This window comes from Dreissena polymorpha, chromosome 6 (assembly GCF_020536995.1).
Source record: "Dreissena polymorpha isolate Duluth1 chromosome 6, UMN_Dpol_1.0, whole genome shotgun sequence".
Lineage (NCBI taxonomy): Eukaryota > Metazoa > Mollusca > Bivalvia > Myida > Dreissenidae > Dreissena > Dreissena polymorpha.
The window spans coordinates 55,732,818-55,876,996 of record NC_068360.1 but is presented as its reverse complement, the minus strand read 5'-3'; the positions used below and the strand labels follow the sequence as shown (position 1 = coordinate 55,876,996).

Below are 144,179 nucleotides of genomic sequence, written 5' to 3'. Positions count from 1 at the left end.
TCATTTACGTCAGTTTCCGACTGCTCACAATCCGCTATAATAGCGTCAGCCTCGGATTGCAATTTTATCAACGTTTGTTTTAATGCTTGAAGCTCAGGTCGTGCTTGTCTGGATACTTTGGCTATTTCATCCACTTGGTCACATTTCCTGTGAATGAGAACGCATGAACTGCAACACAGCTTAGAATGATCCTGACAGAAAAACTCTATTTCTCGCTCATGCTTGTGACACTTGTCAATTCCTTTCATGTCGATTATATCGGGCGCAGATTTATTGTCCTTTATATTGACAATGTTATGCTGACCTGTCTTATACACGATGTGCGGATTTTTGCACGTATCACATAAAAATTCATCACAATCCTTGCAGAAAACCGTTGCAGCTTTTGATATGTTGGTTTTCATACAAGGCTCACATGATTGTGTCACTGTACTTTCGCCAATAAAGTCTCCTGCATTGTTTTTGTTTGAATCCTGAAATATTCTAGAAGCCATTGTGAAGTTTTGCTTAAACCGGTTTCTACTTTCGATTTTAAAACCACTGTTTGCACATTTAATAATTTCTTCAAATTTTGACACTTTAAAAAAGTGAAATTATCGAAGCACTGTCCTACTCCCTCTTACGCTCGATTTAATTTTCTAAATTTATCATCGTGCTTAATGGAAAGCGACATGTCACAATGGCCATCTCGTAATAGATTATAACCTTAAAGAAAACACGTGCCATATGATATTTCTGTCATAATTTTAGAACATATATTTAGTTATCACGTACGCTATCAATTCATCCCATGAAAGATCTTGTACATTCACCTTTTATCATTTAGATTGTCAGGATGACGGATATCGCTAAAATTTATCTAACAAATGTCAGGGGTCTGATTGTTGACGTGAAATATTTCATCTCACTAAGATAGTGAATATATAAGATTAAATTAATCAGTCAGGTCGAGTACTAATAACGCAGACCTTGGACTTTGATTAAAAGTAATCTTCATGAATTAAGCTGTTCATTTTATCCGTTGCAATAACGTTTATGAACCAGTAGAAGTGTAACAAGTAGTTGTCATATTTTATCGTGTTACATGTATAACTATTTTAACACATACAAGACAAAGTCTCAGCTTATAGTCAGACAATGCATCGTCATTTCAACTCTGCACCATGCATTCACCTCATTAATAAAATACATAGGAAAATACAAAGGTTTCAAAAACTAATCTTAATAGGTTAAAAATAAATGTTAAAATTGTGTTTTATTTGGTTACATGGAAATATACTATTTTCAACATACGTCATTTCCAAAGTCATTTATACAACAAAATTTGAGGTAACTTATAACATTGAATCCTTTAAGGACTGCAGTTATTTTTAATCAGTGTACTACTTTCTGGATATGTTTTAATAGATTACGCGGAGAACTGTTGTCATTATTTGGCGTTGGAGACAGGCACAGTTTAAGTTGTTGTTTTAAATCGTATGTCAACTTGCATAGCTTTACTTGTGCGTGACTTATGTAGGTCTTCAATCTTAAACTTGGCACAACTTTTCTGCCAGTTCCAAGCAGGTGATCCGAGTTTAATTCAATGTTCGAGTTGCAAGTATTATTATGTTTTTGTATTGGCGATTAGTCGCTTGACTTACATACAGAATAATGGATGTTTACAAAAATTGTTCAACTGATGCAGTTTTTTTTATTTTCCTTCATCGAAATTGGCTTGGTTTATTGTGATTGCATTTATGGGGCAATATGCATTTAGGTGTGTCGATCACCTCTATTTGTGATAAATACTTCACAGTTTCCATAAAGATTTTACAAAGCGTTGTTTATTGGCATTATACATCGACTAGATTCGAAAATTAATTGACCAAACGTCCCGGTAATTGTTTCTTTAGAACTTACACTATTTTTTAAATCGAAATTCTTATTCCTCTGTATGTATGAAATTTATATCAACATACGGTAGATCAGCAAGCTTACAATAAGCATATGTGGTTTGTTTTTCGTTTCTTGCGATGATCAATCTCTCTGTGACGTACACTTTTTATTGAAAACCTGGAAGACATATTGCGTTGAAATTTTACACAATTGCGAACCTGCTAAAAGGATCAAGTATGCTTCACACAATATGGCCACTAGCCCAATAGTTTTAAGATAAATTGCAAACGTCATCTTTACAACTAAGTAGACGTTCACATGATTTCAGAGAAATAGTCTTTAACGAGATATGTACTGACGTTCGATCCGCTCATTTGAAAAAGAAGCACACACGACCTGTCTACTTACATGCCTATATTAACAACACTGAAAGATTTAGTAACAAATTAGTTTACTGAACCGCTTCTTTTGCCCTACCATCTGTTAGCTTTTGACATTTGGTTCCATTCCGTTTAAAACCATAGGCGCTTGAGTTAAGTTCACGGAATCAATTTGGAGAAAAGTCTTATTTTATAAAAAGAGCATAGCCAGATGGTAAATAATGTTTCAATTACAACAAAGCAGACTGCTGTCAATCCAAGGAAACGTTCACTTACATGTTTTTAAAAATATTTTAATAAATTCCGATGGCTTCTAGCTTTACAAAACAAACGGAAATATGCATTGCAAAAAGTTTAAAATTGGTATATGAATTGAAACTGTCTACTTGATTATGTTGTTTGCTTGTTATTTTTTTTGTAAATAAATGATAGATCTCATATTCTTAAACGCGTTCACGATCTTGCATTTTGCTGTACAATATACGTGGATTCTTTCGAACGTCTTTCAAATGCAAAGCTGAAACAATAATTGATTCGTAATAACCCAAACTAAATTGCTTTTGTTTACTACAGAACACAAACCGAGTGGTATTTTAAATAGTATATTTCAATTGAAAGTCCAGCTGCATGCGCAGAGGAGAAATCTTATAATAGCACGTGGTTCTTTATTTATGACGCAACACATTTCCAACAGTGTGAAATAAAACACATTTAATATACAATCTCGGCAAAACAAATATTACATTATAACAGGAATGAAGTAGCAGCTGTTTTCAGATTTGAGTTTTCCTTTAGAAAGCCGGTGTAATATTGTGTTAAACTTACTTTGTTTGCTGATGAACTTAAAAAATTTCTTCCAGGTTGTGGGAATTTTCAAATTGCTGTGAACATGCACCTTGCTAGATGACTCATAGTCTCCTCTACGTCGTCTTGTTTCTTCTTTCAGGCTATTTTCACTATATGTGTCAAAAATGATATGGATTTGCTTTTACGTTTGTTTCGTTGACTTGAGGTATTGGTCTCAATATATCATCATCATGGATCTAATAGTTTAGTTCAACAAAAATTGCTTAGACGTACACGTATAAATAAATGTATTTATTTGAAAATCCATCAATATATGGCAAATTTAAAGTTAAGTCAGGCATTTTCAAGCTGTTTATTGGCCACATTTTAGAAACATTACCAGTTTATCACCCAATATTTAGATAACAATGCAATTAATCTAACTTGTTAACTTTACGCCAATTCAACATGAGGACCCGGGGCAGCAACAATGAAGAGCATAATTTCCGTGTTGCTCGGGCTGTCAACATACTGTAGAAATCATTGTCCGGTCTGTCAAAATAACGTAGAAACCAATATCCGCTTGTTTCAAAATTAGCATAGAAGCCATTATCCATACGTACAAACGTCCAGGAATAAATTCGTCGACGCGTGATTTTTTCGTCAATTTTATATGTAAACAAAATTCATCGATCGAATATTTAAAGACACTGTCTATTGGTAAAATTAAAACCTAATGATAATCGACATTAAGCGTCGGTCCTTTTTGTTGTTTGATTTGTTTATATTCGACATTAATTTGAACATTAAAGATTTTTTTGTAAAATAATGTGTACGAATTCGAAATGATAATTATGTTGCAGCATTAAGATAATTGTTTGTTTATCCATACTACTGGAAGTGAACTTTAGTTTTTATTGTGTTACTGTCTGCTATTATACATACAATTAAGTAAAAAATAGAAGTAAACAATATCACAAAATAAGTGTTAACTTAATTTGACATTTACCATGGAATATTTATAATAAACCAGTCAAAAAGTGTTATGCTTTACAAACTAGTATCAAATACTACGCTCGCCATTCGTTAAAAAGCCTTTCATTGTTCCACTTCACCATCACAGTGACGGGTAAAATGTATGCATTTGTTTTATTGTATCGCCTCGGGTTTCCTCGATTTCATAACGGACAATGTCGAATGATGGGCGAACTTTAATAAGGGCTGTTACGTCATTGATTCCCATCATCGACGTTGCGTGTTGTTGCAAGCAAGCGGTAGTTTTACTCTGTCGGATGTCGAGCGCTTGAAATGAAATTTGAATGAGTTATTTTGTACAAAAATAAATTAAATGATATTTATTAAAAAAAAGCGTAAACGAGGTTAATATGCTGCCTCCTTTCTAAAAAATGTTAAGAAAAGTAGATGTGTTTGAATTACACTTTAGTACCACACGGCTTATTCCTTAACGTGCTGTAGTGGTTTGAGTGCTTCTTTGACCCTGAGCGCTATGCCGGCGGGAATGTAAACTCCTGACATGGCTTCTCAAGCTGGACAGATTGAAGGATAGAGGGCAGACATATATCAGCCACATCTCACCGAGGCTTAGATGTATGAGAAAGATCTAAAACAGAAAACTCAACGGCGGAATATGTTCCAAAGCTTTGACCGGCAAGTCTTCAACGAAAAGGAAAAGTAACAAAATAAACCGCTGCTATAGACGGATTCACCGGGTAAAAGTGTGCAAGAAGATGTTGCAACTTTTTCAACTCCAATGATGGACACCAATGAATCTTTGTGGGATGTTGCTCTTCCTGTAGTATCTCCGGGTTGTTAGAGTGTTGTCAGATCCCATGCCTCGAAATGGTATAACCGAAGCTATCGGAGGTTAACCCGTCCCGCCACGAGGAGCCAGGCTACGGAGGCGGAGGGTAAATACGACTGACGAATGCAAGAACGGGTACAAACCACTCAAGAGACCCCTCTTCCATTCCTCAATAATATTGAGGGCATAATTAACCAAAAGCTTCATTTCACTGAACGACTGCATGCCAAGAAAATTGATGAACCAGGGGAACAAGCCATTATAACACAATTACTTAGCAGATGCCATGAAAGCCCTACATTAAAAAAATCAGGGCTAAACAAAATTACCAAGGAGCTGCTTCACAAGTCTGGGCACAAAGGAAAAAAACGCAGCCCTTGAGTACGGAGTGATGCAAGGAGAACAGCAGCAAAGTCCAACTTTGACGGTGTCAGCAATGTACATAACCGGGCGACAAGAATCATCACTGTTGCCACACGGTCAACTGGAGCTTATCACCTTATCAACAAGTTAAGAATTGGCCAGTAATGTCAGTGCCACTGTCAGGCAAAATCACTTGCTGCCGTCTTACACTGTGGCATCGGGCGCCTGATCTAGGCGGAGGAAACAACGAAGCAATGGAAACTCTACGGCAGTCAAATTCAATCAACAAAAGTAATAATTGTGCTGACATGAACAGTTATCTAGCATTCACAGTGAGGCCAAATACCAATCTTAATTGATAATTAAACCAATCCTTACACAATGGGAAAGAAATATGGACGATTATTTTTTAAACAGCTAGCTTGCGAAGCTAACTACAATTTTGTCATAGACACCGATACACATGGTATGACAACGAGGAAATGAATCATGGCCAATGCGTTGTTTTCTGAATTTGTTTAAACAACTTAAGAAGGCAACTAGAAATGTGCCCTAGACACAGATGTCCCTACAACACATGGTTTGACATCGACAAATCGTCTCTATATTCTACAAAAGACGTACAGACAAAGGGCCATACTTCAGCATAAACTGATCGCAGAAAGAAACACATTCAATTCCGACCATCCACAAATTTATGTTATTTCGCTGTGGAGGTTTAAGTAAGATTCAAACATTAGTTAAAAAGGCAGTAAAACAATAACAACTATACATGCTATTGAGGAAAAAGAGACTTATGGCCAAGAAACTCGTCTCTGGAAAAATTGATTGTTTTTACAATCATCTAAACATTAAGGTCATTCAACAAAAAAGTTTGTGCAAGATCGATCCAGTATTGTTAGAGCTGATTAAAACCAAACAAATGGACTGTGGCGAGATCCATACACAAGTTAAAGAGGACTTGACAATACAAGCTTCGTGCGACTGTACATTATATACATATTCTTTGGAAAACAGAAAAAATCGTTGCAGCCCAAATTATTTCCTTTGCGATCATTTACACAATAAAGTCATTCAACCGTGAAAGTTTGAGCAAGATCAACCCAATAGTTAAAGCAGTTAAAAGCACAACGTTTGTGACATTTTTTCATATACTAAGCTGACAAACGGACTAGCTTAATGCTAGTGGCTTCCAATTTATTTCAGGCATAAAAACGACAGGAGAAAGAAGAAATATTCACTTGGTCTCTCAGGACATTTTTTTTACCGACCACAATCGACAGCTGGTATCCGGACAATCGCTCCCACGGACCATCGGTCCAACGCTAATTTTGACAAGGCGGACGTTCGCTCAAACATTATTTTGACAACCCGGACAGTCGCTCCTACATTCTTTTGACAGTCCGGACAGTCGCCCCTACATTCGTTTGACAACCCGGAAAGTCGCTCCTACATAATTTTGGCATCACGGCCATTAGTTCCTACAATAAGATACGAAACCTTAAAACATAGAATACGCCAATCAAAGGCTAACACGTATAATTAGCCGACATTTATATTATTAATTGTATTAAAACATATACAAATAATCAAATGGCTATAATTCAAAATTTATCACAAATTTCGTGAGTCTACAAAGTAAATTAGGTAGGAATGCTTGCAGCAACTCCGGGTCCACACAAAATGCATTCTGGGAAAGACCTCACATTGAAATGCACATCAATTTCAAATATTGAATATGGCTTTTGATAAAACATATTTTATAGGTGATTGTTTATATCACCAAGTGTTTGCTGCTTTCACAGAGTGTCAATACATTTGTGTAATTAATAAAGTGACAACCGCTTCAAAATATTATAATAAATTTCAACATATGACTTGAATAAACACAAGAGGCTAGGGACTTTCGAAATCAGTTACAATAGGTTAAAAGCAGTAAATGTATGCCACATTTTGTTGAACAAAGAAAACACTTACACTCGATATTAACACTGACACCAACAACCGGTATGTAATACTATGAGTTTGCAGTTTTGGGGAAGTTCTTAATGTAGAATGTTAAAGGCCATACATTCCTCAATTTGGAAGTTGTCGAATCATTTTAGCGTCCGTTAAGGAAGGGAAAAGCTGTTAATGTGTAACTGCCATAAATGTTATAGTTTTCACATGACAAAATGAATATCATTGGAGACGAAAAACAGCAGAGCAAGCAGGCGCGAAATAATTAGGAATAAACTGCTACTAGTTACATGAGATTAAATAAAAATAGACAAAGTCCGATGATATGTCGATCTAGCAGCGAATACCACTTAAAATCGCACTGATACAGGTCTCTAAACGAATACATTGTGTACAATATGAACCAAATTGACACAAAACTCGATCAATTCTTTGAAAACGAAACAATTATGATCTAAAATGTTTTGTATGAACAAAATGATGACGTCAATCACAGTGACGTTATCAAAAGAAGTTATGATGGGATCGCTTAATATATGTTGTACTTACAACAAAGAATTCGAAACATATACTATTAAACAAAATTATATAACTTTAACTGTGACAGCCTTACGATAAAATATATAAAAACACATTATGTTATTTCATTTAACATTCTTTTCACGGAACATAATAATGTCTATATATAGGTGTCTGCTCCATCTGAGGAACCATTGCTTCCAAGTTACGCAAGGTATTTCTCGTTTCGTTTTATCAAGAGATGCAACTTCTACATAACTTCTAATTCGTATATTGAAGAATTATACTGTTCATTGTATCAAGCTTCTAGTAACTGGAGGACGTTACAATAACAACATACTAATAATAACAAACTGTTCCGCCCCTTGGTCGCACACTCAATGTGCATGCATTATAGCTCCCATGTCTTAGAAATCATTACAACAAATTCCAGAGCACCTATTATTTAGCTTACGCACAAAAACGTGTTTTAAGATTGTTATTAAGTTTTTTTCTGTTATTTTATCTTGTGACGTAGTTTCTGACATCAAAGGACCCAGTTTAGAATTCCCTCAGTATATCATGTTCGAGCTAAAATATCAAGGTTCATTCAAATATGGCAGTAAAGATGGCCCCTAGACAGGTAACTGGTTCACTATTTAGTTTGAACAAGAAACATAGTTTCTGGCCCGAAGTGATTCAGTTTCGAACTTGGCTGAGAAATTATTGAAACTAATGTTCTATCCAAATTGTCTTTTATTTTGCATTTAGCATTCAGCCTTAATTTGCATTTAGAGTTTTAACAAGCCTTTCCTCAAATGTCATCTGGTGACCTAAGTTGTCGATCCCACGTTCCCCAGATTTAAACGCGAAAAAGTTATAATTGTGACTAATTTCCATACCGGGTAACACGAAGATTGGACAATTATGTGGGCCTCTAATTGTGTCAACCAGCTTTTTCGTTTATTAGAACTAGTTACCTACTTTTAAAATCCACGTTTTCTAAAACAAAAGTTCTCAAAGTGTTTACATGGACAAAGGTTATATTTGCATCACGCACGACTAATGACGTGCAAAAGCCGATAACTTAAGTTCAGCATATGCACCATTCATTGCTGAAGAACAAAGCGTTAATTCGTAAAGGCGCGAGCGGCGACGTGGCATTCTGTTCCGTTTTTAAAACGTTCATTACTGCGGCAGAGAAGTTAGTCAGAAATGTGTTGCATGTCAACTGCTACCTTCAATACTGCTGCTGGCCGAAAAGTAAAAGCTACTTACAATACAGCCGCTGGTCTCCCATCCAAGCAAGAAAGGAACAGGCTCTTTTGGTGAAACGAGAAAGCCAGATGAATTATCATTAGACCCTGAAATCAATGGACATTTAAACAGCAGGTTTATATTTCTTACATAATTGCTCCTTATGCAAAGTATCTATGTTTGTAAAAATATATCTTCAGGCGATTAACACGTGTCAAAATAAGTATGAATGCGTAACATACACAGCTGTCTCATCTGACGTCTCAATAAACATAAAACACATTGAAAAGTTAACAAAAACAACATGATCACCGACAAAAGTGCGAATGCATTTTATTGAAAATGTTCAGCTAATCACAAAAGAAGCACTTAATTCATTGACGAAGTTGTTTCGTTAAGACAACATTGATTTGTTTGTAGCCATTGTTAAAAATCTTTCAATGCCAAATTACATCGATTAGCATACAATATATAATGAAGATGACTTAAGAAAATGTGATTAATCTATTTATTGCAATTAAAGTGTAGCAGAAGTGTGAATTAATACATTACATATTTTACCGAAGGAGGAAGTAGCCAATAGTGGAACGAGTTTTCAGGGATGTTTGTGATGCATTTTGTCCTGAAATGTATGTACGTCAACAAATTCTTTATTCTCAATTGATACTAACAATAATGTAACATCGAATGGTGGCGTACGTGAGAAGTTAAATTAACTGTTTGCGACTTAATGAATGTGTGCAATCATTTACTTTTTACGATTGCTTAACTGACGAAGTCTGCTTTTGTTCATTAGCAACACTTCTAACATGCACCAAGAACGATACAAGTTATTTAACAAATACAAATTGTTTGTTCGAATTGCAATTCATAGTCATAACTTGCGAAAAACAGCCCGAAAATATTGTTTGTAAGAAATTATGTATTTTGCGATCATACTTACACATTTTTGTTTGTATTTGAATTCAGGTGACGAACCAATTGATCGACAGCGTTAAACAAGGGCGCCGTGGTTTAACCTGTAAACAAACAACTTTTACCTGAAAAAATGAAAGACTTTACAATGATTAGTGAAACATATGAAAGTTGTTTTATTTGTTTGCGTTCCTTAGCTATCGATATTAAATGAAAGCATCATACCTAATGTATGACATATACCAGAGGCAGCTGTATTACAATGTTTGCCAAACTTAATCCGTTCCTGACCTCGCAGCGTGGAAACATACCCAATGTCGTATTGGTTTGTGTTTATGCATGTTTGGTAAGTTGTTCTTTTATAATACAGACTAGTAATTTGATTTGCGATCTGAATCCCTTTAAATTGATCAGTTATGCACAAGATAAGATGCGTTATAGATTACTTTTGTTGAAAGATGGTGGAAAACCGATATTACCTTTTTTGTTTATTTAGCACACAAAAACATGGATTTCAACCTTTGAAATCAAACTTTACGTATCTCGCAAACAAACATAACAGAACATTCAGAAAAAAAACGATGCTCCTGGGGTTCAGAGCGGTGCATGTAGAGGGCCAATGGCATGGTCACTTTAGTTGTCTATTCGAACTAAACAACAATAGGATCATTTGAAGTACTTGGGCGGCATAGAAAACCATAACAATTCAATCATAAACACTTAAGTGATTTTCTTGTGTTTGTTGGCTAAGGCATTCTTTATGATTGAATCATGTTCATTTGAAAGAATATGTGGTTAATTCTCATCCGTAAGCATCTGCCTGTAGGTATACTCGTGTTTGCCATAAGGGCGTATTACGTTCGTCTCAATGGCTAGGCGAGTTGCACCACATATTTTACTATGAAATCTAAAAAAGCAAACGAACGACTAAAATAGCACTCCATTATTAAAGATAAATGTAATGTTTGCAATATAAAGTCATCGGTGAATGCTATGAAGTGGATCATGTTATATGCTGATCAAACAATCTAAATTTAACGTCGCCGGGAGCTTTACATACTAATAGATATACAATAGCATCATTAAACAATATTTGATAATAATTGATTGAGACAGAATATTAATTTTGAGCACCATGGGTTAAATGTCAATTACAACGTTTCAAATCATGTCAAACAACACTCATCTTTACGTTAATCATTTCATGTCTGGTATTGATTGCAAATCAAGAATATTTCAGACTATAGATCAGTTAAAAAGTGCGGCTATGTCACAGGTGGGTCTTGAGAAGGCGTACGGTTCATTTGTACAGATTATACATAATGAGATTTTGAGCAAATTACCTCATATGCTAGTTGATATAAGATCTAGTAAAAGAACAGGTCGGAAACATAAAGTACATAAGCCTTGGGGGTCTGATCATTTAACTGTTTTATGGAAAAGTATGTGTTAAGCTGAAAAGCAATGGTTAAAATGTTCAAATGGAAATATGCGGTTGTTGAAACATGTATATGTCACGAAGCGTAAAGAATTGGACCGTAACGTCCATAGAGCTAAGCGGCAGTTTGTTTACCAGGCACATAATCAGTTGCTGAAGAATGACCTAGCATTGGCGATGCTGCATAGCCTCTTTAATAGATGTTACGTTAGTGGAACTGTACCATCAGAATGGTCTAAAGGCAGAATAACACCTTTTTAAAAGTCATTTCCGTCTGATGTTAGAGATCCACTCTCTTATAGGGGTATTACGTTAGCTCCTTGTATTTATAAGATTTATTGTAGTCTTTTGAATACTAGATTAACAAAAGAAAATATAATATGTGATGAGCAAAATGGCTTGCTTAAAGGGAAAAAGACTATTGATCAAGTACAATCTTTAACAACAATTATAGAAAATTGTAAACGCAAAAGGGTCCCCACCTTTGCCGCCTGTATCGAATTTAAGAAAGCGTATGATATGTTAGATAGAAGTGAAAAAGTTGCAGCATTTGGGATTGCGGGACAGACTGTTTCAAGCCATATTTTCATTGTATAAAGATGTTAATTTTGCGTCCGTCTGAATGGCTTCGACACACATTGGTTCGATATAAAGTGCGGCTTGAAACATGGTTGTCCCCTCTTCCCAATGCTATTAAATTTGTATATTAATGATTTGGCTTCTACAATAAATAGTTAAGATAAAGGAATCACGATAGGAGATACAGGAATAAGCATTTCATTATATGCTAATGATGTTGTATTATAAGATGAAAATGCCAATGATTTGCAGTCCATGTTGAATTAGCTATCAGTCTGGTGTACGCAAAATAAAATGACAGTAAACTGTGATGAGTCAAATATTATTCATTTTCGTACTAAAGGGACACCTATGTCAGATCATGTTTTTAAACTTGGAACAGATGTATTAGAATATGCACACAGCTATAAGTACTTTAGTCTTGTGTTTAATGAATTTCTTTACTTCAATGAGATAGCTTAAACTGTTACTATGTCAGCATCCAGGGCTTTTAGTCAGAGCATTTGTTGGTTTCCAGTACTCGAATTTCTCAAAGCGGTATGATAGTATGGTATGGCCAATCATTACCTACAGAGCTCCTTTGTGGGGGGACAGGTCTTTGTCGTGTATAAATGCAGTCCACAACCGGGCCAAGCTGTGCTATATTGGGTTAGGGAAATATACTCCAAATGCAGCTTTGATCGGGGAGATGGGTTGAAAACCGCTCCTGTAAGGCTCTGGGGTGCAGTTTTCAGGCAGTATTTTAGTGATGAATATGCCAAATACAAGAAAGATTAAAATGGTATTTTTTGTGGTAAAAACTTTCTAATGTTGGAAATTGTTATTTTAGATTGACAAAGTTTCTTCAAAATATTCATTGTATTGAATTGTTGAATCATGCTAGTGGTAACTCTAAACATGTAATTAACTACATTGACGATTTATTGTTTGATTTTGAAAAGTTGAAATAGAAAGCATTGTTAGATAGAAACACCTCTATCAGAGGAAATGGTGGTAACAAGCTGAGAATTTGCCGAATGTTAAAGTCTGAGTTTTGTACAGATAATTATTTGCAAACCAATATAATACCTTTTAATTACCGTTCGGGTTTTACAAAATTTAGATGCGGTGTTGGACAATTACGAGTTGAGACGGGAAGATATGAGAATTTAGCACTAGAAAATAGATGTTGATTTTATTTTCAGAATGTTGTAGAAGATGAAAAGCACGTACTATACCATTGCCCATTGTAAAATGAGTGTACAACAGAACTTATTTATGTTATAAATAATATGCCAAGTGTCAGTTATGAAAATTTGTCAGTTGATGAAAAGTACTTGCGTCTTTTAAAAATGATCATAACGCATATGTTGCTGCCAACACCTGCTTTAAGATTTTATATGAACGCAAACACTGTCGATATGTATATACACGTAGAGAGTCTTAGGTAGAATAGATTTTAGTATGTTTTAATTGTCAAACTGTCTTTAATTAGAATGAAAACTTGTTTTTTTATAAATGCTGTAGTCATGTTAAATGTAAAGTTTTTAAAATGTACACTTTCTAATAAGTCATTTATGACTGATTACATTAATGCCATTGTGTTATATTGTATGTGTAAGGTACAAACAATTTAAACGTTGATGAATAACACTACTTTTTCAGAAGATACGGTTACTGACCATTAACGCAAATATAGTTTTATATAAACGCTTATAATGTTCGTAAATTAGAAAAACCATTCATGTAAAATCATTATGCACTCTGTAACGTTTTTTTCACACTTTTATGTGCAGATTGTTCATACGACACATAGCAAAATACATTTCTGCCCTTTGCAATTATTAAGCAACTTCATATATTGGTAATATTTGCGAGCAAAACATAATTATGAAGACCAAGATATAAACATAAAGTAATTATGTTCAGTTCGGCATAAAATGTACATATCATTAACAGTTTGCGATAATTTTCAAACACTTTTAATCATAAACCATTCCAGATTTATGTTTATTATTTTATTTCATAACATACGTATTTCTCTATATTTGCCATTTGAATCAACACACACTTAATCCAGACAAGTCACTCGCTGTGAACTACAGTACAGTAATCGATGGTCACAGTCATGTATTTTGTAGAAAAGTATACCCGGCGGGGAATGGTATGTGAAGTAAACTCATACACCGATAAATTGCCTATTAAATCACGGTTTATGGTGTACTAGCAAGGTGTTTTATTACTGAAATATCTAAATTGCGTATAAAACTAAAGTTAGTCGACTATTTCTAACAAAACAAGCCACACATACACAAGAAAATATCCGTTTAGTAAGAAAAGTTTCTAATTAGAGTCTGCAACAATACATTACAACACGCTGCATGTATTTGTAATTGTAATGTGCTTTTATTAATATAAGCTATTAAAACGTCAATCATACAGAAATAACTAGTCGCTTTATATAAGTGAAGCAAAGTAAAACTACCGATTAGAAGCACAACGTCAAATATCGTTACGTTTTTTTTTGCAAAGTAATTTTATGCTGGATAGCGCGTTCTATTTTGCCCGCAACACACCTTGGCAATTTTTTTAGCCGTGCTCTGATAAAAGAGGTTTGAATGCATGTGCGTAAAGTGTCGTCCCAGATTAGCCTGTACAGTCCTCACAGGCTAATCAGGGACGACACTTTCCGCCTAAACTAGATTTTGAGAAATCGGAAGCTCAAATGGGTCCCCATTTTTGCCACCTGCACCGACTTTAAGAAAGCGTACGATATGTTAGATAGAAGTACGCTATTGAAAAAGTTGCAGCATTTGGGATTGCGGGGCAGACTGTTTAAAGCCATATTTTCATTGTATAAAGATGTTAAATGTTGCGTCCGTCTGAATGGCTTCGACACACATTGGTTCGATATAAAGTGCGGCTTGAAACAGGGTTGTCCTCTCTTCCTAATGCTGTTCAACTTGTATATTATTTATTTGGCTTCTACAATAAATAGTTTAGATAAAGGAATCAAGATAGGAAATACAAGAATAAGCATTTTATTATATGCTGATGATGTTGTATTATTAGCTGAAAATCTTAAGGATTTGCAGTTCATGTTGAATCAGCTATCAGACTGGTGTACTCAAAATAGAATGACAGTAAACTGTGATAAGTCAAATATTAGACATTTTCGTACTAATGGAACACCTATGTCATATCATGTTTTTAAACTTGGAACAGATGTATTAGAATATGAACATAGCTATAAGTACTTTGGTGTTGTGTTCAGTAAATTTAACAAAGCTGTATGATAGTATGGTATGGCCAATCATTAGCTACAGCGCTCCCTTGTGGGGGACAGGTCTTTCTCGTGTATAAATGCAGTTCACAACCGGTCTATGCGGTACATCTTGGGGATAGGAAAATATATTCCAAATGCAGCTTTGATTGGGGAGATGGATTGAAAACCGCTCAATGTTAGGCTCTGGGGTGCAGTTTTCAGGCAGTATTTTATAGGAATGAATATGCCAAATACAGAAGAGAATAAAGTGGTATTTTTTTGTGGTAAAAAAATGCTAATGTTAGAAATTGTTATTTTAAGATCGAAAATGTGTCTTCAAAATATTAATTGCATTGCATTGTTGAATCATGCTAGTGGTAACTCTAAACCTGTAATTAACTACATTAAAGATAAATTGTTTGATGTTGAAAAGTTGAAATGGAAAGCATTGTTAGATAGAAATACCTCTATCAGAGGAAGTGGTGGTAACAATGTGGGAACTTGTAGAATGTTTAAGTCTGAGTTGTGTACATATAATTATTTGAAAACCAATAAACCTTTTAATTACCGTTCGGCTTTTACAAACTTCAGATGCGGTATCGCATCGTTATAAGTTGAGACTGGAAGATATGAGAATTTAGCACTAGAAAATAGATGTTGATTTTATTTCCAGAATGTTGTAGAATGAAAGATTTTATAATGATTAGTGAAACATATAAAAGTTGTTTTATTTGTTTGCGTTCCTTAGCTATCGATATTTAATGAAAGCAGCATACCTAATGTATGACATATACCAGAGGCAGCTGTATTACAATGTGTGCCAACCTTAATCCGTTCCTGAACTCACAGCGTGGAAACATACCCAATGTCGTATTGTTTTGTGTTTATGCATGTTTGGTAAGTTGTTCTTTTATAATACAGACTAGTAATTTGATTTGCGATCAGAATCCCTTTTAATTGATCAGTTATGCACAAGATAAGATGCGTTATATATTACTTTTGTTGAAAGATGGTGGAAAACCGATATTACCTTTTTTGTTTATTTAGCACACAAAAACATGGATTTCAACCTTTGAAATAAACTTTACGTATCTCGCAAACATACATAACAGAAAATTCAGAAAAAAGATGCTCATGGGGTTCAGAGCGGTGCCTGTAGAGGGCCAATGGCATGGTCACTTTAGTTGTCTATTCGAACTAAACAACAATAGGACCATTTGAAGTACTTGGGCGGCATAGAAAACCATAACAATTCAATCATAAACACTTAAGTGATTTTCTTGTGTTTGTTGGCTAAGGCATTCTTTATGATTGAATCATGTTCATTTGAAAGAATATGTAGTTAATTCTCATCCGTAAGCATCTGCCTGTAGGTATACTCGTGTTTGCCATAAGGGAGAATTACGTTCGTCTCAATGGCTAGTCGAGTTGCACCACATATTTTACTATGAAATCTAAAAAAGCAAACAACGACTAAAATAGCACTCCATTATTAAAGATAAAGGTAATGTTTGCAATATAAAGTCATCGGTGAATGCTATGAAGTGGATCATGTTATATGCTGATCAAACAATCTAAATTTAACGTCGCCGGAAGCTTTACATACTAATATATATACAATAGCATCATTAAACAATATTTGATAATAATTGATTGAGACAGAATATTAATTTTGAGTACCATGGGTTAAATGTCAATTACAACGTTTCAATTCATGTCAAACAACACTCATCTTTACGTTAATCGTTTCATGTCTGGTATTGATTGCAAATCAAGAATATTTCAGACTATAGATCAGTTAAAAAGTGCGGCTATGTCACAGGTGGGTCTTGAGGAGGCGTACGGTTCATTTGTACAGATTATACATAATGAGATGTTTGGCAAATTACCTCATAAGCTAGTTGATATAAGATCTAGTAAAAGAACAAGTAGGAAACAAAAAGTACATAAGCCTTGGTGGTCTGATCATTTAACTGTTTTATGGGAAAGTATGTGTTAAGCTGAAAAGCAATTGTTAAACTGTTAAAATGAAAATAGGGGATTGTTGAAACATGTTTATGTCACAAAGCGTAAATAATTTTACCGTAGCGTCCATAGAGCTAAGAGGCGGTTTGTTTACCAGGCACAAGCAGAGCTAGAAGCTGCTGTCTCCAGGGATTCTAGAAATTTTTGGAAAAGTATTAGTAATTTGGGATTGGTAATGAAAGATTGAAAAAGACTCCATTTGAAGTTAAAATGTAAGATGGTTTTGTATGTTTTGAGGCAAGTCCTTCAAAAATGGGGTTCCGATTTTAAACATTCTTAGCCCTCAGGTCGCTATGAGTGATTCAGACTATGTACCACCTATTGATGGTGCTGGTGGTGGTGCTTTTGATGGGTTAGACTTTAACAACTCATACACCATAGAGGAAGTCCGAAAATGCATAATACAGGCAACATCTGGAAAGGCACCAGGCAATGACGACTTACCGAATGAGTTGTTGAAGAATGACCTAGCATTGGCGATGCTGCATAGCCTCTTTAACAGATGCTACGTTAGTGGAACTGTACCATCAGAATGGTCTAAAGGCATAATAACACCTATTCCAAAGTCGTCTACGTCTGATGTTAGAGCTCCACTCTCTTATAGGGGTATTACATTAGCTCCTTGTATGTATAAGATTTATTGAAGTCTTTTGAATACTAGATAAACAAACTGGAGTACACAAGAAAATATTATATGTGATGAGCAAAATGGCTTTGTTAAAGGGAAAATCACTATTGATCAAGTACAGTCATTAACAACAATTATAGGAAATCGTTAACTAAACAGGCTCCCCACCTTTGCCGCCTGTATCGACTTTAAGAAAGCGTATGATATGTTAAATAGAAGTACGCTATGGAAAAAGTTGCAGCATTTGGGATTGCGGGGCAGACTGTTTCAAGCCATATTTTCATTGTGTAAAGATGTAAAATGTTGCGTCCGTCTGAATGGCCTCGACACACATTGGTTCGATATAAAGTGCGGCTTGAAACAGGGTAGTCCCCTCTCCCCAATGCTGTTTAATTTGTATATATATATATATATATATATATATATATATATATGATTTGGCTTCTACAATAAATAGTTCAGATAAAGGAATCAATATAGGAGATACAAGAATAAGCATTTCATTATATGCTGATGATGTCGTATTATTAGCTGAAAATCTTTAGGTTTTGCAGTCCATGTTGAATCAGCTATCAGTCTGGTTTACTCAAAATAGAATGACAGTAAACTGTGATGAGTCAAATATTATTCATTTTCGTACTAAAGGGACACCTATGTCAGATCATGTTTTTAAACTTGGAACAGATGTATTAGAATATGCACACAGCTATAAGTACTTGGGTGTTGTGTTTAATTAATTTCTCGAATAGAGATTGACTTGAGATAGCTAAAACTGTTGCTATGTCAGCAACCAGTGCTCTTGGTCTGATCACTTTAAAGAGAAGAGCATTGGGTGGTTTCCATTACTCGACTTTAACAAAAGCTGTATGATAGTATGGTATGGCCAATCATTAGCTTCAGCGCTCCCTTGTGTGGGGACAGGTCTTTTTCGTGTATAAATGCAGTCCACAACCGGGCCATGCGGTACTATCTTGGGGTAGGAAAATATACTCCAAATGCAGCTTTGATTGGGGAGATGGGTTGAAAACCGCTTAAAGTTAGGCTCTGGGGTACAGTTTTCAGGCAGTATTTTAGAGTGATGAATATGCCAAATACAGAAGATAATAAAGGGGTATTTTTGTGGTAAAAATGCTTATGTTACATATTGTTATTTTAGATTAAAACGTTTTTTCAAAATATTAAGTGTATTGAATTGTTGGATCATGCTAGTGGTAACTCTAAACCTGTAATTAACTACATTGAAGATAAATTGTTTGATGTTGAAAAGTTGAAATGGAAAGCATTGTCAGATAGAAATACCTCTATAAGAGGAAGTGGTGGTAACACGCTGAGAACTTGCATAATTTTTAAGTCTGAGTTTTGTACAGAGAATTATTTGAAAACCAATATACCTTTTAATTACCGTTAGGCTTTTACAAAATTTAGATGAGGTGTTGCACCATTACGAGTTGAGATAGAAAGATATGAGAATTTAGTACTAGAAAATAGATGTTGTTTTTATTGCCAGAATGTTGTAGAAGATGAAAATTACGTACTATACCATTGCCCATTGTACAATGAGTGTAGAACTGAACTTATTTATGTATTAAATAATATGCTAAGTGTCAATTAGGAAAATTTGTCAAATGATGATGATGACTTGCGACTTTTAAAAATGATAATAACGCATATGTTGCTGCCAAAACCTGCTTAAGGATTTCATATGAACGCTAACAATTTTATACTTTATCACATAATCATACTTTTACTGTATGTATATACAGAGTCTTAGGTAGAATACCTTTTAGTGTGTTTTAATGGTAAACTGTTTTTAATTAGAATGAAAACTAGTTTTTTTATGAATGTTATAGTCATGTTTAATGTAAAGTTTTTAAAATTTACAGTCTCCAATAAGTCATTTATGGCTGGTTACATTCATGTCATTGCGTTATATTGTATGTGTAAATTGTAATACTAACATGCAATGTGATTGAGACTTGATTAAAATATTTGAATTTTCTTTACAAACTGCAAAGATACAAATATCCGACTCAAGGGCAAATGGACTCAAGAGCGAGTTACCTAGTTCTTTTTAGAAATGTCAAACTTCCAAAACAAACTTTGGAAAAACAACTTTATTTCATTTTAGCGCTTTGAATTGTACAAATTATAAGACGTAGCACGAGCTCTATTTTCATAATGCTAGTTTGTTTCGATCTGACTGTTACTAAAGTTTGAACAATGAAGGAAGTGCGCGTTTCCTAGTGCCGCCGTTTAATGTCTTGTTAAACAAATAAAAACACAAATCAAGGGTCTACTGTTTCTGGTGATAAGCTATGAGTGGCTTTTTGTGCGCATTTAGCTCCCTAAGGTATATATATCTCCTGACAATCTGTAAGCGTGTCATATTTTAAGTATGAATAACCGTATTAACGTACGATAAATTTAAACGTTGATGAATAACACTACTTTTTCAGAAGAAACGGTGACTGACCATTAACGCAAACATAGTTTTATACAAACGCGTATAATGTTCGTACATTGGACAAATCATTCATGTAAAATCTATATGCAATCTGTATTTATATCACACTATGCTAAAAAGTTTCCCTATATAATTCAATGTAAAAGCGACATGTTTAAGCGAAAAGAATTGCAATATTTCGCACATAGAGACCCCCATAAACATAACTTTTCTTAAAGGCCATTCTAAGCGGAGTCGATTTGTGCAATAAAAAAGATATGTCATTTACGAACCAAGAAAGAACTAGTCAAAAGTCAAAATCGACTGTGTTTGAAACTTTTTTCCGGCCGTTTTTTAGTGGAATGTAACCTTTTTCAGTGCAATATTTTACTATAGTCTCTTTGTTTATCATATTTCAGGGATTTAGTAGTGAGCACCAATTCACGCCCTACTACTTTCTCGAGAAGATAAATTCATAACAATAGTTTAAAGTGTACAATATGCCCTTGAATCAACTATGATAGTTTTTTTAGAGAGTACAGCCCTACATGAAACGGTTGTTTAGTATACTGTAACCTATAAGACAACGTTTATTGTTAACATCGCGAAAAATAAGCTTGTCTTGATAACTATAAACCTATTTTCAATGTGCGTGCCGAATTTCAGATCGATCTTTCACGTAGGAATGCTTGAAATAGAAATAGAATGACAGTAAACTGTGATAAGTCAAATATTATTCATTTTCGTACTAATGGGACACTTATGTCAGATCATGTTTTTAAACTTGGAACAGATGTATTAGAATATGAACATAGCTATAAGAACTTTGGTGTTGTGTTTAGTCACTTTAACAAAGCTGTAATATAGTATGGTATGGCCAATCATTAGCTACAGCGCTCCCTTGTGGGGGGACAGGTCTTTGTCGTGTATAAATGCAGTCCACAACCGGTCTATGCGGTACTATCTTGGGGTAGGGAAATATACTCCAAATGAAGCTTTGATTGGGGAGATGGGTTGAAAACCGCTCAATGTTAGGCTCTGGGGTGCAGTTTTCAGGCAGTATTTTATAGTAATGAATATGCCAAATACAGAAGATAATAAAGTGGTATTTTTTGTGGTCAAAACATGCTAATGTTAGAAATTGTTATTTAAGATTGAAAAAGTGTCTTCAAAATATTAATTGTATTGCATTGTTGAATCATGCTAGTGGTAACTCTAAACCTGTAATTAACTACATTGAAGATAAATTGTTTGATGTTAACTTAAAGGATCTCTTATTCGTTCTAGAGCTAAATGGATGGAAGATGGAGAAAAACCCACAAAATACTTTTGCTCGCTCGAATCTAATCATTATACAAATAAGTCTATACCTTTTATTGAATCAGAAAACGGGGCTAAGTTAACAGAGCAAAACGATATTTTAAAAGAAGCTGTTTCATTTTATAAAACATTATACAATAAAAATGACAACGAAATAAAATACGATATTAATGCTGATCTATGTAATATTAATATACCTAAATTAAATAAAGTGCAATCTGACTCATTAGAAGGACTGCTGAATATTGAAGAAGTATCAATAACACTTAAAAATATGAAACATGATAAAAGTCCAGGTTCTGATGGATTCACTGCGGAATTCTTTAAGGTTTTTTGGAGTAAGTTAGGCCACTTCATAGTGAGAAGTCTAAATTATGCTTTTATTACAAATTCTTTGTCCATAACACAAAAACATGGAATTATTACTTGTGTTCCAAAAGAAAACAAACCGAGATGTTACCTGAAAAACTTACGACCATTGACATTATTAAATGTAGTTTACAAACTAGCATCGGGTTCCATTTCAAATAGATTAAAGACAGTACTTGATATTTTAATTTCCAAAGATCAGACAGGTTTCATTAAAGGTCGATTTATTGGTGAAAACACCAGATTACTTTACGATATATTGAAATATGCTGAAGATAATAATTTACCTTGGTTACTTATGACAATCGACTTTGAAAAAGCGTTCGATACTTTGTCCTTCCAGTTTATAGAAACAACTATTAGATTTTTTAATTTCGGACCAATGTTTCAAAAATGGATATTTATGTTCTTGTATAATACCATGGCCTCCATACAAATAAATGGATTCTTGTCAGATACTTTTTGTATAGAAAGGGGATGTCGTCAAGGAGACCCAATCAGCGCTTACATTTTTATTATTTGTGCAGAAATTCTTGCTATTAAAATAAGGGAAAGCAAAGAAATTAAAGGTATAACTATAAATGACCTACAATATAAAATATCACAATTTGCGGATGATACATCTTTATTTCTGGACGGATCAGAATCATCTCTTAATTCTACATTAGATATGCTTCATGAATTTTCATTATACTCTGGACTTAACATAAACTATGAAAAAACTAATTTAATTTGGATAGGCTCTATGAAATATAGTACTAGATCAATAAAAACTAAATACAAACTGACATGGGGAGCTACTACCTTTAAGGTTCTTGGAATAATGTTTGATATTAATTTAGACAAAATGGTAATGACAAATTTTGAAAACAAAATCGAAAGTATTAAAAGATCAATAAGTCATTGGAATCGCAGAAATATTACTCCTCTAGGAAAGATAACCATTGTTAAATCATTATTTCTACCTTTACTTATTCATCTATTTGTATCACTACCAACTCCAAGCGTAGACACTATGAAAACAATAAATCAATACTTTTATGACTTCATTTGGGCAGGACCGAGCAAAATTAAAAAAACAGTAATTGTTAAAGATTATAATGAAGGTGGATTAAATATGATAGATATATGTTCTTTTGAAAATTACATGAAAATAACATGGCTTAAAAGAATAGTGTCAGGAGAAGGAAATTGTTATGCACTGGCTAAATCGTTAATAGATTTTAAAATATTATTCAATACTGGTAAAATGTATGCCGAAAAAATATGTATACACTTGAGAAATAAATTTTGGCTTGATGTTTTGAAAAACTATATATTGTATATTGAAAAGCTGCCAATATTAAATTGTGATGATATTTTAGATATGCCTCTTTTTTACAATCATAATTTTAAAATTAGCAATAGCTTTATCTATATTAAATGTCTATATGAAAGAGGCATTCGGTTTGTGAGAGACATAATGATAGAAAGAAACTGCTTCATTTCCAAAGAATCTTTGGATACACAACTTGGAACAAATGTAAACTTCCTATTGTACCAAGGATTAATAAACGTAATAAAGAAATACATTGACAATTTTGAAGACCTGCCAAATTTTGACAAAAACACTAAAGGACCCATATTACCAACTTACATAAAAAAAATATTAACCAGTCCGAAAGAAGAGAAACATATTTATAAAACATTAATTCAAAACAATGACATTCCAGCTTGTAACACTAAATGGAACTCAGAATTTTTAAATATTGATTGGAAAAAAGTGCATGGACTTGTTTTCAATCTAACTAAGGAAACATATATCAGATGGCTCCAGTACAGAATAGTCCACAGAATATTGGGAACAAAATCCCTAATGTTCAAAATGAAAATTGTTACAAATAATCTATGTACATTCTGTAATTTGGAAGTTGAAAATATAATTCACTTGTTCTGGAACTGTCCATATACCCAAGAAATTATTAAATTTGTTGTTGATATTGTTCGTAGAAGTAGACCAAGCATACATATTCCCATTACATGTCAGGATCTAGTACTTGGAATTATTAATCCAAAAATGAATGATTTAAATATAGTTTGCCTAGAGCTTAAACGGTATATCTTTCATTGTCAAAGAAAAAACAGAATCCCCTCAAAGTACGGACTTGTAAACAGAATGAAACAAACTTTTGAAATTTACAAAAGCACAATTAAATCAGATGAAGAATTAAAAATATGGTCCCTTGTGAAAATATTTACTGACATCACATATAATGACATAACTAACCATAACACATAATTCAACTAATACATATGAATTTGTTTTGTTGTTCTTGTAAACTCTGCATTATCAGCTTGCGTATATAATGCAATTCAGCACCCATACTAATTTTTTTTTTTTTTTTCTAATGTGCAATTTTTTATGTTAAATGATATGTACATACTTATATTCAACACTAATTTAGTTTGTATTGAACAAACTAGTGTATGTTGTTGTTGTTACATACTTGTACTATAACTCAATTATAATTGTATATGAATGTATGTTTGAATTTAATTACCAAATTGCGATACATGAACTACTTTGTTATATGAAATTCATAATGTATGTAATATTCTACGGAGTGAATAAAATTTTGCAGGTAAAAAAAAAAAAAAAAAAAAAAAAAAAAAAAAAAAAAAAAAAAAAAATAATATACCAAGTGTCAGTTATGAAAAATTTTCAGATGATGAAAAATTTCTTGCGACTTTTAAAAATGATAATAACGCATATGTTGCTGCCAAAACCTGCTTTAAGATTGTATATGTTGTGTAAAACAAAAAACAAAACAAAAACAAACGGAAATCAAGGGTCTACTGTTTCGGGTGATAAACTATGAGTGGCTTTTTGCGCGCATTTATCCCTCTTATATTTAAATATCCCCTAACAATCTGTAAGCTTGTCATCTTTTAAATATGAATAACCGTATTAACGTACGAGCAATTTAAACGTTGATGAATAACACTACTTTTTCAGAAGAAACGGTGACTGACCATTAACGCAAACATAGTTTTATACAAACGCGTATAATGTTCGTAAATTAGAAAAACCATTCATGTAAAATCAATATGCACTCTGTAAGGTATTTTCCCACTTTTATGTGCAGATGAGTATGTTCATACGACACATAGCAAAACACATTTCTGCCCTTTGCGAATATTAAGCAACTACATATATTGGATATATTTGCGAGCAAAACATATGAAGACCAAGATATAAACAGAAAGTAATTATGTTTAGTTCGGCATAAAATGTACGTATCATTAACAGTTTGCGATAAAATTCATACCTTTTTAATCATGAACCATTCCAGATTTATGTTTATTATTTATTTCATAACACACGTACTTTCCCTATATTTGCCATTTAAATCAACACACATTTAGGTCAGACAAGTCACTCGCAGTGAACTACAGTACATTAATCGATAGTCATAGTTATGTATTTTGTAAAAAAAAGATGCTCGGCGGGGAATGATATGTGGGTTAAACTCGTACACCGTAACATTCCTTTGCTTATTAAATAATGATTTATAGTGCTAGGTGTTTTATTACTGAAATATCTAAATTGCGTATAAAACTTAAAGTTAGTCGACCGTTGCTTTAGAAATTCATCTCATGAATGTATATTAGATCAACTTTATGATATATTTAGGACACGGTTTTATTACACGCAAACATTATTTTTTGTGAACTAATGTCGATCTCTGTAACACGATTTCCACATAAATCTATACACATACGAATTACATCATCAAAGCGATACTATTTTCGTTCCGAAACCGATGTACTGTCTGAGAAGCACGTGCGATTAAAGGTATGTGCTGACTATTTCTTAACAAAACAACACACATACACAAGAAAATATCCATTTAGTAAGACAAGTTTCTAATTAGAGTCTGCAACAATACATTACAACACGCTGCATGTATTTATTATTGTAATGTGTTTTTTTAAAAATAAATATAAGCTATTAAAACGTCAATCATACAGAAATGACAAGTCGCTAATTTACCAATTAGAAGAAAAACGTCAAATATCGTTACGTTTTTTGGCAAAGAAATTTTATGCTGGATAGCGCGTTCTATTTTTCCCGCAACACGCCAGGGCAAAACAATATTTAGCCGTGCTCTGTGAAAAGGGGTTTGAATGCATGTGCGTAAAGTGTCGTTCCAGATTAGCCTGTGCAGTCCGCACAGGCTAATCAGGGACGACACTTTCCGCCAAAACTAGATTTTGCTAAGAAGAGACTTTCTTTCAACGAAAAATATCATACAAGCGAAAAATGTCGTCCGTGATTAGCCTGTGCGAACTGCACAGGCTAATCTGGGATGACACTTTACGCATATGCATTAAACCCCCTTTTCACAGAGCGAGGCTCAATATTGTTTTGTCGTATAAAATAGTCATGCCTTTAATTACTTAATGTGATGCGAACATAAATAAACCACAAAGAATCACAATTAAATAAGGCACACAACAAAACACTACTATGATTTGTTACTTTTACAAACCGTGCGGAGAATCAGAACTTAGCAAGGCAAGTCAAAATATAAATATAAACTTTACAGTTATAAAGTTAAACTCTATTATCCACCATAAGTTGTATAAAATATTTAATCTGTGTAAGAATTTATTTTACAATAAATATTAAATACAAATACAGATATTTTAACATAACTTAAAATCTGTCAAATAAATTGCAACACTACAATACGACGTGTGAGTGTAAAATACTCTTGCACAATGAAGTTATAAATTAACATCATTTATTATTTATGTTACAAAGTGGTATAATTATTATTGTATTTACATAAGATTAATTAAACTAATTAATTAAACAAAGTGAATTAATACATCGCTGGAAATATTGTTTAATTAAGTGATGAATGGATACCAAATTAAATGAAAGAAAATGTCGACTTGAATCGTATTTAATTTCCAACATATTTTTTTGTATTAATAAAATCCATCGGGACCGAACATTTAACATAAGTCATGGAAGTTTAATTGTATGATTTACACTTTCATGTTTATGGCTGGTGACCTTCCTAGTGAAGTGAACCAAACATCGAAAAATCAGCATATGAGCAAGGTGAATGACGTTAGGTGTTCGTTGAAGACGCGTTACGATGATAAAATCGGAAATCATCAATATTACATAAATCGGCGAATATTTTAATTATAATCGTTCTATAATGAACATAAAGCACTGACTGTTTCAAAGAGGAATTAGAAAGTATCGTGTATATAGTTGCCCAGAGCCACATACCGCATTGATATTGTAAAAGTAAAAATGTGATCATATTCAATCAATGTCGAGTTATACATACGGCTACAATAGAGGGTTTGTCAGCTTTGGAGCGACTCACGTGACTCAAAATCGTACTTTGCTTTTATATTTTAAAATAAACATACTGAATTATTTTCATGGAGATATAGTATGATTTGATTGACCAGCTCACATAGTTTTGTGACGCATATAATGTAGATTTCGTACTTGTTCTATATATTGTCAAGAAAAAAACGTCCTGAATACAATGTATAAAGATTGGATGAAACGTATAGCATCTAGTGTTGTACCAACGTTTATTCAACATTTGACCTGATGACCTAGTTTACAGACTCTCGAAATGAAGAACTTAAAAATATTGTCAAAATACACATTCTTACCGAGATTTTCTAAGATTTCGCCATGAATGTTGCATCTAGATTAATTCCACGTTGTTTTAAATACGTTTTGACTGTGTTACTTAGTTTAAAGGTAAGTAATAACGAAGTCCTTGAGAATGGTAAAACGTTTATGTTGTTAAAATTTGACCTGTTGAGACATTTTTGCACGAACGTAATACCGAATCGAACTTGGCCTAGATATCATCCAGATAAACAGTCTGAACAAGTTTGATCAAGATCAGTTGAGATCAGACGTTGACGAATCACGACTGAAGACAGATTGAGACTTATTCCACACAAACTCTGACTACAATATCACACAATATTTGCTTTTATTTAAATTTTAAAATGATGATGGGTCGCCTAGTGGTATCGATTCAAACGTGTTGGTAAACTTAAAAAAGGGAAATCGATTGTATATAAGTCAACATATATTAAACTCTACGGAAAGAAGCATGCATAACGAACTAACACAACGCTAGTAAAACGTGGAATGGCAAATATCGACTTGTTAGGTGATAATCAATAGTGATGGTTTAAATAAGAAAGACACTAAACAACAACAACACCAGATGTATAGACTTACTCTTTGAGTACCCGCTTAAACAGTCGTATCCTGTACATCGATCGTACCCATCCGCTTTGTATTTAACTCCATTTCGGAATGATACACATGTTTGCACCCATCCGCATCACAATGTGATCGCGTAATCTGAATAATTTATGTTGCTTTGCAACAGGTAGTTTTTTTAAGTCAACGCATTCGCTTATCGATCGCTCAGCCATTTGAATATGCGAAATCAATATAGACTATTCGTACGATGAATAGGCGCATTCGGCATAAGAGATTGGATATACCAATGTATGATTTAGAAAAAAAACGTATAACGACGATTTTAACACCGCCTTTAAGTTTTAATTTCGTGTTCGAATACATTTCCCCGTGAATACACGAACGGTTGCAGTATAATTTAGTAAACATCTTCTCTCCCGTTGTCTCATTGAACTGAAAGTCAACCAACTGAATCCTATCTGAATTAAAATCAAGCCTTCTTTAGTTGGAATTGTTTTTTCACTCGCTATTTCCAGCATTATCTTTTAAAAAGTGTTTCATTGGTGTGTTTTCCTCCCTTTGCATTTTAAGTTAGACCTGGTAGTCTGACATCAGGCACTTAAAAATCAATCAAGTTGCATATATATATATATATATATATATATATATATATATATATATTACCAAAAAACTTAACGGTAAAGTACAAACAAGATGTACTATTTGTTATGAATATAACACGGCTTTTTAGTCTGTACCACTCTATATTTAAAGCTGTTTAATATGTCAATTACAAAAAATGAAAACTAGTGATAAACGTTACATTTATAATCGCTATCAAATACGTTTCTTGCTTAACAAGGCGTGACCGTTGTTTTCTCCAGTATCTTAAATACGTGACCTGTTTCGTTATATACTAGTAAGTGGTTTGATGGGCGTCGGGAATTTTGATGTATGGTATGAAACTTTCTTACATAGGAAAGAGCTGTTTGTCATTTGGAAGTAAGGTTCCTAAGTGTGCTTAAAATGAATTTAGTTCCAAAAAGGGGAATTAAACCATTTGTTTGGCAATAAATTATTTATCAGAGATGAAACGGCGTCGGGATAATTAAATTATCGCGATTTTAGTTATATTTCATTGTACACGTGCGTAATACATTGTATTATAAGAGAAAATGATATTTGTACATCCAATATCTCGTACGTAACGTAAGTAGACAACGGATTTGTGGACGACTTTCCTTCGATACCTTTTTTATCTCGACGTTTTAGATCTTGAAACAAACAAAAACCAGGGATGCACAGATTCCTCAGAGCCGAAATTCATTTTAAAGAAACGTACATATATAATGGGATACCGGGTGAAAATATTAGCTTCACAAAAGCACGAAAATGACACCATCTTGGGAGTAAGTTCCAACTAACCTCACCTAAATTCAGTAAGGTCCAGGCTGCGTATGTCCCCTGATTCTTTAAAAGAATTGATAAGAAAATAAATAATTATAATTGTGTAATTCGGGCGTACTAGCGGGAAATTGTCGCAGCATTGAATTGCAGTCCAGACAGCTACACAGGAAAAATCTAAATATCAAAAGTGGAAGGTGAATGCCATTAAGCATTTTAATACATTAATTAGTAATTATCAAAATGTATGATATCGATTTGATGGCACTATTGATGTCATATCTTTAAGGATGCAAGAGGTTAACCGGTTTACCGGTAAACCTACCGAAACGACCAGTTAACCGGTTACATTTTCCGGAAAAGGTTTACTTGGAAAAAAATATTTGATAATGTTTTTTTTTTCATGGAATAATTCGTACGAGTTTACTTTTTTCGCGTGACATACTGCCAACTTGCGCTGGCGACTAGTAAGAACAACATGCCGCGCCATCGCCGGTAATAAATAACGTGTCAACAATCAAAGTAATAAATCAATTAATTAATACCTTTGTGATAACAAATAGGGGGTACGTTTTGAAAACTGACACTGTTGGTCTTTTGACTCGTTAGAAATTTAACTAGCGAACTGCGGTTAGTGGGAGCTATTAGCGAAGACGTAATTGACACGTTTATTGATCTCGCGATGAAAAACAGTTAAGATATTGGCCGGCTTATTTTGATGTTTTGTTAACCAATACCCAACACTGATTGCTAGCGAAAACACCATTTTATAACTAACAATTTTATGAAGAATAGCATTCGCAGTTACAATCTTTACGAGTTAACGTCGTTTTTGTTTATCAAATTTTAATATCATTATGATAATGTACGTACAACGATTCGACCATAACCGTCCGATGCATGTTTTACTTAAGAAAGCAAATTCTTAACTAATTAAATAATTAAACATCAATTAAAATATCTAAAAAATAAACCCGTTAAATTTAGTATTGCGTAAAATTTGCGCGCTATAGTACGTTAACAAACATACTTAACTATCAGTATTTCAGATCATAATACTTAGTTACTTCGCTATTAAATAAATGTACTGATTATATTATTTATTCAACTTACATTTCCGTTCAAAATTAATTTAATTTGCATTTGCGTCCTTTATGTTACGCAATGTTTTTTATTGTATAATGAAAATCATACGATACAACTTCGGCTACAAACGCTAAAATGCAAACAACAAAATATGCAATTATCGAATAAGAAGAGATGCGGATTCGTTAAACACACATAACCCACTTTACGTCGCATTGAAAGGGAAAAACATTTCTATATGATGCCAATTTGAGTTTCAAAAAATATAACAGAATGAACAAAGTAACACGCCATTTTTGTGAGCGATACGACGCGAACGTAATATAAGCGGCCCAACCAAAAATAAGTTAATAACACGTAAACAATAACAATGTGTAGTGCTTTAATTTTTTACTCCTATGCATTTACGCAGGAAAAATAAATAAAATATGTAGCATACTTTTACAAAATTAAAAAAAAAAATTGTATAGTACATTTTTCTAACGAAACTGGCATGTTATCAACGCAAGCGATTTTAAATTTGAAATTACTTTTGTTTCTACAGAACGGTTCGAGCGGTGTGACATTTTTTACGAACTCTAAATCATTTTAACTATTTAAGGCGTTTCGGTTAACCGATTAATAACCGGTTACGTAAAAAGGTTAACCGGTTAATGATTTTTGTAACCTCTTGCATCAATCAATTATTCAATGTTAATAACGAATAATATTGGCTGCTTTAAAATCTGATATTGCTAGTCATCCGTCCATGCCTTTTGTTAAAGTTAAATTATAGTTATTTTATTTTTAACCAGGTTTTCCGAAGAAAAAACTGGTTATTAGATTGGCGAATGCGGGCGGGCTGGCTGGCTGGCTGGCTGGCTGGCTGGCGTGCTGGCTGGATGGCTGGCGGGCTGGCGGGCTGGCGGAACAAGCTTGTCCGGGCCATAACTATGTCGTTCATTGTCAGATTTTAAAATCATTTGGCACATTTGTTCACCATCATTGGACGGTGTGTCGCGCGAAATAATTACGTCGATATCTCCAAGGTCAAGGTCACACTTTGAGTTCAAAGGTAAAAAATGGCCATAAATGAGCTTCTCCTGGCCATAACTATGTCATTCATTGTGAGATTTAAAAATCATTTGGCACATTTGTTCACCATCATGGAACAGTGTGTCGCACGAAAGAATCACGTCAATATCTCCAATGTCAAGGTCGCCACGACTAAAAATATATTTTTTTTAAAAAACAAACTTACAAAGGGGGTTAATTTTGTTTGTTCATTTCAAAAGTTCAGTTTGAGTTTTCTCCCTTTATCAGATTTTTTTTCACAATGAAAACCTGGTTTTGTGACAATTTTGTCCCTTGTTGTCTTTATTTTTGAGTTGGCTTTTACTGAGTCAAATTCCTGCCGTTTCATTTTCGCACTCCTGCAACCTGATTGTATAACAATAAAACCTGTGCCTGGCAGTTTCCATGTTCGCCTTCTAAACTGCCGTTAGATGTCAGTACGCCTTTAAAGGGAACTCAATCAAGACAATAAAATAAGAAATTTGGAGCAGATTGTTGATCTTAGAATATGCAGCAACTGCATTACTACGGAGAAACTAGTATTTGAACATATAAATCGCTCGTAGACATTTTGGAGCATCTGCAGTTCTGGGCAAATCGAAGATTAATTCCATTATCTAAGTAAATGTTATAATTCTAAAAAGCAACGTAAACTATTCAATCCAATTTTGTATCCCCATAACACAAATTGGATTATATATCATGATTAAATGGACGAGGGAAACGTACATTTGTTTTGAACATTACGCAAATTCGTTGATACTAAAAATGGCTCCTGTGGAACATTTGTAACGTTTATTGTTGTTATTTTTTCCATATATATTTACTCTGTTTGATTGTTTAACTTTGTTCTCTGTGTGCATTCTTATTTCGTAAACAACGACCTGATCTCAGTACTTGTTGAGTATTTATACCATGATTTATCGCGTATACCAAGTACATTTGATTCTTGTTATAAGAAAATTGGGCATAATGCATGTGCGTAAAGTGTCGTCCCAGATTAGCATGTGCAGTCCGCACAGGCTAATCAGGGACGACACTTTCCGCTGTTATGGTATTTTTAGTTTCAAGGAAGTCCCTCCTTGCCGAATATCAAGTTTAGGCGGAAATTGTCGTCCCTGATTAGCCTGTGCGGACTGCACAGGCTAATCTGGGACGACACTTTACGCACATACATTATGACCAGCTTTCACAGAACAAGACACATTTGTGTTTATCATAACAATAAGCTTAAAATACACTGTCCAATACAATAAATCGCTTTTACATGGAGTTTAATACTTTTCTGTTATGGTTCGTCGCTAAAATGACTCTAACCTGTAAACGTGCATTGGGCACAATTACTGATCAATCGATTGCGCTTTAATAAAAATGTGTAACATGCTTAAAAAGATAATAATTGTATTGCTTTAGACAGAGCTACTTAATATCGACCATATACGAGTCGATACAATGCTTTTGTTTTACTGTAAATAACCAAAAGGCTATACAGGTGTATTTGTTTTACCTAATCAGCAGTGATTGGGTTTAAATCGTTTAAATACTTGTTTGTTTAGCACGCTAGATCAAATAACAGTCTGAATAGGTCTATCTTGCATTAAGCGTAACAGGGTATTAAAACATTAACCTGCATGGATACATAGTGTATTGAATTAAAGCGATGTTTGGATGCCAGTTAATTGCGATGTTGTAAATCTGAAAATGTAACCAGTGCTACGATTGTCTTAAAAAATACCAGCAGTCAATGCTTCAAAAGATAACAGTTTATGTATTATAAAATGTGCCATTTTTAATTGATTATATATTGCAACGTAATGGCTGACGATACGTTATGCATTGGAGACGTAGTATGCCTATATTCTGTAGAAAGCAAAGGCTTTGTCTTGGCAGCTCACCACAGGTTTGTAAACATTAAAGTTCACTTAATAAACCAATTTAATAAAAAAATTCAATAAATACCATAAATGTACAAAACATGAAATATTATAATAAAACTGTATTTCACATATGAACTTTCAAGTTTTGTAGAAAAGTTACTATTTGTATAAATACATTTTGAAAAACAGTATTTAAAACTTTTATTATACAACGTTTAAAATATGTTATAACGTTTAAAGGACGCAGATAACATTTGTTGACTACTTAGAATATAAGCATTTTTATTTCAGTTCTGCTCACAATGTTATCAGTGTAGGCTCTAATCAGAACAAAGATAAACCCGACATCAACGACCAAAACAGTAAGTTTTAAAAATATATTATTGACTATATTGTCACACATTCAAAATGTTCTCTAGGAGTCAAAACAAATCTCATCTAAGCACGTTTTATGTAATACATGTATACTATTGTGTTTTCTGGTGTTGCATATATTGTAATCATGTAGCACAGTTTAAGTTAACATGAAACATAGTTGTGAGTGGAAATTATAAATAATAGTAACAAAATTATCAGTTCCATTGATGAACGATTTAGAAAACGAAAACCAATGAATTAACTATAGTCCTTTTAAACGATTAAGTGTTTAATATAAGGATTGTGAAAAATATGTTTTTTATCAACACATAGTTGAATGTTGCATATGTAGCTTTATTTTTGCCATATCAGAACAGAACATTAAGCTTTTTCATTTAACTTTAACAATTTCAGTCCAGGTAAATAAACTATAAATCAGGAAATGCTTAATGCGCCACAAACATTAAAAACAGTTTTTTTTTATATAAAAAGTTAAACATATTAGCAGGATTAATCAAATGTAATTGTTTTTGTTGAGTTTAGGGTTTCCATAACTATTGACATAAGCTTTTATCGTTTAGAAAAACACGGATTGCAAAATATGCATCCGCTAGGAACGCTTCTTTCTCAAACAAACAAGCCATGCGATATGGCAGACTGTTAATAATTCCAATCTGTTTAATCCATTCTGACATTCATGTGCAGATTAATTTAATCAAAGAGTGCGCTTATCAATATTATGCAAATAACAAGCGTTAATAGATAGTATAGAAAGAAGCGTTTACATGCAAATATTCTTTCCATTCCAGCGATATGTTTGTGTTCTTATCTTTATTTGTATATGCAATTACAGCAACTATGCGATAACTTTAATACACCCTTTTGGAATTCTACTTTGGTTTACAATACATGCATCTTGAACATTTAATTGTTCAAATTATATTTTTTATCTAGACCAACATTCAGTATTAGTCAATATTATTACTTAAACGTTCAAGACGTTCATTATTGTTTGATTAGTTAAAAACTAAAAACATTCGACTACTTGTGACATTGAATCCATCAGAAGCTTATTTAAAACAAATCAAAACCAAATGCAAACGTACCCAGCCTGGTTCTCTTTATGAAATGTGCAATGCCTGTCACACATTATGCAAATAATTTTTTTTTCGTTTTAAAATGAATCTTAAGAAGATATAGTTATGAATTTGCGGTAAATACATTCCACTGGTACAAAGTTTGCCATCATTATTCAGACAATTTTCTATGGTCATATATATTTTGACTGGAATCGTAATTATAAGATAAACAAATACATATTTAAAACAATACTATAAACAAACCCAAAATATGAGTATGTATTACACGTTAAGTGTGATTTAAAAAAAAGAAAGGTTGCAAGTTTTGGGTCATTTTTATATCAGGTCATTGTTCATTTGTCGTTTGTTCAATCATTCATTACGTATTGTATTGTCACCAACACAAACATAATTCCTGGTTCATATTTCGAATCATTGATACAACATAAAAGCATTAACAAGAAAAACAATAACACCAATAACATAAACGGCAATAACAGGAAAAACATAACAACATCGCGTATAAACAACTACATGTCCTTTGATGCTTTTCAGGTTTTGCGTTTGAAATACTTGCGCCCAACAGATATAAATGGAATAAGAAATATCAAAAACTCTTATCCGAAATCAAACATGATCCGGACAACACTACTCTGCAAAGCTTGTTGCAAAATTACCAGGTAAAGATTCATTGATTTTAATTTGACAATCATACAAAGAGAGTGTATTGACAATGAAGCTAGTACTGACAATCAGAAGATCACAAATGGTCAAACTATCCAAAAGAGTTCTTTAATACGATATGATCCTAGTTTTTGGTGTTGATGTTGATACGCTTTCTCCAGAAAACTATTTCTTGTGGAGAAATTTGCGTTTTAAATAACCATGTTGGGAAAACATGGATACCATCTGGATAAGACCAGGAAACCTTATGTGAGCAGTGACTTTATAATTGTTTTTGGTGGCAAAAAACCTAATTTCCAGCCATTTTGTTGCGATTTCTTTGCTTTGTAGATGCATTTTGTAAGTGTATGTGGGCACATATGCATACAAATGTACTTTTAAATGTCTTATGTATTATCAATAGTGCCTTTTCAACATTCTCGTGTTTTATTTTTTTGTACCAACACTATTTTGTAAAATTTAAAGAAAGACTTGACTTCTTTGTCACATAAATTAATTGGTTAGGTACATAGAATGATGTCTTAATACATGTATATGGGGTTGTATATATAATATTTAATAAGTCACAGTTTTAAAGAAGGAGGTAGTGATGAACGCAATCCTTACTTCATTGATTCAATTTTTTAAGAATTATAAAGTCACTGCTCACATACGTTTTCCTGGTCTTCTCCAGATGGTATCCATCTTTTCCCAACATGGTCCTTAAAAAGCAAATTTCTCCACAAGAAATAGTTTTCTGGAGAAACCCTGCTGAGAGGTTATGGCAGACATGTGTAAGTTTGTATAAATCCTTTATTGATTTAGTGGCTTGCAAATCAAAGCAGTTATTCTCCCCTAAATGCCTGAACATGGCCCATTTTGCCCGATCTTCTACTTCAGAGAGCCACATTTCGCTCATTTTTTAAGCCAATACCTTTGTTATCAACGTTAATACACAGCTGTTTAAAATTGGCCTTTGACAATTTTTCCAATTTACTTACCCTATGTTAATTCATGCTAAAATAACGAGCACTGCTCCAATGGTATAAGACTACTCACAAGTAATGGGGTTTCCTGGGGTGTATTATTTCCGACGAACGAAACCACGATTGCGTGAAAGGCTTTGAGTATCTTCCAGCGATGTATTGCATAAACAGTTCATTAATCCGATAAAACAGTCACTTGTACGATGGCAGCATACGCATCATATTACTGTCACTTATGATATGGTTTCAGATTTCAATACAATAGTATAAATTCATGTCGAATCACTAGAAGCATAGTTGTTGAAGCCTCTGGATAAGGCGATGCTATTATCCCTATTCCTATCATGCAATAGTCGCCTTTTGCTGATTGGTACACATTTTCGTTAGAAATCAGCTGAACCTGAAAATTTGGAAAATAAGCGGCACCAGCAACGACATCAAGGGAAGAAAATCGTATATGGAAATATCATACAGGTAGATAACCTATAATACCGTAGTTTTGTTATGTATCTGACTGTTTTGGGGGTAAAGGCAAACACGGCAATATTATATTATACAGTCGGAGGAATTCACTATGGCTGGAAGCGACTGAAAGTGATTATAGCAAATCCGACTAACGTCAATATTTAAATTAATTTGCTTTTTTTCCAATAGATTATTTTATTATGAGCGTATGCTTTATTTATTCTCATGCCATTGAGTATTCTGTGTTAAACAATATGGAAGCCCATTTTATTAGTTCAAAGTAGCCAGTACCATATATGTTCACAGATACCCTGATTTACTTTATACATGTTTATTAACGAATTTACACATTCGTACTTTTGTAGCTAAAACACAGGTTTACAAGGAAGTGGGTCCATGTCAACAGCATATTATCTTCGTTGCAGGAGAGTAAGACTTTAGCTGTGAGTGTTGTTATTGCAAATGTTTAAGAATATATTTAATCAAATACCTTCCTCAGAGGCATTGACTTTAACTTTCCCATCCACAATCGAAAATAAATTATGCCTGTGTTCAGACGCTCCAATATTGTTGCATTTCCACAGAAAATTATCAGCTGTGATTAGTACACAGATACACTACAAACAGTGCAGTAAAATATAAATCCGTCAGCTGAGAATGTTTTTTTTGTAAGGATAAGACATTTTTGGTGGTAATTACACTGAGATAAATACTTCAATAACGAGTAAGGCATTTAACGAATGTTTACATACCTTTGTGGTATAACACACCGTTAATTTGTCTAACGCAATAAATTTAATGTATTTTTTTCTGGACGAGCATAGTAAAATTACTCATTATCAAACCCGCTATGACGTTATATAAGGTTTAGCTCAATATCATATTATGACCACATCTGGGTGTCAATACACAAACATAAAATCTTCAAGATTAAGATAAATAAAATTAAAAGGACTTAAACTTAGTGTATAATAATTAGTATTAAACTATCTTTTTCTAAGAATGCTTTCATACTAAGAAATTACGAAAAATGAATGCAGTATGTACATATCCTAAATATCCTATAACGTACTTGTTTTACACATACAAACAATGCTTGCTTGAACCGTGTCTTGAAGACAAATAATAGCTGTATTGATCATAGGTTGAACTGCATGACTACAACGACAAGACAGCTCAATTCAAAGTAAAACCTCGATTCAAGGTCAAGGTCGACGGGGACGAGGTAATCTAAAGTACTCGTTGTTTTTGTATATATGTATGGTGTTCATAGACAGCAGGCATAGAAAATGATAATATATTTGTGTTTAAATGGTGGAACAGTCCTCTTATGTTTTGTGTCGCAAAATTACATTTAACATTGACTTAATTTAAATTATATTTTGTACAAAATGGCCTTGCGTTATCAAGTATTAGCAAGCACACACACAATGTGCTTATCACATGGTTATATTTTGTAATATGCATGTTCACATATTGTTGAAAACATTTGTTTTGACAACCTTTTTTTGAGTTGTAAATTCCAATTTGTTTACAGGTGCGGGCGGGGGATCAAATCGTTTTTGAAAGTGTCAAACATCCTAGAGAATTCTTACATGTATCGCCACAGTTTACGGACACAATGTCTCTTGGAAAGAAGCAACGGTAAGGTCTTTAAAAACAAACAACAACAACATGTATCTAATACAATTGGTGATATACATCGGCTTTCAAATGTATGAAATACGTGTTATTTGTTCTGCATAGTTTTACAGGAGAATACTCATACATTCTCCAGATGTATCAATATACATGAAAGTACTATTTTTCAGTCATGAATTAAACCTTTCCTCGGAGTGCTCTGGTTTTCACGTATTAAGAAAATACCAACCGTCCATGGAAGATGGCAGTCATATAAAGGTAATCAATGTACTTTACAATTCTTTGTATACTATACTTTGAACTGCAAAACTTTTTGAAACATGTTTGAATTTCATTAAATATAAACCTATTTTGGTTTCGTATGGCTATCCTGAACATAATTTAACCAATATTACTACATGATAGTAGAATACATTGAAGTTGCAAAGAAACAAATATTAGTTTAAACATATTTATTAAAGCTTGATTGCATCGAAAGCCTAAGGCTTATATAAACGCTCTCGAGTCGGTTTCCTGGGCCTAGAACCAGTACTTGGTGTCTTAGGGGGAGATCTAAAGAACGCTCCCACGATGGGGATCGAACCCTTGACCTCCCGGTCGCTTGGCGGATACCATATCCATTACACCACGGCGACCTAAAACATGTATTGACACTATTGTCTTAAAGGGATCTTTTCACGCTTTGGTAAATTGACAAAATTGAAAAAAGTTGTTTCAGATTCTCAAATTTTCGTTTTAGTTATGATATTTGTGAGGAAACAGTAATACTGAACATCTACCATGGTCTAATATAGCCATTATATGCATCTTTTGACGATTTTAAAACCTAAAAATTATAAAGCGTTGCAACGCGAAACGATTGAATAATTTGGAGAGTTCTGTTTTTGTCGTTAAATTTTGTGAAACTACGAAGATTGCTTATATAAGGTATAAAATACGTCCAGTACGTGTACTCGGCGGAATAGCTCAGTTGGCTAAGGCGTTTTTACTTCAGGACTCTGGCAGGACACCAGGGGTCACTGGTTCGAAACCTGGATCGGGCAATGTTCTTTTCCTTTTTTAAATTTTATTCTTGATATTTTACTGGAGCTGTTACGATCCAATGCTTACATTTATCGATATAAAGCATTTAATGAATAAGTTAAAAAATGCCAAAATCTGTGAAAAGGCCCCTTTAACCTGCGAACATGAATCTAAAACTTATGGTGGCTGATTGTAACCATATCGATATCGCAGAAATCGGCTACTATCCAAAACAAACTGTTAGACGGTTATATTGAAGCACCGTTACCAGGCATATACATCACTATGTAAAACTGTTAAGTTCAAACTTAACCCATTCATGCCCAGTGGACTCTCCCATCCTCCTAAGTTGGATCAATTTATTTCCAAAATTAGGGATGTCAAGTATACTTATTTCTATATTTAGAATATTTCATAAAGAAATTCATTTAAGCAAACAGCGCAGACCCAGATGAGACGCCGCATTATGCGGCGTCTCATCTGGGTCTACGCTGTTTGCAATGTCCTTTTTTCAGGACGCTAGGCATGAATGGGTTAATATCCCCCCTTGTAAAAACGCAACATGGACATAACCGACTACAATCACGGAAACAATTCAAGTGTTTGTTAATATATGATAAAAAGAAGTGGTGGCGAATTTAAGGCACATAACACGTGGGTCATCTACCATTCTACGACAGGTCGCGTTCCGTGTGTCGTTGTATTTTCTAAAGCAGTTATATCTTCTATATTATGTGCCATTGCAATGATGTCATTGTTAGTTTATTTCGTCTTAGTTAATATCAGTTAATCTTCTGCATCATGTACCATTCTAGGATAGGTGGGGCACATGAGTCGTTCTATTGTATCGTAAAAATATATATCTACTATGCCACGTACGATTGTTCAATTCGTTTTGAACAATGCGCTGTTTTGTCTGGTACAGTTATATTGTCAATATTAGGTACCACAGGACAGGTTTGGGACATTATATTGTTCTATTGTCTTGAACAGTTATATCTTCGTTATCATGTATAATTCTACGACAGGTTGGGGACATTGTGCGGTTCTGCCACATGGAGATGGAGGCTTACATGGTGGCAGAGGGTCTCTTTGATGACTTCTTAACGGAAGATGGTAGCCAAGTTGTTCAGTTGTTCTCACATTCATTTACAGAAACATGTCTTGTGTTTGTTTTAAATAGTGAAACATTCACACATTTACATATGAATTCGCGAGCAAAGGTTACCTTGTCGATATGAAGTTGCAAACAATCCAACAGTGTTCTTATTTGAAATAAAAGTATATTAGAAATAAACTTGTTACAATGAACGAATGCGAGTTATATAATATAAGGATATTTAAGTTAAAGCAATTTATAGTTCGCCTAACAAAATCTAACATGTATATGTTCCGTATGCCATGAAAATTAACGAGGCTAGCAATGTTAATTTTAATATTTTTACTTGTTACCGTTTACTAATGCGAAATATATGGTAAATTAATTTTTATGTTAAAAAGCCTCCTCACAAATAGACGAATCCATATGACGAAGCCTGGCGAAAAGGGTAAATTTATGAATTCTAGCGAATTCTTACCGAAATTGTTTGAAAATTTGTTGCATTGTGTAATATTATATCGAAAGGTGAACGTAGAGGAACTATTTGGTGCGAATGATTTACGAAGTTTGACGAACAGTTACTGCAATTCGCTAGAAAGCGTTAGGTCGCGCAATTAATATACGTTCTTTCGGTTAGCGATTAGGAGCTATTAAGAGCGTAAGGATACGAATGTAAGCGCAACCTTGCGCATAATTGCGCATACCGCCGAATATTTCCGAAACGGTGTTTTTGCATCCGGGCGTTTTGATATAGACTAACTTTTTTCCGACTCGACTATGCATGTTGATTATGCATAAAGTCTTTTTCATTAAATATTTCGCGTAAAGTTCGTGTCTTACTTTTACTATTACTTCCCTTTATAAGGCCAATACAAAAACAACAATGCTTCTTATTAATTTATTCCACTAATATGTTACACTTTATTTCAATTTCTAATGTGGCACCATCCTGTCTTGCTATGGCACACATCCCGCTGGGGAGTTGACCCAGTGCTTCAGAGTGTTTCTCACAATCTTGCCTTTTTTAATGCTGTGTTGTGGCCCCTGATATTGACATTCCTGGTATCCTCCAAGTTGCGACCTCTTCTCCATTCACCAGGAACCAGATCGCCTCTTCTATCATCATGGTCAACCAGTGCATTCTGCATGGTGGGGTACCTGATACTAATCAAGTTGTGGCGAATGCAGCATGTCTTTACAATCAGCCTTACTGTGGATGGGCTGTGGTTAATCTTTGTGAGAAATATCTGAAATTACAGATGACCAGTATTTTTATGTGTTAATAGTTAACGTGACCATTTCTTTTATAAATGAAATATTGTTTTGAAAAAGGGTATTGCAGTAAAGTTCCGCTATTAAGACCACTTCGAAGATTAAAACAATTATGCGTTTTTTGACAATATTCAAGTCCCAAATGGTTAATTTATGAAGGAAAATGGTCCGATATTAAGACCACTTAGCTATTGAGACCACTATTTTGCCTGGTCTTAATAGCGGAACTTTACTATGCCTGGAATCAGTTGGCCAGAATCCCAAATGCATTTTCTGATACTCTCCTAGCCCTGGATAACCGGTAGTTCAGGATGCTTTCGTCTCTTGTCAGGACTTTATGTCCATAGGGTTTCTGCATGTTATCGCTAAGGCTGAAAGCGTCATCTCCAACAAAGAAATAGGGCATGTCGACTGTGTCATTTGGAAAGGGCTGTGGGTCTGGAAATCCAATGGAACCATAATGCACCATCTAAAGGAAATCTGATTCATTATAAATCTTGGCATCGCCACTTGAACCGTATCCTGAAATACAAAAGGATAAGAAATTGTCAGTATACAACTGTACATTGAAAACAGCACTAAATATATATATATATATAATTTATGTAATTACAAAATAATGCAGTTAAATTTATGTAGACTAGTACTCACAACCCAGATCACACCATACGAACTTGTAGTCCGAGTCGACAATGGCCAGAAAGATGACGCTGAAGAATCCCTTATAATTATAATATAAGGAACCAAAGCTGGCAGGCTTTCTGATAGCTATGTGCGTGCCATCAATAGCAGCAACGCAATTCGGAATGTTCCATAGAGTCCTGACAAGAGACGAAAGCATCCTGAACTACCGGTTATCCAGGGCTAGGAGAGTATCAGAAAATGCATTTGGGGTTCTGGTCAACCGATTCCAGGCACAGTAAAGTTTCGCTATTAAGACCAGGCAAAATAGTGGTCTCAATAGCGAAGTGGTCTTAATATCGGACCATTTTCCTTCATAAATTAACCATTTGGGACTTGAATATTGTCAAAAAACGCATAATTGTTTTAATCCTCGAAGTGGTCTTAATAGCGGAACTTTACTGCAATACCCTTCTTCAAAACACAATTTCATTTATAAAAGAAATGGTCACATTAACTTTTAACAAATAACAATACTGGTCATCCACAGTAAGGCTGATTGTAAAGACATGCTGCATTCTCCACAACTTGATGAGGATCAGGTACCCCACCATGCATAATGCACTGGTTGACCATGATGATAGAAGAGGCGATCTGGTTCCTGGTGAATGGAGAAGAGGTCGCAACTTGGAGGATACCAGTAATGTCAATATCAGGGGCCTCAACAAAGCAATTAAAAAAGGCAAGATTGTGAGAAACACTCTGAAGCACTGGCTCAACTCTCCAGCGGGATGTGTGCCATAGCAAGACAGGATGGTGCCACATTAGAAATTGAAATAAAGTGTAACATATTAGTGGAATAAACTAATAAAGAGCATTGTTGTTTTTGTATTGGCCTTATAAAGGGAAGTAATAGTAAAAGTAAGATACGAACTTTACGCAAAATATTTAATGAAAAAGACTTTATGCATAATCAACATGCATAGTCGAGTCGGAAAAAAGTTAGTCTATATCAAAACGCCCGGATGCAAAAACACCGTTTCGGAAATATTCGGCGGTATGCGCAATTATGCGCAAGGTTGCGCTTACATTCGTATCTTTACGCTCTTAATAGCTCCTAATCGCTAACCGAAAGAACGTATATTAATTGCGCGACCTAACGCTTTCTATCGAATTGAAGTAACTGTTCGTCAAACTTCGTAAATCATTCGCACCAAATAGTTCCTTTACGTTCACCTTTCGTTATAATATTACACAATCCAACAAATTTTCAAACAATTTCGGTAAGAATTCGCTTGAATTCATAAATTTACCCTTTTCGCCAGGCTTCGTCATATGGATTCGTCTATGTGTGAGGAGGCTTTAAGAGATGAACAGTTCGTCAATGTTGTCTAAATATATAGACGATTTGTATCTACTTATTCTAATGCGTTTAAATATAATGAGGATAGCAAAACCAATGCACACTACATATTAATACACGTTCATTTATATAACATACACTAATTGTAAAATATATGTGAATAAACATTGCATTATAAAATATTTACTTAATGTACATGCATAATTGAATTTATCACGTTTATTATGAATGTGTGTTAAGTCCATTTGAGAGTGCGACCAGTCAGTCATTCGAACCCTAAACCATTGAGTCCAAGCAGCTCCGCGATTACATTTTGGCAAATTGAGCTTCTGACGGGAGGAGCAAAAGGTACCTAGTTTCTTCCAACGATTTGATTTCATCGATCATTCTGCTAAGAGGTGCATGCCTAATTAATGTGTGGTTCAATATAAATGTATTTTGTCGCAAACACCCGGTTGTGTTTGTTTGGTAAACAACTGAAACTGAACACGTGCCATTGATTTACATACACTATGCCTTCAATATAGAACTGTAAAAGCATATTTTACTATTTTATCATACAAACACCGATCTGAAAATTAATTTGATATGCATACACATAATGACTTATTTATTCAGTCACCTGTTGCGAATTAATGATCTTTATCAATAGGAGGTGTCCTCAAGTGGCAACAACACTGTCGTCTGCTCCACATGTGCACCCGGATGTACCTTTGTGTACAGCAGGAAAGTCAAGTGACATTGACCGCGGACCATTTTGATAGTAAAACACTCTTCAGATTTCACCCAGTCGGCAGGGTAAGCAAGACTAGTGGTCAAATGAAGACATGACATACAGCCATATAGTTAATTTAGATGAGACACGTGTTCGAACCATCGATTGATCAATATTGTGGAACATACATATAAGTATTTATCTATCGACGCCATGTTTATTTGGGTTTAAAGAAACAGTTTTTAAATTGTAAAATGATAATTAAAAAATAAGCATTACTTTTTAAATTATTTAAAATATTATATTTTGCTACAAAAATACGTAGGTTTCACAATAATCTGTGAACATTGATGATCGCTGTAATTGGGATATTTTTTAAAAAGGTCAGATTTAATCATATGAAATAAGAGTAGTTTTTTAGATAAGCAAAGTATCAAACATAGAATAACTATAGATGCAGTATAAGAACCCAAAGAACTCCCTTCAAAGTAAAGGATACTCAATAAACGGAAAACGAGTAGAAAACAAAATACAGTCGATAAAGATACAATTTTCATTCGTGCTGCGCATTCTTAATATACTATTTGTCTCTCTGCATCAGTGCTAAATGGCGTAATCAACATAGTTGAAATATCACACACACTTAGGATGATACAATGTATTGCCAACCCGATAATGGCAATGTCAACTAATGCGTTTACCAAACAAATAAAATTCAGGACCTTTCACAAAACACAAGTACTTAATCTCAAAGGCTGTGCGTACTTAACTTAACAAAACCACAGAACGTGTGACACTATATTTAAATGTGTCATGTGTAAATAATGGCGTGATGTAGATAGGACTTGTTTACTTTGGTGGCTTTGTATAGGACTGTGTTGGCCTTAAATCGGTTATGAGGGGCAATAACGACAAAAAGTATTTATCGATACAGAATAGATTATTATATTGTCGATACTTATTAAATCAACTCAGAAATTTGTGACCCTTAGTTTACGTAAAAAATGAGGCTTTGTACTAATTTTTAATTGTAATCCACCAAAATAACTTAAAGTAACTGCTTCAAGTCTAGTAGTACGATAATTAGGACTTATTTAAAATGCCGTTACCTTAACAAAGAATCGTTATCACTTAAATAAAGGATATACCTATACACGTTAAACCTACAATACATTTTCGAATGTATGTCTGGTGACACTCGATGTATAATAAGATCTATGTATTAAACGAACGTTTCAGGCGGGAGAAGATATTCCAGAAGGTGGCAAATGCAGGCTGGAACACGTAGCAACCGGCAGTTGGTTGCATGCCTGTCAAGGTATTCGTATTTTAATTGGATTTTAAAAAATATAGGAATAATGAAACCCCAGAACCATTATTAGGGAAAATATTACAGTCATCCCGGCTAAGACAAGTGACAAAATGATAAAACACAATATTTACATGAAAAATGATTAAACCTGAAGATCAACGCCGTGAAACGGTAAACGCAAAGTTTTAAATTATTATCGACCGCAGTGAATCTTTTTTGATGTAATGTATTTCACACAGACACGCTCGGTTGGTAAAGTCGTTTTTTCCCAAACATAAAAGCATGATTAATTTCTCTGGGTTTTCATGAGTAAATAATATGCTTGACAAGCGTTGATTTAAAAAAAAAAATGTTGTTTACTTTCTGTATTGCGTGAAACACATACACCATGGAATTTACTACATCGAAGCAGAGTTTTCAATACAACATAATTTTATACTTGCATCATGTATGAAGGCGAATACAAATGGTATAATATTCGCCACAATTAAAGATTGCAGGTTGGAGTCACAATATTTAGCCCTCATAAATTCAACTAATTAATTTGATCTTGGTTTCAAACCATACCCGTCTATAAAAAGACTTTGTGCATTCTTCTCAAACCGCTCGGCTATATAAATGAACGATTCATGTAACGATTTATCTCCATGACCAGGAGGCAGACTTCGACGTGTAAAATTTAAGGCAGTTTGGCAAAAACTTTGGCAGTTTAGATAGCATGGACTAAACTGCCCGATGCATACATGTTTTATAAAATGCGTAGCGTTTACTAAGAAGCTATTATTTATATTATAATTTTCCATTTATCTAGATGACGCATGGTTCATATATTTTTTATTACAGACGCGTACCAGAGAAAACAGGAACAAACAGGCGACAGCAAATCGATGGATTCTCTTAAATGGAGCAATGCTCAGTTGAAGAGGGTAATGAGTTTGCCGAGAATTATTCAGTAACACTTAAAAATAGTAACACAAGTGCGGTTGGTTAAAATGAGGAGACCCATGTGTATTTTATAGGTGTTTTATCATTTATTATTGCATAAACTCTATCTATCATGCCCTCTGGCGGGGTGCAGAAACTTGGCAAAAGGAGGGCTTGAACGGGAGAAATCGTGTATTAACAAGGCGATTCACGTGCCGTTCAAGCCCTGTTATGTGTTTTTCATATCCATAATCTGGTCCACGCGCAGTTACTTCCCTTCTCCAGCCTTCGACGATTTTCCAAGCATAAATGGGGAACTGAATAAGCACCAGTTTCCTCATCGATGCAGGGATAATGGCAATGACTATTTCAATCCACTTTTCAAATTATACCATCTGCACTCTCTTGACAACAGCTTTATTTTATTGGCAACGTCAATGAAGTTAAGGTTATTTACTCAACACTTTCAAAAGACTATGCTGTAAATGTAAGTGTTTATGTACCTTCAACGCTCCTGCTGTAAATTCCAACCTAATTCCTCATTTTACTTACTTTGCGCGGCTGCATTTCAACTTTGCATAAATTCACTGTTTAAACACATTTTAAATCGAAAACTGCATATCCTAAGGTAAAGCCTTGTCATTTCGGATGATGACCGACTGAGGCATATGTAAAACACAACCTTGAACTGTATTGAAATAATCGAATTATTTTGTCGATGTCGAATGATCAAGACATATTGTTTTCAATGTTATTTTAATTTTTTTTGGTATGTGTGATTTGTTTATGCAATAATAGAAATAATACACATTTTCTCGGACATGATCATCTGCGGGCGCTCTCAAAATCCGTTCCTGAATTTTTCGAGCGCCCGCCATATAAAATTATGACAAAATTTGTTTCATCTATGGTAGATCATAGATTTGTTCATCGATTACTGTTAAACACGAATAATTTCCATACCGGTGTGAACGAAGTTAACGTGTCCATTTTTTAATTTAATGTAGTCCACATCTTAGCAGTACACTATATCTAGGAATAAAATACAACTTAAGGTTCAATTATGAAACAAAACAACAACAGTTTGTTGAACAAATGTTATTGTGGTTCAGGCTACGATTTTAAAACCTATATTCGCGAATAAAATGAACGATTATCGGCTCTTATGAACTTGATGATTTGTTGTTTAAACGATGCCCTATATTTATATCCGCATTTGCTGTATCTCGTCGAGAGAGAGAGAGAGAGAGAGAGAGAGAGAGAGAGAGAGAGAAAGAGAGTAATTTTTACGAGCATCACACGTGAACTTATATTTAATTTAAATAAAACAGGTATCGGCGATTGAAGAGGAGCGTGTAGAAGACACATTCGTGGTACAGTGTGTCGACCACGCACTCATTGATAGCTTAAACGTCGTGGCAGGCATCATACCAATCATACAGAAAGTTGTGGCGGATGTAAGTGAAAACTGGCAAATGTTGTGCACAATATGAACTATATAAAGTCATTCTGACGCAAATTAATCCACAAAGGCGATTCTGTAATTCTATATATGCATACAGCACCATTAATCTATGTATAAAGGTATGCGATGTTATCTATTCTTGTTCATTTTTAGTGTTCGATATAATGTGCTTATGTTGTTGTAATTTGCACTGTATGCTATTGGTATTTGCGAACGTTCGGATCCATTGTTTTTCAGAGGAAAGATGGGCAAATTGTAAATAAAGAAACTACGGGAAATGTCATCTGTGTAAGTATAAGCATAATTGTTGTCATTTTATTAAGGCGTTGGTGGTAAGCACAGTTATATTAATCCACCAAGACAAAATGTATTTGACTTGTATATCATTGAACTAGAAAATATAGCTAACCATAACGTATTGGCCAATCAAGGAGTTTACCAGTAAGTATTTTCTAATACGTTCGATGTTTTACTGCATAAGTCAAATAATTAACTCAGGTACACATAAGAAAGACAAACAGAGCTGGGTGGGAGTTGGTCTTTGTTTTTACTACTTATAACTACACACAACAAAAAAAACAAACAAGCTTCTAAATTCAGGCCCTAAACGAACTCGCTGCTTTTATGGTCGTTGATGGGGAACCGGCGAAGACTCGTCAAAAGCTTTTGAGGAACCTTAATATTATTCAACTCATAATCAGGCTCCTGAAGTGTCCACTCAATGGCCAAGATCACTCGTAAGTTAAATTAATATATGAAACTTATAATATAAACCTTAATAAAAAGAGTTTATGGTTTGGATTATTTTATTTTCCTACTTAAACTCAGTTGTTATTTCACAATGAAGTAATACGAATACATGAGGTAACATTCTTAATTTACTCATATTTGTAGTTAGCCAACCCTATTTATAAGTAGGACGATATGTTACATAAGAATCTGTTTTAATAACTTACGACCGAGCAGGGTTTCATACATGGCTTATGAAATCAATTCCGCGAGAATGCGGATTTATGTAAGCTCATCGAGAAAAAGAGAGATGCAAAGTTCTGTTGTCATGAATATTGATGTTATTATGCCTTGTTAAGTTTCTGATCCGATCCGCAAACTCCTAGTGATAATGTTTGCAATGCATATGATGGAAGGACACATTAACTCGTATTCAAACTTCTGCAACACTTATTTGCAGAGAAATGCTTCAGATCTTCCAAGCTGCATACGAGCTTTTGTATTGTTTCTTGCTTGGCGGCTCTCAGAAGAACAGACTTTTCCTCGCAAGATACATTGACTTCTTTATGGGGCAATTCGACATAAGAGAGGTACATTGGTGGTTATGACCTCTTTTATAAGTTTCTAAAAACAGATGGCGACGTCCATGTCTTGACAGGTTTTGTTTTCGCCGTTTTATATACCTTATTACTTGTATAAGTCGCTTAAATGCCGCTAACTTTCCAGCCATATAAGCAAGAAAGTTATTAATGTGTGTTAATAACATTCGATCTTTATCTCGACATTACTCGCTGCGAATTTTCATAGCGGGATCTGTAATTTGTGTGTAAAAGGCGAGATAAAGAGCGAATATTGATATACGATATAAACGCTTATCACTTTCTTCTAAATATGGCTCGAAAGTACGCGGCATTTTAGCAATTAATAATACTAATAAAGGGTTCAAAACGGCAAAAATACGCCATCTTGTTTGCCACGTAATTACCCCCTCTGAAAAAAACGTTTATATCAATTTAGTTCCCTGAAGGGTGCTCATAAGTTGTCTAATATTGATTTGATAATTTTTACTGTTGCTTAATGTACCGAAATGTGCGCGCTGTTTAAATCAAATGTTATTGCATTAATGATTAATTGTAAAACAATATTTTTTATACAAGCACATCATCTAATAACGATTTCCCGTATTTGTTCTTAAATTAATTTATATGTCAAATAACTAACATAAAATCAAATAAACATCAACAAACACACCTCAACTACAAATGTCACTCAGAGGAAAATGATTTATCAGCCATGGTTCTAAAGACTTTCTGTACATAAGCGGCTAAACTGCTGTAACATGCACATGCACGTTAACACCAAGTAACCTGTATTCATATTAATTATATTGGTTTATTATTAATGGATATTTTAGAAGAAGACGGGAATAAATGCTGTTCGTGTGGTTATTGAAATTATCAGAGACAAAAAGGAGATCGTTGACCGGATCACCCACGACCACATCGACAGGTTTGTGGACCTTTTGAAGCGAGAGAAGAACTACAGGTACCTTGAACTGCTCGGTGTGCTTTGCGTGTGCAACGACACACCCATTGCGGACAATCAACACTACATCACTGAAGTATGGCTCCTGAAGGAAATGGTATACGTTCGAGACTATTTTATTTCTTTAAAACAACTGTTAGTTGAACCCGATGAGCATGTTATTTTGTTTTTAGTGTTATCGAACAGTATAATATGCGCATATTCCTTTCACATATACAACTCCGAATTCCAAGTATTGTTAAGTGCAAAAGCATCAAATAAACACTCAAGAGTATTACATCTTATATTCAACCACTGATAATGCCCTCAAGTTGAAATATGAATTGAGAATATGAATTTAAGCCTATAAACATCGTTCGCCGTATGTGACCAAAGCGAATATTTCACTTATGTTTCTAGAACTGTGTCTTTTTGACGGATCTTGGTCAATATATTGACAAAGACGAAGGGAAGATGTACATATCTTCCAACAATGGCAAAGACTACATCCTACTTTCAGAGTTCGTCAAGGTAGTACATGTATTTTATAACATACTACGAGTGTGAAGGGTTTTGATAATGACTTGAAATATATTAAGTGACAAGCGCTCCCCTTAGATTGTGGTTAGTCAATGCTGTAAATGATCATGGGTTCTATATTTTTTTTAATCCACGATTTAAAGACTATATAAATGCATGGTTCAGTCAGTTCAGTCATTTGATACGTTCGAAATAAGGTATACATGGGTCCATTGTATTGTATCTTTGTTTTATGAGATTTACTATAAACTAGAAATATCTTCTAAACAGAAAAAGTGCGTTGATAATTAGTATTGAGATGATATTCCTAAATAAACAACACACATATCTAAACTATCGGTAACTATAAAGCTCAGACCTCATTTTATACTATAAGCAAAACATGCTTGTCACAACATACACACAACACCTCTTTCCGAATATTTACAATCTTGATTGAAAAGCCATCCCTGTTTCATGGCTTTTTTAGCGCAGGGCAATGGTTTCAAAGCATTTGGTAGGTGATCACTTCAAATTGTTGTATACCAAATACTTACATATGTGTGAAATTTATTCGGATATACAAGTCTATATAAAGATATCCAAGTCTATATAAATCATGTGCTCCTCCTCCCCTAGTGTGTAACCTTTTTTTAACCAAGGGCTTTATTTGAATATATATGTTGGGTGGACAAAGCATTTTAAACTCCTGGGCCCGGTAGGTTTTATGCCCCAAGTCCTAGACCAGAGTTTGCTGCAGATACATACTTTAAGTAAAACTTTGTACAGTGCAAATTTGCGATGTCACACATCAAATATAATAAATGAAAACATTGAGGTTTAAGGCAAGTTAGTTTGCTTATAGTGTATATTATTACTCACGTTATTATAAACTGAAACAGTTAAAAAGGGAATATTTCTGTAATTTCAGCGCAACGAAGATGCTATGGAGTACTTGTTTTTGATCAACCAGCTGAAGCTGTTTGGACAGCTATGCCATGTATGTAAACTAACATTTAATGAATAAATAATTAAATCTGGTACTTACAATTACTTGCCCCTGTTTCTCATATGTATGTATTAAAACCGTATTAAACACGTTCAGTGTGCTTGTTGATGCTATGCCTTGGATGCCGCCCGAACGATGCTTCAGTATGAATCATAAATGCATGTTGTAACATAGTGATCGATAACACAGTTATTTCGAAAAAAAAGTTATTCATATTTTGTTATATATGGAATCACATAAATACGACAAGGAGACATCAACAATCATTACAAACTACTATTTTTAATAAGACTTAGTTTTTTTAACAAATGAAGCAAGTGTTATCATGCTCTTACTGATTATGCAAAGTGAATGAAAATAGTTGCGCGTAAAAAAAATGATATTTAAAATTGCCCATGTTAACTGCATGAGCGACAGTTTCAATATAATGATGGACAAAACTTAAAATGTCCCTATTTGTACAGGGACAAACCAGTTTCAATATTATTCTAGACAAAACTTAAAATGTCCCTATTGGTAGAGGGACAGAACAGTTTCAATATTATGCAAGACAATACTTAAATGTCCCTATTGGTAATGGGACAGAACAGTTTCAATATCACGCTAGCCAATACTTCAAATGTCCTTATTGGTACAGGGACAGACCAGTTTCAATATTATGCTAGACAATACTTAAAATGTCCCTATTGGTACAGGGGCAGACCAGTTTCAATATTATGCTAAACAATTCTTAAAATGTCACTATTGGTAAAGAGATATAACAGTTTCAATATTATGCTAAACAATACTTAAAATGTCCCTATTGGGACAGGAACAGAACAGTTTCAATATTATGCTAGACAATACTTAAAATGTCCCTAAAGGTACAGGTGCAGTTACATGTGCGACAGTTGCAATGTTATGCTAGACAATACTTGAAATGTCCCTATTGGTAAAGGGAAAGAACAGTTTCAATATTATGCAAGACAATACTTAAAATGTCCCTAAAGGTACAGGGACAGTTGCAGGTGTGACAGTTTCAATCGTATGCTAGACACTAATTAAAATGTCCCAATTGGTACAGGGACAGAACAGTTTCAATATTATGCTAGACAATACATGTACTTAAAATGTCCCTATTGGTACAGGGACAGAACAGTTTCAATATTATGCAAGACAATACTTAAAATGTTCCTATTGGTACAGGGACAGTTGCAGATGTGACAGTTTCAATAGTATGCTAGACAATAATTAAAATGTCCCAATTGGTACAGGGACAGTACAGTTTCAATATTATGCTAGACAATACATGTTCTTAAAATGTCCCTATTGGTACAGGGACAGTTGCAGGTGTGACAGTTTCAATAGTATGCTAGACAATACTTAAAATTTCCCAATTGGTACAGGGACAGAACAGTTTCAATATTATGCTAGACAATACATGTACTTAAAATGTCCCTATTGGTACAGGGACAGAACAGTTTCAATATTGTGCTAGACAATACTTGTACTTAAAATGTCCCTAATGGTACAGGGACAGAACAGTTTCAATATTATGCTAGACAATACCTTAAATGTCCCTATTGGTTAAGGAACAGAACAGTTTCAATATTATGCTAGAAAATAATTAAAATGTCCTATTGGTACAGGGACAGTACAGTTTCAATATTGTGCTAGACAATACTACAAATGTCCCTATTGGTACAGCGACAGAACAGTTTCAATATTTTGCTAGACAAAAATTAGAATGTCCCTATTGGTACAGGGACAGAACAGTTTCAATATTATGATAAACAATACTTAAAATGTCCCAAATGGTACAGGGACAGAACAGTTTCAATGTTATGCTAGACAATTCTTAAAATGTGCCTATTGGTACAGGGACAGAACAGTTTCTCGATACAAGTTCTCACCAAGCAGATGCATTACTTCACTTGGAAACAAGCTTTCAGCTGTGTACAGAATGTAGAGCTACCGGACAAGCTGAGGGTGTTATACTGTGAACTGATCATAAGTATGTATCACTTGTAGTTTGTTAATAAGTGTGTATCATTTGTTCGTGGATTGAAAGTGTGTTTGAAATGTGATCATGTTTGTAGGTCACATGCATTGTGCTAAGAAGTATGTTTCATTTGTACGCTTATCATAAGAGGATATAACTATTATTAATTTAAAAAATATACTGTGATCATAAAAATGCTTTATTTTGTAATATGTGATCATACATATTTTGTTACTTTTACTGTTAACTTTTGTTATGGTTACTTCGTACAGTGCTTATATGTATGTGTGACGTGTACATTGATGACAAGTTTGAGTGTCTTGTACTATCATAAGTAGTTTGTCATTTTTACTGTTGTAAATATATGTCACGTGTGTATTGTGGAAATACGAATTTGTTACTTTTTATCTCATTGTAATACATGTGTTATTTATATCGTCACCCCACCATCTGTACATGTCCTTTATTATGTGACTTGAATAAAACTGCTTGTCAAGTGTACTAATACCTGATCATATGCAAATATTATAAGTAATTGGACCTGATAATACATTTCTCTTTAATGAATAATAATGCGAAATTAAATCCATACAAGAACCAGTGTCTTTCATCAGCGACTAAAGTTTGCATGTAAAAAAAAATTGCACATATAATACATGCATTTTCTTTTGCTTTATTTACTAAAACCATGATTTTCAAGACGGCTCGTTTAGATTGCATTTGCATTGACAACACTCTTTGAAGTGCATGCAGACTATCATTCCATCGCAAAATTCTTGTTTGTTTTCTTATACCTAACATGGTTTTCTTGCAGCCATATTTGTTGATATTCCTGACAACCGTTCCGGAGGGGATATTGTGAAAAATATCTTCGTCGCTGTCGACGGAGACATGGTCAGTGGAAATATGTTTTGATATAGTTGTGTTTTCCCTTACAAAACGAAAACCGTTACATGGAAAGGCTCTAGTACTTTACTGCAATCATATTTAACTATGATCATACTTGATAAATTGTTTGGAGTACAAACGGACATTATCATGTCAATGCATAACATAATACGTAAAAAGTCTTTCAGAATGCAAAATTGTATGCCTTAACGTTATCTAAAGAGACTCACTTTACAAACATTCCGCATCATATTTATCTTCTCTTTTGCACCAATGAATGCGTATGTATTGGTACTATGCTTTCTAGGACCAACTGGGGAAAATGCCATCGTTTCTCAACCAGTCTTCGTCTAACTTAGTTGCACTGAACAAATGGGCTACAAGCTTTCTAAGCCAACAGGAGGAAATGACTGCTTCATTGGTTGACAATAACATCCTGATATCACGAGTATGTTAAACCTTATATCTATTTATGCCTCATCTGAGAGCCTGCTTCATGTGCATGTTTAATGAATAAACGGTTTGAAAAATATTAAACAGTTTGACAATTAAACGTTTGATATAAAATACATGTAACGCTTAATTATAAATCGACGCGCTATTGCATTTTGAAATTAACAATGGACACTATAAGTGTTAACATGGATTATTTGTATATCAGTTAGAAACATACATACTTATGTGATGATTTGATTCAAATTGGTTTTATGTACTTTTTTGTCTTGTTGACGTTATAAAATGTTTAAGTCAACAAAAATATTAACGTATCACTCATTTTCCAGATATTTCGAATCATGAATTACTTGGTGGCTTTTGGATTTTACGACAATCCAGACGAGAAACAAAGATTGCTTTCAAATTTGATGCGACTCATGGACGGACGAAACGACAAACCAAAGCCGACAAATGAAGGCTTGTTTTATCCAATTGTTATTAACATGAATTTAGAAAAAACAAAGCCTGTGAGCATGACGGCATATGATGGGGAATCTTAATAAGTGAAAACACATTTTCGAGTGAAAGACACATTGCAATATAAATGAAGAAGTTTATTTTAACACAAAATAATGCTGATGAAGTTAAATAACGAAAATTGATATATTTTGATGGAGCTGCCTCCCGACCAAAGAGTTTAACATTACATATTTTTATAAATCTATGTGCAACCATTATAATCTTTATAAGTTTGTTACACTAAATATTATGTACAGATTTATTAAAATTAGGTTACCGGTAATACTAATTTAGGTTCATCGTTACTGAGATGTGACAGTTTAACTTTAAGTCAATATTGGCAAATCTCTTTAATCATGTGTTCATGCATATTAAATATAACATGTATGCTATAACAATTAAGTTTGCGAGTACAAGTTTAAGTCCTAATGTATTTCCCAAATGCGAATGTTAACTAGTTGATGACATGAACAAACGAAACGTCTCAATATTCCATTTATGCTGTTATGGTTTTAAGCATTGTTCTGTTGCCTTTAAATAATGTAGCTCGGCATTGCCCCTATGCAATAGACTTAAACGCTGTGAAGAACGTTTTTGGCCTTTACATCAGGTCAGCTCTGTATTCGATTTCCAACAGCGTTAAACAACGTCGCGTATGATCGTGTTGCTGTTGTTCGGACATTAATTTTTAGTCTTTAAATATAATTTTGTATGCTCTGTTCTCAGGTAACGATGGTCAAGAAATATTGAAGGCGTTCCGAGAGTCGGGGAGATTTGAACCGAGTACCGAAACCAAGGCAATTATAGAGGCGAAATACCAGTAAACATAATTATTAATCATCAATTAAAATTATATACACATATTTTAACAAATGATCGCCTTTATTGACTGAAGGTTTTAAGAAAGTTTTACGGTATAGTTTCGTTTAATTATTGTATATAAACTCTTTCCATCAAACGAAATATGACTACAGCTAAAATAATTAATGGTATGCATTAAACACTCACGTTTATATAGCTACACGTCATTTTGTAATATAATAATTAGAAAATTACTTTTGTAAATTTTGATTGAAATCTAATAAATTTTCCTTACACTCGCATGCGCGTTTGTTTTGAGTTTTTGTTTATTTCAGAGCAATGAACGTGTTGGATCTTATTTTTGATTCCACCTTAAGCAAGCGCCGGGAGGTAATGTTTTATTCCTATGTACCAGAGTTGCTAGTTTAGATCAGATAATAAATTACATATCGAAAAAACACCATAGTTAAACATACCATTGAACACGCTTTTTCTGGTCTGTTTTAGGCATTTGTGGATATTTTTATGAGAATTCCGAATGTCAATCCAAGCCCTCATTTTCAAGCAAAACCAGGAATGTTGCCGGAGTTAGTTCCCATGATAAAAGATCATTATATATTGGAAGAAAGGTAAACCTGTCTAATCCGTAGGGCCGTTATACATATAATGTATCAAAGTTTCAGTACTAAAAACATTTACATGGGTACTTCCTGGAAAATATGAAGATTGTTGGCCGTAATGAGCTTGCCATTATTATACTTATTTAACATATTGTAGAATTTAGGGTGTGCGTCATTTGAACGTCTCAAAGTGACATATAAAAATGTAATTATAATTATGATATAAAAATATACATTGCTATATTTTCTTTTTTTCAGTTCAACACGTGTATCATTACAACAGCTAGCGAACATATTTGACAAAACCTCAAATCTGAAAGATTTTCAGATTGTAGAAATTCTGATGGTTTGTCTATTTGCTCATTTTCAAACACTTGTCTAAAGATCGCATGATTGGATTTGATAAGCGTTGAAAATCACTTATTAACAAAACTTATAACTATAAATTCACAAAATATATTTACATATACATTGGAACTGGATATACCATTTCAACTTATCAGTAAATGATCGGACTTTGTTAACGAATGTCACTATATTGATTGTATCATGCTGCATACTCTTCCTAACAGAAAGATGTATTGATAAGTCCTCGTGATTGCAAGCATGAAAACTTATTGTTTACAGAGGTTTCATATTTAAAAAAACTAAACCATTAATTTAAAAAATGAAACATTAAATGATTTAGTTATTCACATTTTCTTGAACTCTTCTGGCAAAAACAATTACTATATAAATACAGGAAAAGCACATTACTTAGTATACATCTCCTTTATATATCGTATCACCTTTGCGCTAGTGCCCTCTTACGATGTTAATACTAGTCAAGTATTGATGTGCATCGATTGGAGTTGAAGCATTTCATTTTCAACATTACATTCATTTTTCGAATTTGCATTCTTTTTACCGAAGCAAGCATACCAAACAATTTGAATCTTATGCCTAATTGTGTCAAGGTGAAGAACACCGTTTAAATTCCGAGCGTCGATTCACAAATGTATTATTGACAATTGAAATTGAATTCAGAAAGCATTACTATACAATCGCGGATTTAAAACCAAATAGTTGCATTTTTTTTCTAGTTCGTTGTTTAGTCAGAATTCGGGACATGTAACCATCCTTTTGATCGTTACTAAGGGTATTAAATGCGTAAAGTACCTTGATTTATATGTCGGTGCATTATGTTGTCATTTCATGTCGAAGGACCTGTCGGAGTACAAGTACGGCCATATGATTAGCAAGTCCATGCATCTTCTCAACCGCTATTTCTCCGCCCACCATAGTCTTTTTGGCAGCGCGTTGCATACTCGGGTACGGCTTTGTGAGTTAGACCGATTTCAATTTGTTTTCTAGTTGATTTATATACTTAAAATAACTTGTAAATGTTTGTGAGGCTATCAGTAAATAATGTTTGTTAAGGATAATCTGACCAACTCACACAAAGTGCGCTGAACCAAAAGTTATTGTTCGGCCTTGGTTGAAAAAAATATTTGTTCATGCCAAATTTACAAGAAAAACATATTTACTCGCGTTTGAATGCACAATAATTCTTCACAGCAATATAATAGTCCATAGACGACTCCTTTGTTAGATGGTGCAGATTATATACTACATGCAACATTTCGTAAACACTTTTCTTTTTTATTGCAATGCCTAAGACTTTTGTGTTAAGCTTTCGTTCTGCGCAATCTTCGTGGAAAGCGTTTGTTTTTTAACCAAAGATGTTTAGCAAATGTATAATGTTAATTGTCGTTAATCTGTTTATTTACTTTAAATATCTAAAATATGTGAAAGCATAAAACAGGCGATGGAAGATGGAATAACACTCTTTAGCCCGGACTTTTTTTTATATTAATACTTAAATTTGAAGCGACTGGATTATTATTTCAAGTCAGCCTTTAGCATTTATTAATAAATAGTATACACAGATAAATATACTTGTAAAACACGTTCATACAACAAAATTTGATATCCTACCTACTATCCCAACTGCCATATATTTGGATAGTCTAAACAAATATTTGTATGGATAGCCTGAGAAGTGATACATGTATATATTCATTTTTAGGTGCTCATCAATAAGGACTCGGTTAAATTACACCGTTTTCTGGAAGGAAAGCTTCCAGAGCTGCACCGTCTATCTACAAGCAAACTTGGTGAAATGGAAATCACACAGCTAACTTCAATTCTTGATGAGCTGATAAAGTGGGTTGTTCAAATGTTACGATCATATCAAAAGTGCTTATAATCTATCACATAGTATTTCCATTTTATGAGGATATCCCTCTCTCTCTCTATATATATATATACGAGGGGTGTTCCAGAAGTTCGTGGATTCTCGCTTTAACTTTCATTTGGGAACATAAATGGACAAACAAATAGCATGTTAAGCATATTTCGTCCTTTCCAAATCTACTCTCCAAATATCATGGAAATACATAAAACAATAAGTATATATCAGAGATTTAAACATGTGCACAATGCGCACACCGACGCACGTGTAACGTTTCTGTTCAACGTCAATGACGTTATGAAGTTAACAACTGTCAAATCTTTTCCACATAATCACCTGCAACGCGAATGCATTTTATGTGTCGGGAAATCCACTTGTCAAAAGTGTCTCTATACCAGTCAGCGTCAAAAGACGACACGATTCGCTTTGCTGCAACTGTAAGTTCCTGTTTACTTGCAAAGCGAATACCGCGCAACTGTGATTTAACTTCCGGGTAGACGCGGAAGTCCATAGGGGCCAAATCCGGGCTGTAGGGAGGACTTAGGCGCTGTAACGTGAAATTTGCCGTAAATTCTGTTTATCAACGACATTTAAACCAAATTTAAATTCGCGTAACGCTCATACTTATAATAAAATACACGCGTGCGCCGCATGTCGTTACTGAGGTCTCTATGGCAACGCGTTTCAAACGCGCTTTATGGAATTCATGCATTTTAAGCTTATATATAAAGTCCGTGATAATTGGTTTGTATAATATGTACATTTCATTGACTTTTACTAGCAAACTAATAAGTTATAGCGAAAAATCCACGAACTTCTGGAACACCCCTCGTATATATATATATATATATTTATATATATATATATATATATATATATATATATATATATATATATATATATATATATATATATATATATATCTATATATATCTATATATATATATATATATATATATATATATATATATATATATATATATATATATATATATATATTGAGAGAGAAAGTGGCCGACATTTGACATATAGGCCCTGTTGCTCTTTTAACAATCCTTAACCATTCACTTTTACAATTTCATTGTATTGTTAATGACGTAGGTTTGAAGTAGTTTTGAATACATGTGTTTTCACCGACGGAGGTGTAATGGATATGGTGTCCGCCTAGCGACCGGGAGGTCATAGGTTCGATTCCCACTGTGGGAGCGTGCTTTAGATCTCACCCAGACACCAAGTACTGGTTCTAGGACTCGAGAGAGTTTTAATTAGCCTGGGGCTTTCTATGCAATCGAGCTGAAATAAATAGGTTTAAACTAATACATGTGTTGAAGCAAGAAATAACTATTTCAGGAACAGTCACCTGAAAGGGGATAAGGCAGAACCTCATGGCATGAACCAAAATATTATGTTCAGTCATGGTAAGATTGTAATCAATACGTATATGTAATAACGCACTTGAGCTTACATAAACATTTTTGCCTATACTCACAATATGATTCTATAACTTATAAGTTGATCATCTTAACAAAATGCATCACAATCAGCTGTTAATGTAAATAAATATTAAATTAAAGGTCTGCTATTGAATTGTATCTACCACTAGCTAATCGTTTATGTTAATAACAGGGTAAATACGCGTCATTGCAAATGAGACTTTTCATATTATCGACACAATTCATATTGAGATAATGTCGGCAAGTAATGAACCGTTACGTACGTGTTAAATTGACTGACAAACTGTAAACAATTAGTGGTAGTTTATTTAATGTGCCTTATTACATGTACACTGTGGTCGCTCATTTTCAATTCATTAAATAAAAATAAAACACAGCGGTTTTGAAGAAATAAGCACCAGCACTAACCTTACTCTAGTGCCGGACCTAGTACACTTTATCGCTTTTTATTACTAGGGGTTATCGACGAGTGTCTGCAGATTGTTGAACAACCGTGTGAAGCCAATCTTAAACAAGTAAGTGCAATAGGAAATATGCAATATTGCTGAAATATTTATATACTTCAACGTACTGCGGTTAATGCTGAGAATGTGTGGCCCTGATAAACAATAAAGAAAGGCAGATACATTAGTAACACATGGATTGGACCATTTAATCTAAGGTAACAGTCTCACACAATAATGGCACCTGATTTCAACTGTTAAATTGTATTTAACGCAACGGTTAAATGCAAACCCAACAGTAATATATTTCTCCGAAAATATTTCTGTTTTCAGACTTTTTGATACATTGTGTGATTTTCTTTAAAGGAGCAGAACAAAAGTTTGCGAAAAGCGTTTAAAAAGACATTCACAGTACTTCAACAGCTTGCTAGAGGACACCGTGGTATTCAAGAGTATCTATTCGACCGGCTAGATCGTCTGCTATCGATTGCAAAACTACCTCAAGAAATGGGGCAGACACTAATAGAGGTATAGTAAAACATTATATTTAATTGTACCTTTGTATTAATAATATCTAAAAGCTGGTTGGTATGGAATTGATCGGGTTTTAATTAGTTGAAACACGCGGTACATGTACTAAGTCTTCAAATAAATATATGTTTTATTTCGTTAATTATGATGTTGCAATTGAACGCACATCTATACGCTCAGAGTATATTGAACTAATATTTTGAAGATTTTATTAATACACTTTAATAAATCAGGAGGGAAGACGTATTTGAGGATTTCGTCAATTATTATATAAATTCAGACTTATAACTCTTGTGACTATTGAATGTTTTAATACACACATATTTTAGTGTGTGTATGATTTAAATTTGTATGCAATTCGTCCACACTTACTGTTGATACATTCCAAAGCCATTGACGTTGTGTTTTCTTTGTTCCTTTGGTGTTTTGCTTTCAATTGTTGTTCAAAAATGCAGAAAATAGTATTTAAAATCGCAAAAACCAAAAGCTCTACATGACTTCCGGCTGACTTTGTGTGTACCTATTGTTACATTATCTTATGTTATTTAATTATGTTTGTAAACAAGTGGTGTATATTCATTTTTGATTTAAATACTTATGCATGAATGAACTATTAGTTCAAAAACATTTTGCGCGTATTTTCTTACATATCTAATATACATCTTTATTAGAACAAGTCATAAAAACACACATTCTTTTGCAGGTTTTTATCGGAAACGCAAGGAATTGTAAGGCGATAGAACCACGCCATATAGAGAAAATAATAAAGCTGTTCATGACTAACAAATCCTCAGCAAACCTAGACCTATTGAGTGTCATTGTAAAGCCGGAAGTTTCAGATGTGCCATTGAAGCGTAACCAAGACGCATTTATGACATACTTCAGAAAGTTTAGAGCTGAATTTGCTTCAATCATTGACTTAGATGACAGCGCACGGTGTGTAACAAACTACCATGCGCTTGTATTTTTTTGCTAATTTTTAAGTATTCAAGCAGTGTCTATAATGGCATCTACTATGTATGTGTATTATTGCAAAAAGTTGAAAAGAGAACAACAAATGTAATTTAACGATTGCCATAAAGAAGTTAATGTGTATCTTTTGCCTATTTATGTCCATTCTCATGATTCTAATATGTTATTGTCATTTATTGCAGAGACGCCGTTCTTACGTCAGATAATGTAACCTCTGTGACTTCTCTTATTTCTTTGGTGGACCTGCTTGCGATATGTGCTCAGGTAAAACGTAAATGCTCAAGCATGTTTTTTACAGCTGACATGTGTAGGAAGATATGTGAAGATAAATAGAGCCCTTTGCATCCTCTGTACATTTTCAAGTATTTTCAGTACTATTAAAACAGATCTACAACATGTTAATTAAGGTCATTGGGAACAATCGAAATATCAAAAGTTTTTTTCTAAACGGATATTCTTCTTACTCTGGTTATAGATTCTTTCACAATTGATTACTTTACCTTAACGTGAATGTCATGCTGTTTTATTATTTGTTGACCAAGACAAACACAATATAACTCATTTATATCATTACAGCAATTTTGATTAAAGACGAATAACGTTTATGATGAAAACGTTTTATATGTTTTGTGACATTTTTAGGGTGGGAACAGTTTCACGACTTCGGTATGTAAGCCGATCTTTACCATTCCACAGCTGTTGAAGATTTTAAATAATAATAGCATCGTTGACTATCGAAAGAGACCTTTCCTCCGCTTCTTAGTGTGGGTATATGTGTACAAACCAAGCGGACAGGTTGAAAGTGGAACAAGAACCGTGTTGGATGATTCGTGAGTTGTCAAAAATTAACATACAAATTTGAAAATGATAACACTACATCTGACATATACTTTCTTGCTAGTTTTTTGAAACCCACCTCTGTCTATACGTCTTGATATATGTCTACCTTCGTTGAAACAAACTTAGTTAATACCAATAACAGTAATTCAATTATCCACAAAATGACCTAACATAATTTGGTAAGCTGCAACAGGCAGACATAATATCTAGCATCATAAGATCTTTTTGACTGTCTTTAAGACTTATTTGAAATCAAAGATCATTACATAGATATCCATATCCTTTTTTAAGTTTTTGTATCCTCGAACACATCATAAATGATGTCCTATTTCCAGTCTTCAGACGCTGTTAGCGTTATTGTAGCGTCTTCCTGTGTTTTCGGTTGATGTTTGTGCTTTTGTTATGAATGTTGTTTCTAGTCTAGCGCATCTAGCGCATTTGTTATGTGTCGCCTTTTTTAGCAATTGCTTCCTCGCTAGTAATTAAATATAAGCCTTGAATGATATAAATTTTCTCTCTTGTTGGTGGAGGAGAAGTTTGACTGTATGTGTATGTTAATAATACAACAGTTTGATTTGGGATGTGTATGCAGGAGCTCGTTTTTCTGTACATCAATATTATCTTATGTCAAGCCTTTAGAGACTGACAGTGGTAGAGTAACGTCGTATTGTGTTATCGGTTCGTGTATGTTTGTTTGTTAAGTACGTGTGTTTTGTATAGTGCATTTGTTTTCTGTCTCACTATTTGTCAATTGGTTCCTTGCAATACATAAAAGACCGACTTCTATCATCAGGGCTTTCCCTTGTGCTGGTGAAGCTGAAGTTCCACTGTGTGTGTATTTGATAACTGCAACACGTTGATAAACTTGTGCTGTGTTGATGCAAACGTTAATATCAGCGGACCTATTAAATATGTTGTCCTATGTAAAGCCATCTGAAGCTTTCAGTGTTACAGTAACGGCGTATTGTGTTATCGCTATTTGTTTGAGCGTTGGTTGTGTGCGCGTCTGGTTTGTCTAGTTCATTTGTTTAATGTCTCTTCCTTTGATATTTGGTACAATTATCATACCCTGGGTTAGCTGACATTTCGCTGTGATTGTATAAGGTCGTAAAAATAATAAATATGAAGCCCGATCGGCGCTTTCCTTGTTAGATAAATTCAGGGAAAATGATCTAATTCTTTCAATAATATTCGTTCTTGCTATGAACCGACTTCGGAAGTGCCCATATTAACCGAACGCGTCCAATAGAATTTAGCAAATATTACAAGGTTGACTCAACCAACCTACAAAAAAGCGAATACCAAAGGCGAAAATTAAATGCAATATACAATACACTTAATTATTAATAAAAACTCGATATGGTTTGGTACCACTCACAACGAGAACCCCCCCCCCTCTCCACTCCAAACGCTATAAATTACAGCACCATTTGGTCGTACATGGAAAATATACGTGGGACGTTAAAGACTATAACAGACTATGTCAAGAGCAACCCAGACTCAGTTCCACAACTTCTACGGAGGATATCATTATCTCAAAGGTAAACACATTTATATGTGACAGTATGATCTTTGAACCTTAAACACTCGTGGATTAACTTCCACGGGTATGTTTTGGTTTAACAATCCTTAAAGACTATGTTGATGTATACTTTAGCATTATTAACTCTGACATTTTTAGATAATTTCACAAACAATCACGTTGAGTCAATTCGAATGCAGATGATAGTTGATTATATCGCAATTCGTTAAATGTCCATTTCCCTGTATTAAATTGTTTTTTTTTTAAATATTTAAGTTTGCCACTTTCTTGCGTTTTCTGTAGGGACATATCAGAAGATATAAAAGGCTCAGTCCGTTACCTGTTTGATGCTGTCATTCCATTCATTCAGGTAATTAATAATATTGACAACTATATATCGAAGTTGCTCATGTACACAACACTGCAATTTATGTTTGAATTAAAAATTGATATTGCTATGAATGTGTGAGTGTGTGTGTTGTCTCTTGACTTAAGTAAAATAGCTCCTATGGATAATCGGAATATTCTTCTTCTGATGCACCTGGAGTTAAAACATTTTTGTAAGAATTTCTGTTTTTACATAAAGTAAATAATGTTATAAAATTGTATATTGTTAAAGAAACTAATTGTATATTATATAGTACAGTATGCCATATGAGAAAATAAAATACGATGTAACAATTTGATAACCGAAATTCTGGACTTGCTTGAAAAAACTGGTTTTGAAGATGTTTGGATGCATCCAATGTTTTTATTCCTATTGTTAAACTAGACTTATTGATATGTACATAGGTGTGTGGCGAAATGATTTTAGTGTTAACCATCATTGATATTATGCAAAATATTGATACATCGATTTGAAAGATCTGATTACCTTAACATAATCCAAAACTTTCATTTAAGAACAAATATATCAAAACTAAGACTTTCGACTCATATTAAAAAGATGAATCTGAGAGACGTATAAATATTCATAAATCTGAACGTAAATGTAGTATGTATACTCAAATGATATCAAAGACGAGTATCATTTTGTAATCGTATGTCCTCTTTATACCGATATTAGAAACAATTATATTGACACATTATATTATAGCCGACCTAATATGCATACATTTATACTATTGTGAAGAAATGCTTACACTTAAGTTTAACCTAATCTCGCGATATATTGTAAAAATTCTGTTAAAATGAGAACTGAGTCATTGAATGCAATTGTGGAGTAGTCGAGTCCGCATTACTATGCAGTTCTTCCTGCTAAAATATTGTTAGTTCGTATAATTATATAATGATAAACTGAATTAACTTTCTGTTCAGTTTTGTTCTGAGATTGTTTAACCGTTTTAGATATATTGTCAATGCCGTCTTCCGTCTGGAAAACTCAGCGATTCTACACAAGCAACAACAATAACGAATCTCGCCAAAGACTTCCAGGTAGAAACTAATAACACGTTAAATGATCATAATATTACTTATGCCCTATTTAGAACATATTAACATATTTTTAAATAAAAAGAGTATGTGTAGTTAGATTTTGACAATTTTAGCTTTTGCTTAAGTCAGTATCCATTAAAATAGCATCGCAATATATAGACTGTGCCATGATAAGGGCCAAATTTTTAAGTGTCAACTATTTTGTTTTCAATTGCTTATACAAATAAATTGATAACTATGAGATTTATTCTTTATACATAAATTATTTTGTAAAATTATTTGTAATATGTACAAATGGAAGCATTATAGGAGTTTACAGTTTGTTTTAAAATGTGTAATCCGCTCTACGGACATGAATCATCCTGAAGTATGCAACAAAATATGAAATTTATAATTATTTTAGTATAACTTTTAGTATTTTCATTATTTGATCATGAATACATTATTCCATTATTGTGTACAGGAGTTCATAAAAATGATGTCGACGCACTGTAGTTCTCAGCACCAAATACATGACCTAGTGACGTGTACACGAGTACTTATATCACGTAGCGATTTCTCTACAGATGACGTAAAATTATTTGAAGGCAAATATGGTCAAGGGAAAGTCGTCGTTTCTGCAACAAGCGATGCACTCCAGGTGAATATATGTTCAAACACGCGTTGTGGATATATTTTTCCCGGTGTTACCAAATATTTACACAAAATATGTCTGCAAAAGCAAGTGTAGCAAACACCACTATCGTTTTAACAATAAGTAACATTGAATATAATAATTCAAGTAAGGATTTAAATGATTCTAAATTAGAAATACACAATTACTTTCAAAATATACAAATGCGATGCAATATGTTAATATAACTGTCATTCGAAAGGTTAATGATAAAGAATGATCAGTGATTTAATTAGAAATGTAACGCATTCGAAAACAATTAAATGAGTAAATAATAAATTCTCGATGTCCTTTCAAAATTGTGGGCATATTGTCTGAATGCAGCTTGCCGTTTAATTGCTTTGAAATAAACACTGAAATGACTATCGAAACAAAGGGACTTTTGTTTGAATACGCTACTCCTTTTCGTAGTGACTTTTATCACGTTTCAAACTGCTTACTATTTGCAGTCATACGAAGGGGAATTCAAGGATGAAGAAGCGATCAACCGTCAGTTAAAGGCGTTTGCGAGAAATGTGAAATCTGCGTATGAATGGGAAACTTCTTTGTCGAGCCAAAATGAGTTTTCAAGCGAATCAAGTAAGCATTATTTACAATCCCGTACTTATAGACAATCGACCGTAATTTGAAGTTGTACAATTTTGAAAATGTATATGGTTTATTATTATTGTAACGTGAATATATAAACACTGTAAACACTGTATTGTTATACGCTATGTACCATTATCCACCGGGATTTATTACTAGAATTAACGTTTAACGATACAGTTTTTTAATATTAGGACAATGGTTGATTCTGATATTATCACGTTATTGCATCTGTATATTTATCTGAATAAAACGGAAATCGGTTATCGGTTCCATATAAGAAACAAATTAATTATGTTTTGATAGATTTTCTTAACGAAGTTTTGTTTATTATGTAAACGACAATCGTATATATTCATTCAAAGTGAACACTAAAATAATACAACCGACCAATGATAACATTTCGTATCGGATGGTGTTTAGGAAATATAATGTTATATATTATAATTAATATTCATTCCTTTATGAATACGCAATTAAAATGTATTTCTTATTCAACGCATGAAACGTGAAGATATCATGCCATCAAGCATTTTGAATGTATATGTTTCATGTATTCTGCATTTTAAAATTCCAGCGTATGGTAAAACTGTCCGAGACGCAGAACTACCTAAGGGACCGGGTTTCCAAGCACACATGCACTGCTTCATTGACGAGGCTGCCCACAGTCTACATGGACAATACAACATGTCAGAAAAACTCGTCAAACAGCTGATGTATGTGCTTTTGATGTGCAAGTTGTATAAAATATATGAAAATAATGAATCGTAATTTTATATGCTGCAATACATATACGGTTGCATATGATTGATTATATAGACATTAAACAACCACAGTGAATGCCAAAATCAATACCAAAGCAACCATTCACAACATGAACCCCAAATATAATGAGTTTCAAGACGATTAAACACACGTTCAATTCGATATTAGCGATTTTAATATCAACAAGTTGTACTCTTAAAATCAATGTATTTCACAATGAAAAGTAGTTCAGGCGTTCGAATATAACGGACAATAATGAAACACAAATATAGTTATATGTTGTTAAAACAAATCCGCATAAAACAATTTATAACTGATGGAGAGTTCCGAAAAATGCAAATGTCTTGTGCTAATAACTGTGTTTTCGATTGGAAAGATTTACATTTGAATATAACGAGTCTTTTCTAATCAATTGTTTAAAAAAAGTTAATTCTAGATTATTATTTGTCAACGCATACTCTGTTAAGAAAGTCTACATCGAGTTGTCTTCCATTTTGACGAGATCCTGCATTAAATTCAAAAAATTATATTATTTCAGACATTCCACAAAGCGCTCAAATCTGAGTGCAAAAGACCAACGAGATCAAACAGAGGTGGACATCAAATGTTTGCAGTTGTTGCGTGGAATCATTCTTAAAGAAATTGATGAATTACCAGTCGACTTCGAAAAATGTCCAAGATTGCATAAACATCAGTTAACTGTGATAAAAGAGATCCAGTCGGTGCTGAATAAATTTGGCCTGATATGTGAGGTCGTTAGGCTTGTATCAAGTGCAAATGATCTAGTCTTCCGAGAGGCATTGGCACTGTTGGAAACGATGCTGTTCAATGGGAACGAGGAAGTTCAAGTAAGCAGAATAGTTTAATGTATTACATTTGTGTCGATAGTATAATGTGTTTATTTCAATCACATCACTTTTTGATCTTTGCCGATTTCGCTTGTTCTGAACATTATCGAATACTATATACAATAAAAGCACATGTTATCGATTTCAGACCAGTTTGATCGAGTATTTTTCCGAAAGGAAGGATGACACGTTTTTTCTGGTCTTTCAAAGGCGAATATCTATGAGCAGCGGCGCGATAAAGTACAGGTTAGACAAACACATCTTGGAGTGTGTATTGTTCGATAAGATAAAAACTTTACATTTCAAGTCATCATTCAGATAAATATTTTTTTAGTTTTAAATCTAAAGCAATCGATTTACATCAACGGTATTAAGACACAATATTATTATATTTTGCTGTACACACACCTTTTTTAAATTCGTTTGCATAATGGTCTTCGAATAATTTTCAGCTTCGCGCAACGTTGCTTAGCACAGGTTAGTAATTTTACATACATATAATTTAAACAAGTTTAGAAATATAAACCGTTGGCACTGTTAACTGAAATGTACAATTACATGTATCTTTTTAGGAATAGAATCGTGCTAACTATAATTCGAAATAATTGTTAATTAAACGTTTCGTGAAACAAAACAATCATTCACATTAAAATTCAACGCGAACATTTTAACCGTGTGAATGATTGTGCTTTGATAAATGTAAAATCTACACAATACCATACTCATACAATGATAAGCGTCTGAATTTACATGTTCTCGCCATTCATCAAATCAATTTGCCCGAATTGTTTATTCAAATTATGATTATCTTACTTGTATATGTTGAAATTATGTTTGTTTAAGAATCTTGAACGAACAATGACGGTACCGGTGGAAATTCCGGAAAGTGACGGAATTTCATCCACGTTTTCTAATAATGTAAGCAGGAATAATAAAGTAGCCCCAACGTTTATCCCTACACAGGTAAGATATGTAGCACAGGTAGCTTACATCTTGAGTAGTATAAACAGAACTTCAGGTAATACATCTATTTGGAATATTTAAAACTACTTAGTATAAACGGATTATTTCATTAGTCCACCAATGTTCAAAACAGTGCTAATTTTGCCATTACAGGAAAATCAACGGAAAGAGGAAAGCAAACTGTCTTTCACCACAGATACAATACCACAAGATATCATGGACGATGGTTGTTTTGCAATGGTGCTTAATGTTCTACGGCTGATGTGCAGTAATCAAAACTCTAGACTGCAGGTAAGGACGTGTATATTACTTCAACCAAAGTAACGGTAATCATAATAATGGTATACGACTGTTAATAAACTAGATGAATAACGAAGCTGACTATCATTATTTTCTTGGTTAAAGTTGAAACAAGCGTGATTATGCAGCCATAATGTTGCCAGTCCTATTCCATTATAACTAAACGCTCGTAAGACTTTGAACTCAGTTTCTATGACCTGTACTCATGTCTTTGCAACTGCATTGGCTGGCTGCATTGACATTTCAATGTTCCAGAACCGGACACGTCTAAATGAATATGTTATAATAATGTTACTTTATATGCAGTTGGCTTATTTTATAAACGTTTATTATTTTAGAGCCTTTGACAGTTTGTAAAATGATAACCAACTGTTTAAAGATGCGTTATGTTTATTGCATTGTTTTATTATTATTTCGTAGGATCTTCTTCGTGAACAACCTGAGAGTAGCACATCCATAAACTTAGTTGCTGAGACCAGTGGTGTTGTTGGTTTCTTGTATGAAAATATTTCAACGGATTCCATTCATCTTCTTACTCGAGTCTTTGAAACTCTTGCAGACTTATCATCGGTAGGGGAACATATTACACTTACATTTTTTTAAGGAACGCTACGCGCTCACATACCACTTCGGAAAGGTTTTTGGTTTAACGACATATATCCGCTGAAGTAATCGAACTATATGTATGTATAAACTACGGTTCGCATCTTTAAGTAATGTTAGACAAAAACATCACTTGCAGACGAGATTTAAAATAAATTCGTTCAAACAATAATGTATGCATAGATTTGTGCACGTATTTAATGGTCGAATATTTGCTGAAGAACATCGCATTTGTGATTCTTTTCTTCATTAAAAAAATGCGCAATAGAGAAACAACCAAACATGGTCAAACAATAATTCTTTTGAAACGTCATGCTTTGTATGATTACAAATCGATGACGGATTCATATATTTTTCAGTGCAATCGTGGAAATCTCAAGGTGGTGTTCGAAAGTCATGTATGTGCCAATGCAAACCACATTTTACAAGTCGGTATGTACGGAGAATGCACTCATAGAGAGGTAAACAACTATGCCAACACACGTATTAACACAAGTAGGATTTTCTAACATGTGCATGTAAGAAATATGTTAAAATGACTTGTTGACAGATATTTGAATTTGACATCATTATTTTCAATGCCGAAAGTTTGATTTACAGTATTTAATACATTATGTCATATAGACAATGTTATTAAAAAAATTAATAAGTTCCACATAGTTTAGGTCGAAACATTCGATTCAGAAGTTAAATGTAACCGTATCTTCTTAAATACTTCAGTTTCTTAACTAAATGTAACTATATACTCATATTAAGTTGCATTACATGATATTCTATTCTTCAAATGGTATGCTTGCACGCCTATTTGATCCATGGATTTGCACGTCATTAAACAACACTCTTTGAAAATGTTAAACACTTACTAGTTATTATTGCATTGTCATTATATACATGTTATTTGCACAAGACATGGATATAGTGCGCATGATTTGTTTCAGAAATATTTGAATATATCAATGTGCAAACGTTTCTTTTCCATAACTTGCCGGATTGTTCCTGATGTTTCGTTCGGAAATTCGAAAATCAAAAAGCTTACATGTGCTGTTTTGTAAATGTTGTTGAGTTTATTTCGCATGACTTGTTTTGAAACCATTTTCAGATTTTCCTATTGAAACAATCTATCGGGATGTTGTTGAGATGTTTTACTGAAGAAAATCGTCACGGAATTAAGGAACATGAGAATGAATCGGTGGTATGTATTTTAATTAAAAGATGCAAATGGCTTTATAATATATTACAATGTCCGTTTAAGTGTTTATCATGTGCATTTGATTTACATATATTGTCATTTTGCAGGAGGTTATGCAATGTCTGGATGTTGGTGACTTGATCAAGACAATGACTGAGGCATGGAAGGCTTTCAATGTAAGTTTGAAAAAAAATCCGTTCGACGTTTTATTTATGCAGTCCGGTTAAGTATAAGGTGTAACAGGCGTCAACACACTTCAAATATTTTATTTGGCTTGAACAATTATGATTAAAATACATATGATTGACAAAACTTATAAATGTATGTCAATCCAAATATTAGACTTCATATTGTTACTGACGTGTCCGATATTCGCACGGTTTCTTTAATAGTGAATATCGTTATTGTTTAGACCCCAGCGGACGAATCCCTCGTGCCGTTAGTGCAGAGTGTGGGATTTCTGTTTTATCATCTAATCGCTCGAAAAATGGAACGTCATAATGACAGCACGGTTCTGGAAGGTTTGTCTACTACAACGTTAATTGCAGTACCCCGTTCCTCTTTAATATTATTACACTGATGTTACAAAAAAATAATTGTGTCATTTGTTCGTTAATATATGGATATTTTATATGTATATGGATATTGTATATTAATATGCATTTAAATGACATTGATTTCTTCAGATATAAAGGACGAAGAAGTGAAGAAAGCCTTAGAATACTATGAGAGTCACTCGATGTCAATCGAGATTGTTAAGAATGATGTTGTCCAGAAAATATATTTTAGAGTCAAGGACAAGGTAATGTGACATGGGTGAGATTCATCGTTGAAAGCATAATCGAAGTATGACCACGGAAAATTGAACCGGATAACAAGCAGAGTGAACGAACATTACAATAGAGAACATCTACTTAAGCATACTTTGTATTGAGTAGTTAATCAAACTTAGAAATAGACAATTATGAAACTCGTGTTTATTTATTTTCTTGAATTATTTCTTGTCCATTACCGTTCTGAATTTGCATTACATAATAGAGCGTTCTGCGTAAAGAGGTAAAAGACAAATTCAAGAACGAAATTGATCGCAGTTCCCAGACTACCAAGATACAAGGTCTGGTCGATTGGTCCAACGACATTGCTAATGATATCATAAACCGACGCAGAATCAGCATCAATCCTTTTGGTCGACTTCTAATTAAATTGTGGTAAGAGAAGGAATTCATTTTGAAAAACCAACGCATTATCATTTCACAATTTGCTGTAGGCAAAGCAATTATTTTTGGTGTTTGTTTTTAATATAAATTTTATGGTTTGTTGTATTAAGCCTGGACGTAATTGCAATTAAAACGATGGAAGCGATGTATCTTTTTAAAGGGAGTAACAAATTATCCATTATTGCTATGTGACATTTTTAAGTATTTACTGAATGCTCGTATATATGGTAAGGCCGTCGAAAAAGGGTAAGCTGTTTTCAATTGCGTTAATATGAATAAACACTATTGTGTATATCAAGAAATTCATCATGACCGTAACGGATTTAATTAGTGTCGTACAATATACCCTTTAATGACGACGCATTTTTATGCCCCCCGGATCGAAAGATCGGGGGTATATTGTTTTGGCTTGTCTGTCTGTCTGTCTGTCTGTCACTGTGTCAGTCAGTCAGTCATTCATTGTGTTTGTCCCAAAACTTAAACCTTGGTTACAACTTTTGCAATATTGATGATAGCAACTTGATATTTGGCATGCATGTATAACTCATGGAGCTGCACATTTTGAGTGGTGAAAGATCAAGGTCATCGTTTAAGGTCAAAGGTAAAAAAAAGAAATAAAAGCGGCGCATAAGGGGGCATTGTGTTTCTGACAAACACATCTCTATATTTAAGTGATACACAATTATGCATTATTTGTTGCAGGACTCCACTGAATTACCTGGTCATGTTGTTTACCCTTGCAATTGCCGTCGTCATTATGGTTACGTGGAAGGGTGATGCTAACCAACCAAGGTCGGAATTCGGCTTGAAAAATAGTTAACTTACCATATGTCGTCGCGTATACACATATCCGAATAATTCAATTTAGGATGTAGCGGTTATAGCAACGAACGTTTACGCAGACACCACATATGTGACTCTATCACTATTGCCGTAAAAACAGCCTCTCAAATGCAATTAATACATATTAACCCTAAAGCATGTTCCTTATCTTTTAAATCTCATGAAGCTTATAAAACGGCATATACCCTTTACTTTATCATAGCAGAGTTGTAGATCATCATTTTTCCCCAAACACAATTGATTAGGTAAATAAAATCGCTGTGCTGAAATACAGTATTTGAACAAACAACAACCGGAACAAAGTTTCTAATTATTTTTGTTTAAGAATTAACGCCGGGTATAGATGGCAGGGTGGAGAGATCGCCATTTACGCTCTAGGGGGCGTTCATAACTTCCTGTCATTAGCGATTTTGCTGAGCTACATTGTATCCAACAGACCAAGACTTCCGTATACTGGGAAAGTGTTCCGACTATTTAGGTAAATCGACAAATGCACATCATTTATACAAATCACATGTCTTATTCAACAAAGCATATACATCTGAATTTTCGAAAACGCTTCATACTGAGGGATTGTAAATATCTTCAAATGATTTATAAGTATGGTTATGGTAAATTCACGCATCCACATCATTTACATTAACCATACGTCATATGCAACAACAAAGATAAAATCTGCATTGTCGAAAATGGTTCATGCTTTGTGACTGTAAGTATCTTGATATGAGCCGCGTTCTGAGAAAACTGGGCATAATGCATGTGCGTAAAGTGTCGTCCCAGATTAGCCTGTGCAATCCGCATAGGCTAATCAGGGACGACACTTTCCGCCTAAAATGGATTTTTGCTTAGAAGAGACTTCATTTAAACGAAAAATGTCATAAAAGTGGAAAGTGTCGTCCCTGATTAGCCTGTACGGACTGCACAGGCTAATCTGGGACGACACTTTACGCACATGCATTATGCTCTGTTTTCTCAGAACACGACTTATATTATTAAAAAATAATAATTGAGGTCATGTATATAAGACACTCGGTAAAAAAATCGAGTACTGCAGCATGAACACAATAACTGCATTTGTTCGTGCAACATCAAAACGTACGCAGCCACCGCTGAGTATGCTTGTATAAATATTGAATCTCAATATGCATGTACAATGTAGCTGAATTAAATAATTTGTGTAACACACTTAACAGCAAGACAACAGCCATTTTTAACTAATAGTATTTTGAGGAAATCAAATGTTTGAATAATTCCGCAGATGTACTTGCACTATCGATCAGATGTCAGTTTGGCATCAGAGATTGGAGTTATCGTACAGCATTTTAAGTAAATAGGACGGGTTACTTATTTCCTAGATGTTTTGTAACTCGGTTCTCATTATTTAAAAGTGTTTTTGCATTTCCGACATTATCTAATCCTATATTGATCAACTAAAATAAAACATTGTTATATATTGTATCATTATTCCCATTTCTCTGTCAGTGAAGCGAACGATTTCCTCTGTTATATCGAACTTTAATTGAAACTTCATACATTTCATACCCAACGATACACGCATTTCTGAGTTTGGTGCCGCTTAACAGAGCTGACATAGCGATGCGTAGAATAAACCTCGTTCGTAACAACGCTCTTGGAAATCGCTTGATAAAAAAATATAAAATATGTGGTCTACTGTTAGGAGGGTGCTTGAGTGTAAATGCAGATTCGACAATTTATCTCAAACTTTTTTTGTATTCCATTTAATTGAAAAAAATATTTTTGTAGTCTGGCTGTTTTTCGTTCTAAATATTCCAAATGATTTGGGTTCATTTAACTGTTAGTTATAATGACTAACGAATAAATTACGTATATTTATATCGCTCAATATTGTTTAATTAAAATAATATCCATATGCCTGTCCTGCGACACGTCCCTTATGTATTTTGGGTGTAGCAATAGAGCAGGATTGATATGTTTTTGATTAGAAATGACGAGACATTAGAAGATCGACAATATCGATCACGTCTTGAGGTGAAAATCTACGACTGGAAGACAATATACTACGTGGTAAGTACTTTATTTCAAAATGAATAGGTGCTATAATGCATACATGATCTGATCATGTAGTATATTGATATGACATTTAATTAGCAGTGCTTTTCGTTTTTCTTTGTGTTGAGGTATTTTTCGAACGTCTGACAATAAAAAGGGGGTAAAAAATAATTATCTTGTGCAGGTATAATGAGGTATTTATTTATACAATTATTCCAAATATGTTTAAAAATGAATACTAAAATACGGTTACTAATTTTCATCCTTTGATAGTCTGTTGATCATTTAGATATTAATGGGGTGCTTTGCAGAAGGTGATATTACGTATGGTTAACTGTTAACGTTGCATTCCAATGTCTTTCTTTTCCCGATAATCGCGATTAGCTAACTAGCGAGAACAATAAATACTGGTAGCACTTGTATCGTACTGGACGATTCTATTTTAGATTGTAATTTTGTGACTTGTAGCCGGTAGAGCTACCGAGGATTACCTGCGTAGGTGTTATTCCATGGTATGTGCCTATTCCAGACTTGCGTTGCTCTATGGCGGGTAAAGTTACTGATGTTGACCATCTTACGTTTCATTCCACTGTCCCTTTATATTGCAGGCATGCATGATCTGCTATGTAGCCGATACAGTTACTGATATTACCCGACGCATGTTTCATTTCACTTTCTGTGTCTTTTAAAGACGGTCTTTGGTCGCTCCGTAACCGGTAAAGAAACTGAAGTTTACCCTCGTAATTTTCATTCAAATGCTTAGTGTTATACCAGGTATTCATGACGAGCTGTAGTGCGGCCATACTCATGTAATGCGGCCATACTCGCTAACATTTGTTGTATGACTAATTTACAATTAAATACCTTCTCATATTCCAGACAATTAAAGGATATGTACCCTGTACCATCACATATGTTTACATGCGTACATTTTATTCCACTGTCTGTTCCTATTCAGACATATATTGTGTGATTTTTATAGCCGGTAGTTTACATACGCACGTTTCAATCAAGTGTTCGCTCCTTTTTCAGACACAAATTGGTTACTCGGTAGCCGGTACAGGTGCTTGTTATTTAGCACACGTTTTGTCAATTTATCCAGATTTTCCTGGGTTGTTCTGTAGCGGGTACAGTGACTGACGGCTACCTGTTTGCGGTACACTTTCTCCACATTGTAGAGATGAATGCACATCTCAAACGTGTCTTGAAGTCAATTACAACGAATGGTGAGCCATTAACAAAGACAGACAACAAGCTATTATTTGTTAAACAGTATTGATCTATTTTTATCGGTTTGCTTTGAAACAGGTGTTTCGTATATGTACTGCTTATGCACATATGTTCTGATCATTATCCGTGTTCGTTCTTTCTGAGAGCAATTAACGAGATCAAACACAGCCATTTTTATATGAATGAACTATATGTTTCAGCGTAATACGTTTATTAAAACACGACTCCTATTTGATTAAATATTAGTTTTAATTGTATTTGATTAAATATTAGTTTTAATTGTATTACTACGCCTTTATAATAAAATTATAATATTGTATATGAGCCGCGATTCATGTGCGTAAAGTGTCGTCCTAGATTAGCCTTTGCAGTCCGCACAGGCTAATCAGGGACGAAACTTTCCGCCTTAACTGTTTTTTTTTAGCTTAGAGGAGACTTGTTTTAAAGAAAAAATATCATAAAAGCGGAAAGTATCGTCCGTGATTAGCATCTGCGGACTGCACATACATTAAAACCCCTTTTCACGAAGCACGGCCCATTGACATTGTTTTCTTATTTCGTTCACAGCGAAATCCCTGCTATTGGTCGCATTGCTCGGGCTGGCCATATTCTACATCTACGCCCTTATCCTGTACGCCTTTTACCGGGACTGGAAGTGGAGTGCAGACAATGGCCGACATTGCACTACGATTTACGAGTGCTTTGTATCTATCTTGCACCACGGTCTGGTCGAAAGTCCATATGCGGTAAAATGTAGTCGTCTTGCAATTAATTTGAGCAAGTTTTAATAAGTAAAATGTATTCAGTGTTATATAATCATGATTTTAACTTAAGTGTCGAAGCGCTCAACATGTGCCTTTTTATTTAGTTACGTACATTACTTCGTTTATTAGAGTTATGCTAAATGTTTGTCTGTATCATCCCATTAAGAGTCACATTTAATGGATTATATTAGTGAAAAATGTTTAAGGTTCAACAATACTCTTGAAACAGCGTTCTATTTTCAGCAATTTGAAGGTAACATGACGGACAATTTCAAGGAGGCAATCGGGATCATGTTTTTTGACGTGTCTTTCTTTATCATCATTACGCTGCTTGGGTTCTACATCATCCTCGGCATAATCGTGGACTCTTTTATCCAGCTGAGAAACAGCCGGGTAAGACATAACATAATAGATTTTAATAGAGGAATTTAAACTACTTAACAACTTCCTGGAGATTTATCAGATGGTTACCGCGATGTCCACAAATACAGCAAATACGCTAAACACACGATGACAACCGGGTTTGGCATCTTGGAGCTGTAAATGCAAAGTATTTATTTTATTATTTTAAACGGGCTTGTAGGCTTGCCTTATCTCACATAGAGCGAAGGATAAGGACAAACCATACACGTGGTGTCATGCATCTCACAAATAAGCCGTTAACCCATTTATGCCTAGTAGACTCTCCCATCCCTCTAAATTGGATCACTTTATTTCCAAAATTAGGGATGTCTAGTATATTTATTTCTATATCTAGAATATTTCTTACAGAAATTCCTTTAAGCAAACAGCGTAAACCCTGATGAGACGCCGCATCATGCGGCGTCTCATCTGGGTCTACGCTGTTTGTCAAGGCCTTTTTCTAGACGCTAGGCATAAATGGGTTAAAAGTGCTGTTAATGCAATATTTATTGCATTTAGTGTATATGCTAATATGCAATGGAATGTGTAAATAATCATATAAGTAAAACATGAAACACAGTTGTGTTTTGTTTAGGGGAGAATCGAAGACGATTTAAAGACGGTCTGTTTTATCTGCGGCAGAAAACGTACCGAATTTGGGCTACATGAAAAGGTAGTTTTAAAATGATTCGTTTGTGTTAACTTACGTTAAAACAATATATATTGAGTGTTTTTGTGTTCACCACTATAATGAAATGACACTGTTTGTACTTCTAGTTTTATACATGTTGCAATGTTTCATGATTATTATGCACCATTATATATCGTAACCTAATATTGTGTTTGCTGGCTTCAATTTCGAATGCGCAACATTCTGAACAGCATTGTTATGAGAAAATCTTCGTGCATAGATCCAATCAAAGACATAGAGGCTATTTGTTCATGTCGTTGAAAGATTGTTTGTTATTTCACAAGTAATCATAGAAAATATATTTTCAAGAGTGGCGCAGCCGAACAGGCTTATCAAGGACGACACTTTCCGCCTACACTGGACTTGTGCTAAGAAAATACTTTCTGTAAATAAAAAACACCACAAAAGCGGAACGTGTCTTCCCGGATTTGCCTGTGCGGACTGCACATGCTAATCTGGGACGACACTTTACGCACTTGCATTAAACCCCTTTTTCCCCAGAGCACTGCTCATATTGTATGTATAAACTTTTAGGATTTCACCAAGCACATTAAGATCGAGCATAACCTATGGGCGTATATCCTGTTCTTTATCCATCTCGACGAGACCAATCGACAAGAGTATTCTCCCTTAGAGCGATATGTGTTTATGAAGGTACCCATTTCATATATTTATTGTGATGATAACACGAAAATAACGTTTAAGTCCATTAATCGAACATTCTTAGTATTTGTGTAAGTAAATTTTACTACTTTCATGTATTCTTGTAATCAGCAGCCAACTGGTAGTATGTTGGAGCGATTGACATGTTTTAGAAACCGTTATTTAGTCATAAATATGCCTTTCAATCATGTTACCTTTCTCTCTCTCGAAAACCGATGAAGTCCGTTTTAATATATAAAAATGCTTGTATATATATATATATATATATATATATATATATATATATATATATATATATATATATATATATATATATATATATATATATATATATATATATATATATATATATATATATATATATATATATACATATATATATTACATTTCGGGGGTTTTACTTATCATACATTTATATCTTGTGTCATATGTCTTATCACCAACAACAAACAATTGCTTGTTACGTTGGTTATAATGTTAATTATTTAATTGAATACACTTATTATTGATAATTATGTACTCCTTGCAAAACTGACACAAATCATCGTTTATCGATATTTTCATGTCCATATGGTTTGTACATGCACCCTTATGTAAGTATCTGTTTGCGCTCCCCACACAGCTGATTAAGAACGAGCTTGACTTCTTCCCCATCCACCGTGCCCCTAGCTTGGAGATGGCGGATGCTGGTAAAACGGTAGAGCGTCATAATGATCCGATTGATCACGTGATACCGACCGTAAAGCGTTTGGAGAAGCAGATGGAGTTCTTGGTGACCCGGATGAAAGACAAGGTAAATCATACACAATGTAAAGTATACCAGGATAAACAAGTTCGGACTTTTTCTTTGTACAAAATACATACTGTTTGCAGGTATTTCGGATTTTCGGAAACATATTTTTTTACCATGATAAGATGATTGCATCATTTGTACATTTTTTTATCAATGGTTCAAACTTTCCGATTCGAATCTAATAAGTTTCTGTCGCCATCTTTAAATAATTTGTTTAATTTTTTTAATACTTTTCCGATGAACTTTATTTTACAACGTTAGTGTTTTGTGCTCTTTTGATAAAGACTTATTTGGTTTACGACTGGGGATAAGATCTAGGGTATGTATTTAGTTTTGCTTTCAGGAAGAAGAGTTGTCTAATAAGAAATCGAAAAAGCGACCGAAAACTGAAACAAAGCCTTGATTAAAGGACATAATTCAGAGACGTACAATATTGGACATTTATTGAAGTTGTGTTTGTGTTTAATGTCTTTTATAATCATTTAATAGTATGCATGTTTTATCGTAATAATCAAATATCAAATATAACTGTAATTAGCCAGCAAGGACAGATTCCTCAAAACGGAGACAGTCTCCCAATCCGGAGATGTCGCCCTATCGAGTGACATTTCCTAACAAAACATACCCAATTGTGTGTCCCTCGTATCGGAGACATTCAGCCGAATACGAGATTGGCTCCCGATCCAAGAATCTGTCCTAGCTGTTAGCGCCGCATTGAAAAGAGATTCTGTGAAAGGCGTTTTTGAAAATTTTCTAATAATATCTTAACTGGTAAAGTATATAACATTGACTTACTCTAAAAATTATTATCAACAAAGGTTTATACAAATGGATTGCCGCTTATCAATAATAAAACGTTTAACTATCAATAAATATGAACACTGGTGCCAGTAAATTAAAATTATATATTTTTTCGGAAAACAAAAAAGTGCTTAATTTCCGAAATTTTGTGCTTGTTAATTTATAATTTGCATCTATCGGAAAGCAAACGGTTCTGTACAGTATAAACTCCAAAAATACATCTAGTATCTAAAAGGTAGCCGTTCGAGTGCATTGCATTCTTTTTGTTTGATCAAAGTCTTTAAATTAGGTTGTCCATGTAACGGTCTTAAACGAAATGCGTTAGGTGTGTTTAGTTCACGTTAGGAAATCGATACATATAATATAACTGTATAATAGTATGGAAGTCCTTTTCTCCTACCTTTTTAATAGTTTTCGCATGTCTAGTGTATTATCTTCCTTGTATACATTTAATTTATTAGGAGCTTCACTTATATCTATATACATATCACTTCCATAATTCTCCTTTAATTCATATTACTTCTTTATTTAACCAAAGTACTGTTATACATAAAACTGTAAAGCTGCATTTTGGTTAAAGGATGCATAGAAAATGTTATGACAACTGGTCTTCACGTCAGAATCGTACTTACATTCAATTCGAGCAAATTCCATTATTGCTAGAGTAGAATGTTTAAAACGTGATTTTTCGGTTAAGTCCACACAGTAACATTTACAAATTTAGACAATTTACGTAATTAAAATAGTATGTGTTTTCTATATTCAGTTATGTTTCCGTTGGTATTTATCTGTTTGCTACATGTTAATGATATAGTTTATTTATGAGAACATTTTTGAAACACTGTGCGTTGCCGTGTGCATTGTGTTTATTTAGAATGAGTATAATAGGTTTAAGATTTGTTGATATGCATAGTGTGCGCTTTATTGGCAATGGGTTTTTATAATTGGATCAAGCCCTTATAGCAACACATGCATTCTACTTCGAGGTGTATTTGTAACTTCTTTACAATGAGTCGCGTTCCGAGAAAAGTGGACACAATGCATGTGCGTAAAGTGTCGTCCCAGACTGCACAGGCTAATCTGGGACGACACTTTACGCACATGCATTATGCCCAGTTTTCTCAGAACACGACTTACATGACATAAATATGCCTTGTCGTAAAAGAATGAAATCTATTGATCGGGTTTACGTTCTTATTAAATATGCCCATGTCCGAGGTAAATGGAATTTCAGGTAATTGTAATAAAATCGTTGCCTTGCATTGTATTGTAGTGTTTTATGTTTAATTTTTCAGGTAATTATCCAAGTGGTGCATATGTTTTTTTGCATTAAGCATAATATATTATCGAAAAATAATATGAAACAAATGCAAATAACATTGTCAGATATTTTCATGTTATGTACACGCCGTAAATGGGATACCAGATAAATTGTGTCGTGTTCTGAAAAAACTGGTTATAATGCATGTGCGTAAAGTGTCATCCCAGATTAGCCCGTGCAGTCCGCACATGCTAATCAGGGACTACACTTTCCGCCTAAACTATATTTTTGGTAAGGAGGGACTCCCTTGAAACTTAAAATACCATAAAAGCGGAAAGTGCGGAGTGCACATGCTAATCTGGGACGACATTTTACGCACATGCATTATACCCAGTTTTGTCAGAACGCGACTAAATTATAAGAAACGTTGTTAAATGTGTTTCAGTTGCTATGTTCATCGTCTTTTTAACCCATTTATGCCCAGTGGACTCTCCAATCCTTCTAAATTGGATCAATTTATTTCCAAAATTAGGGATTCTAGTTTATTTATTTCTATATTTAGAATATTTCTTACAGAAATTCCTTTAAGCAGATAGCGCAGACCCTGATGAGACGCCGCATCATGCGGCGTCTTATCTGGGTAAACGCTGTTTGCCAAGGCCTTTTTTTCTAGACGCTAGACATAAATGGATTAATCATCAAATACCGGGAATGCAATTATTGCAATTCATGCCTGAAATACTAATTTGGAACACACGTGCTTGTGAAGTTGTCACATGAATGTATAATATATTTCATTTTAAACATGCATAAATACAAACAACTGAGTTTCGTTGGGAAAATGGTTAGGCCGTGGAACGTATAGGCATCTGACGATCGGTGGATATTATTGCAGAACATGTATTGATAATTTGTACAGTTCGTGTTTATTCCCCTGTTGAGTTGCAGAAATGTACTCATTCGCAACACTAGAAGAATGCTGGTTCCTAACGGTCTGAGCTTTATAATACAACTACAGTATTAACAAACAAGCACATTTTGTCTAATAGGAATTTTAGAAGTCAGTCAGTTTGAAGTTGTTTTTTTACAATTTATGGGACCTGCCATATGTTGATCCCGCCCCTATTGTCTGTCCATTCAATCTTAGATCTTAGAATGTTTCACTAAATGTATTATTCATGTATTTAATTTAATTATGTATAATTTATTTAAGTTTTAAATAACCACTTAATAAAGTGACTTAAAACTTTTCGGTGTTTCGTGTGTTTCTCACAATGAATTACGCAACATTAACCCTGACCGAAAATGCCACAATGGCATTTTAAAATAATATTATAATGAACACTACCTTACTTCGCCATTTAATTGTGTAAACTAGTCAAATTTCTTAACAACATATTGATCAATTAAAACAAGGCAATCGTTGTCATTTTTTTTCCTATGTGACTTGTTATTAAAAGGACGGTTATTTTGTGTTTAGGAACATTGGCGTATCTTGTGCTGTGCTATTTGTTTCACAAGACAGTTTTATATCACATTCTTAGTCTGTAAATAAGTTTTAAGTTTTCATGAGTATATACATTTTCTCAAAAAATGTGCATAAAGCGTATATATTAAAAACGATATCAGGGCATTTTATATGATTAGGGATTTTATTTATGGAAATAAAGTTACCGTTTTGCCTTTAAAATAAACCATCGAAACACTTACAAGTCGTTTCCCGATTCAACTTGTATTAATGACTAACATTTAATTTTCTATCTGATGCAATTTTGTACATGTATTTTTTACCCTTCGTTTTGGTGTAGTAAAAACACATTTAACTTGCACACCAATAACACAAATAACTCGTGAGACAATGGTAAACTTTTATAACTGAGATCGCGTATGCATTGATATCGGAGAATGGACACATGGACAACGTGTAATGAAAACGAACGTTCTTTTTAGTTGTCCGCGACCCTTAAACAAAACGTTATATTCTTAGGTGAAATCGATAGAATTCTTCCTTTTCAAGATATTGTATTGTAATGTGGTTGACATTTTAGGTAACCAAGCAACCATGGGGCTGATATCTATTTCATACAAAACAACAACAAACTAATAATCATTTTTAATAAAAACAAGGTTGTGTCTTACTAGCCGTTCACAGTACAATTGAAATGATTGTCATTATAACACGTGTGAACAGCATCCCGTAAAAACAATATTCAAAAGACACGGCGTTTACCAAATAATTATCTCAATTGTTTGAATCGCGTCGTTATACGTAGGAAACAGACTCAACAGGTACCAACTTATTTGTTGCTCAATGAAATAATACAATTATCAAAGGTAATACAAACTTCCATTAAAGGTTTGCTTGATACTGCGGATAACAACAGATGTCCACGAATGAATTGGGAGTTCAATCTTGCCGGAGCGTACAGTGTTTAAAGAATGATTCCGGAACAAAAACATTCTCATTTTATGCAAAAAGACAATGGAAAATAGCTATATATAATGCGACTTGAGTGGAAATACTTCTATACGTTTAACCGTTTCGTTGAAAACGAATACAGTAAAGAATATATTAATAAACTAAAGAACCTGAGCTCTTTCTTTAAAAATGGCTGCCAATACATGAACTATAACTAGTAGCAGACCTTTGTTTTGATTGCAACTTCATTACGGTCAATTCTTATAATGTCTTAATTCTCAGACAACCTTCGGCGTTGCTCATTACGATGTATTTTCAGAAATGTTTACACCATAATTCTGTATCAATGAAATATATTGCCTTGTTTAACAATAACGAATATAAAAACTCTAAAAAATAGTTGGATACGATATCACGTTATCAGAAATTCAGGCTATTAGCGATGGTCTTTTTGCAGCTCCTACATTACTGGCATTTTACAGAATTAATTGCACCCATTGAATACCTTAGAGTAAGTTCATATATTAATGGGATTTCTAGTTAGCCAGTAATAAAACGCTTTCTTTCTTTCTTTCTTTCTTTCTGTCTTTCTTTCTTTCTTTCTTTCTTTCTTTCTTTCTTTCTTTCTTTCTTTCTTTCTTTCTTTCTTTAAATGTAGGTGCAAATTTAACTGAAATGCACGCTTTTTCGCTCATGTAATAAGCTATACTGACCGCGACATAATCTTTGTTTATCATAACTAAAAATTATTCATTTTCATTCATTACAAATTTTACCAATAAAGTCAATAAGATGTGATTACTACTTAATCAAATGGTCGACCATGTATTCGTTCATTATTTATAAATTATATTCAAAAACAAATAGTGTCAATGTCTAGACTGCACATCATTGTATGCATTATATATTGTAAATACCAAGGTAGTAAAGATCGGTAACCCAATGTTCACTTTCAAAAAAACAATAATGAATACTTAATTAACCAACCACATACTGATGTTCAACAAGACGTCTCGAAAAAGACCAGATTTTTGTATTCAAATTACAAGGCACGCCGTTTTTATATATTTATATAAAGTTTAATAATTATATAACATTGAAATAACTTTTTTTGGTTGATAAATTATAGTCCCAATCAAAACGTCAATATAATATATATATATATAAAATACATGCATGTGATATCAATGATTGTTATAATTCACGTAATAGTCTGACTACTTGTTCATTAAATATGTAACATATTTATAATGTTGTACAGAAATGCACCCCATATTTTTTCTAGAGCGTTAAACCGAACTTTATTGAGCATAACATGTAAAAGGTAATAAATTTTGAAATCCATTAGCTTTCATTTAACAGTCACAATTTCATGCTGAACCAAAAAACCCTTCTTGTACTGAAGTTTAATAGTTTTTCATTTTGAAAGGCTGTTAATGGATTTCAAATTCAAGACTCGATAAATGACACCAAGAGACTCCCATCGAGTGTAATAAATTGGTATTAAATGTGAATGCGCTATTGTATAGTATACGCATACAAGTTTTGCATGAAGAATTTTCTTAACGACAAGGGCACAACTTCATATACAAATGAGCCGTGCTCTGTGAAAAGGGGGTTTAATGCATGTGAGTAAAGTGTCGTCCAAGATTAGCCAGGGACGACACTTTCCGCCTAAATTTGAATTTTGTTAAGAAGAGAATTTCTTGAAACGAAAAATATCATAAAAGCGGAAAGTGTTGTCCCTGATTAGCCTGTGCGAACTGTAGTTTTAACACCTTTACACGAACTCTATGTAGCTTCGAGGGTTTGATTACCTTTAAACTATTTTTCTTCTACGTAATATTATTAAAAATCAAGAAATTTAAGACAATTTTGATATAATTGATGTCTCAATTGTATTGATTCGTTTCTAGATTTTGATATATATGTACATGTGTTATTTTTACGTGCTAATCTGAACTGCCGAAATGTCATTTTTCATAAACATGAAATTGGCTTCCATTCTCTCAGTATAGCGTTTACATTTTAAGTTATTTTTGTATATTAAAGTAATTTAATAATTCATTCATCAGCCAAGTTTATAATTACTTGCTTCAAATGCTAAATATGTGATTTCGGCGTGTTCCGTGTAATAATCATTTTTCTGACTCAAAGGTTAATGTCCTCATAAGGGGTCAGTATCCATATATAGTCATTTATCACATGCGATACCTTGTTTCATGTGAAATATACTTTTTAAGCGTTTTCATTTGCTTAGTTTTCGTTCATTGACCAATCGCATTTTGTTATTTTGCTGAAATGACGTTGCAACGTCAAATGACGTTACGAAATGTAAACAACATTCGGGATTTGTCATGTAAATATTAATTTTATTTAATTTGCTCATTTAAAAGCATGTGATAAAAAAGATCTGGCACTCGTTGTCATGTCATACCATATTTTATAAAACTCGTCCAGGAAATTCGTTAGTAAGCTCGCCAAAGGCTCGTGTAGCATGTGATAAAAAGATCTGACACTCGTTGTCATGTCATACCATATTTTATAAAACTCGTCCAGTAAATTCGTTAGTAAGCTCGCCAAAGGCTCGAGTAGCATGTGATAAAATAGATCTGACACTTGTTGTCATGTCATACCTTATTTTATAAAACTCGTCCAGGAAATTCGTTAGTAAGCTCGCCAAAGGCTCGTGTAGCATGTGATTAAAAAGATCTGACACTCGTTGTCATGCCATACCATATTTTATAAAACTCGTCCAGTAAATTCGTTAGTAAGCTCGCCAAAGGCTCGAGTAGCATGTGATAAAATAGATCTGACACTCGTTGTCATGTCATACCTTATTTTATAAAACTCGTCCAGGAAATTCGTTAGTAAGCTCGCCAAAGGCTCGTGTAGCATGTGATTAAAAAGATCTGACACTCGTTGTCATGTCATACCATATTTTATAAAATTCGACCAGGAAATTCGTTAGTAAGCTCGCCAAAGGCTCGCTGACTAACAAAATTCCTGAACTCGTTTAATAAAATATGGTATGATATAACATCTCGTGCCAGATCAAGGTCAAGGTCGCACTTTAAGGTCAATGTTCCAATTCGTACATCATACAGAGTGCAGATTTAATTTTAGTTTTATTTATTTTCCGTTTATGGTAAACATCAAATATCATTCAAAGATATCAACTTAACTGACGTTGTGTACAATGATTTGTGTGTGCGTTGATATAACCACATGTAGTATTAATGCATTAACCAGTAAGAGCATAAGTGGTTTTCACATATAAATCACAGTATTTAAAACGTGAGTTGAGGGTTCATCAATAGTTTAAGTTCGAGTGAATTTTGACCTTTCTAGGACGATAGTTGGTACTTTGAACATGATAATTGCGACAAAACCAGACACTTAATCATTCCGCTAACTTCGGATACCACCTGCCAACGTCTGCAAGTTTGCACTTATTTCCTCAGGTTTAGTGAAGGAAATTAAAATACGCGTCACGACATGTAATGTGAGTACACATTGTCGGTTGGCATTCAAGAACATAATTATGGCTTTGGAATATATATATATATATATATATAGCAATTATCTTAGTGTACATGGAGGAAATCATAAATTGTCTAGTCTGCTAGATAATGTGCATCGAGGCCTTCGCAAGAATGTGTGTCATCTTTGATTAATAAACAAAATGTAATACATTTATTTTAAATTATCGAATACACTCTAATGAACGGGTAATGTTGGTTTCTGGATGAAATCATAATCATGTCCTAGTACAAATGTTATACTTCCTTCTTCATGTAATATTTGGGCAATGGTTCCAGAAAGATAAAAAATCTGTTATAAAAGCTTATAAAAATATTCTTAGAAATAAAGACGAGGATCACATACTATTATGTAAACAATAATTATCTGTTTGAATCATGTATGCATTTGAAAAGTTTTATTAATTATTTATTTTCTACCAATTGCAATAACTTCGGTTGCTTTGATTGTTATCGATACTAATTCTTGTGTTTTATAAGAAATTGTTTGTTTAAATATGAACATTTGAAACCATTACAGTGGACAAAATAAACTACTTTAGCAAAACAATATTATGTTGTACCTTTCAATTGCATTGAATATGGTAATATGATAAACTATGCTATGTCATGATTTTGGTAGTTATAACATACATACACGCGTATAGTTTGGCTTCTTTTTCGACCATCAACTAATTGTAGGGCCTATGACTTAATTAACATATTCATCGTACTAATACAGCATCATATACACATTTGTTTTACCTATGAATTATCACAAACACGTTTCATTTTAGACATTATGTCCTTAAAACGGTTAACACTTATCAACATTCTGATTTACTATTGCATATTTATCAGAATCATAATCATTATTGCCTTAACCAATCTGCCCGTTGGAGGGGGGGGGGATGACAAACGACGACACAGAGATTTTCCGCCGGTCAGTTATGTTGTTGGCTGGGAGTAGCTCATATATGGGAAGATACGTCCACTCTGTGACATTGTCCATACAGCTCTTCTTGTGACGGCCTCGACGGCGACCTACCAATAGCGTGTCCTGGATCTTTTTGTCAAAAACATCAGTCTGGCCATCGCTGTGGTAGCCATTGCAATTCTTATTCGGACCTCATCTGGGCTGGAACCATCATAAGACAGGGTTGCTCTAAAGAACTTGAAACTGGAAACTCCGGATTGTCCGTGCCGACCTCCGTTCCGTAGCAAATTAATATGCATCAAACAACATTACATGCAAATCAAAACCTGTCATATTTCGAAAAAACATGTACTGTAAATCCTTTTAATGTCGTTTATATTGCTGTGCATTTTATAGATATAGGATCGAATGATATGACATTCTATACACATATGATATATTCTCCAGTATCTGGTATTCGTAACATGATAAACATTACTGGATATGCGGTGTAATGAAGGTATATTTGAAATTTGTATTATTTTACAATCTTTACAATTCTGTATTTCATTCGATGGGATGTTCATAGAATGGTAAACGTTTGCTGAAAATAAAATACTCTCGCCGTCAGTATATAGACACCTCGTGCCCGTATGTTACACCTATTTGCTTACTCGACAATTGTTAGGTTATATAGCGTTTTTAAAATAAAACAAACAAGAAGAACGCCTTTAGGGAAAACTGTACCTAAAACGTGCCTCATTTTCTTTTACTCCTGAATATCAAATGTTCATGGCATTTATTAAAACATAGTAACTGTTGTTAGAAGCGAGAGCTTGCATAACACAGCGAACTCGATCGTTCTTCTAATGTAATACATTTATGTAGTTTTTTTGTTCTTTCAGTCATCTGAATAATGACCACAAAGACGCATTTGAAGCTAAATATCCGTTGTATTTATAAGTGTCAACGTCCCAGATTGTTGGTTAAATGGACGTTTAAAAAAGATGGCATAAGAAATGGCGAAATAAATTACGAGATAAATTGACCAACTTGATCTGCAATTAAAAATTTATGAAGGCACCTCGGTATCTGATATTTTTTATTTGATATTTGTTTCTGATAAGAAGACATTATGTTCACGCATGATTCTATTAAGGATATCAAAGTAATATTTCAGCGCCTATTTTACCGGATAATTTATACACTAATATTGCTGACGATTTTGTTCCAATGTCTGTTTGTAGTCTTTCGTTCGTGTATGAACGTATATAAAAACGAATTTTTTAACGTTTGTGATAGTGTAGCAAAAGAAATTAAGCTGTTCCTATAGTAACGATTGTTTGGAAAGAAGTGCCAGCGAATGATGTAAATTGTCGGGCGAGATTCGAGGTACATTCATAAATATAATAATTGCTACAACTACTTTCATTACAGATTTATTCAAGCTGCTTTGATTTAGTTTAACTACCATATATGTTTTTACAGATTGTATATTTACCTGATAATGAAATCATTCATTTACATTCTAAAAGCATACTATGTTATTACTAATAAACAAACCGTATATCTTCATGCATTGTCCATACTAACTGTAAAAATACGAATTTAATATTGTTATGTAGAATACGCTTTCTTTTCCACAAAAAATATAGATGGATAAACAAACACCAAACTAACAAGATCAAACAAAAAGTCAACCAATATTGGAAAGTGCAAAAGGAAATGAGTTGGTCGAGTACCTCGTCTAGTAACTAGCACCATTTGTTTATGATTTGTTGTTTTTATATTACGTGCGTTCCGTATTTAGACATATAATGATCCTGTTATCGTGAGGAGGACATACAATCGCTCCAGAGGTCTAATGGAGAACAGCTGCTGGAGGCTACTAAAAGCATAATTTACTACCTATTATTAGTTATAGGTTGCAGTGTATTTCACTGAATATATTATCAGAATTGTCTACCAAAGTACTATTTGGCCTCCAGTATAAATCAATATCCAATTGTGAAAAACGATCGATTTAAATTTCCTGTTTACAATCATAAGTATTCAGTTAAAACATTGTTTTTGAAGGGGCCTTTTCATAGATTTTGGCATGTATTGAAGTTTGTCATTAAATGCTTTATATTGATACATGTAACCATTGGATCTAAAAAGCTCCAGTAAGAAATCAAGAATAAAATTTAAAAAAAGAAAACAAATAAACCCTTAACAGGGCTCGGACCACTGATCCCTAGAGTCCTGGAGTAAAAAGACTCTCACTTAGACCACTTGACCATCCGTGCTAATACAATGAGTGATGTATTATATACTTTATATAAGCAATCCTCGTAGCATCACAAATTATAACGACAACAACATAACTCGCCAAAGTATTCAATCGTTTCGCGTTGAAACGCTTTATAATTTTCAGATTTTTAAATCGTCAAAAGATGCATATAATGGCTATTCAAGAGCATGGTAAATGTTCAGTATTACTGTTTCCTCACAAATATCATAACTAAAACAAAAATTTGCGAATCTGAAACATTTTTGTTTAATTTTCTCAATTTACCAAAACGTGGAAAGGCCCTTTTAAAGTAGCATATCTTAAAGGAACGTTTCTTGATTTTTCACAATGAGTATAGAGTTATGGTGTAATCTCCATAATTAAAAGACTTCCAGAGCAGAAGCAATTGACATGCTTAATATTTGCCCTTTGTTAGTTTACACAATCGAAAACTGCATATGCGTAAGACGCGTTCTTCAACTTCAACAAGTAAAACCAGCACAAAGTGGTTATCATTTTATCTTTATTTGCAATTTTACACGGTATTATTCGAGGAAGTAGCAAGAGAATAAACATGAAAATTAAACGATAATAAACACGACCATGCGTTTGTTATTTTAATGAAATGTCTATTAGTACTTAATATAAATGGGTAAACAGGTTAGTGTATTGCTGGGTAGTTTCGTGTATTTTTATACTCTCCACAGTTATGTGTTTGTCGTATTGTATTCAGAATAAAATTTTTCGTTGAGTTCTCTCGAATGGGAAAAACGTGTTTTTTTAAACGATCCAAAATAATGTATCTCCACTCTTTCAAATTATTATATTGACGACATAGAATATGATTTGAAAAAGTAAATTGATTTCAACATAATTGTAAGAATAAATTATTTTTTCCCAAAATTTTACATGTTACCGTATAGGTCTCCAAACAATTCAACAATTCGTTAAGGAATGTTGAGCCATGTTTTATGTGAAAAAGTTCAAAGTGCTTTTGTAGATGACATTTAAATGCACAACCGTCACAATTTATAGTTAATTCCCTTTATTAATTAATGTAATTGTATAGATGTTGCTTTTCAATATTGTTTAATGAAATATGTGTTTACGGTGATTGTTATTTCTTTTCATGTGTCCTTTAAATCTTAAAAGGACAGCTTAAATGTCCTAATATGAAATCATATTTTTGCGTTTGTTGTTATGTGGTGGTGCGTTTTTTTGTATTGTTTTGACAATCTGCTATATGCTAGAAATATATGAACTAGATCCAATAATATGTTTAATTGAAGCTAGATTGTGGCATTTTTTTAAGTATGTAAACGGACTATTGTTGTTATTAAGACCTCGATAGAAACATATACCGTTGACACTCTGCCATATTGTTCAGTTCATAAAACCCACTATGAAGGCATATACGGTCATTAGTTATCTTAATGGCTTGGCCACTGGCTGCATGATTATTCAAGACGTACGTTTTGAGCACGAACTGTCGTATTGCGATGGCTTCATTTATCACAAATAATTATAATTATCAGAGAAACCTTTATTACACGTTTTATATAATGGTTAGTTTAAGCAGACAATGTGTCAAAATAGAAGGTCAATATGTCGTAATTTGGAATACTAAGAATTTCAGAATCGATATACGTGATCTACGTAAAGTCCCGTCGTACAAAAGTGCACATTTCAGGACATTTTTTCTTACCTTTTTTGTTACACGAATAAACAATAATGAAAAATTATATATATTGAACCATGTTTATAACGAACTTACTGTACTTTATTAAATGACAAAGTCATGAAAATTGTAAACATAATATATTACTTACATACACTTTAGTGGATGGCTTGCGTTCTTTTCCAGTGTAATCATAATCAAGTATAATTAAAAAAATTAAATTATAAACAAAGCAAAGCTACAATCACACAAAAACCAATACCTGTATATTTATCTATATCTTATGTTTATAACTAAAATCAAACAAGTGTATTACATGACTGAAGCGCTGGAGCTATTTTTCGGACTAGACATCGAATTTATATTAGATGTGAAATATGCAAATAAGGGACTGAAAATAGTACATTTATAACACACGTAGTAGTTTATATATGTTTGTAAAATATGTTGACATGTGTATATTCGTACTCAGCTGGCAGAATCACACAGGGATCGCCTATTGGTTCGTCAAATATTTTATGCACTGCATTTATACAAATATATCAACGCATTGTACACTACGCATAAAATAACCTAAATTATTACGTCTCAATTCTTTTTTCCAATGGGTTTATACAAAAAATGAAACGATTAATACTTTTAACTATCTTACTTAAAATACAAAATGTTGGGTGCATGTATTCATTTAATATTAATATTTTTGTTTCCATACGCAACACTAATTCCTACGTATAAAAAATTGCACAATAACACTATTACACTCTTAAAGGTGCATATGGTTGACAATGACTTATAATTTGTCCGTGACCATTTTTCTTAAATAGCAACAAATCAATTGTATGTCTCTCTGCAGATCTTTTTATTCTACACATGAACAAATTCGTGAACAGTTAAATACACCAATTCAAAATTCTCAAATCTGCTCGTGATTTTAATCCTGAGCTTTTGCACTAAAATTAACAAGCTTTTAGTGCACTTTTCCTAATTTGACCCTGTAAAGAAAACAGCACACCTTTATTTTTGTTCGCCCGCTACTTCCGTAAGATGGCTTGTCTTTGTTCGTCGAAACTAACACTTATCGCAGAATTATCTCTTTATCAAATAAACGTTAAACACTTTTGGTTACCTGAAACCACATGGTCAGTACATGGATACGTAGGTCAAAGGTCACTGCTATTTTCAAAGGTAAACAATTCAAAATAAAAATATTTCGTATGGGGACTTGCAAATTATTACTAGAGTGTAATACTTCTCTTAAAAGTTAGTCTTACTATGTTACTGTGTTTCTGTATGCATTATGTTCTTATTGTAAGGTTAAATAAAAGCTCAATCTTACGGATTGATCTACTTTGAAGATAAACATACATTCAGACAAAGGTAGCACACACTGACACCACACTCCAGATAGACTTGAGATCGTTTGATGAATCCCAAACGTTTTTAACGTTTACCAATTTTAAAGAATCGTCAGTACCCGATTATACACTACATGTAAAGGATCCGCTTGTAAGTGACACGTTGCATCGTATGTATACTGTTTTACCAGTTGAATAACATTCAATCAAACAGTCATTTATGTAAAATCAATGAAATACACTATTGCAACGCTATTGGCGTACCCTACAGAGTTTCTGTGCTATTTTCATAATGTTCTTGTCTGTATATGTTCAAGGTTTAATAATTTACTAACTGCAATATGTAGGTCATGTTTCAAAGTGATGTGTTATATATGGATTGAAGAGAGCACATTTACTTGAAGGTTAAGTATGCGTTATTTTCAGAGTACCAATGACCACTTATTCTTATAGTAAGTTATATGCTTGTATAGACAACCTCGGTTAGGATATTCCCGTCTGCGTCAGCTAAACACTTGCATTTGACCTACCTCGGCCTCTTTCATCTTCTTCCGCACCTCCCTGTTTGCTTTCTACCCATATAGTCCAAACTGATATTCTTCTCATGCATCAGCTGTTTTCGCTGGTAACATAAGGTATAGTCTTTGATTTCGATCGTCACCCATGGCTTGTTCTGTATTCTCTTTCCTAAGAACTTCTTCAGCAGATAATTGCAGGACATTATTATTGCTGTTGGTGATTGTGTCGATGTTATTGTCTAAGATGTTCAGGGCTGCAAACTTGCCACCTATTTGTGCTAGAAAAACCTTTTCAATTTCCCCAAGTCAAATTAAATACGATGGTTCTTGGTGTTGCAGTGGCTTTTTAACTTCAGCGTGATGGAGGTGAGCGTCAAGTCAGTGTCATTGCCTAGGTTTGCGCCCAGAAACGTTCTTGTGCTTGCTTTTTTCAGGCGTGACTTGAACCGTTTCGTCGAAAGTATCGGTCTGGTTGTGTACTTCTCCGTTTGGAGCATTACAGGTTGCTGTTCTGATAGATGTGTATGGATGCAGCGTGTTAGCCAGAGTTAGCTGGTGGCAAACTTAAGAAGTCTGAAACCAGTGTCGTCGGTGTCTCCTAAGCTTAATCTACCTACTTTCTCTGACAAGGCTTGATATGTCGCTTCTTTCTACTTTGCATGCCAGTACTCATCAACAATGTGCACGTTTTTTCTTCGAGACCTTGACTATCATTCGCTCTAATTCTTAAAATATTAATTCAGTATTCTCGTGCGTGGACCAGGATGATGGTGATAGAGTGCGGTCTCGCTGAGATAAGGATGAAAATGCGTGTGCTGGACACTGGGATGCAACTGTTGACGATGTTGTCTACCACCTTCCTAACGTTGACAGTAATTACGTGTTGATGTCTAACATCATCACCGCTGAACCATATTTTGCGCCCTTCGTCTGTAGATGTTTTACCGAAGCCTAGCAACCTGAATTCGCCTAGTCCGATGATCCAGCGGCAGCGCTTAAGTTTAGTTCATAGACCATGCTAAACGCATGTAGTTGTCTTTCATTCTATGTTTCTATAGGTGCTCCCTTAGTCGCCAACATAATCCATGTTTTAGCTCCAGAAGCTAACTTGTCGCATTGCAAAACAATGACCTTAACCGTTAATAATGACGTTTATGAATATAACTGCCGTGATTTTTCATTTCACTACCTTAATATAATAACAACGCACTTGTATTTACAAAAATGAATGTGACGTTTTTTATATGAATATTGTTCGTACACAAATACATATATAATAAATACCCTTATTATAATGCATAACCTTCATAGAAAATATTGTGTTTCATTAAGAATAGTCTGTAAAAAATTGCCTTTGAAGAAACCCTACCTTTCTTGGAAATTTATGCTTATACATGTAACAAGCCCATTTAAAGCGACTAGCTACGAATGAGTTAGGACCTTAGCCGATTGAGTTACGAATGTACCCGACCTCAAAATATTGGAAATCGGGACAAATTGTGGGGAATCGGGTCGTAGTGGAATACCCCTATAAGGCGAAGGTTCTTACTCATTCGTAGCTAGTCGCGGGCGAGTCGTTAGCTCCCAAAAAATCGCGGCCAGTTTTTAAACGTGTTTAAAATTTGACCAAGACCTCCAAGACTGAATTTAATCGCAGTTGACTCGTAACAGTGTCGTAGTGCGTTCTTGGGCGTCGTAATGGAATCTTAGGTAATTCGTGATTCAATCGGGGAATCGTTTATCACGTGATCTGTCTACGAATCATTTACGACTTTGTCAAGACTCTCAAGAGTTCACCCCGATTGAGTTACGAGCCCGCTAAGATTATCGCGATTTAGTTACGAAACAGTTACGATTTTGTAAAGAATGATAAAGAAATAATATTTTTTCCATCATGTTTTGTTGTCGAATAACCTACAGTAAGGAGTATAGATGCGTAGGAATTAAATCACGAATGCGGAGCACGAGTGGTTTGATAACACGAATCTATACTCCTTACTGTGGGTTATTCGACAACAAGCCATCATAGAAAAATATTATTTCTATTCTTACACGATTTTGATTGATTTGCTTCAAGCTTTTGGACGTGAACTATATTTTTTCAATACACCGCCCTTCTTAATACAAAGTTCACTATTTAGTGACGTCATCGAGTTGTACAAACATTTGACGTCGTTTTCATTCATAAATATTTTGCAAACTACGTCACTTTCATTGAGAACAACACTCATAGAAACTAAATGACGTCACGTGTGTTAATTCTTCTAAAAAGCTGACATGCTGTAAATGTTTTCTTAATTACGTTTCTTAACAAACAAATTCTTAGCAGGCGTGGTTATGCCACTTATCACTAAATATACAGTTTGTTGTTTCATTACATTTATATACGTGCTACATTTTTTTACATTTCTTTAAGAGCGGGATTTAAGCACGTGCATTTTACTGCAATATTTTCTTTATTTATTCGGAACTATTTTCGAAACATTAAGCTCCGCCCATAATTTATTGCAGAATAACCCACACTTTATTTCCTTCCCTGTCTATAGAAAACAAGTCGCGTGCCGTGTTAGAATCAATATCAGTATATATTGGCGCCGAATTCATTTGTGCGTTCGGTGAGGTCCTAGCTTAGTCGTGACCGATCTGCATCGTTCGTAGTACAGTCGCAGTAGATTCTTACACATCGTAGTGAAGTCGCGACCCTATTCGCAAGACTTCAACCAAACCCCACGATTCGTCGTAACTCAATCGTATCATTGTCGTAACTGAGTCGCAGACTGTCACGAGTCTTCCCGATTCAATAAATGTGAGAAATCGTAGCGAATCGTGGGCTTGTTTTCGTAGTGGAATAGGGCCATTACAGAGTACTATGTTTATAACGGCCTTAGTTTAACGCCATTGAATCCTTACATGTATGTTTCATACGAATATCTTTAAAAAAAAACTTGCTTTCAGTTTGGCTTAATGACAAGTTTCTAAAACGATGGTTATCGACTCTTATTGTGATGTTAACATTATATTATTACAAGCTAATAAATTCAAGTCGGCAAGCTTTAGTTACAAGCTTGCATTATGGGTATGTTTGGTTAAAATACCTCAGTGATAGAGCTGAAATACGGATGGAATACTGGTTTGCGCCTCTTACACAATTAAGCAGAATTGCAAACCCCCGTGTGTTAAATGACAAGGTGTTAACCTAATTATCAATTGATTAATGTCACTCACATATCGAATAAAACAACAGAACGAGCACGTTGCTTGGTCTTTAAAGACATTTAAATGGGATGCATGTTCACATACATTTCATTATTTTATTGGTCGTGCACGTGTGCATAATACGTCGTCGTGAAGGTGTCAAACTCTTCGAAACATCATTGTTGTACCCTTCAGTGCTTCACCGTTGTTATAGTCCCCGTAACACATCGCTTGGTAATAGAAGCTTTTTGATCCGGGCGTAACATATCTACCATTTAAGTTAGCCCATCCACAATTATTAAACCACCCTCCTGCGTGACTAAGGTTGGCGCATCTGCCGCTGTGTTCGTCGTCATATGTGGAAAATCTACTTCCGGAGCTATACGACAGCCCCTGTGAATCGCCTAAAAATAAAATGTTTGTGTTGTTATACAATTATCTAATTCTATAACATAATATCTAATAGCACCCTAATACATAAAAGTTGAACACACATATCATAGATAAAGTTCGGTAGTTTACGGTAGACGTTTGCTTTAAATGTTATCATAGACCGACCGTGACCACCGGCAGTTAACACGAACATCAACTAATTATTAGAAACATTGCTGCGCTGGATTTTTGCTGCGATATCGTTTTGCACTTGTAAAAGTGTTTTATTACAAATGATTAATTAGCCATGCCAGCATGATTAATATTTGCTAATAATTTTGATAGAAGAAACATAACATGGTGTGTCTGACAAGGAAAGCCTATTTGTCAAGTTTATTTTAAGGTAATAGGATCTGATTCTCTTCTGAAGTAGTAACAATATATATATTAATGTCTTTTGTGGATAACACAAATATGTCAATGTTGTCAATTAGTTGAGATGTTATGTTGACACTGGGAAATCGTACTATGTATGTATTGTTTAGAATTCAATATATTTAGTGTTAGCGTACGCATACAACACATATAAATTAAAACAAGATGACACAAAATAATATCTGTTGTAATGTTGTATTCGCTTAAACAAAACGCCCGTATTATGTTTAAGTTAAACGATGTACGTAATGACCACTTCTTAAGTTATCCAAGTATATCGGGTGAAAACATTGCGTAGTATACGACAAGTTTATTAACAATAGAGCGTCTTAGTCGTGTACTTGGTATGTGGACCCGTTTGCAAAATGTAGTTCGGGTCGTTTCTCAGTGGAATTGAGTTTATGGGTTTGTAGACATGCAAAAAAACCGAGTTGCTTGTCTGGCATCATGCCACGTTTTTGCTATTATCGATTAAAAGATTGCCGCCATTGACTTAATACAATTTTTACTTTAATTTACCCTAACAACAATATACATTTATAATAAATATATATACTGACTAAAAATAGTGTGTAGGATAAATTTATGTTATCAATGTATCTTTTTCAAAGTCAGAATGACCTTCAAACGGCATGTACAAGATCATTTTGTCATCAATACCGCTCAGACCTTTGATTGTTTTATTCATTTTCTTGCTGAATTGGCAGCTTCAATTTTACTAAAATATAACGGTTATTTATGCAGTTTTAAATTGTCAAATGTTTATTTACATATGGTTTTTGTATTCAAATCTATAAAAATATGCAAAAGAACCATTATTCTTTATAGATAATAATTTAATTTTATGCTTATTAGTTCATTTTGAATGCAAACATTGATTCGATCATTTTATTTACAAAAGCAGGAAAGTCACGGAATTGCGAAATGCGAGTCTTTTTACCACAGCATGCTGGCTGCTATGTTGATAAACTTTGGTTTATTTATTTTGTTCCCAAGTTTGATTAAATGGCTTTGTTGCTTTGATTCTAGTGTTAAATGTTTACATTTCTACGATCTCTGATTATCAGAGAAAATGTCAATGCAGTATCTCTTTTTGAAATAATACAGACAATACAGACATCAGATTTTCTAGCAATTTTCAGTATTTAAGAACAGTTGATTTTAGACCATTAATACAGAAAGAACTGAGAATTATATGTTATATTAATAACAGTTTTGTTTGGATAATATTGTTAATCACGTGTGAAATAAGAACAAACAAATACTATTATAAACAAGGAAAAATTACGAACGATAACATTTGGTGGAGTGAAATCAGTCTATTCAAGGTTTTAAGAGCTAGTGTATCTTTGGACACTATTAACTAACTCAGCAGTTGGTTTACTATATAAAATATCTTCTCTAAAAAACGTTTGGTCCCCTTGGTTGCAGAGGACGACGGGCTGCATCCCAGTTTATGTATCATCTGACAGAAAGATAACAAATAACGTCTAACCAGTGAAGACACTGCGCTTGCGAGGGCAAAGAGAGCTGCTGCACTAAGGAATGATATTGTTACAAAGCTCGTCAAACTTTTGGATGACAAGACGGATGATCACAATGCTATGCTTTCTTACCATAATACCAATAAGTGTTATAAATCGTACACACATTTCGGGCGTCTACAAGTGTTTGTTTCAGGAAATCCCTTCGCCGTAGCATTTTTCCATGTCCACCCCTAGCTGTCCGAAAGATCCCAGAACTTTGATTTGTGTAATATGTGGTAATGTAGAACACAAGCGGAACCGGGACAAATATATAATCTGCGAGTATGGTAGGGCTGAGAAATTTGTCAACATTGCAAAAACACTTCCAGGATGAAGTTTTCACAAGAGTGGCTGATCGTCGGAGCAACAACCAAGAGGAATGTATAAAGTCAGTCATCTCTGCAGACATATACTGCCATAACACATGTTGTCAGAGCTACCTACGAAAATTTGACCGTAACTTGAAATCTACTGATCATGTCATACCGGATATTAACAACATCAAGCGTGTACTCTTAAATCGCAAGCTTACTTATATTGACAATCTTCTTGCAAAGGGTGAATTGTGCACTATGAGTGATATTGTAGAGTTTGCATTAAGTTTGTGAAGAAGGTGAAGTGCTTACAAGTACATTCCTTAACCGTAATATGAAGCAGCTGATTATCAGTCATTATGGACATTCGGTCACAATATCGCCCAATAGTAGGGTCAACGAATCTGACATCATTTTTTCATTTGATATAAGCGCATAAGACATAGTGATCAAACTGAAGAATCAGGACATTATGCAGAAAGCTGGTGCCCAGTTAAGAAAAGTTCTCAAGGACGTTGATTTTGGCCTACAAGATTTGTTTTGCGACAGTACTGACCTCAAGTCTTCATGGGAAAGAACAATAATGTCAGGATTGTTTCTCACGTTTTTGTCAGCTCTTTTTAAGGGCCCTAAGTACACGCTTTTTCAAAGCAGTGCGCAGGACATTTAGGAACTTCTACAGCCTCTTGAAGATGAGGTACCTGAGGAGGCAGAGAAACAGTTATTACACGGTCATTTACCAACAGATCATCCTCCACAAGAACAAACAGAAACCTGGTTGAGAGACCATAAGAGTAAACAGTTACACTGCCTATTCCAGATGCTTGTGTACATCATGAAACACCATTGCATATGATGCTTGGCAACGCAATGTATGAAAGAGATCGCAGCAGGAGCCTTTTCACTTATTTCAACAGAAAGAGTGCATGTTCAAGTTTTCAAACCATCAGACTTGCCCTCAGTTTTCTTGCTAGCTATGCCGTGAAATGCTCAGAAGATGGAGAAACCCCAATACCCAGTACTTTCACCAAAGAGGACTATATTATTTATGGAATGAAAAACTGACAAATCATCAATATCTGGTACCGAAGGTTCACATTATGCTGCCCTAGTGGTATTTCAAGATGCCACAATGAATATGCCTCTTTCCGAACCCACAGTGTCCAATACAGGAATAAGCAATGAACATCCAATTCTGAAGAAAAAGCTACCATGTCAAGAGGTACCTCCCCATATCAAGCCAATAGTTAGACCAGCCTAATCACATGTTGCTGCATCCTGAAACGAAGAAGGCTACGTTGCTCGATGCACAAACTGCCCGGAATGTAGCCACTAAGCGTGAATTCACTATAAGTGTTCTGCGCAATGGTTCAGAAATAGAAAATCGTCATATATGGGCCGTTCATATGCTTGTTTATTCTGTTGTGGTGTCGATGATGCGTGTTGGCTTCCTACCTGTTATACAAAGACCCATCACTAAGCGTTCTACATTCAGACATTGCCTCACTTATTTTTAGAGTGTGCAAAGACAAAGTTAGATCAGAAATCGCTGGCAATATGGTGTGTAGAGGGTGTTTTTGCTCTTGCAGCAGACATTTACCTACACGAGACGAACAAGTTCAGCGACCTCTTTCTTTGTATGGGCCCTTTCAATTGGACCCTTGTTCTGCTTAGATGTCAGGGCAAACTTTTGCGAGGCTCTGGCCTAGATACTCCTACAAACAGTGTAATCAAAGGACATATTCGTAGAGGAGCCTAATACATAAGGCATGTAAACTGCTTATAAATATTGATGGTCCTGAGACACGACTGGCACCAGTTACACATGGTGGATCGGAGGAGCACCTTGGCATGCTGTTTTCCACAAAGTGCCTGAAGCCTTTACCACGGAGCTTGCTGATATTGTGCAAGTGTACAGGAAAGTGCGATACTCGATGGTGTCCTCGCCGTGCTGCTGGGGTTCTTTGCATCACAGTTTGTCATGGTAAAGTGGACAATTTACCTTGTGGAAACCTCACATGAAATGACTAACTTTGGAACAGTATGTAATCTATGTGAAACAAAGTATTTTGAAACCTATTAAAATGAGAATGATTTCATGTTGATGAGTTGTGTGCGTTTTTGCTATAAGTCCTTATGGAATAAGGTGTAAGCCCGTTGGTCTGTCCCTAGGACTGGGGATGACTCAGTGATTACCCAACCAACACCTGGCATTGCTTCAAAGTCTTCCCGACATCAAATAGATGTTACGTCAGTTTGACTTTGAGCAAACGTTGAACAAATATCACTGGTTTGCTTGGTAAGGGGTTTGGTCGATTATCACATTATCAAACCATCTGCATTTGGGTTTGAGTCCCGCTGACTGTAGTATTTTTCCTCCGAATGTGAAAATTTTCAATATACTAGTATTTTGTCTGTGAGCACAACATGCGTTAATTATCAAAATGTGCCAATTTTACGTAAAACATGCTCAACAGTATTGTAATTGAATTTATTACGTCGAAATTTGTTTCATTCAAGTTTATACACTGACTTTAGCTGCCCAAGGTCAACTCAAGGTCGTTGATGTATCAACTGACCTTGTACTTGACCTTTCCGGATTAATTACCCTCCATATTTAACATGACCTCTCATAACTGAGTTCTTACCAAAAAAGACATTATTTAGAGGTACAACCTTTGATTTTTCTCCAAAAGGCAATATATTTTTCCTTTTTAACATGGCCGTCGGCGGCCATATTGGATTATGGTATTTTGAGGCCACTGCCAGTGTGACGGACAAGCACCTCGGTTATCATGTATAAGGACTAATTAACTCTCATCAAGTGAGAAAATCTCCTAACCCAATTTTGCAAACGGGACTTCAGACCTAGTCCTGCACTATCTATACTGCTAAGGTTAATCCCAAATCAAGTGTTGCCCTACAGGCTGTCTTATGGTGTCCTGTATGTGTTCGCATCTTAATATGCATGTTGTCGTAAGCAATTGTACAAAAACAGTTCACTCTAGAGCTTTTAAGCCATTCGTTATATGAAGAACCTGTAACATAGTAGACGGAGGACACAAAGGCACGATACACGAAGACAATGTAAATTTTAGATATCTTTACGTTTTATTTCTGCTTATTAACACAACACAACGTATTCAAAATGTTTGTCAATATCAAGGCAAAGCGCGAAAGCACACAACGGCCTTGCCCGCGACAGCAACCAATAATGCGTCTTCTATGTTCGGCTGCTCAAGTAAGACTGCTTTATTAATATAGATATAAACAACGAAAGCTTTGATAATTGTTACGTGTGCAATTCTGATTGGCCGTGTAAAGTCATGTGTCTTCAACGTAAAGTTGATGTAACGTGTGCAATTCTGATTGGGTGTTTGTAAAGTCACGTGTCTGCAACATAAATATGACGTATGCAACGGACACATAACGAATACATACGGAATTGACCGAAGATTGACACATAAGGTAAGCAAATATTCGTGCCAGGTACGTATTGACGTTTTGATAACCCGAGGCTACTGAAATGTTGATCTAGGTGACTGCCTATTTAAGATTGTTTGAAATTTGGTACAAATTTCGATTATTATAGTGTGTTATGTTACAAACTTATGCTGCCGTTCTATAAGAGCTAGCTTTTATAGCGACGCGGTAGAGTGTCTGTTCGATTTGGAAGCAAGAGGTCCCGTGTTCAATCCCAATTGTGCTCGGATATTTTTCAAGCTGAGCTACAATAAGAACTTGCAATTTCTCATCAATTGTGTGTTTATTCAATTATTGTAATTAGAACCGCTTAATGCTTATCTGGACCAACATGCATGTGATTTGTTCAAGGATTTTGATTTGTCAATGATTAGTTTGGTACATTTACATGTTATTTTTTTTTATACCGTTTTCTATTTCAATTTTGAGATTTCAGTGCGATGTGTGTGCCATACAATTGTCCTGTTCTGGCTGAACCTTACCACCATGCTTTCTTAATGTTACAAACTTCAACATCTATTTTGCAAATATTATAATTCAGAAATGATATACATGTATACCGCGATACCCGTAACACATCTGTATGATCGGCGTAAACAATATGTCACCAACATACAAAAATCATGCAGTTTGAATATCGTTATCTATTATTAGGACCATACATCCGGTCCATAAATATGTTATTACACTGAAAATAACCAGGCGATCGCAACCAATGAATTTGGTCTTGTACACGTTTCACTTATATTAGCAACACATACGTATATATTGATGAAAGCCCTGTGGTGTAGATTCCACGCAGCCTTGCGGTATGAAAGCGATGAGTGACAACAATACCACCTACGTATTGGTTATAAGAACAAAAACTGTATTACGATAAATATTACGCCAATCTGACAGTTCAGGAAGATTTTTTGACGAATGTTCAACTACGCATCGGCTCAGTCAATCTTGTTGTAACTTCAATTTCGACCCTACAAGAAGTTTTCAAATGGCCAATAGTTTCAGTTATCAGATTTGATAGTACATGATAGTACATATACTTTAAAAACTATAGCATGCTTAATTTGTATTCATAACTTTCCTTACAATAGAAATTCTCAAACTATGATTTTCGTATCTTTGTAATACTCGAAAATACGAATATTTATTAGAAACACATTTGAAAAATATATAATTGTTAATAAAACTTTCATAAAAAAAGTTAATATTCGTAAATACACGTAGAAAAACATATGCACATGTTTGAAATTCAATGCTAGTTATCCTTGTTCCACTGAGCATTATCCACTTAAGATTGTTTCTGTATAACTGTTCGCCACGAACAGACACGTGCATGCAAAATAGTCAGCTGAATCTATGTGAACTGACCCCGCTTAAAATACTATTTTGATTTAGATTTTCAAATGAGCGGGTTTCGTCTATATATGATTTGTGTTTAATTTGTAAACTATTTTAGTTCGTCAATTTAGTTCATGTTTATGTTTGTAAGACAATATACCATGCAACACAATCTATACTATGCTTCTTATCCGCGCATACATGTATATTCAATACAAATTTACTGATAATGGCAACTTTCGTTTGTTCTGATAGCTGCGTAACGTTATGCATGTATTAATGTTAAACAACTAACGGGTATTCCATAACGGAAACAAAACCGATGCGTCTTAACTCTAAAAAACGTGTGTGGCAATTTGTTATCACACTTGTTTTCAAATTAAGGTTTTCAAGGAAATGCCTAAGCTCATGGGGTCTTTATTACAAATTGTTCATATCGTTTCTCAAGATTTTTGTGGAGTTGGTAGACGTACAAAACTGTGTACCCTAACCCTGGGTATATGTGCTGGTATATTATTGTCTGGACAACTAAATGTCGTGCGAAGAAAACGTGTTTCAGTTGTACAAACGCAAACATATACAAATATAACGTGGGCTTACCTGCAGTGCCATGACCCTTTTCAATATGCAGAGTGTATTCAGGTGCAGCCGACAGCCTGAAGTCCGGAAATACCTCATACAACAAGTGTCCGTCAGCCGTCTCCAACTCGATACGGAGTTCAGACGTTACGTTGGCGGTCATTGCGTGTATATACTTCAATCCTAAGAAATAAGTCATTTAGAAAGCTCATGCCAATACTACCTGTTAGAATACTTATATTAAAAAACTATATAAAACACGAGCATATTTTGAAGTATATGTGCATCCATTATTTACAATATAATTTGTGAGCATACATCAACACCTCACTGTACAAAGTCAAATTAAATATGATAATTAATTATTAACAATCGAATCATAAAGAGAATTTGAAGAGTTTTTTAGGGTGCTGGGAAAAATGAAGCGATATACTTTACCAAGCCAGAATTCTCCATGAACGTCTCCGAAGCCATTTTCATAATTTAAGAAATTTTGGTAGAAATCCACAGATCCATTCACACGACGTTGAAACACCTGAAATAATATTATTCCTTATCATAAAACTACTACTACTACTACTACTACTACTACTACTACTACTACTACTACTACTACTACTACAACTACTACTACTACTACTACTACTACTACTACTACTACTACGACTACTATACTACTACTTCTATTACTACTACTACTACTACTACTACTACTACTACTACTACTACTACTACTATTACTACTACTACTACTACTACTACTACTACTACTACTACTACTACTACTACTACTACTACTACTACTATTACTACTACTACTACTACTACTACTACTAATAATAATAATAATAGTAAAAATAATTAACATAATAATAATGATAATATAAATAATACCAAAACAATTATATCAATAATATTATTAAAAACACAGCTAAAACTACTAATAATAGTGCACTAATTTAGTGTACTACTACAACAGCAGTATATTCTACCAATACTACTACATATATTACTTGTACTATTTTTTATACTATTTCTTCTACTACTACTACTACTACTACTACTACTACTACTACTACGACTACTACTACTACTACTACGACTACTACTACTACTACTACTACTACTACTACTACTACTACTACGACTTACGACTCCTACTACTACTACTACGGCTACGACTACTACTACTACTACGACTACGACTACTACTATGCGACTATTACTAGACTACTACTACTACTACTACTACTACGACTACTACTACTACTACTACTACTACGACTACTACTACTACTACTACTACTACTACACTACTACTACGAGTAGTAGTACTACTACTACTTCGACTACTTCTACGACTACTACTACGACGACGACGACTACGACTACGACGACGACTACTACGACTACTACGACGACGACTACTACTACTACTACTACTACGACGACTACGACTAGACGACGACGACTACGACGACGACGACTACGACTACTACGAACTACAACGACGCGACGGCTACTACGACGACGGCGACTACAACGACCACTACGACTACGACTACTACGACTACTACGACTACTACGACTACTACTACTTCGACTACGACGACTACTACTACTACTACTACGACTACTAGGACTAAGACTACGACGACTACGACGACGACGACTACTACGACTACTACTACTACTACTACTACTACTACTACTACTACTACTACTACTACTACTACTACTACTACTACTACTACTACTACTACTACTACTACTACTACTACTACTACTACTACTACTACTACTACTACTACTACTACTACTACTACTACTACTACTACTACTACTACTACTACCACTACTACTACTACTACTACTACTACTACTACTACTACCACTACCACTACTACTATTACTACTACTACCACTACTACTACTATTACTACTACTACTACTACTACTACCACTGCTACTACTAGTTGTGTTTCTGATCTCTCGGCAATCTTTCGCAAAAAATTATTTCGGAAATATATACTATTTATCTTACAAGCGATCCTTTGTATTGACGTTTTTACATATTAGAAAAAACAACAACACAATATTGCATTAGATTAAAGACAAAAGCATACACTAAATTCAAATAAGTGGTATAGAATTCCACTATGTCAAATACAAATAAAAATATATAGTTTTATGCAAGGACACGTACAAGAAAAAATGATCAAACAATGAAGTTTTTGCAACACTTGTATCGCTAATTGGAAAATTCGTGTGAAACAGTCGATTTATAATAGCTTCTAAAGAATTAATATCACTACGGTTGCAAGTCGGATACTGTTTCAAATGGTCTTATTTTAAAGAACATTTTACATAATATGTAATTATCTTTATTACTTAAATATGTATCTTTATTTAATTCTATTTGAACTGTTTAATAATAAAAATAGCAATAGAAGAAATAGTATTAGTGCAATAATAATAATATTACTACTAATAATAATTTTATAAATAACAACACTTATACTACTACTAAGTAGCCAAAATAAATTTAAATGCTTGTCACTAGTTATTTTCCTTCAACTATGTATATATGTGATATTAATGTATTTTTATTGCACTCATGTGTATAGTGTGCCTAGATCATGAAAGAATATGTATCGTAAAAACGAACAAGGACTTGAATATGACCTTTCAAACATAAAATCCTCTATGGCCGCCATAAGTAAGCTTTGACTGCTGTTACTCAGTAATATGGTTAAACATGTATCTTACCACATCGTAATTTCGACTTAGTTAAATTGCTATTCCCCGATCGAATATCTACCAAATCAGTCTATGATGTGTTGATAAAACGGTTTACGGATTAAATAGTTAATGCAATTCATACCGCCCATCCCCCTCCGTCCGTTTCCATGTCACAGTACACCTCAATGTTCTGAAACATCCCTGCAGGAAGAACGCTGTACACGCCACTTACATGGGTCAGGTTTCTTTGATCCATGCAATCTTGTATCCTAAATTCTTAAGTAAAATTATAAGGTCATGATGCATGATTATTGCTTTAAATATTGTACACATGTATCATACCATTCTATGCAAATCTTTATTCATATTAGTATAATTGTATTTACGATAACGATCAGTGTTATTATAATTGTATGTATTATTACTCTTTTTGTTTTTTGATGAGAATAATAATTATAATAATAATGATAATAAGAACATGCTAGAGAAGACGAAGGAAATTTATATAAAGAAAAATGAAAATTATAGGTATAAGTTTTATTTTAATTATTATTAGTATTATAAGTAGTATTAGTAGTAGAAGTAATAGTAGTTGTAGTAGCAGTGGTAGTCATAGTAGAAGTAGTAGTAGTAGTAGTAATAACAGTATTATAAGAGGTAGTAGTAGTAGTAGTATATTTATCATTAGCATTATTATTGTTACTATTATTATGTTTTTGTTGTTGTTTTTGCTTTTGCTGATGTTTCTGCCGTTAGTGTTGAGCTTGATGATGATTTCTGAAAATTGCTTTAATGAGCAATTATCGTAAATTTAAAGATGAAAATATAACTGTTATAAAACGCCGTGTCTCAGTAAATACACAGATAGCTACATTTAGGCACCAGGTACACTTTTATGCCAAACCGTGGACTTATATGACTAAAATACTTGGCATGCTTGTAATAACTTTTAGCTGGTAATGCAAAGAAGGATATTGATAGCTTAAGTTCAAACTTATATGTGGATTTGTGTTTCGCTCATTAAGATCGTGCTTCTTTTTGGGGCAAGGCAACACTTTGACACGTCACATTTGGCCCAAATAGTCACACAACTGTATAGTGTATATACATATTTATTACATGGCATGTAATGCAAAATCTAATAGCAAATAAAGAACAAATGTAAGAATGGTATTACCATTAGACTAATAATTGGTTTTATGCAAACAAGAGCATTGTGTAACATTTTAAATCACTATGCAATGTTACTGAAACAGGTATCAGATATATCTTCCTTTTGATGAAAAAGCTGTAGAAAAATAACCTCATTTTATTCATATTCATATCATCACCATTCTTTTTCAAGACATTCGCTGATATTGATTTGTACAAACATTGGCTCAGAAACGGTGTAAATGAAGTAAAAACTGAGTTACATCATATATCGAAAACATGGAAAATGCGTCGTTATCGAATGTAAAACAATTAACCATCAATTAAATAGATTTTTCAGCAAACGTAAAAATAATCCACCAATAGTAATCGAAATGCTTACCTAATCTTAACATGTATACATAGAAAATTGATCACACCATATTGAGCTTCTGTCAAAAAGCAGAAACATTAAGAATAAATGAACAATATTACCCTAGTGCATACTTTTACTTACTGGTAAATATGTTAATTATTATAAGTTTCATAACTATGGCGGATACGTTTTCATGCTTATGTGTATTCATCAGTCAATTTGATAGAACTGAAGAGCGGGGGAATTTTATACATGTCTATACATGAATATTTATGGAAAATGATAGATTTATGTGAAGCGAACACGTGCGCCTTATATTGTTTTATCACCCATTTAACAGTTGTCGTGTAATGTAGAAGAAGGGCGATTGCCTACTTTTGTTCAATATTTGCATTTGAGAATACTCAATATCGTAACATTGTCTGTAAGGGAATATATTAACATATTGATAAAGCGTTTAGTAAATAACCGGAATGTGTTTAGAGATCATATTGGCTTACATCTTTTGAAATAAATGAACGATGTGGTCAATAAGATGGTCGATGACAAGAACTGTATACAACGTGATCAAATAACATTGATGGCCGTTTCTACAAATAAACGTTGTTAATTTTTGTGTGAATACACAGTTGGGTTGGGATGCGCAGTAGTTGAACTCTCAACAATGCCGATGTTGGAAAGATAACACAGTTAGCCAATCAGTTATCACAAAACACGGACGTGTGTCCTTTGGTCTTTGACCTAAATATTAATTAACATCGGATCGACCTTAATAGCACCGAAGATGTTGTATAGGGATGATGCCACAAACAGTGTATGATTTACCTGCGCAATGGCGCCCAATGTGAGACGGGTCACACGCACACGTATAATTCGTCTTTCCATTGACACATATCCCATGTTCACAGGGGTTTAGGAAGCAATAATTAAGATCTGTAAATATTTAAGAATCACACACTGAAAAAGCATAAAAAAGTACCATTAAATTCACAGAATACTATTATTTTTGAATCGAATATCCTTGTTTGTATTTGCTATTCAAATTTCAACATAATTGTAAATACAGTTACTGATTACGATCAATGGTTTTCAAATCCTTTTAAATTAATAAACCATTCAATAATAACAAAACACGCTCGTATGTTAATTGGACGTTGACCCATATATTCATTTACACCGTATCGACCTTAATAACACCGATGATGTCGTTTAAAGCTACAGGCTAAACTAGTTTAGGATTTACCAGTGCAATTGCTTCCAGTGTAAGACGGGTCACACACACACGTATAATTCGTCCTGCTATTGACACATGTCCCATGTCCGCATGGGTTTGAGGCGCAATAGTTAACATCTGTAAATATTGAAGAATCACAAACAGAAAATGCAGATAAATAGAACCATTGAATTTACAAAAAATATTCATTCCTGAATTCAGTATCTGGGCTGGAAAGGTTTCGACCGATGACCTACTATGTATATTTATCAACTTAAATAACACCAGTTGTTTTGTAAAGATATGATGGCTAAAAAAGTCTCCGATTTACATGTCCAATTGCGTACTTTGTGAAACGAGTCACACTCACACGTATAGTTCGTCCAGCAAATTACGCATGTCCAATATTCAAATGGGTTTGGGACACAATATCTAACCTCTGTACAGATTCAAGAATCACCCAAGTCAAGCATGCAAATACATTGTACCCTTGGATAAATGTCTTTATATACTTGCTAAATTAAGTAACCGTGCCAACAAGTTTCAATTGTTGAACTTAGTTAATTTACTGTTGCTGATTACCATGATTTCTTTTTAGATCATGTTAGATTTACCACTGTTATTACGAGTAAGCTCGTGTGTTAAATTACACTTTGACCAATACATTGTGTATGTAACTTTATAAGGTAACAACCGCAATAACACTAATCATGTATAGTGATTATGACTAAAATAAAACAGGATTTACCAGAACATTTGCGTCCAATTTGAGACGGGTCACACACACACGTATAATTTGTCCTGCCTTTAATACATGTCCCATGTTCACAGGGGTTAGGGGCTCAATAATTAATCGCTGATATATATATATATATATATATATATATATATTATATTACTTTACACCGTATCGACCTTTATAACACCGATCTTTTTATATTGCGATGAATACTCAGGATTTACGAGTGCAATTGCAGAGTGTGAGACGGGCCATACACACACGAATAGTTCGTCCTGCCCTTTAGACATGTCCCATGTTGAAAGGGGTTTTGGGTGCAATAGTTAACCTCCTTAAATATTAAAGAATAATGCACTGAACACATGCTTATATAACTTTACCATTGGAATGTACATATAATTATAAATTATGAATTGTGTATCCTTTCTGGCAAGATTTAAATGTCGACCTAATTTGAATAACGTTTATGATTGCCATGACTGCCCTTCAAATCATGTGCACAATTAATCCAAACACGTACTTGTCGAGTTCTACATTGAGCAAATCTTTTGTTTGTTGTTTTGTTTTAAGATGATCCTGTCATTGTTGAATACGCTATATCGTTTAGCTTTAACATATGTGTATTGCGGTTCGGAAACACGGAAAATACGCCTTAATGCTGCAAACAAACATCAGAAGCAAACTTCGAACATTAAGTTTTATTTATATCTCTTTTAAGTAACTTAGCTTATGCAAATATTTTATTCTGAAGCAATACATTATCAGAAAAGCGTGACAATGTACAACTCTGAGGCAGTATTTGAGCGATGATTGTACTCATAAAAGTTTCCATTTTAAAGTCTAATAAGACAAATTCTAAGCACATGTGGATCCATACTGCGCTTTTAAAGACATGTGAATGGTGAAATAAGCATTGTATGCTCAAAAAATGTTCAAGACATGCAAATAAGAACAACATATGCAAAAATATTTTTTTTATATAAGTGATTGATTACCCGACTTAGAAAACAAACGAGTTAGATTCAGTAGACAGCGTTTTAAATCAAACCGTCATCACGATTGTTTCTAATGAAAACACTAAAAGGTTTTAGAAATACTCATATTACGAAACCATAAAGTAAATATCAAATGAGCTCAACAATAAGGTGGCATTTTTTAACTTGACTGCTTGCATACTTCGTATACAAAGTGAGTGAGAAATGAGTGAGCAATATATTGCTTGAGCGAGTGTGTGAACGAGTGAGAGAGTAAGTGAAAGAGAGAGAGAGAGAGAGAGTGAGTGACTGATTGCGTGAACTTGAGTGGTGAGTTGGTGAGTGAATGAGTAAGTGAGTGAGCGAATGGTTAAATGAGTGAGTGAGTCGGCGGGTTGTCTGGTTAGATTTTGTTTGTGTCGCTTGGTGGATGGGTGTTTGTTTGAGTGATTGATTGAGTGAGTGATTAGGTGAGTGAGTGAGTGAGTGAGTGATAAATGAGTGATTCGGGATTGATGAATTAACTGAGTGAGTGAGTATGTGAGTGAGTGAGCGAGTAAGATAGATATTAATTGAGTAAGAGAGAGTGAATGAGTAATTCAATAATTGAGTGATTGAATGATTAAGTGATTGAATGATTGAGTGATTGAGTGTCTGTGTATGGGGGGTAATCGAGTGAATGAGTTAGAGAGGGAGTGCGGTTAAGAGATCGAGTGAGAGAGTTAGTGAGTGAATAAGTGATTAGTGAATGAGTGAATGAATGAATAAGCGAGTGAATGCATGAGTGAATGAGTGAGTGCGTGAAAATGTGAAAACAAATAATAAATTTGAAATTATACAAGCAATCAATTAGTGTATCTCAATCAATCAATCAACCAAAATATAAATAGGTTAACTAAAAAATCAGTGTATCAGTCAATTAATAAGTCGATACATATATACAAAATCAATAAATAATGAATAAAAGTAATAGAATATATTATATTAAACAGTTGAACATTTTAACAACATAGACTATCAGCAACTATTTGAATCTATTCATACCGCAGTTTGCGTTGCAAAGATCGTCATGGCAACACTTGTGACAGACGGTTTCCGCCAACGATCTAGTATCATCATAGATCGACCTTCCAATTATTTGTGAACTGCCCATGGTTTGAGGTTGGCAGTGCTAAAATGTTTGTTATTGTCATTATATCAGAATGCAGAATGGTTTACTCATTACCGCTGATCGTAGGGTTACTTACTGCTCAATATGGTGTATGCTCGCACAATATTGAGTGCTATTCACGTGTTTGATATTCAAATTGACCTTGTTAATATTTTGGGTTGTAATATGTTATAGACACACGAACAATAATCATATATTATACGCCGAACGAGTCACTTTTTAAAACTATTAACAATTTGTTAACTCGAATAACCTTATTTGACATACCGCTAATCCGACACACTGTGAAGTGTACACTGTGTCGCCAAACTCGCTCTGTTCGTTGATCAAGCACATCTGAAAAAGACGGTTCCGAGATTGGCCACGAATCGTTTTAACTCTAATCAGAATAATCTAGTTTAAATAATTAGTGTCCTTGCAGCTATAATCAAAAGCATAAGATAATTTGTTTTCATTAATCATAAACAAAATGCCCGAGCAATTTGGTACACAATTCAACTTTTCAACATGTATTGTTTATTTGCGATTATTTGACAATATTGCATAATACTGACGTATGCTTATTTGTCGTGTGCAGTATGTCTAAACAAATAAAAACATGATTACGCAATCCCGATAATTTCGCATCCAACACAATTCTACGCAAGCTTATCGACCTGTTTATAAATAATCAATTAATACTAAAATATGTTGTATTATTTCGTATACCACTTGAGTACACTTTTTCAAGACACATTTTTATGTCCAAATAATCATAACAACTCATGACAAATAGTGTAATGATTATGATGGGTTATGTAGAGAGTCATTATCGAATAGGAATTGGAGAAAATATACATTTGGGAGACGGAAAACTACAACGGGCGAGGCATGGTCAGGGGTGATAACCCCAAAAAAGGGTTAGGGTAAGGGTTAGGGTTAGGGGTCGGGTAAGGGTTAGGGTTGGGTTTAGGCTAACCCAAACCCTAACCCGACCCCTAACACTAACCCAAACCCTAACCCTAACCCTCTAACCCCCCTTGCGCAATACCATACCATGCCTCGCCCGTTGTAGTTTTCCGTCTCCCGACATATAATTGTTCCTGAAACATGCCAGTGTACGGTCTTCCTTGGTAAATATAAATTGTTATTCCGGTCGGTTGATTTTTTTTATCAAAAGTTATCGTATGTTTTCTCAAGACAGAATATTGAAAATTAAACAATGCATGATATGACGGCAGTCCGAACACGTTGATAGGCCAGGTGCAATATATAAATTAAAACTGATATGATCAAGAAGTTGTTATTAATTGTGGAAAATAAAAACGTATGTGTTCATGTTTCATACGATAAATAACATAATGAAAGGCTGGAGCAAACAATTTATACCAATTTTTATTTGGTGATAGATAATTAAAATCTAGCAGCCTATATTCTATAAATATCAATTTAATGAAATTGTTCGAAATAACACTAAATTGAAATATTGATTATATTAAAACTTACATACTTTTTATATGAATACACATCCAAACTACGTTATTAAGCATTCTCATCTTATGTAACTGCTTCTTCATTACATACATTACGAGATATAATCCCAACAAGAAATGATTCGGTGACAACTGTTTTTATTATGTGAATGCATTTTTATGTTCGCGTAGGCATCAAACTATTGGTGTTTTGAATTTACAGTTTAAAGGCGGTAAATCTTTTTTATGATCAGTGTTTGAATTGTATATACTTTCCTGTATTGTATAGGCAAATGGTATATTGAATTAAATAACATCTATCATATACACACGATAAAATAAGTCATGATACTGTTCCTTTAGTCTCATGTTTTTTTCCATCAAATAAATATGTAAAGTAAATAGGCCACTATATGAGCTGTAACATGTTTAAATGTAAAAGTTTAATACGAAACTAATAAGGTATATACGTTAACAACGCATATTTAGAGAAAACAGGTTTAACAAGACTAGTACAGGCATTTACATGTTTAAAGAACTAACTTCGTTAAGTCCGCAGACATCTATTCTGTGACATGTACCATCAGTGATTTGTGCAGGACAGTTGAAGCACACTGGGCCCCGTTTAGATGGGTATCCTGTCAGAAGAGATTTTCTTTGTATATACATTTGACTGATCATAAGAACACATGTATTATTTCACAAAAACGCTCCAAAATATTATATACTGCGTTATAATAATGTGGGAACGACTCAAATTTCAGCCAAAAAATACATATTATTGTTTGTAAGAAGGAAGACCTCTCTTAGCTGTTCGAAAACCGTTTAATAGAGGTACGATAAGTGTGTAATTGTTTATCAAAATAGAAGATAAACATTTAAAATTAAATCTCTAGTTTCGTCATATGATATGCGGTCTTTGTCTTTGTAATACCCCAATTTTATCTAAATCTAAAAGCGATAACCTAAGCTAGTATAACTCTCTTTTCTGGTATCTTTGACACCAAGTTTGCTATCGGCAGATAAATAGCATATATATCGCATTATCGTTCGTTCAAAACCAGCAAACGGCAGATAAGTGCGTGTGTTCGCATCATTTAAGTTACATCAACTGTTAAACTATTGGCAAATTAACCTATGCTTCTATGACATAGTTTCAGTTTTTCTAAATTTCATTGTGTACCTGTCAAGCCACACCCGGCAGCGTTACAAAGGTCTGTACTACAGCACTCGTCACACGCCTGAAGGCCTTGCGAGCGGTTGGAACACGCCTTAACGACACCAAGCATTGCAGGTAACTCATTAAACGATCAATTAAATCGTTATTTAAATTATTTGTACTGTCGAACACGTGTGAGGCATATGATTTGTAATTGTAACACAATCAAATAAACGAATTAAGATCATACCCAAGGATGTACACAGCTCACGTCAAACTCAACATCCCCATATGGATTTGTGGTCCGGTGAATATTACAGACCTAAGAGACAACTCGAATTTTAAACGATACTGCAGGTATATTCAAATTTTGGATTAGAACATATTATTGATTCAATTTAATGGAATCAATGGTTTTTGAAACAAGCTTGTTTGTATTTAAAAAAAATATCAATAACAAAAACTAAAATTGATTAGCTAAGCTATTTTCACATGCGTTCACATGTCAACAAAGATCTACCTCGCCTGGCTGACATTCCCTCACATATTTGCAGTGTCTAGGACTTTGGATATCCGTACAATGAAGGCAAGTCAAACAGTCAACTGAAACAAAATATTAGTATTTACACGTTTTATATAATCTATGTAATATCGTCTTTGCTAAATATGTATTAATATAACAACAGTATAATTACATATTTTTATAACATACACATCAAATAAATAAAAACATTTTTGATTGGAAAAATCATATACAGACACGTGTAACATACCGCTGAAAACGCTGATGCCAGCTAGAAGAACAATGAAGAAGCTGAAGAACATCTTGAGACGCCGGTGTACTATAAGCGCAATTAAAACATTACTAGTAACTCGTGAGATTGTACACCTGACGATGAACCATATCTGCGTTAAAGAATTGTAAGGCTGATTCAATCTCATGCAAATGAATATAACAATATTGGTGGCCTTATTGATCATACGTTTAACCTTTATAAAGAGTAACATGTTGAAAAGAACATGTGATCAAACAAGTCAGTAGCCTGTAAATATATATAATAAAACTTACCTTAAGCATGCGTTTCCCTTCAGCACTGCCACGAATATCCTAACTATGCAATTTATTTAGAGGATCGGCCTTATCTATTAACATTTTACGGCGTATTTTGCAATGCGTTGTTCCATTTGAGTAGCAGAAACGTTGTGATGGTTTCTAAATATAAAAGCAAGAATCACGAACTTCTACGATAAAGAGCGGTACAAGGTTTACATTTGGTGTCATGATTTAAATAAAGTTTATATAACATCGTATATTCATGATTATTCGTGTTGTTCAATGTTTATTTTTAATTGAATTTCCTTAAACCCCGTTTATACTTTTTTAATATTCTTTTAATCTACATGCCGATCGCTTACTTTTAATCCCGTAATTCTAAACGGCAATAATCGAAATTATAACTCCGTACGAAACGTACCTTGAACCTTAGTTCTGATCAAGGACTATGAGGCACATACACATTTTATTTGATTATTCCTAATTGTATGCGTATGATTCTGTGAATGTGAACTATGATTATGTTTTACATCTTGCATATTACATTGGAAATATGAAATATGTTCCATATATGAGTAATTACTGCCAGTTGTGAGCCATAGAGGATTCTTTGGAAAATGTACATCAAGGAACATTAACCATCTTTAAATGGAAAAAGAAAGTTTGTTAAAGTATAACGTAATATCAATACACAAGCATGCTGTTATTTGGATTAAAACGTGATATATCTCAGCGTCGATGTGCTTTGGTTAAATATCAAGATTGCAACACGTATGGTCTTCGGGGCGATATAAGTTACCGTAGGTCACCATATCTGGTTGTGTGTGGTCACAGAAGTCCGGTCTTTCTTGAATGTTTACACATTGGTGCCAGAACTCTAGTAGCAAAATCAACGCCTAGCCATAATTTTTTTACTCGTTTTTTGCTTCATAAGCTTGGACATGGTGCAGAGTGCTTGGAGTTTCTAAAATTACAGAGGGTATCTAGTATATCACTCTATCAGAACGGAACAGAATAAGTAACAGGTCATATAATACAATGGACATGCATGTATCGTGACAACAGTTGAGCAAATATCAATTAGATAATAGCACAATTTCATGAAACATTGGAAAATCTATCTGATAACAACTATATATAATGTATATGGAGGTGGGTGAAGGTGATCAATCAAAACCTGATACAGTGAACGAATGCGAAGATTATATATAAGAAATTACAAAGATAAGCTAGACGTTCCTAATAAGCAATATTTCGGTGAAACTACTATACAATTTATTTGTGACACGAAGCAAAATAATCAATTTTAAGATTCAAAAAACAACGACGACAGCATGTATAAAAACTTATCATCAAGGTCAATAAAGGTCAGTATAACAATAAAGTACGGAAGTAGTATCCGTTTTCGAATAATTAAAGTCGGTTACATGTCAGGAATATTGTGTCGTGGTGGAGACACAAAGGTTAACAACATACAAAGACATAACATCAACCAAACCCTTATTTAGAAAACAGCACAATTAAATAAAGAGATATGTAAAGGAACGTAAAATACGTGTGCCTTTAGTGTGGAGCAGTGTTCTGCACGGTCATCAAATGGAGCTTCACACAGGATATTTACCTTGTACTATGCGAAGAATTTGAAGACAGGTTATTTCACTAATCAAGCGACAATAAATATATTATTTTTCAGTAACAAAATAAAGACTTACGTAATATTTACATATTAAAATATGTAATAAAGTCAAATTGAAGCAAGCCAAGTAATATATAATTATGATTGATATGCATATGATCTGCTTTAAGAAAAGAGAATCAATTGTGTGCACGGTATGGTTAACAGGGGCTCGCAATATACCTGAGGTTTTTGCCATCGAACATCCGCTACGATGACAGAAATGGACTGTAAACATAAAAATAGCCTTAAGGTAGCATTTAGATCAAGGCCCCAAAACGTGAATCGTTGAGATTTTACTTTCTGTTGGAATAGTGGCATTTTCAGTTGTTTCCGATCGCTAAGAAAGAAAGAAATTGTTATTATAAACACCATAATTTTGAAACAAAGAGGTTTAAACTTTTCTCCATCTAACAGATTCATTTTCTTAGATCCAATATCGCTGGCATTACTCGTGCATTAATTCAAAAATGGAAAAAAACAGCATGCATATGCTCTTCTTTAAAAGAAATTATTTGTGATTACTGTACAATAATATTCATCATTAGCATATTAATAGTTCATTATTGGCGATCCATCGTTGTTCTTCGGCTATTCTTCTATAATTCTTCAAGCCTTAAACAACATATTATCAGCAAAATAAACTATTCGTCTGGCCTGCCACTCCGCGGGTCGCGAGTTCTTATCTCAGACCTACCGCACAGCTTGTGTGGGGACTGGTGTAAATAGGCGCACTTGATTCTACTGGTCCGACGCCTAGATCTTTCAAGCGTGCACATAAAACGCTTGTTAATTTATAACTGACCGCCCCGATATGACTGGTATATTTTACATTTTACATTTTTTATCTCAGTGACGTAATCAATCGGTCACACGACAACTTCTTTGTTTAATATGTGGATATTTTCGATGTTTTTCAACTGTATTTGTGTCATATCACGGTCGGCGATAAGTAAACTAACAACTATTGAAACAATGGTCTACGGCTTGTACTTTTTATGTAATGATTGCACACAAACTTGGAACTTTTTTCAACAAAACCTAATCGTAGTTCCAGAAAATCCAATATATAGTTTTGTAATTTTAATATAGCACACGATAACCAACTTTTTTTATACAGCACATTTGCCACGACAAGGTTGTCAACATGTTAGGGTTCATTAGAATTTGCTTACGTTTGCATTAGTTACCATAAATGTTCACTGAAGTTTACAAGACATATGACCTAGCATCGATTACTCATGTATTGATAAATCTTGCGACATTTTGATTTGTTTCTTCGAATTTCAAACGCGTGTGTATGCTATTTACCGGAAAAGGGCGGATAATATATTTAATTAAATATTGTGTCATGTTGTTAAATAACAGATATCGTAAGAGAAGTCCGATTAGGCGTTTGTCCTTTTGTTAACAACAAATTGTCTGTCTTTCCGAAACTTGATATCAAACTATTCGGACTATCGCCCTCGTGAATTAATTCACATTTATCGGAACTTCAAGCCGTAGCTTATAATAAACATTACCAACATTCAACCAAAAATCAACTGTGCGCCATAATGCAATCAACATGACAGGAGCCTAATGTTTTGAAATAAGTTTTGAATAATCCTGGTTTAATTGAACAGAGAACACTACCGGTTTAAGAGGGTCCTATCATATGATTCCATACTTCCTGTTTTAATATGTATACTAAGACGAATAAAGCATCGCACATGTTTGAAATTAAACCACAATATTAAATACGTTCTGCGTATTTAAACAGTTGATGGTTCCTTAACTCCGGGTGGTGTAGACATCACATCTTTGAACCCCGGGCATTTAGTCCGCCCATTTAAGAACTGTCATATTGATTACGTCCGTAATGATTAATCGCGGGAATCGAAAATAGTTCTTTACAGTTTCAATAACGGTTGGAAAATTAAATGGACAAGTCATATACACATAGCGATTTTAATGAATGAATATAACGTTTTCAATTGTTACTTATAAAATTGAGGCCCTATTATTTCGTTGAAGTAAGATGACGTCATTCATAAGATAGGCGGTGTTAAGAACATTAAACTTCTCTTGTTAAAACTTTATTATGCAGATCAATAAAGAGATCGTATACAATATTCTGCTTTATAAACTTATTGCTTCAAGCACATTAATCAGTAATTGCTTGAATCACTAGTTCGAATTGATTAGTGTTATAACTCGAACGGTTTCAAGTTTATGCAATAAAAACACTCTATTTTCAGCAGGTGTTGTGTTTCTATAATAACTAATTACATATATTTGATCAATTATTTACATCTATTTTCAAATCGGTTTGTTTTACAGATTGCTAAAAAGTAGATTAAAATTAACTGAATGCTTGATGTGTGTTTGCATGATAAATACAAAAAAAGTTGTTAAAAACTTGAATGACAGACACATGTTTATTCTCAGTAAAAGATATAATGAAACAAAATTCATACACGTTGTGTACAGAACTTTCAACATATTCACACAGTAGATTTAGTAAAAACCTATTAAAACACAAAATAAACTAGTTTACTTCATTTATGTTTTTATGATATTTTATTTATTTATCCGTGAGTAAGTATAGGATGCTAATTAATATGATGTCTATACTTGTTTATGGAACGCCAATGCTGCCTTCTGATGGCACTGATCTTTATGTTCTGTGCATTTACTAAGTTGTCTTGTGTAAGCTACATTTTGTCCAGTAGAAACATCATTTTGTTATGTACATTTTATATTATGGTATGTGCATTTGCAATATCGTTTTGTACTAACGACATGTTGTTAGGTGCATACATCGTTTCGTTCGGTGCATTCGTCATTATGTTGTGTGCATTTACTAACTTGTTTTGTACTAACGACATTTTGTTAGGTGCATACACCATTTCGTTCTGTGCATTTGTCATTTTGTTGTGTGCATTTACTAACTCGTTCTGTACTAACGACATTTCATTTGTGCATACATCATTTAGTTCTGTGAATTTGTCCATATGTTATTTCCATTTACTATCATTTTCAGTATTAACGACATTTCGTTGTGTGCATACATCAATTCGTTCTGTGCATTTGTCATTATGTAATGTGCATTTCTAATGTGTTCATAATAAAGACATTATGTTGTGTGCATACGTCATTTCGTTCTGTGCATTTGCCATTATGTTATGTGCATTTACTAACTTGTTCTGTACTAACGATATTTCATTCTGTGCATTTGTCATTATGTTATGTGCATGTGATATGGATCTTTTTACACCTAATATTGCTGCTTCTTTCTGTATTGCACGACGATGATCTGATAAATTAACTACATGATGTTGTATCCTTAAATATTTTTGTAAAAAGAAGATATGTAGTTGATACTTGTTAGTTTTTTCATTTCATCGTTCCTCAGAAAGTTGTAAGTCTGCGACTCGGGTTTCCTTCCTACCATTGAGTAATAAAATGGTAATAAAATTGACTACCTTTTATTCTCTTTTATTGCTGTTTAATTGAGTAACAATGCTATGAGGTTGATATTTATTTACAATTAAGTGTATATGAATACTGCTGAACCAAGTGTGAGGTTGAGCGCTCCAAAACCGGTTTAAACCCCCAATGCTTAAAATTGACCGTTCCAAGGCGGTGACCCCAGCTTTATTCTATTATGTTTGTATGTTGTTTTGTATCGTGCAATGCTGTTTTGTTTCGTATAGTGCTGTGTTGTTTTGGATATTGGTCACTTGCCATAAATAAAGGACCACGTGCACGTGCATGTGTATAATAAGAGAGCAGTTCTGCTGGAGCAACTGGAGTTTTACTCTTTTATATTTTATATAGGAAACATCGGTTGAAAACTAGGTCAGTATGTCAAATCGTAAAATGAACATTGTCTACACAATATCAAATATAGTTTTCAGTCGATTTTCATGAAACTGTGATAGTTTGTATACATCGATATGTAGGTGAAGTTCACAATTTGATCGAAAACTAGGTATGAATGGTAAATATGGGTCACGTTAGGGCAAATTAGGTCACAAGTCATTATCTTAGCAATAACAGAATATGCTTTGATTTTGAATGGATTTTTATAAAACTTTTTCAGAATGTTTGCCTAATAATATATAGGCCTAATCTGAACATGGGTCAGGTCAGTTACAAAACTAGATCAAACTTGTGAACATTGTGTATAGTGTGGCTTAATTTTTAAACGGATCTTTATGATTTATATAAAGTTCAAATAAAGATTCATGAAACTAAGAGATTGTTTTTTTCGGCCACATCTAGTTACACATCACCATCTGGGAATCTATTTAAAAGACCTGCTTCACGGCCCATTTCTTGGTTATTCTGTTGGGTAAATACCAAAAGAACTTATTTGTTGTTTCCATGCAATGTAGTTAATGAGAGTCGAGATATTTCATTGAACAAAAAAGCTTTAAAAGCGTATACAGCACTGTTCAGATCTTCAGCATTTGTTCAACACGCCAAATACAGTGCATTAAGCTTTGTGCAATTTTTCAATTAGCAACCCTTATTAAGAACAAATATAATCCTAATAAATGTATATACATACAGGTTAAAGTAAAACGGTAATGTCTGGAACTATGTGAATGGTTCTGAAACTTAACAGAGATGTTTTCCCACCAACATTGTTATCTAGTTTGATCTTGGGTAAAGTTTTTGACTTAGAGCGCAAACTCGTTAAATGGAAGAAAACCATCCGCCGCATATGATCCCATATATGTCAAGTACATGTAAATAGAAAGACTTACGTAAACTACTTTTTCATAATAAGACTAGCATCCATGCCCGTTTTTCCATTTAGGAAGAGCGGCCAAGTCTATGTTCATACTTGGAACAATCACGAACAAATTGTGAACAACTTAACATTCTGTCCAATATAAAAAACTGAAGTGGTTCTGAAGCGGCATCTGCTTACTAGCTGAGAATGCTTTAAATACCAACAAGGTTAATTCCACCATCCTGATACATGTATGTTATTAAAATTATTTATAGCATTTGTCTCCCAATAATTTATACTGCTTTTATGTAAATTTCTATACCATAATTATTCGAGTTCCAATTTTAGTGAACACTATCTGTCTAATTCTTGCCTACAATCATCGGTTATTTGAAGGTCAAGTGCACCCAGTGCCGGTCTGGTATCATTCATTTCAGCTGAATTTAACTCTATATTTCCTTCTACGCCGAACATATCTAGATCTGCATCTGGCATGTCAACTGGGCAGTTTAAGGATCCCGTAGTGAAGAGCCGCACAGGCGACGAACGTGCTGTTCGTAATCGATGTCTTGCCCATGCCATCTTCTATAGTTGAAGCATTTCATTAATTCGGTCATTGGAGACAAAAATGAAGTACATAAATGTGAGTCTCGTCCAAAGGATCAATAATTTTATTTTCTTCCATGAAGTGGAACAGGTCTTAATAGAAACAAAGCACCCCTTCAAATACATCCCTCCAAAGTATTTCTATTCTTTGGTTGTGTGTACTCTTGCCTGCAATTACACTCCGCCTATTCAACCCACGTGCACGCATCATATATTCGGCAATGTTTATGTTTTCAATTCCTTGGTTTGTGCGTACCCTCAATGGTGTTCCATAAGAGGCAACAACGTCCGAAAACACCGCAGAATGGTTTCGGCTTCATTGTTTTTTTAACATTTCAAATACACGATAAACCTACTAAATCCATCAATACCCTCACATGTGATAAAATGCCACCTAATAAGTTTATGGTTGGTATCCGAATGCCATAACTTGTTTGGGGCTGACACGTTGTATACTCTGCGATGCAGCCTACGACGTAGCGTTTCTGTTATACCAACCTGGCCTTTATTGTGCAAAACCTTTCGGAAAAAAATAAAGTTTATGATTTATATCAGTTTTTACTAAACGGTAGATTCCGGTTGCAGACAAAACAAGAACTGCCATAAATCTGTCTGCCTGTGTGTATGTGTGCGCGTGTGTCTGTCTGTTTGTGTGTGTGTGTGTGTCTGTCTTTCTGTCTGTCTGCATGTCTGTCTTTCTTTCTGTGTCCCACGCACCTCGTTACCTGTATTTGCCAAGTTCATCAATAATAAAAACAATATCAAATGTTTGTCAATCTTAATGACCTTAAAACAAATAAAAAAGTAAAAAAAACGTGTTTGTTGTCATTTATTGTCATTAAATTTCTAGTATTAAGTAGCAAATAGGTTCTGTTGTTGTTGCTCCCCTTTGACGGAGTCAGTTCGAGTTGCTTCCCTTTGCCTATAGAAAACAATCGTCTGCGAAATTGTAACACCTCAAAATGTCTGACGAATTTAACAAAGCCAATTTCTCATTAATTTGGGATGAATTAACTAATGAAAATGAGCAACAAGCAACTGAAACAATGGAATTAACACTAAGCCAGTTCCAGGAACAATATGGGTTTGATCCATCTATTTTGTTTACAAATGAGATTGAATTTACAACTGAGAATGAAACCAGGCCCCAGTAGTAACGTTGGTTCTGATGCACCATCCAGTAGCAATGTCTTCCCCCCAACTTTAAATCCTATTCCAGACATGCCGGACAATAAAGAGTTCTTAGATGTTAATCTCACTGATGTATGTGATTTCATTGTCCAAAATGAAAATAAAAAGACTGTAGCGAAGACCTTGTCTGACATAAACAAATTTAAAAGGTTTCTAATGTCAAAAACTGAATCAAAAGAAATCCACCACATAGAACCAACTCTTCTTGATGAGTATTTGGCCACTTTCCTGTTGTCTCTTAAAAAGTTAAATGGCACAGATTTTGAACCAAGCTCCCTCCGTGGCATGATCGGTAGTGTTGACAGGTACCTGAAACGACATCGCTATGGATGGGCCCAATTTGAACTCACAAGGGACACCTACAATGAAAAGAAAAAAAAGTCTTAAAAAACAGGTAAAATTAAGATGAATGGTTATAACTTAAAGAAATTGTCAAAATAACATATTGAACAGAAAACGTATCATTTATGACAAAATTGGAATAAAATCCCAAGTGTAGTCTGTACGAAACTATTACACTGGCGACATAAAGTTGCAATTAATAAATACAAGTCGATAAGTCACATTAAACAGTAATACTGTAAGCCTGCGAAAGATAAAATACTCAAAAAATAAATTTGAATTAAAAAATATAGTCGAAAAGTTAAATGAAACAGTATAAGAAATATTAACCACCAATTTAGGCTAAGGGAAACCGTCCTAGGGAGGCCCATCCGCTGAGTGATACCGACATCGATCTGCTCTGGGAGAAGGGGATCCTTGGCACCGAGTCTCCGAAGGCCTTGTTAAATACAATCTAGTTGAACAACTGCCTTCATTTTGGCTTGCGAGGAACCACGGAGCAATACAATTTGCGGTAAGAAACCTTTTTAACACAAAAACACACAAACTATGTATCAATTGTTCTCATTTTTTCACCCCATCTCACAAAGTACATCCGCTTCAACTTAAATGCTGTCTTTTATTGTTGTTCATATCTGACATAAAATAAAGATTCTTGTATCTTGTTAGGTGGGGAGACGTTCGCCTGCGTGTAGACTCGAATGGTGTGGAGTATCTCGAGTTAAACGAGTGCCGAACGAAAACACGCACAGGAGAGAACATCGCTGACATAAGAAGAGTGTCTCCCAAGATGTCCGGCACTTCTGGACCAAGAAATCCTGTGTTAATTTACAAGCCGTACTCGAATATGCGTCCATCTGATTTTTCTTCAGATCAGCATCCTTTCTACCTGGCAATACGCACTGCATCCCAGTGGTTCTTGTGTCAACAATTGGGTGTCAACAAGCTAGGTCAGATGCTGAAGGCCATGGCAAAAGACGTCGGCTTTCCCGAGCACAAAAGAATAACAGACCACTCAGTTCGCAAATTACTGGTCCAAAAACTTCGAAATGCAAACATTCCGCCCACTGAAATCAAGGCCATAACAGGGCACAAAAATGTCCAGTCCATAACCAATTATTCCACCATATCTGTTGAACAGCAGCAAAAGTGTTTCAACATTCTTGCTCACTCCAGAAAATGTAACAACCCAACAGCTTCCTCTTGTTCACCTTCATGCACGGAAACTATGGCCGAATGCAGCCCACACAACCAATGTCTACCGTGTCTACCCAGTCACTTCACCAGCAAATGTCTTTCTCCCGTTCGAACAACTTTGCCTCACAATTCTTTGGTGTCACTTACCACATTCAAAATTTTAATATGTATAATTAGCTTAACTCCAAGTTATTATTGTTATTTCGTCACGAAATAACCACATATTATAAAAAAGAAGCAAATATTTTGCAAATCGTTTTCTAGTTGATAGTATGAATTTCGAAAGTGAATTGTGTGTGATGTTAGGCTTCGTTGTATACAAATGTAGTTCATTGTATATAACAACTAAATGTTATATTGATGTTATAAAACTTTAAGATTTGCAATTCAATATGAATAAAATTGTTATTAATAACGCACGACTCTTTGTCAGAGAACGATATTCTGATTTTTAAAAATGACAATTTGATCAGTGGTTATTTTTGGAACGCGGAGTAATACACTCACCTTGATTACACTACAGTCAATATCAAAGTACGACAAACACTCATGAAAACTAATTTTGTTAAAATAAAAAGGTTTACGGATAAAAAAGTGGGATACATAGAATAATAGGTAATTGTTGATTATAGATCAGGTTTATCATGCTCGGCACGAACACGAAAAAGACTTGTTTTCTAAGCCTCGCATGATAAACCTTATCTATAATCAACACTAACCTATCGTTCTCTATATATTTCTTCAACAAGGTTGAAATTGCAGATACCTCGCTTACATATTTGTGCATGCGTACAAGCATTTTTGACGTGTTTGGTTTGTGATTAATTTTGTGGTTAGTGTACGGTGTGGCTAGCAACCCCGATGCTTTCCATTGGTAATTCTTAGGTGGTGATCAACGCTTTAATTATTTTTCTTATATGTTATAGTTTTTGTCCTGTTATGGTATTAATTGATAAAAACACTATTTTTCTCCTCATAAAAGTTCTGGAGTTGAATTGTTAACTATATGAACTACACGAGACAAAACGGTTACTGGTGTTTATGTCGGCGGCGTGGTTTGCTCGTTTAGAAGCATTACATGTGACTCTTTAAGCAATTAACATGAAACTGCAAACATAGCTCGATCTATGTGTAGCTGATGCAAGAAAAGTTACTCTGAGCCGCATGCATTTAGAGGTATAAGCCTGTGTTTGTGTATAAATGTACTTTTAAGTAGAACGATTCTAAGACAATGGAATCTATCAACATAATCTTCACAGTTGCAATTTTACGACATTAACTGTGCATTTTCAAATTGTAATTTTTACTTTAAATTCTCCTGTAATTGTACTGGAATGTTGCAATAATTTTTTATCTGTCTGCCAGTTAAAGATAATACATCGCATTGACACAATGTAACCAACATGACATATTGTTCAAGTCTAGACATGTATGATAAATGACAACATTCAGATGCTATTTACTGTATGACAATTAAAAGTGTTTTACTGTAACTTGTCCGGTCTATAAATGATATTACCATACATATAAACTTATTCAGAGGGGGGGGGGGGGGTAATGACGTGATGATCTAAAGGAAGTCAAGATAGCGATGTCCGTGCAGAAACAGGTATTTTTCGCAGTTTTATGTCCTTTATTACTTTTATTTAATTATTTGATGCCGCTCACTTTCCAGCCATTAGTGATAGTAAGTGATTAGCGTTTATTTCGTAGCAATATTCGCTCGATATCTCGACTTTACCCGCCGCAAAATTTCTATGCGGGAGCCTTTTGCCATATAATTTGTGATCTTTGCTGGGTTTCACTTATTAAATTACTCTCCTGCATACAAAAAACAGACATATTTTTATTAAAAATCCATATACGAGTATTCATTTAATGTTTTTTTCTGTGTTCTGTAAAAAATAGATGTGTACAAACCGTTTTTTAAGTAGTAAGAACTTAAAATGTTTTACGGTCTAAATGTCCCGCTTTTGAAATGATCAAAAAGGGATCCCGATTTCAGCCGAAAAAACGTTAGCTCGTTGAATGCTTTTCTGGTGTAAAATTAAACGTGATAGAAATATTTTGACAAGATACATGTTAACTAGGACGAAACTAAAAGCTCATATCAACCAAAACCAAACATAACTATTGAATGCCGCTTCCATTCATAACAAAATTAAGCATGCCTTTCAGCCTTTTATTAATCCATTTTACAGGGAAACGTGTGGCCGATCAAATTGCTTCCACAACAATCATAACTGCATGGGATGTAAGTATGTGTAAATTAGTTACAATTATTCTTGTCTGTAATTAATAAGCACCATTACACATACACGCGTTATTTTACACAAATACAATTTATTCTATGCATGCATTATATTTTCATATACATTTCATTATTCGATGCACGGCGTTACCTTATAAACATTTTACTTAATTAATCATCAGAAACCTACACAAAATTCAAATTAATGAGGCCTAAATAACTGATACTATTTATTGAGTTCTTTAGACTGTCATTTAAAGACTGGACATTTAAAAGGAAATACTTACACGTTCATGAGGAACAGTCTTAGTCTATAACTTTTACGAAAAGCTCTTGGTACGAATACATTTTACATGGAGCAGTATTTTTACAAGCGTGTTTACTGCAGTGGCTTCATTAGGCAGAGCATAAATAAAGTATGTTATACATGTATATGAATGTCGCCATGAGCGATAGTAAATTTACCAATAAATGCTTTTTGGTCAAATATACATTGTAACAAAACGATTTGTGGTTAGTGTATTCAAATTAAAGCATTACATGGACATAATTTATAATATATTATGCCTTATACGTTTTTTTCCATGAATTTTGGCATACATAAATCATTGTTTTCACACAAATCTTTGTTTTTAAACTATTTTACTAAATCAGTTACTTATAAGAGTACAATTAAATATTGTGTATCGATGACAAATGTATGATATTAAATTAAAATGATAACTATCACCTTGTTGCTGGATCGATAAAATTGCATATTGTTTTGAAACATAATGCAATTAAATGTACGAGTTTATTGCGACAAAACGTATTTGTGTTACACAAATACCATCAACATGTCCCTGTACGTACGAGATAGAGAAGTAGTTGTTTAACTGATTGAAGATCAACTTTTTAATTATTTCAGACGATGGAAAAGAAGAATGGTCATGTTAAAAAGTATAGGTTCCGACATCAAGACCAAGCCAGGCAGGATTCATCAATCACTGCGCGAATGCCTGGAGAACGATTACGGCAAAGTTCTCCGATGGAGGCAAAACATACTATCGTATATCATCATGCACACCTATCTACCAAATCTCTTTCAAAAATGAAATTAAAATCCGAAAGAACTTTGTTTTCACCTAGCAAGAAAGAAATACAAGATTATACGACAAAATAAAAGTAACAGGTAATGCATGCGGTAACGAGTTTGAAGACTTATCCATAGAATGCCATCAAATACTTAAAATACCGACAGATTATCCAGAAACGAACGCGATGTTGGAACCTTCAAAAACACAGCTTCTATATGTTACAGAAGACCGCACGTCAAATGAACAAAATAATGGTACTGAATCAAGACTACTTAATCTAAAATTAAAGGTCATGAGAACATTCTATTACACTTTTTTGAACTTGCTGAAATCGTTAATATATACATGTATATACAATCAATCATCTTGCTATCAACCTGTGTAAGTTATATATTAAGAAAAAAGTCATTATGTGGTGTACTTTAATTTGTTACTTCATTCACAACATATTATCAAACATTTAAAACAACAAGCTATATCATGGATTGTATTTCAGATACATTTAACACTGATCAGCAAAAAATATCCATTAAATACGGACAAGAAGTTTTAAAAACATTCGACAAAACCTCAAACAATATTTGAGTATTGTTGGTTGTCATTTTTGTATATAACAGTAAATCACAGTTTCAAATCACCTAAATCAATATATAAATGCGATTAACTTTAAATCCAAGCTTTAAATCACATAAATCAATGTATAAGAGATCAACAATACTTACAATTTTCAATAACATTAAACAATATTTAAGAGTTTCTTAATTAAGAAGCAGTCAACATAAATTAAGACAGAGGCATATACATAGTTTTAACAATATCGACATATATGTTTAGTGCTTTATTGTTGTTGTTTTTGTCTATTTGGATGTTTGTAGATGTGTAAATGCTTTACCGCATTGGCAGGCGCTGCACGACACTCGAACTCACGAGCCGTGTCATCCTGGAGCCATTGTTTCGACGTGTACTTTGAGCAACACGTGTCGCACATAAAGTTTCATGGATTCGAATTGTGCACAACAGCCAAGTGTTATGTTACCTGCTGGCGTACAGTTTACCACACTGGAAACATGCCTAGCGAACCGCCTCTTCGTGAATATAATTCTTAAAAAACAACAAGAATGTAAGATGTAACGAGTTAGCAGTTGTTAGATTTTCAACTACTCGAGCTTATTTAGCTAAAGCGCTAGCTGTATACATTTGTGAGAACGTATGCCTATAAACCACTCACTGTTCTGAAAGATGAATATAAAGCCCACAAGTTATAGACTTTTAACAACGTAAAAAACATCATCAGTATTCATCATACACCATATTCACTAGTAATAATAGTAATAGAGTTGGTAGCAACTTGTCTAATGTATAACAAGGTAACAAGGCACCAACACATCGAGAACTTTTTCACATGATTGCTAGCAATATATGTTCATTTTTAGTTTGTCCTTGTCAAAAAACATCTTCCCGCACACCGGTATGGGGCTTGTCCTTTGTGGTACATGACGCCTGAAGCCACGCCTTGACTGGAACTGTCGGCCACACTCAGTCCAAAGATGCGTCGTGTTTGAGTTCGATTCCATATTCGCCTGTAAAGTTCGGTTTCATATTTGAAAACATACTGTTCATTATTTACAGCATTTACGTGTTTACATTTTAACATTACTTGAAATATGTGCAATAAATAGCAAAATAAATCAACAACTAAGGGAGACATTTCAATTTTGCCATACTATACGTTTTATATTAATGCCTAAATACATGTACCAACCAATTTATACACACGCGCACAAGCATATATATGTGCAACCTGTGTGAATACCGTGACTAACATGAGCTCAACAAAGATAAATATCAAGTCGAAATTCAGTTTTCCTATAAACGGAACCCCTTTTTGATCATTTCAAATCTGAAACCCATTTAGATCATGTACAATTCTGGTTCGTGAAACTTTATATGACAGGTTTTAGACGTCTACTCCAAACCAGACCTCCATATAAACATAAAAAGAATACTCGTATACGGATTTTAAATATAAATATGTATCTTTTTGTTTGCAGGAGTGTTATTCAATAAGTGAAACCCAGCAAAGATCACACATTATATGGCAAATGGCTCCCGCTAAGAAATTGTGCGGAGGGTAAAGTCGAGATATAGAGCGAATATTACTACGAAATAAACGCTAATCACTTTCTGGCTGCTATGGCTGGAAAGTGAGCGGCATGAAATAATCAAATAAAAGTAATACAGAGTATAAAACTGCGAAAATTACCTGTTTCTGCACGGACGTCGCCATCTTGACTTCCTTCAGATTATTACGTGATTACCCCCTCTGTTATTGCAAAAAGGGTGATCTATCCGTAGCGCCTACGTATCGACCTTCATCATCTTTGCATACTTTTTGGGATATATGAGAAGTAGCACAACATTGGCTTTACCATGCTATCAAAAAGAAAAAAGGGTTATTTAATAGGGTAGTTTCCAAAAGTCGTTTTAACTGTTAATTGAAAATATTGCTTGTTTGGCTTAGTGTATCGTGCGATGCGTTCCACGATAATTTGGGTGTGAACAATAATCACATACATGTATATGTATACGCCGAAGTGGTATTTATTTTCGTTCCACGCTATGTTCAGCGCTAGCGACTTTGTAAAGGTCCGCCATTTCTAAAATCAATTATTTCAGTTTTATTTAAGTCAATCTCCATTCCCGTATGAATGCAAAATTGATCGAATATGTTTAACTGTTGTTGAAGTGTAAAGGCCGTTTCAGCACAGCTAGCAATATTGTCCGCACAAATGAGGCCTACAATATCATGTATTATATTTGAAACAAAACTTCCAGACCCACAAGCTCCACGTAGCATTAATGGTAATTCTTCTATAAATAGAACAAGTATGGTAGTGCTGGTCTTGTCTCCTTGACAAGTACACATATATCATTGAAAAATCTCTTATATATTAATTAGACAATTGTTTTTATATTTCGCAGCAGAATTAGTGACAGCTGTATTATATATTTTAACACAGGAATAGAGTGAGCTTTGCATATTTAAGTACGTTAATAAATGTATATTTAATTCATTAATGCTTTAAACATTATACCGTGGTTTATTTTATCAAATACCTTTCTTAAGGCAATAACAAAGCAATAGAATCTACCCCCCCCCCCCCTTATCTAACAAATATGTTTGAGACATTGCTTGAAGGCAAAACACATTATACATTGCAGAATAGCCGACCCAAGATCCCTTCTTTCACCAATTCATATAATCGTTTATTAAATCAACCGGAAAATATTGTGTACATCATATTGGTTAAAGAGTTTTCACGGCAATTTCCAAGAATATATGTAGGTCCATATTTGTATTTGGTCATGTCGGCGATCGTATAATGATTGTAGTTCTGTTGTGAAAAAAGTCAAGAAGCGCAATACCGGTTCGACCTTTTACTACCGTTTTGAATGTACAACTGATAATAATAATAAACAATAACAATGATGATGACGTCTTTAGAACGTGAACGTTCGCACCGTCGGCGACGTTGTACGACGTCGCGTCATAATCACAACAGATATATTATACTCTGACCCAATGTTTTAGGAAAATAACCAAAAAAAATTCCATTAAAAAGTAAAACTAGGAAAACGCTGCGCCCATATAAACCACCCATAACATCGATTTGGCATAATCCGAACGGACAAGTACTCAGCCAGAGCGATTTCATTCTGGCGCTTGAAAGGTTCAAGTCCAGCATCAACAATGCAAACACAAAAACGATGTCTTGCTCAGAAACTGGTAGTTGCTATATATAAATGCTTACTACAATTGATCTTTTACAAAAGGTAAAGAAGTATCGCATCAACAAGAACCTTCGCATTTGCTTTTCATTAGGAAAACTGAAAGATCAAGATGTAACAGAAGTATTTCAAGCACAGATAGGTGGCACATTTTTAGTTGTGAACATCGTTGACAATGAACTCGACACCATCACCAACAAAATAAATGTAGTCATGCTGTCATTGGCCGAAGACGGTTTTGGGACAAAGAGGATGAATAACAAACTATGGATGACGACCGAGATCCTAAACTGCTAAGGCAAAAGAAGAGAGATGCAGCTTCAAATGCACACCACCCTAAACTATAGGAAAGAATACAAGAACATCAAAACAGAGAGGTAAGGGGCAATATAAAAGATGCAAAGGGGGCATTTTTGAGGAGCAATATAATAACATAAAATGACAAAAGGAAGCAGAAAAAGGCATGCAGTACTCACACAACCCACTCGAAGACGAGTCAGGCCAAGGCCAGCAGTCACATGCCTGAACCGTAGGACCGAATACTATGATGTTCTATTAAACAACGCGGTTAAACCAGAGGCCGACTCTTTCAGACCGATCTTTGACCAGAATCCGATGACGAAAGACCGTCCATTTTATAGGCAGAGTTGGAGGGGGTATTGTACAGTATGAATGCAGGAAAATATCCGGAAGTGAACAATTTTCCATGCAAGTTGTTACTTATACCAGAGATTGCAGCAATTACGGCAATATACCAGAAGATCTGGTAGAGAAATAAATGGCCTAAGGAGTTTAGCGAATCAATGGTCACCATCTATTAGAAAGGGGCAGCCTTCAGCAGTTTGATTATGTTATCCGCATCATCATCTACCAAATTTAATAAAAGGCCGATGAAATACTGCCAAAAGAGCATACTGTATTCAGAGCTGAACGGGTTACAGTAACAACAATCTGCACATTTAGAGTCATCATTGAAAAGACCAACAACAACAACGTCTGATCATCCACAATTCAAACGACCGACAATTTCAGAATTAGTTGAGCGTTATTGACTAAGACAGGTTCTGAGAGGATTCAACATTGACGAAGAGCTCATGCGAGTCATCAACGATTTATACGGAGACGCCAGCAGCGCAATACTTCTCAATGGATATATGGGTGACTTCTTCCGGACATTGATATGAGTCCGTAAGAGATATTTCTCTCATTTAGGAGACCGACCCACCAAGATTAATTCACATCTATCTTTATCGGTTGAATACACTGGCGTCATGTTGGGTAACGTCAGCGAACTCCAAGGCCTAACATACTCAATGAGAGAGACGGAGCATACGGGAGGAGGTCAGCACGGAGCTGTTTAATATCATGACAAACAGCACAAACAATACAATTGAAGATATCCCCAAGGACGACGATAAACTGGCGGAAGTGACAGCGTCAGGTTGTTTGGAGCAACCCTGGCTAAGGATGGCTCTAGCATTGCTAAGGTCCGAATACAAATCACCAAAACGATTTCGGCAATTGCGCGTCTTAGCAACTGTATGCATACGCTTTACGCAGGTTAAATGCTTTTTGACACAAATGCCTACGAGGACTCTCCTACATAGCGCACAAGACTTCGACCAGAATATACAGCAGCACCTGGTTGGCCACAAGAGCCCTTCCAGCAAAGATCCACCACAAGACACCTGCATGGCTCTCTGTCTTAGACTGTGTCCCAGGGCACGCCAGATTGAGGTCGCCGTCCAGAAAACAGAATAATTGCTTCATTGACGAAGTGAGAGAGTTGACGTCCCCTCATATGCATGAGATTCTACCATCAGCCCACAATAGACCTGCCTTTAGGAAGATGTCCGTGTCGTCGTCCCTCACTTCCCGTTAACGACAGGATCGGTCTAAACTTTAATGATGATACTGCCAAAAGAAAGCATATGCCGGTACATCTGCTTATACGTTACGAAATATAGTCAACCCCGTGCCTACCAAACAGTAGTGAATTGCTCAAATACTATAAACATCGCGTCGCTGATTTATTTGTGACAAAATACCTTTATTATGATCGTAAATGTTAAGAAAAGAAATTCAAAAAATGTATATCGACAAAAATCTTCACATCGTTCCATACGTTTCAGTTATTGTGACAAATGGAAAGGTATCTGATGAAACAATATGTTAAACTAAAGTGTGAATAAAAATTAACCTCATAACATTGTAACTCAAATTAAACAATAACAAAAGGGAATTAAAACGCATTCAATTTAATTACCATTTAATTACTCAATGGTAGGAAAGATACCAGAGCAACAGGGTTACAACTTTTTGAGGAACGATGAAATTTAGCTACGAAAAATTGTCAACAACATTCCTTCTTTACTGAAAAAGATTTAGGAATATAGCGTCATGAAGTTAATATTCCAGATAATCATCGCGCAAATACAGGAAGAAGCAGCAATAATGGGTGTAAAAGATCCATATTACATAGCTTGGTTGTTTATGTGACTGATAAAAAATAAATCAAACAAGAAACGCCTGTCAGAGAGAAAATATAATTTAAATTAAACGATTGAAACTCAATGACCTATGCATGTACATTTAAACAGTTAAAGTATGTGGTATTAAGCAATATAAAAGCGATGACGTCACACAAATTAATGTAACCAGGAACAGAGAAAGAGTATCGTATGACGTAATTGATAAGCGAAGAAACGATGACGTGAACAAAATCCAGGGGCAGTGCTGTGACATAAAAATAAAAAAAATATTAAAGTGGCAGTACTGTAAAATTGAATTACAAATAAAACCAGCCAATGTGATTAAATATTTAAGAATCAAAAGTATAAAATAGTAGTTCCATTAATTATTCCAAATTTAAGAGAAGAAAGATATAGTGAATCGAAAACCAACAAGCACGTGTTTTTAAGTACGTTAACATCATATCCTTTTGATAAAAATGAGTTTATTAAATTGAAAAGTTTTATATAAACATTTTCTTTAAGATATTTTTATTTGTGAACACGCTTCAAAACATCTCCATAAAATGATGGGTTGGAAATTCTATTAGTTAAATGCCATTTTAAAGAAACATTATATTTAGAAATTAAATCAACATACTTTGAGTGAAATTTAGCGAATTTACTTCTAAGGTTATGATACAATAAACCTTGTTTTAGCAATTTCTTTGTTAATATACGATTACGATCATTAAAATCTTTCATACCTGAACATGCTCTTGCATAACGTACCAACTGCGAAATGTTAATACCATAGGACGGACCTTTAGGGATGTTGCCATCTAGGAACGGAAAATTCACAATTTCAAAGTTAAAGTCATCCCGTTTGTCGTATAAACTAGTTTAGATCATATTATTATAAATAGTTAGATGTAAGTCTAAATACGCAGCGTCTCTATTGGATTGACACGATTTATTTAAGACTGGTTCGTTAAGACTTGCTCTATTGATGATGTGTTACGACTGCAAGTTTACATATTGATATTTCTCTTTAAATATTCGAAAGTGATATTCTCTTAGTATGTGACCTTGTTTGGAATTTATTACATAAATAAATTTACGGCATTAAAATAATCAATTTTTTACAAATCGAATAAGATATATCGCATTTATAAAAAAATATGTAATTCATGTTGATAAATAAGGATGCGATATAAGATTATACTTTACATTTTTATGGATGGTGGTATGTGTTTAAGTAATTTCTTATAAATAAATTTGCTTCAAGACCTTCATATGGAAAAAGTATACTCCAATAGTGTTGTATTGTATTTTCACTCCGTGATTTAGTAAAACTCTTCTTAAATGAAAGCAAACAATTATATTGTTGATTGTAAGTGTTGTTGATTTCGTAAAAAAATGATTTCTTATTTAAAAACAATCGTTGCACAATAAATACCGACGAGGACAACACGTTACAGTCAATCAAAGAGCTGTAGGCGCTGAAGGCCTGGGGCTAGGTTTAGTGTGACGTTAAATGCATTTAGGATGTTTTGTCCGAATTTCTCCCTTTGTCCAAATTTATACGGATTGACCCTAGCGGTTGAGTGCAGCAGCTCAGAGACTGCAAGAAAAGAAAATAGTTGTGTATATACTAAAGTGTACATAGACGGTGGAGGACAAAACGATACTGGTTGTGGGAACGATAACCTTTTGTTCAACTTTACAGATCTGGTAGAGGTTCGTCTACATAGGCGCTGACGATATACAACAACAACATGGCCGTACAAAAACTGTTATTGTTGGCGTCAAATAAATACCTTTCAATAGCCTAAAATAGTTTTCTATTACATAATTAACAGATCAGGAAAACACTCATACTTCCTTTGTAATGTGTATACAAAATAAAAACCAATTAAGCCTAAGTCTCACTTTTGCCGGTAGAGCCCCGGTCCATCCCGGTTTGCTAACGCCGGTCGACCGGCGAGGACCGGTATGATTCGTAGACATTTTTTAACGCAGTCACACTATTTCCCGGTGCCGCCCCGGTTGAAGCCGGTCAACAGCCCGGCAGAGTCCCGGTCAATCCGGACTGGCTACGGTTTATCCCGGTCAAGCCCCGGTTGTCGCCGGTAGTGCCCCGGTGAAAGCCGGCAGCGTCTCAGTTGTCGCCGGTAGTGCCTCGGTGAAAGCCGGCAGCGTCCCGGCACAGCCCCGGTATACCGTAACACCGCCGGCACTCACCGTGTCTATACCGGCATCAGACCCCGGCAGAGCTACGGCAACGCCCCGGTTTTACTCCGGTCGTCGCCGATAATGCCCCGGCGGAGCCCCGGTGAATGCCGGTGGCTTTCAGGCAGAGCGCCGGTTTTCTTATGTACCGTAGCTATACCGGGACTCTAACGGCATTCATTAAAATGAAAGAAAAGAAAATTGTATGTAAATTGTATGTAAAAGTTAACGCTTTCTGCGCAGATTGAGGGTGTTGACATGTTGATTTCCTCTTCTTTCTTCGCATATTTCTAAGAATTGTGGTATTCTGCATTGATCATTAAAGTTTAAATACAATTAACCGTACAATAATTTTTGTTCGGACATTTTCAGTTTTGAACCCCCCAAATTATTTTTTCTCCATTTTTTGTGAACCATTTATTTACTAAATTCACTCTCATTCATCCAAACAACACTTTTTTAGTATGTATTAATAGATAAATGCATAATATATACAAATATTACAGTTTATAACATGTGACAAAAGGAATAAAGAAAAAAATAACAAAGAAGTGATGTCATCATCCTTCGAAAACGAGAAAAATTGCAATCTTTAGTCACGAGTCTTTTTTTAAAATAAATTGTAAAAAAAAAACATGGCAAAAGGAAATTACAATCTTCGAACATAGAAATCATCTACAATGTATGCTTGAATGAAAACTAAAGAAAACAAGAGCTGTCAGAGGAAAGCGCGCTCGACTATTCGAGTGCTTGACAGTATAACATAAGCCATCATGGGGAAATTGTTCAAATTATTCAAAAAGTTCAAGGCAATAGTTCAGTTATATTTTCAACAATCTATTGAACATTTGTAAAGACATAAAACAAACTAATAAGATTTTAAAGTTTGATAGCAAGAGCTTGGATGGGATGTTTGGACGGTCCTTCAAAAATAAAATAAATAAATAAATATATTTTTTTGAACCATGTTTCAAAGAAAAAAATTCTTTTTGGTTTGGGTAGGGGTGGAGTTGAGCGGGGGTATAATGTGAGGTGTGGTCATTTATTGTACAATCTTTTAAAAATAAAAAAGGAAAAACAATAAAAAAATGGGGGGGGGAGGGGGGCGTGGGAGTGCAGGGATTCTGAATTGGGGCGTGGGGTATTGTTTTGTTTGGGTGGAGTCCATTGTGGTATTCAGGTAAGTGTTACATTGTCAAATAATGAATAAAATCTTATAATACATAAAGAAGTTATGGCAATTTAACTAAAATGTATTCTTGTGACCTTGAGAGTCAAGGTCATTCAAAGGTTAAGGTCAAATCTAACCAGGTACAGTACCCTCATGGTAGTAAGAACATATTTGAAGTTTGAAAGCAATAGCTTTGATACTTTTGAAGTCAAGTGGATCTAAACACAAAATTTAAGAAAATATTTAGTTACTAAGACAAAAAAGGGCCATGATTCTTACAAAATGCTTGATACAGTTGTCTGCTCTTGCTTATAGATTGGGGTAATGTTGGTAAAAAAGTTTGCAAAATATGAAAGCAATATGTCAAGGGATATTGAAAATATTTGAAGTGGTACGCACACTTTAACATAGATTTATCAATAATATGCATATTCTAAATGGAAAAAGGGCCATAATTCTTACAAAATGCTTGATACAGTTGTCTGCTCTTGTTTATAGATTGGGGTCATGTTGGTAAAGAAGTTTGCAAAATATGAAAGCAATAGGTCAAGGGACATTGAAAATATTTGATGTGGTACGCAAACTTTAACATAGATTTATCAACAATATGCATATTCTAAGTGAAAAAAGGCCATAATTCTTACAAAATGCTTCATACAGTTGTCTGCTCTTGTTTAAAGGTTTTTTTTCCAACACATTTTATTTCATGTCTGGTAACATGTACCCGTATACAGAACATATATGAATTATGCAATACATTTAAAGTCGTAAGGTATCTATAATATATAAATATAGATAGTGACATAAATATAGTAGTGACATACAAAGCTATTATCATAATACAGTGGATAAAATCTCTAGTGTATGTTTACCTTACAAGAAAAAAATACTTCAATGTTATATACAAATTGAAATATTTCACAAAACATTTGCATTTTCTCTAAATATTATGCTCAAGAGTGTAAATAAAACTATGTTGATAACAAGATCACAGGCAGTATTTCTTTGTTGGAGCTTAGATATCCAAATTTTACAAAACATATGCATGAAATTTCCTCTAAATATTATGCTCTGACATTTAAAGTTTACAAACTTAGAGCAAACTGAGGAGAGGCTGTAAATAAAAGTGAGTTTCATGTAATTTTGTGTTGGAAAAACACTTCAAAAAGTTTTTATAAAAACAGAAGTAAAAAAAGACATTTTCCAGTATGTAAACATAACTAAAGTATTTATTAATTGTAAAAGGCAGATAGGATATGCATTTAGAGATGAAAAAAAACTGCATAGTAAGCAATAATATGTACCTTTAATAAAAAACATTTCCCAGAATGTATACAAATATTTATTAAATGTAACAAGCAAATAGAATTTACATATTCAAAAGATAAAAGGAATAGACAAACAAAAATAGGTACATGTAATTGTGATTAACCTAAAAAAGTTTTTATAAGAACAGAAGTAAAAAAAGACATTTTCCAGTATGTATACATAACTAAAGTATTCATAAATTGTAATAGGCAGATAGGATATGCATTTACAGATGAAAAAACTGCATAGTAAGCAATAATATGTACCTTTAATAAAAAACATTTCCCAGAATGTATACAAATATGTATTAAATGTAACAAGCAAATAGAATTTGCATATTCAAAAGATAAAAGGATTAGACAAACAAAAATAGGTACATGTAATTGTGATTAACCTACCTATAGGATTACCACTTGGTTCTTTGAATTAAAACCTAGTATTTGTACAAAGTTGTAAACAAGACAACAATAGCAAACATAAAATTTAAATACTAAGTTTGCTCTACAATGGTAGTTAACAATTCCCATTCACTGTGAAAAGATTCTGAATTATTTTTTGAAATTGTTTTTTTTCTTAAATTATCATATTCATACTTAAAG

At 34.2% G+C, this 144,179-nt stretch overlaps 5 protein-coding genes across 5 annotated transcripts in view; 3 read left to right on the top strand and 2 right to left on the bottom strand.

Annotated features, from left to right (window-relative positions):
* The window catches only part of LOC127835324 (uncharacterized), a 6,840-nt gene extending 6,099 nt beyond the window's left edge, over window positions 1–741 (bottom strand). Inside the window, exon 1 of the mRNA XM_052361692.1 lies at window positions 1–741. This exon is cut by the window's left edge and continues 401 nt beyond it. Coding sequence (XP_052217652.1) covers window positions 1–494 — 494 coding nt within the window. The 5' untranslated portion in view covers window positions 495–741.
* A 32,571-nt stretch (window positions 742–33,312) lies between these two features.
* LOC127835700 (inositol 1,4,5-trisphosphate receptor-like) lies at window positions 33,313–56,198 on the top strand. Its single transcript, XM_052362138.1, has 24 exons — window positions 33,313–33,591; window positions 33,860–33,930; window positions 35,560–35,684; window positions 37,041–37,127; window positions 37,484–37,561; window positions 38,263–38,343; window positions 38,656–38,762; window positions 38,930–39,017; window positions 40,811–40,898; window positions 44,378–44,485; window positions 44,790–44,935; window positions 46,092–46,170; window positions 47,008–47,090; window positions 48,420–48,545; window positions 48,791–48,841; window positions 49,154–49,290; window positions 49,743–49,872; window positions 50,697–50,924; window positions 51,227–51,337; window positions 52,257–52,325; window positions 54,195–54,327; window positions 55,130–55,209; window positions 55,511–55,651; window positions 55,986–56,198. The coding sequence occupies exons 1-24, from the start codon at window positions 33,506–33,508 to the stop codon at window positions 56,196–56,198; spliced, it is 2,646 nt and encodes an 881-aa protein (XP_052218098.1). The 5' UTR covers window positions 33,313–33,505.
* Window positions 56,199–56,887: 689 nt separating this feature from the next.
* Window positions 56,888–61,258, top strand: LOC127835699 (uncharacterized). Its single transcript, XM_052362137.1, has 7 exons — window positions 56,888–56,977; window positions 57,294–57,348; window positions 57,466–57,587; window positions 57,837–57,924; window positions 58,782–58,889; window positions 59,647–59,783; window positions 61,162–61,258. Exons 2-7 carry the CDS (start codon window positions 57,298–57,300, stop codon window positions 61,256–61,258), a joined length of 603 nt encoding a protein of 200 aa, XP_052218097.1. The 5' UTR covers window positions 56,888–56,977; window positions 57,294–57,297.
* Window positions 61,259–62,080: 822 nt separating this feature from the next.
* Window positions 62,081–84,881, top strand: LOC127836388 (inositol 1,4,5-trisphosphate receptor type 2-like). The gene is made up of 32 exons (XM_052362998.1): window positions 62,081–62,236; window positions 62,943–63,175; window positions 63,394–63,475; window positions 63,854–64,041; window positions 65,476–65,592; window positions 65,877–65,943; window positions 66,921–67,007; window positions 67,471–67,647; window positions 68,130–68,259; window positions 68,846–68,984; window positions 69,572–69,881; window positions 70,030–70,127; window positions 70,334–70,358; window positions 70,725–70,844; window positions 70,998–71,135; window positions 71,565–71,714; window positions 72,107–72,208; window positions 72,847–72,939; window positions 73,044–73,112; window positions 73,349–73,457; window positions 73,623–73,738; window positions 73,975–74,144; window positions 74,856–74,945; window positions 75,322–75,474; window positions 76,961–77,042; window positions 78,130–78,253; window positions 78,825–79,003; window positions 79,265–79,414; window positions 80,019–80,096; window positions 80,649–80,768; window positions 81,400–81,570; window positions 81,914–84,881. Exons 1-32 carry the CDS (start codon window positions 62,216–62,218, stop codon window positions 81,971–81,973), a joined length of 3,948 nt encoding a protein of 1,315 aa, XP_052218958.1. The 5' UTR covers window positions 62,081–62,215; the 3' UTR covers window positions 81,974–84,881.
* A 14,684-nt stretch (window positions 84,882–99,565) lies between these two features.
* On the bottom strand, window positions 99,566–119,725 carry LOC127834676 (neurogenic locus notch homolog protein 1-like). Its single transcript, XM_052360698.1, has 14 exons — window positions 119,582–119,725; window positions 119,286–119,354; window positions 119,033–119,115; window positions 118,763–118,834; window positions 118,537–118,624; window positions 117,897–117,991; window positions 116,170–116,238; window positions 115,776–115,902; window positions 113,049–113,156; window positions 112,631–112,738; window positions 110,441–110,574; window positions 107,995–108,091; window positions 107,578–107,739; window positions 99,566–99,910 (listed from the first exon to the last, which is right to left on the bottom strand). Exons 2-14 carry the CDS (start codon window positions 119,335–119,337, stop codon window positions 99,666–99,668), a joined length of 1,440 nt encoding a protein of 479 aa, XP_052216658.1. The 5' UTR covers window positions 119,338–119,354; window positions 119,582–119,725; the 3' UTR covers window positions 99,566–99,665.
* Between the last annotated feature and the right edge of the window lie 24,454 nt (window positions 119,726–144,179).

What these genes read in the sequence shown, in the direction of transcription:
- LOC127835700 (XM_052362138.1), top strand. Translation starts at nt 33,506, where the DNA reads ATGGCTGACGATACGTTATGCATTGGAGACGTAGTATGCCTATATTCT. An exon ending in GCAATGCTCAGTTGAAGAGG is followed by an intron (nt 47,091 to 48,419) that starts GTAATGAGTTTG and finishes TAAATAAAACAG; the next exon opens with GTATCGGCGATTGAAGAGGA. An exon ending in TACTTTCAGAGTTCGTCAAG is followed by an intron (nt 51,338 to 52,256) that starts GTAGTACATGTA and finishes CTGTAATTTCAG; the next exon opens with CGCAACGAAGATGCTATGGA.
- LOC127835699 (XM_052362137.1), top strand. Translation starts at nt 57,298, where the DNA reads ATGAACGTGTTGGATCTTATTTTTGATTCCACCTTAAGCAAGCGCCGG. An exon ending in CATTATATATTGGAAGAAAG is followed by an intron (nt 57,588 to 57,836) that starts GTAAACCTGTCT and finishes TCTTTTTTTCAG; the next exon opens with TTCAACACGTGTATCATTAC. An exon ending in GCAGCGCGTTGCATACTCGG is followed by an intron (nt 58,890 to 59,646) that starts GTACGGCTTTGT and finishes ATTCATTTTTAG; the next exon opens with GTGCTCATCAATAAGGACTC.
- LOC127836388 (XM_052362998.1), top strand. Translation starts at nt 62,216, where the DNA reads ATGGGGCAGACACTAATAGAG. An exon ending in TGAGTTTTCAAGCGAATCAA is followed by an intron (nt 68,260 to 68,845) that starts GTAAGCATTATT and finishes TTAAAATTCCAG; the next exon opens with CGTATGGTAAAACTGTCCGA. An exon ending in ATCAAAACTCTAGACTGCAG is followed by an intron (nt 71,136 to 71,564) that starts GTAAGGACGTGT and finishes ATTATTTCGTAG; the next exon opens with GATCTTCTTCGTGAACAACC.
- LOC127834676 (XM_052360698.1), bottom strand. Translation starts at nt 119,337, where the DNA reads ATGTTCTTCAGCTTCTTCATTGTTCTTCTAGCTGGCATCAGCGTTTTC. An exon ending in GGGAATGTCAGCCAGGCGAG is followed by an intron (nt 118,835 to 119,032) that starts GTAGATCTTTGT and finishes GTTGTCTCTTAG; the next exon opens with GTCTGTAATATTCACCGGAC. An exon ending in CACTGGAAGCAATTGCACTG is followed by an intron (nt 112,739 to 113,048) that starts GTAAATCCTAAA and finishes AAATATTTACAG; the next exon opens with ATCTTAATTATTGCTTCCTA.